The sequence below is a fragment of the Dama dama genome, chromosome 14 (genome assembly GCF_033118175.1).
Source record: "Dama dama isolate Ldn47 chromosome 14, ASM3311817v1, whole genome shotgun sequence".
Classification (NCBI taxonomy): Eukaryota; Metazoa; Chordata; class Mammalia; order Artiodactyla; family Cervidae; genus Dama; species Dama dama.
This window is the reverse complement of record NC_083694.1, coordinates 63,767,994-63,912,172: the sequence shown is the minus strand read 5'-3', so window position 1 is coordinate 63,912,172 and position 144,179 is coordinate 63,767,994. Positions and strand designations below refer to the sequence as shown.

General features: G+C 37.2%; 1 protein-coding gene across 1 annotated transcript; it reads left to right on the top strand.

Moving 5' to 3' along the window:
* The first annotated feature begins 53,881 nt into the window (after positions 1–53,881).
* PDC (phosducin) lies at positions 53,882–127,996 on the top strand. Its single transcript, XM_061161272.1, has 4 exons — positions 53,882–53,901; positions 123,732–123,817; positions 124,679–124,830; positions 127,472–127,996. Exons 2-4 carry the CDS (start codon positions 123,757–123,759, stop codon positions 127,994–127,996), a joined length of 738 nt encoding a protein of 245 aa, XP_061017255.1. The 5' UTR covers positions 53,882–53,901; positions 123,732–123,756.
* Positions 127,997–144,179: the final 16,183 nt, after the last annotated feature.

The following is a 144,179-nucleotide window of genomic DNA, read 5'->3' as shown; positions in this document are numbered from 1 at the left end:
CAAGGCTGATTCATCATTTAAGCCCTATAGCAAATATGAAGGACAGAGTTCCACAACTTCATCACGTATACAGAATACTTTTTGTGTTGCCAAACTTGTCAAAGATAAGGAAAGACTATTAGTTCTTGTATTTGTTTGCTTCCTTAAATCAGCCTTTGGATCACATCAGCAGGTCTCAGAAATTAAGATATGTGTCTGACACCATGAGTGGATGTGACAAACAGAAAACTAGCCGACACCAAGGCTTATTCTTAGTGCAAATGATCACACAAAGTTAAAAAGCTTTGCATCTAAAATTATGTCTATTTATTGTGAATGTACCATGTCCCTTCTCTTTTAGTCTAAACCAGAAGCATATTGACAGGGAAGGAGAAACCATTTAGTTTATACCAAGGCTATCCTCTGCAAAGTTAAGAAAATAAGAATAATTAAAATAATATTAACTAATATTTATTGAACACTCATCATGAATCGGCATTTGTGCCAAGCCTCATATTATTATTATTGACTTATCACAGAAATTCTTTAAAATGGGAAAAATTATGATAAATCCACAATTTTTCATTTGGTCTAAAAAAAGGAGAACACAAATTTTAATAATAAGAGTTTTGTCAGATTGAGAAACTGGACTATGAAACTTAAAAATAAAAATTATAACGCACTGAACTAACTGTGATCTCTTCTGTATTGCTGCTGTTACTGGTTAGTCGCTAAGTCACGTCTGACTCTTTGCAACCGCATGGAGTGGAGCCCTCCAGGCTCCTCTGTCCATGAGATTTTCCAGGCAAGAACACTGGAGTGGGTTGCCATTTCCTCCAATTTTCTGTATCAGTTCAGTTCAGTCACTCAGTCGTGTCTGACTCTTTGCGACCCCATGAACCGCAGCACGCCAACCTCCCTGTCCATCACCAATTCCCGGGGTCGACCCAAACCCATGTCCATCGAATCAGTGATGCCATCCAACCATCTCATCCTCTGTCGTCCCCTTCTCCTCTGGCCCTTAATCTTTCCCAGCATCAGGGTCTTTTCAAATGAGTCAGCTCTTTGCATCAGGTGGCCAAAGTATTGGAGTTTCAGCTTCAACATCAGTCCTTCCAATGAACACCCAGGACTGATCTCCTTTAGGATGGGCTGGTTGGATCTCCTTGCAATCCAAGGGACCCTCAAGAGTCTTCTCCAACACCACAGTTCGAAAGCAGTAATTCTTCTGTGCTCAGCCCTCTTTATTGTCCAACTCTTACATCCATACATGACCACTGGAAAAACCATAGCCTTGACTAGACAGACCTTTGTTGGCAAAGGAATGTCTCTGCTTTTGAATATGCTGTCTAGGTTGGTCACAGCTTTTCTTCCAAGGAGCAAGCATCTTTTAATTTCATGACTGCCGTCACCATCTGCAGTGATTTTGGAACCCAAGAAAATAAAGTCTGTCACTGTTTCCACATCTATTTGCCATGAAGTAATAGGACCGGATGCCATGATCTTTGTTTTTTGAATGTTGAGTTTTAACCCAGCTTTTTCACTCTCCTCTTTCACTTTCATCAAGAGACTCTTCAGTTTCTCTTCACTTTCTGCCATAAGGGTGGTTTCATCTGCATGTCTGTGGTTATTGATATTTCTCCCAGCAATCTTGAGTCCAGCTTGTGTTTCATCCAGCCTGACATTTTGCATGACGTAATGTGCACATAAGTTAAATAAGCAAGGTGACAATATACAGACTTAATGTACTCCTTCCCCGATTTGGAACCAGTCTGTTGTTCTGTGTCCAGTTCTAACTGTTGCCTCCTGACCTGCATACAGATTCCTCAGTAGGCAGGTAAAATGGTCTGGTATTCCCATCTCTTTAAGAATTTTCCAGTTTGTTGTGATCCACACAGTCAAAGACTTTGGCACAGCCAATGAAGCAGAAGTAGATGTTTTTCTGGAACTTTCTTGCTTTTTTTATGATCCAACATATGTTGACAATTTGATCTCTGGTTCCTCTGCCTTTTCTAAATTCTGCTTGAACATTTGGAACTTCTCAGTTCAGATAGTGTTGAAGCCTTGCTTGGAGAATTTTGAGCATTTGTCATTTCCTCCCAAGGAGTAAGCGTCTTTTAATTTCATGGCTGCAATCACCATCTGCAGTGATTTTGGAGTCCCCAAAAATAAAGTCAGCCACTGTTTCCCCATCTATTTGCCATGAAGTGATGGGACCAGATGCCATGATCTTAGTTTTCTGAATGTTGAGCTTTAAGCCAACTTTTTCACTCTCCTCTTTCACCTTCATCAAGAGGATCTTTAGTTCTTCTTCACTTTCTGCCATAAGGGTGGTGTCATCTGCCTATCTGAAGTTATTGATATTTCTCCCTGCAATCTTGATTCCAGCTTGTGCTTCCTCCAGTCCAGCATTTCTCATGATGTACTCTGCATATAAGTTAAATAAGCAGGGTGACAATATACAGCCTTGACATACTCCTTTTCCTATTTGGAACCAGTCTGTTGTTTCACGTCCAGTTCTAACTCTTGCTTCCTGACCTGCATACAGGTTTCTCAAGAGGCAGGTCAGGTGGTCTGGTATTCACATCTCTAAATAGGAGTAAAAGCTAGAGGATATTTATGTTATTGATAGTTTGAAAGTCTAAGAATATAAACATTTTAGTTAGTATAGCAAAGTCCTTTCTTGCAAGATTAAACTTATCTTTATTATCATCATAAAAATGAATGGTTCATTCATATGAAATTCTTTTGATAGTACTAGTTACTCATAGTAAGACTATAGATACTTGTTTAATTTCTTAAACAAAATTATATTTACCCATGGTATTGAGCTTTCTGATACTCACCTTCCCAACTATGATTTCTCTGATTTTACTATAATTAACTTGAAAAGCATAAAATCTGTCCATGTTCTTTTGCAGTTTAGCAAAAGTATCTGTTTTTCTCTTTATCTCAATTAAGGTATAAGTAGAAATGCATAATGCTTATGACAGAAATGCCCTCAAAACATAGTAAAGAATCTTGGCTTTCTTTCCAACATAACACTTAGCATTTATTAAATTCTGAATTTATAAATGTTAAATCACTCAGTTTGTTAGAAAAGGCTAAGAAAAGGAAAACTGGGGCATGTCCCAGGGCTACTTTTTTCCCATGCCCTGACTGCTACTACAGAGCTAGTGAAAGCCACAGTTCAGAAAGAGACCACTCAGCAGAACAAGATAACTGCGACCTTTTAAAATGGACCTATTGGGGAATATCCTGGTGGTCCAGTGGTTAGGACACCATGCTCTCACTGCTGAGGGTCTGGGTTTGATCCCTGGTCAGGGAATTAAAATCTCACAAGCCCATTACAATGGTCAAAAAAAAAAAAAGAATAAATAAATAAAATGGACCTACTGTAAGAAAAAGAAATGCAGTTTGGAACATTTTTGATTTATATTCTCAGCTAGATTAAACAAGAGAATTTGTTTGTATGCAGTCAAGCTGGAAATGAGCTGAAAATGAGAAGGATTACAATGTTTTTTTAAAATGTGTCATTTAAGATGATTGCCCTTGTCAGTCATATCATTTGCATATATTTTCTCCCATTCTATAGGTTTTTTTTTTTTTCCTTTACTGTGCAAAAGCTTTTAAGTTTAATTAGGTTCTCTTTGTTTTTACTTGTACTTCTTTTGCCTTAAGAAACAGACCCAAGAATACATTGCTAACAGTTATGTTAAAGAGTGTTCCACTAATGTTCTCTTCTTTTTATTTTATGATTTCAAGTCTTACTTTTAAGTCTTTAAGCTGTTTTGAGGTTTTTTTTTGTATATCATGTGAGAGAATGTTCTAATGTCATTGTTTTTCATGTGGTGGCCAAGTTTTCCCCAATATTACTTGTTGAAGAGACTATCTTCTCTCCACTGAGTATTCTTGCCTCTTTTGTTGTAGATTAATTGACCATAGGCACATGGGTTTATTTCTGGGTTCTCTATTCTGCTCCACTGATCTATGCATCTATTTTGTGCCAATTCCATATTGTTTGGACTACTATAGCTTTGCAGTATAGTCAAGCCAGGTAGGGTGATACTTCCAGCTTTATTCTTTTTTCACAGGATTGCTCTGGCAATTCAAGGTCTTTTGTGATTCAATATAAATTTTATGATTTTTTTTCTAGTTCTCTGAAAAATGTCATGGGTATTTTGATCATGATTGCACTGAATCTGTACATTGCTTTCAGTTGTATGGCCATTTTATCAATATTAGTTCTTCCAAACCAACAGCATCAGATATTTTTCCATTTCTTGAATCATCTTCAATTTCTTTCATCAATGCTTAGTAGGTTTCAGAATGTAAGTCTTCCAAGTCTTCCAAAGTATACAAACAGCTCATACAACTCAATATAAAAACAAAACAAAAACAAAAACCAAACAACCCAAACAAAAAATGGTCAGAACATGAATAGACATTTTCCAAAGGAAGACACACAGATGACCAACAGGCACATGAAAAGTTTTGCAACATCACAGATTATTAGAGAAGTGCAAATCAAAACCACAATGAGATATTATTTCACACATGTCAGAATGGCTATCATTAAGTCTACAAATAGCAAATGTTGGAGAGGATGTGGAAGAGAGGGGACACTTGTAGAGTATTAGTGGGAATGTAAACTGGTGCAGTCACTAAGGAAAAAAACAGGAAAAAAAGGAAAATATTAATTTGAAAAGATACAGGCAACCCAATGTTCATGACAGTGCTATTACAATAGCCAAGACATGGAAGTAACCCAAATGCCCATAAACAGCTGAATTAAGATGCAAACTGATCTCTAAACAGGCCCCTGGTGTGGCCCAGGTGAGCTCATAGATATGCTACAAAATAACCACTGAGACTTTCCCAACTCTGGTACACGTACCCTAGGAGCACAGTGGATGCTCCAATTCAGGCACAGGGGCCCTTGATGTACAGCTGTGTCTTCAAGTGACCCTAGGCAGCCAGGAGTCCACTGAGGGTTCTTAAGTATTCTATACATATATACATCTGATTATAACAGACTGAATTATAGGAAAGACATGCACAATAGAGCCTGTTGTTATGTAACTTGCAACTGTCAATCAAAGCTGTCAGTCCCCGGCTGCCTAAATGAATATGTAAAAGCCCAGCCTTGAAGAATCCCATACCTCATCACTCTGGCTCCAGTGCCCTCTTGGCTTGGCCCATCTCTCCCTTGAGGTATTCTTTCTGTTCCTCCCTTAATAAATTTGTTTTTGCCACTGGTAAAACCTCAGATTCTTCTCTGTGTTCTTGCCAAGAACCGAGGCCCAAGGGAAGGGTCCTCTTTGCCCCTCTCCTACCTAATAACATAACCCCATGTAATAAACATAACAATGGTTGGTTTTAGAATTGAATGTTGAATATAGATTAAGGGAAAAATCAATGTCTACATACATTGTTTTGGAGTGCTACCTCTTGAACGTAATAGAATCTATATCCTTAAGAAAAAAATACAGGAACTTCTCTGACAGTCCAGTGGTTAAGACTTTGCAATCCTAATGCAGGGGGCACAGGTTCATTCCCTGGTCAGGGAACTAAAATCCCATAAACCAGATGGTGTGGCTATATATATATATATACACAGTCTATGATTTGGTTACTAAATATAGTAATAACAAGATTAACTGAATCTCACTTTCAACCTATAGATTGAAAGTTAAGAGGGGTAAGGAGGCTACTAAAAGCAAGATGAAATTAGGTGACTTCAATTAATTTCTAAGGGTTAAAATGCCAGTGGGTTGGGGAAAGTGTCAAAGTAGGAAATTTAAATAAGCAGATGGATGTCATATTATTCAAGTTCTTTGCATGCCAGATGTATATTAGAAAAGCAATGAAGAATTACTGAAAAATCGTGAGCAGGGGACTGATAACAGTTTGCAAAGTAGAAAAAGTAGAAAGACAATGCTGAAAGCAGTGTGGTGTGAAAGTTGAGTCATAATAGTGGTGATAAGGGTGGTTCTAGATTAATGACACCACTGGACTAGAGGAAGCTAATACATAATGCATTTAGCAATGAAACAGGCTTCCCTGGTGTCTCAGATCGTAAAGAGTCCCCCAGCCAATGCAGGAGACTTGGGTTTGATCCCTGGGTTGGGAAGATCCCTGGAGAAGGGAATGGCATCCCACTCCAGTATTCTTGCCTGGAGACTCTCATGGACAGAGAAACCTGGCAGGCTATAGTACATGGGGTCACATAGAGTCGGACATGAATGAGCAACTAACACTTTAGCAATGAAAACCTGAATTAAGGAACTGATATCAGAAACAATGTTGGAACATATCTGGGAAATACTTATATAAATTCATAATTATTTTTATTAGAATCTACATACATAGTTCCTTTTACTTAAAAAAAATAATCCCTGCTAATTGGCCATACAACCTCGATCCTCTTTTCTTATACCCCCAGAGGCTTGATCCCTCTCTGCCAGCCCCCAACCACTCTTTTTTGACACTCCTGGTCTAATTCCTCCCAGAATGTTAACACACTGTTTAGCTACAGGAAGAAAGCTCTTTGAGGAAAAGAGCCAGGTTTTACTTATTTTACCATCCAAATGTCTAATAGTCGGTAGTACATAGAAAGTACTCATTTCATTTCTGTTGAACAAATAAATAGATGACTTCCTTTTGATCACATCTGAAAAATCTACTGCATGTATCAGCTGAAGGTCTTCATTGCTAAGTACAGAAACCATCTCTGAAGGAACACTGAGGAAGCAAGGGTGTGGGGTAATTATAAGGAAGAAGGTAAAATTTCTTGCTTGATTAGCAGGTCTTTAAGCAACAGGAAAATACTGGAAGGCCACTGACAGACAACAAAACCTAAAGAAAGCCTAAGGAAAACTCAGGAACCTAAGCAAATCTTTGAGGGTTAAAATGTAAGAAATCCACAAACTTTCTGGGTTAGAGCATTAAAGCATCACTAATAGAATGGACAAAGTTCAAATCAACTCTTTGTCACCTTGTTCAAATCAAATCACAATGTAATAGCATCTAAATGGCACAACTTGTGTGAAACTCCTAACCATAATTAAGCTAAAAATCTAAGCACCTAGAACACAGCCCAGACAAAGTGAAGTCTCAACAAGCAGCTGTTCAATGTTCAAAAAGTGCTAAACTTTTGGTTAGGGAGTGCAAAGCTGATTACTGTCCAGTCAGATTACATCCAAGGGTGAAAAGGTTAACTCCTTAAAAGTAAGTCTCTTGTTAGAAGTAGAACAAGATATTTGCCATGTCTAAAAAAATGTTAAGAATACATAGTTTTCATTATATTCAGAGTAGTCAGGAAATCCTGTAACTAATGATAGGAAATCCAGTAGCATTAAAAAAAACAAAAAAGAATTGGTGAGATTAAATTACCTTTATCAATAAAGTAGAGATATAAAACCGTGATCCCCCCAGATTTCTCTATTTCCTTAGTTCTTGATTTCCTTTTCTATTTGGTACAAAATTGAGGCATTGTGGCTTCTGAGATACTACCTACCTACATGCCTAACTTTGTTACTACTAGTTGCAGCTGTTCATACACTCTTTTGATTCCCTATTCATCTCTTTCCTCCTTGGAAAGCAAGGGAAGAGATTATTTTGTAACCTGATGATAAGATTTGTCATGTCATTCTTTCTTTCTCTATTTCCTTGCTTCACTCTGGAATTTATCTCCTCCCCAGCCTCAGTTTATTAACCTTCAGGGTATGGTGTAATACTAAACATTTCCTTAACTGAGTCACGTAAAGAAGAGTGGTTTTTACTATCAAGTTTAACAATTTGCTATTTTGAAACTCTTGCTAGACCTACATTAAATGGGATGTTAGAGAATATTATGAAGAGTAAATTTCTCTTTTTACAGAAATAAAAATGTATTATTTTAATGTATCATTTGTGTGGTATTGGTATGATAGCCACGAGATTTATCCAAAACCCTGCAGTTACTGATTAGTATAACATCATCTCTAACTTGCTGAAAAGCAACATGAGAGGAAATGAGAAAACTCATATGATATTCATAGTGCAGGACTTTTTCAGAAAAAAGCTCCCAATTATTAGTGAATAATTCTTAGAAAGAGATATTACAGGTTGACTTTCAGGTGATAAAGCCATAGCGCTGAGTGAAAGAGACACAGAGTTTAATGGCGGAAGTGCCTTTCAAGTTGTGTCCTTGAACGATGTGGAGAATTTGATACTTTGAATGAACCAGAATGATCAAGTATCTTATCTCAGACAGTGGGAAAGAAAACTGTAGCAATATTGACATTCCCATATACCTGATAAATTATTAATGACTTGTCTATCAGTTTAGTTCAGTTCAGTTGCTCAGTTGTGTCCAACTCTGCAACCCCATGGACTGCAGCACCAACTCCCGGAGTTTACCCAAACCCATGTCCATCGAGTTGGTGATGCCACCCAACCCTCTCATCCTCTGTCGTCCCCTTCTCCTCCTGCCTTCAATCTTTCCCAGCATCAGGTCTTTTCAAATGAGTCAGCTCTTCGCATCAAGTGGCCAAAGTATTGGAGTTTCAGCTTCAACATCAGTCCTTCCAATGAACACTCAGGTGTAATCTCCTTTTTGTCTGACTATATAGCAATGGTTATACAAATTTGGACAGAAGAGCCTATGGGCTACATTCCACAGGGTTGCAAAAGAGTTGGACACAACTTAGTGACCAAACAACAATACAAACTTGGGTTAAATTCTTTCTCTCAATTCAGTTCAGTTCAGTTCAGTCACTCAGTCGTGTCCAACTCCTTGCGACCCCATGAATTGCAGCACGCCAGGCCTCCCTGTCCATCACCAACTCCCGGAAATTACTCAAACTCATGTTCATCGAGTCAGTGATGCCACCCAGCCATCTCATCCTCTGTTGTCCCCTTCTCCTCTTGCCCCCAATCCATCCCAGCATCAGGGTCTTTTCCAATGAGTCAACTCTTCGCATGAGGTGGCCAAAGTATTGGAGTTTCAGCTTCAACATCAGTCCTTCCAATGAACACCCAGGACTGATTTCCTTCAGGATGGACTGGTTGGATCTCCTTGCAGTCCAAGGGACCCTCAAGAGTCTTCTCCAACAGCACAGTTCAAAAGCATCAATTCTTCGGTGTTCAGCTTTCTTCACAGTCCAACTCTCACATCCATACACGACCACTGGAAAAACCATAGCCTTGACTAGACGGAGCTTTGTTGGCAAAGGAATGTCTCTGCTTTTTAATATGCTGTCTAGGTTGGTCATAACTTTCCTTCCAAGGAGTAGGTGTCTTTTAATTTCATGGCTGCAATCACCATCTGCAGTGATTTTGGAGCCCCCAAAAATAAAGTCTGACACTGTTTCCACTGTTTCCCCATCTATTTGCCATGAAAACCAGATGCCATGATCTTAGTTTTCTGAATGTTGAGCTTTAAGCCAACTTTTTCACTCTCCTCTTTCACCTTCATCAAGAGGCTTTTTAGTTCCTCTTCACTTTCTGCCATAAGCGTGGTGTCATCTGCCTATCTGAGGTTATTGACATTTCTCCCTGCAATCTTGATTCCAGCTTGTGCTTCATCCAGCCCAGCGTTTCTCATGATGTACTCTGCATATAATTCTTTCTCTACTATTTATTAACTGCATGGCTCTGAGTAAGGTTTCACTTTTTAATCCTCAATGTCTAACATGGAGGTAAAAATGCTCTCTCTTCAGAGTTGTTGAAGGAATTAGTAAGACAGTACATGTTACTGACACATAAGAACTTTGTAATAACATGAACTTAATGGTTGTTTTCAAATCCACTATCCACAATCCATACTATCCACTGCTGCTGCTGCTGCTAAGTCGCTTCAGTCGTGTCCGACTCTGTGTGACCCCATAGATGGAAGCCCAACAGGCTCCTCCGCCCCTGGGATTCTCCAGGCAAAACACTGGAGTGGGTTGCCATTTTCCTCTCCAATGCATGAAAGTGAAAAGTGAAAGGGAAGTCCCTCAGTCGTGTTCGACTCTTAGCAACCCCCATGGACTGCAGTCTATGAGGCTCCTCCATCCATGGGATTTTCCAGGCCACAGAGATGCCCAATAAACAACATGATTTAACACTAAAAACTGCAGAACTTCCTAAATGAGAAGATAAAACATCCAGACATGAAACACTGAAATAAAGTACATCAATGAGAAAAAAATTTTTTAAACCAGAATGTAATTTCTTTAGAACTTCTAGAGAATACATCAACTATTATAAGTCTTGATTTAGATGAAGGGGAAGTGGCATGGTTCTCTTTATTTTTTTATTTAACTCGATTCTATGAAGATAATTATATATCTCGATTTTTAAAACAGAGCAAATGGAGGATTTCTCCAGATTAAAGGAAAATGTGTGTGTGTGTGTGTGTGTGTGTGTGTGTGTGTGTGTGTGTGTGTGTGTTAGTCACTCAGTCATGTCTGACTCTGATCCCATGTAGCCCACCAGGCTCCTCTGTCCATGGAATTCTACAGACAAGAGTACTGTAGCAGGTTGCCATTTCCTTCTCCAGGAAGTCTTCCTGACCCAGGAATTGAACCGGGGTCTCCTGCGTTGCAGGGAGATTTTTTACTATCTGAGCCACCAGAGAAGATAAAAGGCCATAAAAATAGTAATGAGATAGCATTTCTCTGGCTCTGGCTCTCAGACACAAGTGGAGGGGCTCTATTTTCTGCCGATTTGTGCTTGGAAGCATCTGAGTTCATCATATTTGCACTTCACAAATATAGTACACACACGAAACAAGACTTTTCTCTCGTCTAGTCCTTGGTTTCTGCAGTGTTGTCTCAGAGTATGACACATTTTCCTGCTGCTTTTTCAGGTATTGTTTTCTAGTCATAACTCAATGAGCGTCAAAAGCAACCACAAGTTGAGAAGTGCCCCTTATTCAACAGCTTTGCTACATTCTGTTGCAGAGGATACAAGTAAGTGTTTCTCTGTCCCCTCAAGTTATTAGATATACCTCTTTTCATCATCTCCTCTTGTACGGCTCTGGCACAAGCGTCAGGGGACAAGAGTAAAATAGAGGGCCAAGCTCAGCAGCACATCTCCAGCTGCACCTAGAACTACACTTCTGTGATGGTACTGCTCCTCTGCCTTGGGACTGACTCAAGAAAGAAAGTGTGCTAGTTGCCCAGTCGTGTCTGACTCTTTGTGACCCCATGGACGGTAGCCCACCAGGCTCCTCTGTCCATGGAATTCTCCAGGCAAGAATACTGGAGTGGGTTGCCATGCCCTTCTCCAGGGGATCTTCCTGTCACAAGGAATTGAACCGGGGTCTCCTGCATTGCAGGCAGACACTTCAGCATCTGAGTCACACCAGGGACTGACTCAATTTCTCTGTAAATGAGTTCTGTTCCCGGTGGTCCTTCGGTCTCTTGTGCAAATAGACCCTTGTAAGTTTTTCCAACCCAGTCTTAGAGACAACCCAAATATATCTGAAACCTCTGAGGAACCCAGAAGAAATGTTCCACAAACAAAGATATTTTTTGCTTCACAGAAAAGGGAAAATTCTCTGCAGGATGCCCAAATGCTAGTGTAGGGTGTCTAGCTTCTGATTACGCTCTTGCAGGTCATACTGAAGAGCCCTTCTTGCCTGATTCACTTTGGTTATAATAACTGAAACTGACTCTGACTTTTTAGGCAACAGGGGGATTTTATTATAAAGAATCAGTTTTCTGACTGAACACAGCGACAGGCTACCTGTCCTTGCTGCCTCAAGCAAAGCTGAAGTGGGAATTTAACTCAGCCAGGGTCTCGCTCAACTTTCATCTTTGCCTTTGTCTGTGACACTGGGTCACTGGTCACCTCCTCTCCCCTCCCCGCCCCGCTGTGCTCCTCCCCGCTTCTCCCCCACTTCGGCCTTGCTTTCTCTCTCTCACACCTTTCCTCCCTGTTTTCCCCCTTTACTTTTCTTGTTTCCCAGCCCAAGTGACAGAAAACCAAACTTCTGATGAAGCCTAAGGTTGAAGTTTAGTCATTCAGTGAGAAATGGTTTTCTCTTTTCCTGACAGTCTAATACCACATTCTTTTTTGACCCAACTTGGGTCAGGTGACTACCTAAAATTTAACAACCAGGCAAAATCCGAAAGAAAATCAGACAAATTAAAAGCTAGAACTACAAAGAATTAGCAAAATAAACTGCTTTAGATTTTATTTCTTTACCTATGATTTAGTTGAAATGACTTGTTGTCATCATTATAAAATAGATGATGATTAAAGAGATAGGATATCTTAAAAGCTGGTCAGTCAATATTTGAAGAAGTAAAAATTGACAGTAGAAGAAGTAAAAATTTACTAACGGTATTCTCCGAGACGGGCTTCCCAGGTCGCGCTAGTGCCTGCCAATGCAAAAGACATGGGTTTGGTCACTGGGTCGGAAGATCCCCTGGAGGGCACAACAATCCACTCCTGTATTTTTGCCTGAAGAATCCCATGGACAGAGGGGCTACAGTCCATAGGGTCATAAAGAGCTGGACACGACTGAAGCGACTCAGGACATTCTTTGAGACGCTAATTCAGTCAAATGTCCAGGATGAAACTGTTTCATCAATTACACTTTGAAAAGTAGGATTACTACAGCCCTCTCCTGGACAGTCACAATACATAGTTATGTTCCAAAACATAAATAATTCTCTATAAACACAAGGAAATTGTTCACATTCTAAACTTATTCCTTTTTAATGATTTTTGAAATTGCTGTTTTTCTAGCTACCATTTTATGCTATTATTGTGAATGCTTCTTTTATGCTCTTAAATCCCTGAATATTACCCAAATTTAGGATGGGTAAGGGCTTGGTTTCGTTAGACAATTTCCAAGAGTCTAGAGCAAGCTGGGGAAGCTAATAGAAGTTGAGTATGGGGCAAGGTCACTATCATCACTTTTAATCAACTGATTGTCAAACTCTAACAAATTCTGCCTAACTTAAAGTTCTGGATACTTTATCATCTTTGTTTTATTTATGAAGCAACTAGGATTTTGGAGAAATTTGGTGAGATTTAGCAAAAGAATTTTAAGTCAGTTTTTAGGCTTAAGTGTTAAACATCTATCTAGGCAGATTTGTTTGTAAGACTGTTAAATTTACTTTTGTTTTGGGAAGCCTTTATTATCCAAACATTAAAAGTTCATTAAATCATCATTATGTGCATTTCTTCTAAGATATAGAAAAAAACAAGGCATAAATTACTCGTATAGGTCAAGTCAGAGGCAACAGAATCATCCCCTAAATTTTGAATTTCTCATTAAACTCCTAATTTTGATTGGAATTTCTAACTTTTCACCCTCTCGATATAGCTTTATTTAAAAAAAAAAAAAATTTTTTTTTATTAGTTACCCCAGAAAGTGACATCTGTTAAAGAGTTAGAGATACATTGTATTTCAACATATATTAAGTCATCATATTATAAAGCATGTTGACACAAAACTTGTAGTGTCACAGGAAATTAAGAATTAATGTATTTTTGCATAAAAAGGAAGATGGAACTTTGCCAAGGCAGCTACAGCTGCAAGACAATTTTATAGTTAGGTTGAGTAGTTTTTCCTTTATTGGTGTCTGGGTCTAAAATGTTAGATGTGAGTCACCACGCACAGAGGAGGATCTTAGTGACCCTGAAAACACTCCCTGCCAGGTGTTTTCTAATGTGTCATTTAAAAAAAGGTCATGGGGCCATCCCGCAATGTAATTATGCAATTATGAGAAATTTTAAAGGAAATATTTGAAGATTAAAAATCGGAAAATCCCAAAACCTTCCATTGTGATGGAAAAATCCCATGAAAAAATAAATGAAGGATATATCCAAACAGAAGTCACAAGTAAATCATCAGCATAGGTGTAAATCCTAGCCATGTAAACATTGTAAGACAGAGAAATCCAAGGGTAGGAGGCAGGTAAGTCTTTCTAAATACTAATGTATTTGCAATCAATAAAGAAAAAAGGCATTTTTCTTTTGCTGCAATCTATACATGTGACTCTAGAGTAAGAAACCATAGAATTGATTGTGAAAAGTATTTCAGAATAAGTTATTAAGATTCTGATGGAATCCTATGACTCCCTTCTTAATGCATTTGGAAATACATTGAAATGGTTAGACATCATCTGTATTTATTTTATGAGAACTTTAACCCAGCTGCATTCTTTTTGAAAGTGGAAATTTGGCTAAACTTAAGAAATTATTTAAACTTCATCTACATCTGAATCTAGCAACTTTTATATTCATATTCTTTATAATCTGGGTGTTGGAGGGTAGGAAAATGGATGAGGAAGCAATTTCTGTTTATTTTTACATTCGAATAAACCAATACTTGTTGGGTCTCTACCAGTCAATTACTCTTTATCAGACAGTATTCTTGGCACTGTGGAAACAGAAGTGAACAATAGGGACGAGTCCCTTTTTCCATAGAGCTCCCTTTCTATTAAGGAGACCAAGCAGTTAAACAAATAAACAAGTAACAAAGTTGGACAAGTTAACCAAACTGCGATAAGACCTAAAAAAGAGACAAATAGGATAATATAATAGTACACAATGCCCCTGAGAGGTGATGTGTGAATTGAAATACAATTTCAGCCACTTGAAAGTCTCAGTGAAAGGGTTTCATTTACAGAAAATAACAAATGCTAAGACCTCAGGAAGCAAGAGTTTGAGTTTATTTGAAGAAAAGAAGAGAGTTCAGGGTAACTTCAGCATCAGGGGTATGGAGACCAGTGTGAAATGAGCCTGATGAGGAAAGAAGAGCCCAGGTTATTGCATGTTTGTATTTTACCGTAAATGCAGGGGTAAACTACTGAGCTTCTTGGCTAGGCTCAGTGGTTAGCATCATAAAACAAAATCATAAGTATTAATACTTCAAGACATAAATTTACACTTAAATTATGAGATAGCGAATTACTCTGTGAAAGATTTATTTTCATCATGAAACATAACACTTGTCTTCTATACTTTACCTCATTGATGAAGATGTGAGTAGACCTTAGTCATGAAGTTAAGTATAGCAATTATTTTAAAAGATATCATTTGGAAAATTAAGGGTTTACATTTTGAAATGATTAATATTATAGATCATGAATAAAGGACAGTCTATCTAGAGGAAGTGGTCATGGAGTAAAGAGGTAAAAAGGTTTAAGAAGTTAACTCATTTCTATTGTTTTGAGATGAACTAAGGAAGGCTTTCTGAAATAGAAGGTAATAATACTTATTATTTTATATATGATTAAAAATGTAGCAGTTGCTATTTTCAGTGAATTTGGCTACTACCTAAAAGTACAAAGAAGAAAATAGTAATAACCCATAATAAAATTACTTCCTAGTCTTTCTTAATCATTGTGACATATATTTGACAAAACTGAAAATTTATAGGATATGAAGTTTTTCAACCCAATTAGCTTCACCTAATATTATGTTTTTGGTAACTCTCATGTCAATGTATATTCTTTGACAATGCCATCTTAATATTTACATAACAATTCTTCTTGTGGCTATAAAATGATTAATTTACTCATCTATCTGTTTTGGTTTCTTATATCCTCTTAGCAAGAGTTTCTGAGAAACTATTACTCACGGCACTTTTTTATTCTAAGATTTGTCTACTACACTAGAAGACACAGTACCAAGTCCTTGGCAAGCAGAAATATAGGAATTTTTTGGTGGTGGAATACATTTCTTTTAGTTAATGTTACTAAGCATCTCATGGGCTTCCTTGGTGGCTCAGTAGTAAAAGAATCTGCCTGAAATGCAGGAGCCCGAAGTTCAGTCCCTGGGTCAGGAAGATCCCTGGAGAAGGAAATGGCAGCCCACTCCAGTATTCTTGCCTGGAAAATTCCATGAACAGAGGAGCCTGGTGAGCTACAGTCTACGGGTTCGAAAGAGTTGGACACGACTAAGTGACCAGACCACCACCACTAAGCATCACAGTGACTAATAACCTAATCTCACAACGACAACAAAAAGATACTAATGGCTGAAACACTGGGATGTATTTCATTTGTTTATATCAGACTATTTTTTCTGGGGGTGTGCTCTCACCTTATTTCATCCCTAGAGTGGTTTTAGAAGTTTAGTGTGGAATGAAGTGGGCTTTATATATTCACTGACTGAATTCAAAGTGTAATTCCCAGCCACCAGAGAAGTTCTATATTTCTAGGGAAGTCCCATGTACCCTAAAGTAATAGGACACATTTTGAAAATAAATAACTGCCATGAGTAAAAAGATACTTCCGGAGGGAAAAAATAATGCTGGAGTTTTCATCAGTTGTCTGCCTTTAGTCTAAAGGTCAAATGCCATTTATATATTTAATAAATATTATTCATCATCCACTATTTGCCAAGAAAAGTAATCTCTGTCCTGATGGAGACTTCATTCTAGAGGTGAGGCAGGTATCAAGCAAGTAATCATACCAATAAACAGTTACAGAGTGTCTTAGCAAAGACACTCAGCACTGGCAGTTGTTTATGACAAGCCTGACAAGAGAACTGTCCTGGCCTGGGGAGGACCAGGAGAGCTTTCCCCAAAGAAGTGATATCTGAGCTGAGATCTGAAAGAGAAAGAGAGGCTACCCAGGGACAGAGGAAAACCGAAAGACAGTAAATGAATACTCATTACTATTACAAACCTTGGGAAGGGAAGATTTTTAACTAGTTCAAAGTACTACTTAAGATTTCACTAGAGCCTAGTCAGTTTATTAGACATGTTTTATGTATGTCCTGGGTGTTCATTGGAGGGACTGATGTTGAAGCTGAAACTCCAATACTTTGGCCACCTGATGAGAAGAGCTGACTCATTTGAAAAGACCCTGAAGCTGGGAAAGATTGAAGGCAGGAGGAGAAGGGGATGACAGAGGATGAGATGGTTGGATGGCATCACCGACTCGATGGACATGGGTTTGGGTGGACTCCAGGAGGTGGTGATGGACAGGGAGGCCTGGCATGCTGCGGTTCATGGGGTCGCAAAGAGTCGGACACGACTGAGCGACTGAACTGAACTGAACTGATGTTTGTACATTAAAGGGTGATGTCGTTTACTAGGCAACCAGTACTGACTCCAAACAGTGACATATAAACACTAAAAGAAAATAAGAAATAGAACTGGTTTTTCAGTGGTCTCTTACTTTAAGTGTTTGAACCAGAGCCTCATCTAAAAGAATAAAGATCCATGCTTCTTACTGTATTATATGTCATTAAGGGTATAAGGCAACAATTGCAGGGAATGAGGAAGTACAAATACAATTTACCTACTGCTTTTAAAATGGTTTTAGCAGTAAAAATAGGTTATTTTAGCTTTTTTCCAACAGCTTATCAACTAGAAAGAAGCCAATTATTTAGACTTACATATTAAGACAGGAAACCATAAAACTTCTTGAAGAGAATATAGGCAAACATACTCTGATATAAATCATAGCAATGCTTTCTTAGATCAGTCTCCCAAGGCAATAAAAGAAATACAAACAAAAATAAACAAATGAAACCTATCTAACTTAAAAGCTTTTACATAGCAAAGGAAACCATAAACAAAACAAAAAGGTAATCTGCAGACTGGGAGAAAATATTTGCAAATGATGTGACCTACAAGGGGTTTAATTTCCAAAATATATAAACAGTTCATACAACTCAATAGCAAAAAACCAAACAACCCAATCAAAAAATAAGGAGAGGACCTAAAAGACATTTCAACAAAGAAGATAGACAAATGGCCAATAGGTATATGAAAATATGCTCGACATTGCTAATTGTCAGAGAAATAAATATCAAAACTACAATAAGGCAACATTTCACAATGGTCAGAATGGCTAACATTAAAGTCTACAAAGAATGAATGCGAAAGAGGGTGTGGAGAAAAGGAAACTCTCCTCTACTGTTGATGGGAATGTTTATGGAAAACAGTATGGAGGTTCCTTTAAAAAGTGAAAATAGAGTTACCATATGATTCAACAAGCCCACTCCTAGACACATATCTGGAGAGAACTCTACTTTGAAAAGATACATGCACCCCCAAAGTTCATGGCAGATATATTCTCAATAGCCAAGACACGGAAGCAACCTAAATGTTCATTGACAGATGAGTAAGTAAAGAAGATGTGTAATGCATGCTCAGTCATCTCTGACTCTTTGCGACCCTATGGGCGGTAGCCTGCTAGGCTCTTCTATCCATGGGATTTCCCAGGCAAGAATACTGGAATGGGCTGCCATTTCCTTCTCCAGGGGATCTTCCCCATCCAGGGATGGTGCCCACATCTCCTACATTGCAGGTGGATTCTTTACCACTGAACCATCGGGGAAGCCCAAAGAAGATGTTGTCATTGTTCATTCATTCTGTCGTGCCCAACTCTTTGCAACCCGATGGCTTCCCTGTCCTTCACCATCTCCCAGAGCTTGCTCAAAATTGTGTCCATTGAGTCAGTGATGCCATCCAGTCATCTCATTCTTTGTCATCCCCTTCTCCTCCTGTCTTAAATCTTTTCCAGCATCAGGGTCTTTTCTAATGAGTCGACTCTTCGCTTCAGGTGGCCAAAGTATTGGGGCTTCAGCTTCAACAATGAATATTCAAATTGACTTCCTTTAGGATTTACTAGTTTGTTCTCCTTGCAGTCCAAGGGACTCAAGATTCTTCTCCAAGACCACAATTCAAAAGCATCAATTCTTTGATGCTCAGCCTACTTTATGGTCCAACTCTCACATCCATATATGACTACTGGAAAAACCATGTCTTTGACTATAGTTGAAAGAAGAATATATATATATACATATATATATATATATAATGGAAGCACTTGATGTACATTGAAAACTAACACATCATTACAAATCAACTGTACCTCAATGGAAAGAGAGAGGCCAAATTACCAGCCTTTATTATGGATAAATGCATCCAGAAATATGCTTACGATCATCACAAACATTAAGAGTGCTTTGGGACACATTTCAATCCAATTATGCAAGACTGCCAGTGAACAGAGGCAGCATGAGGACTAGCAGGAGTATCAGTAACACCTGCAGTAGTTTAGTAGTGATGACGTGGTGGTGGCAGCAGCAGTTACAGTAGTGTTAATATCAGTAATAATTACTATAATGCTGTTGTAATAGCTACTATAATACTTATGGTAGTAATTACTATAATATTTATTCTGAGTTCATCATGAATTTACCAATTTATTGCAAATACTTAAAATTACTGTCCAAGACATGTGTTACGATTTTTGCTTTATAGACAACATACTTTAGGTTCATAGAGGTTAAATGAACTGTGCAGGATCACACAGTGAGCAATGGAGTGAGGACTCAGCCCTGGTCTCTCTGGCTCTCTCTTCCAGATGAATACTGCTTACATTTAGAGGACTTATCTGATTCTGTTTTAATAATGTCAATTTCTTTCAGGGTAACTGTGTTTTCATAGCTGTAAAATAGTGACATTCCATTTATAGTCCATATATTTCAAGTTAGAGTAAAGCAGAAAATTCACTTAAAAATTTTAGAAAATTTCTTCCAAGGGGCTAGACTGATGCTCAAGAACATGCTTATTAATTAATAGAATTCTTAGTAAAGATATATAGATGTTTCTGGAAAGAAAAAATGTTCTACAAAGGGGGTGTTATTGTATAAAATATAACTAACAATATTTGCAAGAAGTACCAGCACAGTAATTCTTTTGATGATCATTTCCTTAATATTTGAAATCTTACCTAGTTTCAATAATCCCCAGATAAAGAGGAACATTTTCTAAACAGAAGCAACAGTTAAAAGAGATATTAGTTCTTATTGTCAATGAGATAAGTCATTCAGTCAGAAAAGAGAGAACTAGAAATGGAAGGCAGCACAACTTAAAATGTAAAGCAAGATTTATTAGCAGTAAACGTCATATTCAATTCAAAACAAAAGACATTTTCTATAAAAAAGTACAATGCTATATCCTTTCAGCTGGGTAATGGCAGAATCAATAATTAAACTCATGTATCTAATTTGGGTTTGCTGTTCTCATCCAATCCTGAGGGAAATCAAATCCTAAGGGAAATCAGTCCTGAATAGTCATTGAAAGGACTGATGCTAAAGCTGAAGCTCCAAAACTTTGGCCACCTGATGTGAAGCAACAGTTAGAACTGGACATGGAACAACAGACTGGTTCCAAACAGGAAAAGGAGTACGTCAAGGCTGTATATTGTCACCCTGCTTATTTAACTTATATGCAGAGTATCATGAGAAACGCTGGACTGGAGGAAGCACAAGCTGGAATCAAGATTGCCGGGAAAATATCAATAACCTCAGATATGCAGATGGCACCACCCTTATGGCAGAAAGTGAAGAAGAATTAAAGAGCCTCTTGATGAAAGTTAAAGAGGAGAGTGAAAAAGTTGGCTTAAAGCTCAACTCAGAAAACTAAGATCATGGTATCTGGTCCCATCACTTCAAGGCAGATAGATGGGGAAACAGTGGAAACAGTGTCAGACTTTATTTTTCTGGGCTCCAAAATCACTGCAGATGGTGATTGCAGCCATGAAACTAAAAGACGCTTACTCCTTGGGAGAAAAGTTATGACCAACCTAGACAGCATATTAAAAAGCAGAGACATGACTTTGCCAACAAAGGTCCATCTAGTCAAGGCTATGATTTTTTCAGTGGTCATGTATGGATGTGAGAGTTGGACTGTGAAGAAAGCTGAGCACCGAAAAATTGATGCTTTTGAACTGTGGTGTTGGAGAAGACTCTTGAGAGTCCCTTGGACTGCAAAGACATCCAACCAGTCCATCCTAAAGGAGATCAGTCCTGGGTGTTCGTTGGAAGGAGTGATGCTGGAGCTGAAACTCCAAAACTTTGGCCACCTGATGCAAAGAGCTGACTCATTGGAAAAGACCCTGATGCTGGGAAAGATTGAGGGCAGGAGGAGAAGGGGACGACAGAGGATGAGATGGCTGGATGGCATCATCAACTCGATGGACAAGGGTTTGGGTGGATTCCGGGAGTTGGTGATGGACAGGGAGGCCTGGCATGCTGTGGTTCATGGGGTCGCAAAGTGTTGGACACGACTGAGCGACTGAACTGAACTGAAATGAACTGTGAAGAATTGATTTCATTGGAAAAGACCCTGATGCTGGGAAAGATCGCAGGCAGGAGGAGAAGGGGATGGCAGAGGATGAGATGGTTGGATGGCATCACCGACTTGATGGACATGAGTTTGAGCAAGCTCCAGGAGTTGGTGATGGACAGGGGGTGTCGCAAAGAGTCAGACACAACTGAGTGACTGAACTGAACTGAACTGGTCCATGCCTGTAGTAGATTCTAGACTAAATGAAGTGTAGATTTTATTGTAAATAGATGAACCAAATCCCTCACACATATACAAACTTTAAATCGTCTGCTGGTTTAGTCTGGGTAAGGGCAATAGGTGAAAATATAGTTATACTTAAGGAAAGATGAAAAAATAAGCATTAACAAAATTCTATTCTCCTCTAGGTAAAATGGAATATAAACAAAAAAAGGTTATAAGAAGATACAATTATAATCACAATGACAATATTAAGAAGTTTTACCATCATTTCTTGAAAATCAGTGAAGGAAGAAGCTGGTCTCATTTTCATACTGTTTGTCGAATAAATGAGACCATTGCTCATGCCGGAATCTGAGTTTGCTCTGGTAATTCCCTCTCCTTCATATTATGCAACAGTTCTGCCTGTAATAATTAGATTGAGAGACAGGGGAGGGACTTCAAGGATCAAAGCCCTAAATAGCAGCACTTAAATTTTTTTTTTAAAAAAAGAAACAGAATGATTGGTCATCCCAGAAGATTTAAATCTAGTTTGATAGGGTTAGTGTGTGGGGAGAGGGTTTAAAAATCTGAAAGGCTCATGCGGCAGGATGTGAATAAAGAAAGAGAACTCCATAGGCTGCACAAAAGCAGGGGGATGAGATATGTGTGCTCAAGCTTTAAGAATTAAAGGCTGCCCTGCCCCTGGAAGCACAGATGGATTAAGTTGAACAGAACAGAGGAGACACTTGCAGTTTCCCATACAAGGTGCACCACATATAGATTTAAATAAACAAATTAAGTCTGAAATAAAGACCTGCACATTCTTCTGAATTCCTGCATATGTGTGTGTGTGTATGTCAGACAGAGAGAGACAAAGAGCAAGTAAGACTGAGTATATCCTAGTAAGAACTTGTCAGGATTAGGCTGTTAAGATAGATACACTGCATAAGGAGAAACCTTCCTGTCTATAGGATCTGACTACTTACCAGGCTCACAGTCTGACTTATGTTTGAAAAGAGATTTTTAAAATTCTAACAGTGCTACACAACTGCAAAAGAAACTTAGCCAACCCAGTTACTTGTATCAATCAATACAGACCGTTTTAAAAATGGAAATGACTTACTTCTTTCTTTATTTTTTGTTGTTGCACTAGGTCTTCATTGCTGCGTATGTGGGTTTTCTCTAGTTGTGGCAAGTGGGGGCTATCTCTTATTTCAGAGTATAGGCTCTAGGGTGCGGGTTCAGTAGTTGTGGTGCCTGGGCTGAGGTGTTCCAAGGCATGTGGAATCTTCTTGGACCAGGGATTGAACCCATTGGCATTTAACTGCATTGACCCACACTGAATGCATTGGCATTGGCATTGAACTGCATTGGCAAGTGGATTCTTAACCACTGAAACACCAGGTAAGTCTTGAAGTATCATTTACTTATAATATTGTATTATTTTCAGGTACAATATAGTAATTTCATATCTTTATAGCTTATACTCTGTACAAATTTATTAGAGATTATTGCCTATATCCCCTCATAACTTATTTATTATGCACTACATCTTCACAAGTTATTTTACACCTGGGAGTTTGTACCTCTTAATCTCCTTCATCTATTCTGCCCCTCTTCCTTCTCCCTCTCCTCCGGTAGCCATTAATTTGATCTCTGTATCTCTGAGTCTGTTTCTGATTTGTTGTATTTGTTCATTTACTTTATTTTTCAGATTCCACATATAAGTGGAGGAGTCAAGAATATACAGTGGGGAGAAGACAGTCTCTTCAATAAGTGGTTTTGGCAAAACCAGAAAAATACATGAAAAAGAATAAAACTGGAACATTCCTTCACACCACATACAAAAATAAATTCAAAATAGTTTAAAGACCTAAATGTAAGACCTGAAACTATAAAACTCCTAGAGGAAAACATAAGCAGGATGCTCTTGGACATTGATCTTAGCAATATTTATTTTTTTGTATCTGTCTCCTCAGGCAAGGAAAACAAAACCAAAAATAAACAACTGGGAGCTCAGTTCAGTTCAGTTCAGTCACTCAGTCATGTCTGACTCTTTGCAACCCCATGGACTGCAGCACGCCATGATACCCTGTCCATAACCAATTCCCGGAGCTTGCTCATGTTCCCCAACTCATGTTCATTGGGTTGGTGATGCCATCCAATCATCTCATCCTCTGTTGTGCCCTTCTCTTCCTGCCTTCTCAGCATCAGGGTCTTTTCTAATGAGTCAGTTCTTCTCATCAGGTGGCCAAAGTACTGGAGTTTCAGCTTCACCATCAGTCCTTCCAATGAATGTTCAGGATTGATTTCCTTTAGGATGGACTGGTTGGATCTCCTTGCAGTCCAAGGGACTCTCAAGAGTCTTCTCCAACACCTCAGTTCAAAAGCATCAATTCTTCAGCACTCAGCTTTCTTTATAGTCCAACTCTCACATCCATACATGACTACTGGAAAAACCATAGCTTTGATTATAGGGACGTTTGTTGGCAAAGTAATGTCTCTGCTTTTTAATGTGCTGTCTAGGTTGGTCATAGCTTTTCTTCCAAGGAGCAAGCATCTTTTAATTTCAAGGCTGCAGTCTCCATCTGCAGTGATTTGGGAGCCCGAGAAAATAAAGTCTGCCACTGTTTCCCCATCTATTTGCCATGAAGTGATGGGACCGGATACCATGATCTTAGTTTTCTGAATGTTGAGTTTTAAGCCAACTTTTTCACTCTACTCTTTCACTTTCATCAAGAGGCTTTTTAGCTCTTTGCTTTCTGCCATAATGTGGTATCATCTAGATATCTGAGGTTATTGATATTTCTCCCAGCAATCTTGATTCCAGCTTGTGCTTCATCTAGCCCAGCATTTCACATGATGTACTCTGCATATAAGTTAAGTAAGCAGAGTGACAACATACAGTCTTGACATACTCCTTTCCCAGTTTGGAACAAGTCTGTTGTTTCATGTCCAGTGGAACCTAATCAAGCTTAAAACTAATTAAATTTAATCAAACCCTAAGTGGGATCTAATCAAACTTACAAGCTTCTCCAGAGCAAAGGAAACCATCAATGTAATGAAAAGGCAATCTACTGAATGGGAGAAAATATCTGCAAATGACATGCCCAACAAGAGGTTTAATATCCAAAATATACAAAGAACTCATACAACTCAATATGAAAAAAGCAAACAACCCAGTTACAAAATGCGTAGAGCACCTGAATAGGCGTTTTTCCAAAGAACACATAGAGTTGACCAATAGGTACATGAAAAGATGCTCAAGATACTAATCATCAAGGGAATGCAAATCAAAACCACGAGATATCATCTCACATAGTCAGAATGGCTACTGTCAAAAAGACAAGAAATAACAAGTGTTGGCGAGTATCTGAAGAAAAGGAAATTCTTTTTGTTTGTTCCTTTGCTCTGGGTCTTCATTCCTGTGGTCTGGCTTTCTCCAGTTGACTGTGGAAGCTACTCTTTGTTGCAGCGCATGGACTTCTCTTTGCAGTGGCTTCTCTTGTTGTGGAGTACAGGCTCTAGGTGCTTGAGGTCAGCAGTTATGGCACATGGACTTAGTTGCTCCAAGGCATGTGGGATCTTCCTGGACCAGGGATCAAACCCCTGCAATGGACAGTGGATTCTTAACCACCGGACCACCAGGGAAGTCCAGAGAAAAGGGAACTCTTGTACACTGTTGTTGGAAATGTAAATTGGCACAGACACTGTAGAAAATATAATAGTATGAATGTTCCTCAAAAAATTAAAAATAGAATGTGATCACTATCATGTGATCCAGCAATTCTACTCAACATAGATTTTTATTCATAAATTTGATCATCAGACATTTGAAGAAAACAAAGTGAAGAGAAAGATCACTATAAACTAATAGAATAGTGGATCAAAAGGAAAAGATCATGCAAGAAATAGAAGGAAGCTGTTGAATGTTTATTGTAATCAGAGAAATTAGAGAATATTGCATTCATGAAACAAAAATAGTATTATAGTAAAGGAGCAACTGGAGAATTAGAATGTCCGAAATCTAGAAGACTGACAATACCCAGTGCTGGTGAGGATATGAACCAACAGGAACTTATTCATTGCTGATGGGAATGCAAAACGGTACAGTCAGTTTCAGAGACAGTTCAGCAGATTCTTACAAAGCTAAACCATACTTTTACCACATGATTTAGCAATCATATTCCTTGGTATTTACCCAAAGGAGCGGAGAAGTTAGGTCTACAAAAATACTACACAGGGATGTTTATAGCAGCTTTATTTATAGCTGCCAAAACTTGCCAGCAAGCAGTATGTCCTTTCAGTAGGTGAATGGATAAATAAACTATGATACATCCAGACAATGAAAAATTCTTCAGTGTGGAAAATAAACAATCTATCAAAACTTGAAAGGACAGGGAGAAACCTTAAATCATATTATTAAGTGAAAGAAGCCAATCTGAAAAGGCTGCATACTGCTATAAATGATCTATCAAAACATGAAAGGACAGGGAGAAACCTTAAATCATATTATTAAGTGAAAGAAGCCAATCTGAAAAGGCTGCATACTGCTTGATTCCCACTGCATGATATTGTGGGAAAGGCAAATCTGTGGACACAATAAAAATATCAGTGGTTGCTAGGGGTAGCAGTAGGGGAGTCAGTCAGGGGAGAGATGAAAGGGCAGAGAACAGAGGATTTTTAGAGTAGTGGGAATATTCTACATATATTAAATGATGGATATATGGATGGATACACATTTGTCCAAACCCAGAGAATATACAGCACCAATAGTGAACCCTAAGGGAAATGGGTGACACTGGGTGATTATGATGTGTCAGTGTAGATCATTCTTGGTAAAAACATATACTATTCTGGTGAATGGTGTTGATAATGGAGGAGGATATACACATGTGTGGGCAATGACTATATGAGGAATCTCTGTACTATCCTCAATTCTGTTGTAAACCTAAACTGCTCTGAAATAAACAAACAAACCTACAATGATTCAGTTTGAAAAGGTCCAATGCACCAAGTAAGGTGAATGAAGAAAAAGCCATACTGAGGTGATCAGACCTGTACTCCCTTCTGATGGTGTAAACCCTCCTGCCTCTGCACCATCTTTCTCTTCTTCCCTCCTGTGAGAAAGGAGGATGCACCCGGCCCCATCTCAAGACCTAACCTCTTCTGCTTGGGTCAGAGAGTTCCTACTTGTTCAAGGTTCACCCCCTCACTTAGCCCCTCTCCCTCCAGCAACATTATTTCCACCAATAGGAAAATATGTTTCAGAATTCTTATCATAAAGCAAAAACCAAAATCCTCCTTATTTCATTCTGTTTTATATCCTACTTCATGTTTCAGCTCTCCTTGAGAGCTTTCCTTTGCTGTAGAAATGTATAAGGCTTTTGTCCCCATTTACCTTGTTTTGTAGGTTTATCCATGTTGTTACATGTATAACTTCCTTCTGTTTTATTGCTGAGCAGTGTGAGAAAAGAAGAGAAGCAAAAGGCAAAGGAGAACAGGAAAGATATACCCATCTGAATGCAGAGTTCCAAAGAATGGCAAGGAGAGATAAGAAAGTCTTCCTCAGTGATCAATGCAAAGAAGTAGAAGAAAACAATAGAATGGAAAGACTAGAGATCTCTTCAAGAAAATAGAGATAATCAAGGGAACATTTCATGCAAAGATGGGCACAATAAAGGACAGAAATGGTATGGACCTAACAGAAGCAGAAGATATTAAGAAGAGGTGGCAAGAATACACAGAAGAACTACACAAAAAATACCTTAAAGACCCAGATAACCTTAATGGTGTGATCACTCACCTAGAACCAGACATCCTGGAATGCTAAGTCAAGTGGGTCTTAGGAAGCACCACTGCAAAAAAAACGGGAGGTGATGGAATTCCAGATGAGCTATTTCAAATCCTAAAAGATGATGCTGTTAAGGTGCTGCACTCAATATGCCAGCAAATTTGGAAAGCTCAGCAGTGGCCACAGGACTGGAAACAGTCAGTTTTCGTTCCATTCCCAAAGAAAGGCAATGCCAAGGAATGCTCAAACTACTGCACAATTGCACTCATCTCACATGCTAGCAAAGTAGTGTTCAAAATTCTCCAAGCCAGGCTTCAACAGTACATGAACTGTGAACTTCCAGATATTCAAGCTGGATTTAGAAAATGCAGAGGAACCAGAGATCAAATTGTCAACATCCATTGGATCATCGAAAAAGCAAGGGAGTTCCAGAAAAGCATCTATTTTATTGATTACGTGAAAGCCTTTGACTGTGTGGATCACAACAAACTGTGGAAAATTCTTCAAGAGATGGGAAGACCAGACCATCTTACCTTACTTGTGAGGAACCTGTATGCAGGTCAGGAAGCAACAGTTAGAACTGAATATTGAACAACAGGCTGGTTCCAAATTGGGAAAGGAGTACATCAAGGCTGCATATTGTCACCCTGCTTATTTAACTTATATGCAGAGTACATCATGAGAAATGCTGAGCTGGATGAAGCACAAGCTAGAATTAAGATTGCCAGGAGAAATAACCTCAGATATGCAAATGACACCACCCTTATGGCAGAAAGCGAAGAAGAACAAAAGAGCCTCTTGATGAAAGTGAAAGAGGTGAATGAAAAAGCTGGCTTGAAACTCAACATTCAGAAAACTAAGATCATGGCATCCAGTCCCATCACTTCATGGCAAGTAGTTGGGGAAACAATGGGAACCGTGACAGACTTCATTTTCTTGGGCTCCCAAATCACTGCAGATGGTGACTACAGCCATGAAATTAAAAGATGATTGCTCCTTGGAAGAAAAGCTATGACCAACCTAGACAGCATATTAAAAAGCAGAGACATTACTTTTCTGACAAAGGTGCATCTAGTCAAAGCTATGGTTTTTCCAGTAGTCATGTATGGATATTAGAGTTGGACCATAAGCACCAAAGAATTGATGCTTTTGAACTGTGGTGTTGGAGAAGACTCTTGAGTGTCCCTTGGACTGCAAGGAGATCCAACCAGTCCATCCTAAAGGAAATCAGCCCTGAATATTCATTGAAAGGACTGATGTTGAAGCGAAGCTCTAATACTTTGGTCCCCTGCTGTGAAGAACTGACTCATTGGAAAAGACCCTGATGCTGGGAAAGTTTGAAGGCAGGAGGAGAAGGGGATGACAAAGGATGAGATGGTTGGATGGTGTCATCAACGCAATAGAAATGAGTCTGAGCAAACTTCAGGAGTTGGTGATGGACAGGGAAGCCTGGCTTGTTGTAGTCCATGGGGTCGCAAAGAGTCAGACACGACTGAGCAACTGAACTGACTGACTGTGTTACTTAATATCACAATTTGTTAATCAGTTCTCATTGTTATGGACGTCCGGATTATTTCCAGATTAGAGTGATTATGAAAAAAGTTGCTGTATTTTTTAAAAAGTAAGAGACAATTTCTTCCCTCATTAGTGTATATTAAACAAAAAGAACTATTTTGCCTCCAGTTTTCATTTACATTCACTTATTAACCCTCTTCTATCTGGATTCCACTTCCAGATGTTCACTGAAGCTACTTTTTTTGAGGACACTACAGGCTGGATAACATCAATTTCAGTGGAGTATTAATCGGAGTTTGACACAGCTGATCAATCCTTCCCTCTCTGAAATTCACATGATCCTGACTCTTTTCTTTAAATGGTTGGTTTCTCTTTCACAATCTCCTTTCCTAATTCCTTCTCTCTTATTAAACCTCTAGACAGACTGCTACAGATCTTGCACTCTTCTTAATATCTTCTCTTTCCCTCCTCTTTCTAGTTTATCTCATAATTCCCATGGTGTAGCTTCTCTAAGTATGTTGTCAACTTTCATATCTGTGTTTCCAGAAAGATTTCTCCACTAAGTTCCAGACTTACATATCCAGTTTCCTCCTTGACATTTCAACCTGCACATCTTATCAACCTTTCAAATTTAAAATGTTCAGAATATGAAGTAAAACCTGGTTCTCACCTACAGCCCAAAGCTTCCCCATCTCAGAAATAGCAATCTACCTAGTTGCTTATACCAAAAACTCCAGGAAGTGTGATTTCTCCCTTATCTATATTCTCTATATCCAACCTATTCTTTCTCTAAGATGTATATTCACCCTCCCAACCTCTCCTAATCTCTTCTGTAGTGATTTATGGTATTATAGTCTCATTCAGTTACACTGTAATTTTTATAAATATAATTTAACATGATCCTCAAAATAACAGTGATGTATAGAGAAAATGGACTCTTATTCAAGGTAATTAACTTGACCAAGTTTCCACACTCAGTGGTACAGATGAAACACTAAACTAGTTTTTATAAGTATGTGAACAAAATGATAACTGATATTTGATTACCTGCTGTGTGTAAGCATTTTCCCTGTTTTGTCTCTTAGTGTTATAAGAAGAAGATATAATTGCTGTCCTTTCTTAAATCAAATTCAAGGGTATTACATCAGTTGCCCAAAATTAGAGTTCTCTGCTCCCAGTTCCAACTTCCTCCTTTCCATTTTTTCTCAATATTCTCACAGACATTTGTCAGAAATCTTTAATGGTTCAGAATTGGCTACAGACTTATATCCTTCTCAGGACATTTCGGTGCTTTTATGATCTGGCCCCTGCCTTTCTTTAGAATTCCATTTGATACTATTCCTCACCACATCATCACCTGGATTCCAGCCATATCAACTACCTTAGAGATCCAGTTTGAACATGCTGTGTTCTTTATGTCTTTATCTAAGCTGTTTCTTCTGCTTGAATGTTCTACCTACATATAATGGCCATTGCATTTGCCTGACTACCATCTGTTTTGTTTCTTTCTATGAGTACTCCTATTTCTGTTTAAATAGCTACACTTCCCTTGTGATATGGTTCAAACTTGGTTCAGCGCTAGTTAACAAACATGATTTTATATTCTGGTTACAGTTCTTCATTCAGATGAACCAGATACAGACAGTGAGAGATAAAATGAGACTTATGTGAAAAATATTTCCCGACTCCTTGGGGGGGTGGTCTTGGAACTGCCATTCCCACACCACCCCCCTGACTCTTGCAACTGATGTGTAGTTGGTAGCTGTCTGATGAGCCTGAGGGTGAATGAGTCTTAAGCTGAAGCCTGACACTTCCGAAGGCAGAGGAGTGGAAGGATTACATCAGGTCCTTCCTTAGTGATGTCACTGGGCTGCTGAAAAAAACCAACACTGAAGCTCATTTTGACTCTTGACTTTTCAGTTATGTGGATCATTTTATCAACAGATTTGTCTGCTACTTGCAACTGAAAACAGCTAAATGTTACACCACATTTTATCATATAGGCCATCTGTAGTTTCTCAGTGAAGTTAGGTACTTTTCCCTCAGTGAAAGTTCCTTCTGCATGCCTCTACCAAAGCCTATACTACATTGCTTTAATTATTAGTCTGCTTCCCCAGGATATGGAATACCTTCAGTAAAAGAGTTTGTGTTATATGCTGCTCTGGTGACTGACACAGTAAAAAATCTGCCTGCAATGCAGGAGACCCAGGTTCAATCCCTGGATTGGGAAGATCCCCTGTAGAAGGGAATGGCTTATCTACTCTAGTCTTCTTGCCTGGAGAATTCCTTGGACCAAAGAGTCTGGTGGGCTACAGTCCGTGGGGTCGTAGAGTTGGACACGACTGAGTGATTAATACTATATGCTGCTCTATCAGTTTATTATAAGACAATGTGCTCAGAAACAGCCCACCATTCCTCCCCCAAACACTCTTTTTTAATGCAAGGTTATCAACCTCAGCACTACTGTTATTTTGGGCCAAATATATCTTGGTTGTAAAGGGCTATCCTGTGCAATATATAATATTTAGCAGCATCCCTGGACTCTACTCATTAGAGACCAGTAACATTACCCCTGCCCTAAATTTGTGACAATAAAAAATGTCATCCTCTGGGAGATAAAATTGTGTCTAGTTGGCAACAACTGGCCAAACATAATGACCAACAGTTTAGATATTATTACAATCATTCTTTTTGTTTTGCTATTTTTTTCTTATTTTTTCTTTTTCATTTTTGCTGTGCCACACAGTATGTGGGATCTTAGTTCCCTGACCAGGGACTGAACCCGTGCCCCCTGCATTGGAAGGTAAGAGTCTTAACCAGTGGACTGCTGGGAATGTCCTCTCTTGGATTTTTAAGTCAATGGCAATTTACAGAAGCTAATACTTAAAGGATCATATTAAATCCACCATTGAATATAAGGAAGGATGAAGGGTCCCACACATGGCAAAGTATATTGGTTCCACGTGAAGCTATTGGTCTGGTATGTAATAAAGGAGTGCTAGGGTAAACTCCACCTTTACTGGGCCAGGATGTGATCTCACACACCAAACCTGCTTTTCTCATAAGCCAATCCCTTTCCAGAAACTTCTCATTCCAAAAGGATGGGTCACTTTCATCATAGGAAAAGGAAGGACCAAAAAGAGGAGGAAATTTCTTAAACATAAGAAATATTATACTAGGCACCTATAACAGAACTTGGCATCAAACTTCTTTCATCACCTCCTCATATCTTACGCATACCCAGCCTAATCCCTAAATGGTTTCTCCCCACAGACAGTGAGCTCTTTCACACTGTTACTAATTATAAACTCCTTCAGAGCTGAGGTGTTTTCTCTGAGAGTGAACACGCAGGTACTTGAGCCCACGCCACCTCCTTGGCCTGAGGGCAAACACTTCTGCCTTGAAATAGGATGAGGAAAACGGAAGCTGCAGAACTGAGTGAACCAAGTCAAAAGCCTCCTGTGAGTGATTAAGTGTTCTCTAACATATAAAGAATTCACAGATGGGGCAGAGCGAACGCACCTCACTCTGATCTGACACAGTAATCTGTAGTTCTTATCTTTATGTCCAAAGCAAGTTTTATTTCTACCAAATTTATTTATTTTCTACTTGAATACATCATTTTGATAAACATGAAAATTAATTATTGCAGGTGAAATGTATAATTTATAAACATACATTTTGATTTCTCCTTTCCCTTACCCCTTAGGTTGATGCAAACAAAATATTTGCCTTTGAACCTAGATGTAGATTTGAAGATGTAGAGAATACTGATTTTCATATATAGGTTTATTTAAAAGTTTATAAGAATTTAATTGAAAGTCTTGATTCCAAACACAAAGATACTAATGAAAACCAAAAAATTATATATAATATTAATAACAAGGTCATTGATATAATTAATGATATATATGTATGGTATGCTTCATTCCCCATATACTCCAGAAAACAATATAATTTTGGCAATTGATCTAGACATGGATGGAGCTTCTAAATTCTCTCTGTAAAACAGAGATTTTGCAATGGAAAAAATTAGGTCACAACTATAAAGTAATTTCCCTGGAACCTGAAATGGAAGACTGTGGTATTTTTATGATTTGCTTTGTAGAAGACAAAATTCTTTAGAATTAGTTGGGGATAGATGTATAATCTAGATTTTTTATTGCCCTAGAAACATATCAATATGTGAATAGTTAACAGAGCCAAAATATAAACTAATATAACAACTTCTCACTATTTTATTATGCTCTGTATCATGATTCATGTGGAGTTACTGTTTTCTAGCTTTATATCCTGTCTAAAAATAACCATCTATTAAATACCTATAATATACCAAGCATACATTATGTCATATGATAACCATAATACATGTCAAATGATTGATGCATAATATATGTCAAATTATTGACATATATTAGGTCAATCAATTACTTTCTTGCAAAGTAATTCTGAGGTTATACTATTACTTCTATTTTACAGATGAGAAAACTGAGTTTGGAGAAGTCCATAACTTGCCCAAAGCCATAGAGCCTACAAGAAACAAAAAAGAAAGGCAACGAATATTTTGTCCATCAGATAGGTCATAAGCCAAAAGGGATCATCTGAATCCTTGTGTTCCACTAAAAGAGGACTTACTTATCAAATATTGGGTTGGCTCAGAACTTCAGTTGGTTTTTTCCATCAGACGGCTCTAGTTAGTGGTTGGTCTCCTGCATTGCAAGCAAATTTTTTACCCACTGAGCCATCAGGGAAGCCCCTAGTAGTTCTTAGTTATCTTTAACTTCATTAGAAACAATTTTGCTATATTGTATTATGACAGCTGTTGTATCAGCAGGTATTTAAAAAAAAAACTTAACTAAATTGTATTTTTGTGTAGCCATTTTAATACTGAAGATGAAAGAAAAAAAGCAACATTTTGGCATATTATGCTTTATTATTTCTAAAAAGGTAAAAACGCAACTAAAAGGCATAAATGATTTTGCAATACATGGAGAAAGTGCTGTGACTGATGGTATCAAAAGTAGTTTGTGAAGTTTAGTGCTAGAGATTTCTTGCTGGATGGTGCTCCTTGGTTGGGTAGACCAGTTGAAGTTGATAGCAAGTAAACTGAGACATTAATTGAGAGAAATCAATGATATACCACATGGGTGATAGCCAACATACTCAAAATATCCAAATCAAGCATTGAAAATCATGTGCACCAGCTTGGTTATGTTCATCACTCTGATGCTTGGGTTTCACATAAGTAAATAGAAAAAAATTTTGACTGTATTTCTGCAAGTGATTCTCTACTGAAATGTAACAAAATATTCTGTGGAACAGGCAGAGGGAAGCAGCCTGAGGTCTGCTCCCTTCCTGTCCCTTGAACTGTTCTTTTCTGAAGTAAATGTACATATATAAGTAAATGTTTAAATACTGCTTGGTATCTGAACTTGCCTCTCCCGTCTTCTTGAGATTGTTCTCAAGGGAAGGAGGTAAGAGAGTTGCCCTTGGGGCTGGGGCCAACTGGGGCCCCTGAGACTGATAGATGCTCTGTACCCCATTACCCCTCATAGCTTCAGGCCTAGGAACAGGACGTAGCAACCCCTCCCCCTAGCCACACCCCTTGGGCCTACTGCTGCTGGGCCTGGGTTGATGGGTAATGAAAAGTGGATACTGTACAATTATGCAGAATGGAACAGACTGTGGGGCAAGTAAAATGAACCACCACCAACCCAGCAAAGGCCAGTGTTAAGAAAAAGTGATGTATATATAGTGGGATTACAAGGGAGTCCTCTATTACAAGCTCCTTCTGGAAAACTAAACAATTAATTTCAACAAGTGCTTGCTCCCAGTTAGGCCAACTGAAAGCAGCACACAATGGAAAAGTGTCCAGAATTAGTTAACAGAAAATGCATCATTGTCCATCAGGATAATGCAAGACCGCATGTTTCTTTGATGACCAGGCAAAAACTGTTACAGCTTGGCTGAGAAGTTCTGATTCATCTGCCATATTCACTAGACATTGTACCTTCGGATTTCCATCTATTTTGGTCTTTACAAAATTCTCTTAATGAAAAAAAAATTCAGTTCTCTGGAAAACTGTAAAAAGCATCTGGAACAGTTTCTTTGCTCAAAAAGATACAAAGCTTTGTGAAGGCAGAATAATGAAGTTGCCTGAAAGATGGCAGAAGGTACTGGAACAAAACGGTGAATAAGTTGTTTAATAAAATTCTTGGTGAAAATGAAAAATGTACCTTTTAATTTTTACTTTAAAACTAAAGGAACGTTTTAGCCAACTCAATCTGTAGGTGACATAAAATTGGACGTGAAAGCTAATAAAATTTAAAATGACCTTAGCAAGCTAAAGAAACAGATCCAAAATCAGCAAGATGAAACCAGCATAACGATGGAAGTAGTGGTTTAGAGTTACCTCGAGAAGACATCCATTGAGCAGTGAGGAAAAAGTGATTGATTTGGGGTGATGGCCCATCTTTTAACACTCATTGGTTATGGGCAGCTTACCACTATCACTTTGTCAAGTGAATTAGGCCACAGGGGTCACATGGTATCTATAGCAATTCCCTCTTCTATCAACCTAGAAACCCTAGCAGAAATAAAATTGATTGGTTTAGCAAGACTTGTTCTTTCAGAACTCATGCTGGATTCTCACTGGAAACTATATTACTTAAGTTTTCCTACGCTATCTATTTAACAATATATTCTACAAACTCTTCCCAAGGATTGATGTGAAGTTGACTAGTCAGAAATTCGCAAACTCTATCATCTTCCTCTTAAAAAATTTAGATTTTGGCTATTCCTACACAATTTTCTTGAAGACAATCAATAGAGAGCTTTATGGTCACATCTCAAGTACTTTCATAAACCAGGATATTATTCACTTCGTCCTGTACTTTGAACACAGTATAAAGTTAGTTATCAAAAAACAGATAAATCAAGTTAGTTATTAGTTACTAGGTTAGGAAATGGAGAAAATTTAAGCATCCAGTAAGCTTCATGTATTATTTCATTTGATCCTACCTTACTAATCTTCTAGTAGGTATTATTTTCACACTAAAAATGAAGAAAATGAAATTTTAGATACCACTCAGCTTGAACAGATCAACTAGCTTGCCTAGTCATGTACCTAGTAAGACATAAATACAAACTTTGCTTTAACATCAGACCCTATATTTTGCCATTATTACATGCTGGCATTGTCCCTCTTTGTCCCCTTGATCAAATTTTAATTTTCTCTTTATAATCACTAGTTAATATATGTCAGCATGTCAGTTTAAATATCATTTCCTTAGAATAAGATGAATGCAAAATAGTAATAGAGTAGTTCTGTTTTCTTTCTGTGAGCTGTTAAATTTAATTCCCATCCCAATATAGTACATCTATCTCTGCCTTATTCTTCTTACTCTGAACATAAAGAAAGAGGTAGGGGGGAAGGAGGGAGGAAGAGAGGAGAGAAAAGATAGGGAGAGAGAGAGAGAAAAAAGGGCAGAGAAGAGAAAGAGAGAGAAGAAACAGAAATTTTTGTTCATCATCACTTCACAGTTCTCCACTATCATAGACATATTCTCTCAACTAACATGTTATTAATATATTTCTCAACCAGTTGTTCCTCACCATTATTAAACCCAGAGAGTTTCTCTTATCACTTCCAGGTAAGACATCATATTAAAAAAAAAAGTCAAGAATTTTTATAAACTACTTTAACTCTATTTTTTTTCCCAAGGTTTTAAAATTATTTATTTTTGCCTCACTGTGCACCACGTTGGATCTTAATCATGACATTGGATATCCAATTTTGTGAACATTGCCCATAAACACTATTTCTTGTTTATATAAAATAGTGTAGCAGTTAGAGTACCTCAATGCAGAGCTTCTGTTTCAAAATCATCTTAAAAATAGTCAGCTCACTCAAAGCATGTTTTTACTTCCAAAACCCAGACACAGCCAAGAAATGCTGGTGCTAATAGTCAGGAAAGTTAAACAGGCCACTTCCTAAGAAAACATTTGTGATTAGTTAGTCAGTACAAATTTTCCCTTAAAATGTATCTTGTTAAAATGTTTTTGTTTATGCTTTTAAGGAAGAATTTTCCCATCTTTGTTTGTCACAAGATTATTTTAAAATATCTGTTCTAGAGCAACATTGATTTAACACATCATTTGAGACTGGCTAATATTTAGCATATGAACATGAGAATAGCTGGCCATTTAAAAATACTGTCAATGTTGAATAAAATCTGAAATATAATTTGAAGCCAGTGTTTAGGAAAAAAACAAACAGTGGTGTTTCTTCTTTTCCTGTGTGTCCACTTTATTTTTTTTTTTTCATTTATTTTTATTAGTTGGAGGCTACTACATGCAAAACAGAAAAAGAGACACTGATGTACAGAACAGACTTTTGGACTCTGTGGGAGAAGGCAAAGGTGGGATGTTTCAAGAGAACAGTGTCCGCTTTAATTTACTAAGTTTTTTCCTGCCCCAAGCCACATCTCACATTACAACAATGCCTCTTTCTCACTCCATTCTTCCAACAAGCAAGAAACAAGAAAGACTATCCTGTTGTTTTTATTGTGGAAAGATTTCCTCTGTCAGAACCTCTTTCCCACTGCCTTGTGTTAGCCCTCTGAAAACCTCTCACCAGGATAACAGAAATGGTCTTTAGTTAGCCTCCTGCTTAAAATTATGTGCCCATTGCTGTCCCACATCTACACTGTCATATCTGATAACTTGCTTATTTTAATCCTCCATTGGATCTCTATTGCCTTCAGAATAAACTGGTGTTGGAATTCATAACTGGCTTCCATCAGCAGTTTGACCTTCCTATGACTCCACCCCTAGCCCTGGATAAGAAGCAGATCACAGTCTCAGCAGCTGTGATGCAGCCTTCCCTGAACATGCTGTGCTCCTTCACAGGCAGCTACCAGTGACTATTCATTGCACCCAAGCTAGAAACTTGTTCTCTTTCTTCTCTTTTCTACATCGATCTTCTGACTCTTCCATCTCACCATAAATGTCCCTTCCTATAGTGATTTGACTTTTCTTCCTCAGTAAAAATTAACCATACTCCCATCTTAGCCATAGCACTTTATTCACAGCACTTGTGTAATATTAACTTCAAAATGATAAGAAAAGCACTCTGAGAGAGACAGACAAGTCATACAGGGTGGAAAAGGGAAAGGAAAACTTAGTGCCTGACATCCTAAGTCCTATGAACGATGGTGAGTTCACTGAAGACAGCAGCTTGGATTTATTCATTATCCATTCAGTTGGACTTTTATATTGACTCACGGTGAGTGTTCAATACATTTTTCTTAAATAAATAGTCTCCTTCAAAAAAGAGCTAATTACTAATCTTAACCATTGCTTTAATGTTGGGAGTCATATACTCACATTTTTTTTTTTTTTTCAAACTGTTCAAAGTGTGCAGTATTAGTCTACCCAATAGGAAGCCAGTAAGGTCCTAGAGGTGAGGCATCCAAAAGACTCATACTGAATTAAATGGTAATCATAATAAACTATCTTTACGACAGACTTAACTTCCTGAATTACAGTTTCTATCATTTCCATATAAAAATACCAAAATACCAAAACTTTGCATCATCTGTTGTGTGGTCACTACTCAGACTACTTGGAATGTGATTTGAATATGTTAATAATTTGGGGAATTTTTTCCACAAAGATGATACATGTAGTGGATGAGAGATCACAGTGTTGACACAACAAATTGAACTCACTCATTTAAAGGTACAGTGGAAATATCATTAGTTATTTTAATCTCATTAGTGATACGATAATCAAGAATAAAGCAGTAAAAGTAGCCAATAAACCTCACCATTTTAGAGTTTCCAATGTTACCATTATTTATGCTGTGCTGTGGTTAGCTGCTCAGTTGTGTCCAACTCTTTGTGACCTCATGGACTGTAGCCTGCCAGGCTCCTCTGTCCATGGGGATTCTCCAGGCAAGAATATTGGAGTGGGTTGCGTGCCCTTTCTAGTCCAGGAATCGAACCAGGGTCTCCCACACTGCAGGTGGATTCTTTGTCATCTGAGCCATCAGGAAAGCCCACCATTACTTATACTAATTTTAAAAACATGAATAAAATCCTAATACTCTGTGTATGCTTTTGGTTGGTTCTTAAACAATATAAAATCAGATAAATTCTATTCTCCTACAAACTTTACCTCAAGTTAATAGATTTTAATCTGTTTTTAAAATAATCATTGGAAGTAAAATGACTCCCAATGGGGCTTGAGCATTTTTTAAAACTTCTTTGATACAAATCTATGAGAAATGTTATTTTCAATAATTTAGAGTTTTTGATTGTTTGACTTTGGCTAAAGAATAACTTTGGCTGAAGAACTATGGACGGAGGTTCAGGACATTGTACACGAGGCAGTGATAAACACCATCTCCAAGAAAAAGAAATGCAAAAAGGCAAAATGGTTGTCTGAGGAGGCCTTACAAATAGCTATGAAAAGAAGAGAAGCGAAAGGCAAAGGAGAACAGGAAAGATATACCCATCTGAATGCAGAGTTCCAAAGAATAGCAAGGAGAGATAAGAAAGCCTTCTGCAGTGGTCAATGCAAAGAAACGGAGGAAAACAATAGAATGGGAAAGACTAGAGATCTCTTCAAGAAAAGTAGAGATACCAAGGGAACATTTCATGCAAAGATGGGCACAATAAAGGACAGAAATAGTATGGACCTAACAGAAGCAGAAGATATTAAGAAGAGGTGGCAAGAATACACACAAGAACTATACAAAAAAGATCTTCACAACTCAGATACTCAGAATGGTTTGATCACTCACCTAGAGCCACACATCCTAGAATGTGAAGTCCAGTGTGCCTTAGGAAGCATCACTGCGAACAAAACTAGTGGAGGTGATGGAATTCCAGTTGAGCTATTTCAAACCCTAAAAGATAATGCTGTGAAACTGCTGTACTCAATACGCCAGCAAATTTGGAAAACTCAGCAGTGGCCACAGGACTGGAAAAGGTCAGTTTTCATTCCAATCTCAAAGAAAGGCAATGCCAAAGAATGCTCACACTACCGCACAATTGCACTCATCTCACATGCTAGTAAAGTAATGCTCAAAATCCTCCAAGCCAGGTTTCAACAGTACATGAACCATGAACTTCTAGATGTTCAAGATGGATTTAGCAAAGGCAGAGGAACCAGAGATCAAATTGCCAACATCCGCTGGATCATCAAAAAAAGCAAACGAGTTCCAGAAAAGCATCTAATTCTGCTTTATAGACTACGCCAAAGCCTTTGACTGTGTGGATCACAACAAATTGTGGAAAATTCTTCAAGAGACAGGAACACCAGACCTCCTTACCTGCCTCCTGAGAAATCTGTATGCAGGTCAGAAGCAACAGTTAGAACTGGACATGGAACAACAGACTGGTTCCAAATCGGGAAAGGAGTACGTCAAGGCTGCATACTGTCACTCTGCTTATTTAACTTATATGCAGAGTACATCATGAGAAACGCTGGGCTGGATGAAGCACAAGCTGGACTCAAGATTGCTGGAAGAAATATCAATAATCTCAGATATGCAGATGACACCACCCTTATGGCAGAAGGCAAAGAAGAACAAAAGAGCCTCTTGATGAAAGTGAAAGAGGAGAGTGAAAAATTAGCTTAAAACTCAACATTCAGAAAACTAAGATCATGGCATCTGGTCCCATCACTTCATGGCAAATAGATGGGGAAACAGTGGAAACAGTGGCTGACTTTATTTTTGGGGACTCCAAAATCACTGCAGATGGTGACTGCAGCCATGAAATAAAAAGACACTTACTCCTCGGAAGAAAACCTATGACCGACAGCATATTAAAAAAGCAGAGAAATTACTTTGCCAACCAAGGTCTGTCTAGTCAAAGCTATGGTTTTTCCAGTAGTCATGTATGGATATGAGAGTTGGACCCTAAAGAGAGCTGAGAGCTGAGCGCTGAAGAATTGATGCTTTTGAACTGTGGTGTTGGAGAAGACTCTTGAGAGTCCCTTGGACTGCAAGGAGATCCAACCAGTCCATCCTAAAGGAAATCTTAGTCCTGAATATTCATTGGAAGGACTGATGTTGAAGCTGAAACTCCAATACTTTGGCCACCTGATGCAAAGAACTGATGATTTGAAAAGACCCTGATCCTGGCAAAGATTGAAGGCAGGAGGAGAAGGGTAAGACAGAGGATGAGACGGTTGGATGGCATCACTGACTCTATGGACATGAGTTTGAGGAAACTCCGGGAGTTGGTGATGGACAGGGAAGTCTTGTGTGCTGCAGTCCTTGGGGTCGCAAAGAGTCAGACACGACTGAGCAACTGAAGTGAACTGAATTGAAAGAATAACTTGACATCTAACAACTTTAAACAGTCATTTGTAATTCAAAGTATCTGATTACATAATTATATATCTAATATCTAAAAAATAAAGACTGCTATCTATCCTAAGGAAACAATTCCAAATTATTAAAAAATACGCCAAGTTGTTTATCACATCATGGTGTATGCTACAAAGTCAATACAACTTCAATTTCTAAAAATAAAGTACATTTTATAAATATTAGACTGGATATAATGTTACAGAGTTTAAAAGACTATAGCAATGCAAAAATGCTTGTGTGAATTAAATTTTAAAGCAGAATATAAAATTGTATGTTTATTATGATTACAAATAGGTAAAAAATTAAATATCTGTAAATGACTGGTTGGTGAACTTTGAGAAAGAGACTGCAAAATGTCAGCAATGTTCACTCAGTTTATGATTTGATGGAGAGGATTTTTCTCCCCTTATTTCCCAAACTCTCTCTTATGTAGTTTCATTATTTTTAAAAATTTGTATTTATAATACTATTTGAAATATTATATTATCAGCAAACCATTTTATCAAGAAATTTATTTGGAACCTTAATTTACCAAATAGTTTTAGGTGCTTAAGCTAACATAAAATTATATTATCTACACAGTATTTACTACGTACAGATACTGTAAACTCACACATGTCCTTATTTTATTTGCAAAAGAGTACACCACCACCAAGTCTATTCTGCTTGTTCTCACACTTCCTATTCTACTTTTTCTCCAATTTCAGTGTATTTCCTTAGGTACACCTTCCACTCACTGTGGACATGGGTAGGTCAAGGCCTGGCCAATGGAGAGGATCCAGCCTAGCTCAAGATTCTCCCTTGGACTTTCCTAGTGGTCCAGTAGTAAAAGAATCTGCCTACCAATGCAGGGACATGTGTGCATGCTAAGTCACTTCAGTCATGTCCAACGCTTTTCAACCCCATGGACTCTAGCCCGCCAGGCTCCTCTGCCCATGGAATTCTCTAGGCGAGGATACTGGAGTAGGTTGTCATACCCTCCTTCAAGGGATCTTCCAGATGCAGAGACTGAACGTGGGTCTCCTGCACTGTAGACAGATTCTTTACCACTGGACCACTTTACCATCTGAGCCACTACAGAAGCCCGCCAACGGAGGGAACACGAGTTCAATGCCTGATCTGGGAAGATGTCACATGCCACAGAGCAACTCAGCCCATGCAACACAACTCCTTAGCCTGCACACCACAACTACTGAAGTCCAAGCACCTAAAGTCCATGCTCTGCAAGCAGAGAAACCACTGCAATGGGAAACCCATGCACTGCAACTAGAGAGTAGCCCCCCTTCGCAGCAACTAGAGAAAGCCCAAGCACAGTGATGAAGACCTGACACAACCAATACATAAATAAATAATTTTCTCTCAATCCATAGCTATACTGATTATTTTTTAAAATCACCTAATGGGGCCCTCCCATATGTTTCAGGCATAGTGCCAAATATTTAAATTCATTACCCTCCAAGGAGAGCTATGAAATGAGTTTCATTGTCCCTATTTTAGGTATGAGAAAGCTGTGTCACAACACTGAGTATGTAACATTCATGTAAACCTGACTTTGGTAAGGGCCTCAGGCCGTCAGCTGTAGCTGTTGTCCACTAGTCCACAGGCCCTCATTCTACGCTGTCTGTGTCTCTGCCCTTCTTCCAAGGCTCAGATGCAAAAAGAAAGGAAGGCAGTCTGAAGTCTGATACTTCTTAGACAGAGTGTCAACCAGTCATCCTGTTTTCAGCTCTTTATCTTCACCCCCACTTTCACAGGTACCTGATATCAATAATTTCTGAGACTTTGGGGATCTACAATGTTTTTTTTTTTTTTTAATTTTTCTTGGATTTTCTCACTGCTAGTTAAGACTCAAGTTTTTTTGGTCTACTAAACTAGTTACCATTCATATTTCATTAATTCAACTTTTAAAATATTCCACTCCTCCACCACCTTCTCCTCCTGCTTCTTCTTTTCCACTCCCTCTCTTCATTCCCCCAAAATATCTTGTTGTGAAATATAATATGCACACCTAAGTAAACATATATCTATAGTAGGCAAGATGATGACCCCAAGACATCCAATGCTAATCACCAAGAACTGTGAATATGTTGTTACTTTCTATGCAAAAAAGGACTTTGTAGATGTGATTTAAGAATCTTGATATGGGAGGAATTCCCTGGAAGTTCAATGTTTAGGATTCTGTGCTTTCACTGCCAAGGGCCTGGGTTCAGTCCCCAGCTGGGAAACTAAGATCCTGCAAGCTACGTGACATAGCCAAAAAAAGAAAAACAAAACAAACAAACAAAAAAACCTTGATATGGGAAGGTTATATTGGATTATCTAATATTGTCCCAATTATAATCACAAGAGTGATTAAAGTGAAAGAGAGAAGAACAGGCGGTAAGAATGATGTTATGTGATGGGGCTTTCCTGTTGGTCCAAAGGCCAAGACTCCACACTCCCAATGCAAGGGGCCCAGGTTTGATCCCTGGTCAGGGAACTAGATCCCACGTGACACAACTAAGAATTCACATGCCACAGTGAAGACTGAAGATTCCAGGTGCTGCAACTAAGATGCAGCACAACCAAATAAATAAATAAACATCTAAAAAAAAATAGTGTTATGTGAGAAGCTGTTCCTAACACTGAAGATGGAGTAAGGTGACCAGGAGTCAAGGAATGCCAGTAATCTATAGAAACTGGAAAATGGGAGGAAATCCTTCCCAAGAGTCTCCAAAAAGTCACAAAGCCCTCTTGATTCATTGATTTATGCTCAGTGAGACCTATGTTGGATTTCTAATTCACAGAACTGTAAGAAAATTAATGTGTGTTACTTTAAGTGACTGTATTTCCAATAACTTGTTAAAGAATCATTAAGAAATAAGCACAGCACAATAAAAATAATCAAAAGTTAAAAAGCATGTAACCATCATCCAAATCAAAACATAAAACTATATTTTTGCCTGTGTTTTTAGCATACCAAAGATGAGATCACACTATATGCATTCTTTCATGTTTTGCTCCTTTAGTTTAACATTTCTATATGATCCATACATGGTGTTGTATATAATTTCAGTAATTGTAACTGCTGTATATATATATTTTTATTAATGTTTATTTTATCTCTTGGGCTTCTCTGGCGGCTCAGTGGTGAAGAATCCACCTGCCAATGCAGGAGACGTGGAGAAGATGCAGGCTCTGGGTCAGGAAGCCCCTGGAGAAGGAAATGGCAACTCATTCCAGTGTACTTGTCTGAGAAATTCCAAGGTCAGAGGAACCTGGTGGGCTACAGTCCATACGGGTTGCAAAAGAATCGGACTCAACTTAGTGACTGAACAATGATAAGCATTTTATACAATATATTAGTTTTCTTTTGGTTAGTTTTTATGTGCTACTTGATTTTCCCACCCTTTTAAAATTGTGTATTCTTATGTTTATAAATGTCTCTTTTCAACAACCTATAGGTAGGATTTTTAAACAGTCTGATAATCAGTCTGTTAACTGACACATTCAGTTCATTTGTGTGTACTGTGGGTGCTAAGTCACTTCAGTCGTGTCCAACTCTTTGGAATCCCATGTAGCTTACCAGGCTTCTCTGTCCATGGGATTCTCCAGGCAAGAATACTGGAGTGGGTTGCCATTTCCTCCTCTGCGAATCTTCCCAACCCAGGGATCAAACCTACATCTCTTACATCTCCTGCATTGGCAGGCAGGTACTTTACCACTAATAAATAATAGATTTAAATTTACCTCAGTATTTTGTGACTTTCATTTGTACCACCTGATCTATTCTTTTTCTTTCATTCTCTTTCTTGCCTTTCTTGTTGGGTCAGGGGAGTTACTGAGACCATTTTGTATTATTCCATTTTTTCCCCTCTGTTGGTTTGAAAATTATGCTTTTGTGTTTTTATTTTTTTGTTGTTGCATCCTTAACTTATTCAAATTAAATATCTCCTAATAAAACAATAGATGTTATCAATGGATAAAATGGGAAACTGGACAGATCAAGTGGACATTATCTGATCTTAGCCTCACTAAAAACAAACCCAGACATATTTTCTTGGTGTGATAAAATGTGAAGGACAATAGTTTCACCCTGTGCAATACTGCTGCCAATAAACAAAGCCACTGAATTTAATTGCTATGGACTGGGCTGTGTTCACTAAATTTCATATGTTGAAGCCCTAATTCCCAATGTTATGATATCTGGAGATAGAGATTTTGGCAGGTAACTTGGGTTGAATGAGGTCATGAAGGTGAGGCTCTCATGATGGGATTAGTGCCCTTTTAATAAGAGACACTAGAGAACTTGTTCTCCCTCTCTTTGTGCCCACCAACAATAGGTTCTGTGGGCACACAGTGAGATCGTGGCTGCCTACAAGCCAAGAGAAGAGGCCCCTGAATGAAATTTGTCTTTCCAGCACCTCTTTTTAGACTTCCCAGTCCTGTGAACTGTGAGAAAACTACTACATATTAAGTCATCAAGTCTATGGTATTTCATTATGGCAGCCTGAGCTACTTCCTACATTTTCTTTTATATTTCTTCCCTTCTTCTATCTCTCTAGCATATTTCATAGGTGCCAACATAACCAGTATGAGGATTAAAAAAATAGACTTTTTAGGTGGTCAAGATTTACTCTTATCTCTTGTAATGGAAATTCAGAATACTGTAATGATTGTATGAATCAGACAATTAATTGTTACTATAACCTAATCAAATGTTAACTGTAAGTGAAAGTATTGAATCCAGAAAAAAGTAAAACTGTTTCAAATTAAATCCATTATCTATGTCTTTTAATGACATTATTTGGTTTTGCTTTCCCAGATTTCCTTTTGATCTCACTCTCTCCATCTATATAATACTAAATCATATATTCAGAATTAGTTTTAAACAATTCATAGTGGTTAAAGCTTTCAGTTTTGCAATATTATGAAGATCTTAGATTACTAAGAAAAGCAACATGGTCCAGTTGTAAGAGCTATGACCTCTGACTCAGAAGCTGGATTACTAAGAACTATATGATCACAGAAAGGTCATTTTAAGTCCACAGTGTTCACTTTACAAAATGAGGTTAATATAGTATATATATATATATATAAACACTTGTATCTAACATTAATATGAGGAGGAGACATAATGCAAGAGACACAAGAGATGTGGATTCAATCTCTGGATTGAGAAGATAGCTTGGAGGAGGAAATGCTATCCCACTCTAGCATTCTTGCCTGGAAAATTCCATGGACAGAGGAGACTGGTAGGCCACCATTCACGGGCCCGCAAAGAGTTGGACATGACTGAGTGAATGAGCACAATGTAATGAGAATAATGTTGTAATCCACTTCAACTAGATTCACAAATATTTTTGAGTGGTCTTTTATATCCCCACCATTGTTCCAGATACAATGGAAAAGATGTGCATAGTCTCTAACCTCATGGAATTCATAAGAGTCTGATGGGCATGATGAGTCAAAAACGGTATGATGAATGTCACAAAAGGAACAGTGAGAGCTGCTCTAAGAGCTATAAAGCAATGGAATTTAACTATATAGGGACTCTCCTGAAGAGATGAGAGGCTAAGGTGGAGGGAGATGGGGTAATGAAAAGAAGAACTACAGTATTGAAGAATGAGCAATCTGGCTCCCTACAGGAATAATAACAGTAAGCAGAACATGATTTATTGACTTTTGGAGTGCTTAGAAAAACAGTTGCCAACATTTAAGAACTTGGAGATTACACACACAAAAAAAAAAACAGATTTCTTGAAAAATTACATTTAACACATGGCAACTTTCAGCTGAACCAAGAAGCAGCTGCTTCTATGAGTGAATGTGTGATTCAATTTGCACCAGATACCACCACTCTACACTTGACTTGTTTCACTTTACATTATTCTGCTTAGGACTATATTTGGGATTTAAATATCTGACCTAGAAAGAAACACACTGAAGAACAGAAGTAAGTCCTGTGTGGCTGCTACACAGAGATAAAAAAGAATCAGATTGGGAATCCCAGCTGGAGTGGGAAGTATGTGCCAAATTGGGGCAAGTCTGGTAGGTTTTTAGATCAATGGAAGAGTCACTGAAAAGTCTTAAACTGGGAAATTACATGCTCATACTTGAGTTTTAAAAATATTTTTCTAGATGCAAAGTGAAAAGGAGACTGCAAAAAATACTTTGAAAGCTGAAGACTAGAAAGTATCAATGTGGCTTATCTTGTTAAGTTTCAGATGAAAACCTAGAATGAATTTTAAGTTTTGTGTAGAAGAGGCTCCATTCTGATAAAAGAAAGCCATTATGACTCTTTTAACTTTCTCTAAGGACAAAAAATAAACGTTAGTCATACTTTGAAAAAAATAAAAATAAAAACATTGACCAAAATTATTCTAATGTGAAAGGGGGGAAAAACTTGCATAAAAAGTGAAAAACCAGATGATAAAACTTGAATGACAAAAGAAAACTTTCCCGTATGTTACAGAAAAGTATTCCCCTTGCTCAATACAGTACATCCTAGTATTATACAAACAAACACAAACTCATACAGACACACTGAAGAAGTTATAACTCAGAATGACCCATGGGGCTTATTTCCTGTTAGATTCTGTCCCTGGTTCTGCTCTCTAATTCTCTTTGAATACATTTCAGCAATGATTCATTTTGTCAGCCTGCCAGTAGTCTTTCCTACTGAGCAAGTAGCATGTACTTCACGTACGTTAGCAGACACACAATTGAGAAGTTTTGCCCGGGATTACCTTATTTGCTTCTTAAAAGTGTCAGTTTTTTTTTTTCATATTGGTAATATGCCTCTCTAAGACTACATATCATATGACAAACAGAGCAAGTTGTTCAAAACACCAAAGGAACATTTCTCTAGAAATGACTTTGACCTGCATTTGGTCTTGCCCTAATATATTTATGAGATTCTAATCAAATCTTTTATTTCATTATTTTTTTCTCATCTACTCTTTGTCACCCCTATCTCCTCCTCAAAGCACAAGTCTGAAGTCCATGAAGAGCTGAGCTAACAATATTAGCTAATATTTCTTGAGTCATGTGTCAGAGATTATTTAAAGTGCTTTGTACAGATTACTTCATTCTATCCTCACAACCACCAAATCAGACAAGTAGGAAAGTTATTCTTTTTACAAATAAGGAAATTGGACCCATACAGTGGTGAAGCTGGAACTTGAACTCTTGTTATTAACTATCATGCTATAACTCTTTGTTGTTCAGTTACTCAGTTGTGTCCAACTCTTTGCGACCCCATGGGCTGCAGCACACCAGGCTTCCCTGTCCTTCACCATTTTCCGGAGCTTGCTCAAACTCACGTCCATCAAGTAAGTGATGCCATTCAGCAATCTCATCCTTTGTCATCCCCTTATCCTCCTATCTTCATCTTTACCAGCATCAGGGTCTTTTCTTTCTTTTATTTTAATTTATTTTAATGGAGGTTAACTACTTTACAACATTGTAGTGGTTTTTGCCATACATTGACACGAATCAGTCATGGGTGTACATGTGTCTCCCATCCTGAACCCCCTTCCCACCTCCCTCCCCATCCCACCCCTCAGGGTCATCCCAGTGCACCAGCCCATCAGGGTCTTTTCTACTGAGTCAGCTTTTAGCATCAGGTGGCCAAAATATTGGAGGTTCAGCTTCAGCATCAGTCCTTCCAATGAACATTCAGGACTGATTTCCTTTAGGATTGACTGATTTGATCTCCTTGCAGTCCAAGGGACTCTCAAGAGTCTTCTCCAACACCACAGCTCAAAAGCATCAACTCTTTGGTGCTCAGCCTTCTTTTGGGTTCAACTCTCACATCCATACATGACCACTGGAAAAACCATAGCTTTAACTAGACGGACCTTTGTAAGCAAAGTAAAGTCTCTGCTTTTTAATGTGTTATCTAAGTTGGTCATAGGTTTTCTTCCAAGGAGCAAGTGTCTTTTAATTTCATGGCTGCAGTCACCATCTGCAGTGATTTTGGAGCCCAAGAAAATAAAGTCTGCCACTGTTTCCACTGTTTCCTCATCTATTTGCCATGAAATGATGGAACCGGATGCCATGATCTTCATTTTTGGAATGTTGAGTTTTAAGCCAGTTTTTTCACTCTCCTCTTTCACTTTCATCATGAGGCTCTTTAGTTCCTCTTCACTTTCTACCATAAGGGTGGTGTCATCTGCATATCTGAGATTATTGATATTTCTTCCAGCAATCTTGAGTCCAGGTTGTGCTTCATCCAGCCCAGCATTTCACATGATATACTCTGCATATAAGTTAAATAAGCAGGGTGACAATAGACAGCCTTGATGTATTCCTTTCCCAATTTGGAACCAGTCCATTGTTCCAAGTCCGGTTCTAACTCTTGCTTCTTGACCTGCATACACATTTCTCAGGAGGCAGGTCAGGTGGTCTGGTATTCCCAACACTTTAAGAATTTTCCACAGTTTGTTGTGATCCACACAGTCAAAGGTTTTAATGTGGTCATTAAAGTAGAAATAGATGTTTTTCTCAAATTCTCTTGCTTTTTCTATGATCCAACCGATGTTGGCAATTTGATCTCTGGTTCCTCTGCCTTTTCTAAATCCAGCTTGAACACCTGGGAGTTCTCAATTCACATAGTGTTGAAGCCGAGCTTGGAGAATTTTGAACATTACTTTGCTAGCATGTGAAATGAGTGCAACTGTGTGGTAGTTTGAACATTCTTTGGTATTGCCCTTCTTTGGGACTGGAATGAAAACTGACCTTTTCCAGTCCTGTGGCCACTGCTGCTGAGTTTCCAAATTTGCTGGCATATTGAGTGCAGCACTTTTATAGCATCATCTTTTAGGATTTGAAACAGCTCACCTGAATTTCCACCACAGAACCCACATTTTTAATCTCTACATGATTAACATTTTATTATACTTAGATTAACCTGTCTTTTGTAATATTTAATACTATATTAAATGTACTGTTTTATAAGAGGTTTTTATGCTCCTGGTGGACAAATCTTATCAATCCACAAGTCCTACCAGATATAGCTGGATAGCAGTAGCCCCCACCTATGCTCAAGTTGGGATCCCCACTCTCCCCACCTCCTGGATAAGACCAACCCACAGATCTACCTTTGTCATCTGTTCATCTCCATCAAGGCAGATTGACAGCTTGATTTTTTCCCTTCTACTTAATGCCCATTTTGGGCTTCCCAGGTGGTGCTAGTGGTAAAGAATCTGTCTGCCAATATAGGATACATAAGAGATGCAGGTTCCACCCCTCGGTGGGGAAGGTCCCCTGGAGAAGGAAATGGCAACCCACTCCGGTATTCTTGCCTGGAGAATCCCATGGACAAAGGAGCCTGGAGGGCTATAGTCCATAGCGTGGCAGAGTCAGACACAACTGAAGCGACTTAGCCCACACAGCACGATGCCTATATTGGAGATAGCATTCCTTTTTCAACTAGGGATGAGCAAATAAAGAATCCTCTTTCTTTCCTGAGTCAAAGAAGAAACAAAAGGAAATCCTATTAACCATTCAAGTATCTTATGGAAGTTTGGTTGGCAGCTAGGACCAAGTGTTCCTAAGATCAAATTTCCAGGAGTATTTATTTCCCTCTAGAAAGAAATGACTAAGCTAAATCCAAAGTCATCTCTTGATTCATTATTTTCCTAAACCTTCTCACTTCCTTATAAGAATTACTTTTAAACTGTTGAATTCATCCATTTTCCTCAATGCTCTCTCACCTGAATTGCTGAAAATACATTACCTAGTTTCCCAGATGCCCCTATCTCTGCCATTCTCTTTCATTTTTCACATTCTAGCCAAAGAGTATTTGCAAGTTGTAAACCTAGTCAAATTACTTTCATGTATAAAGTCCTTCAGTGACTCTCCACTGCTCTTTGTTGTTGTTGCTGAGCCACTAAGTTGTGTCCGACTCTTTGCAACCCCATGGGCTACCATGCGCCAGGCTTCCCTGTCCTTTACTATCTCCCAGAGTTCGTTCAAACTTGTGTCCATTGAGTCGATGATGCCATCCAGCCATCTCATCCTCTGTCACCCCCTTCACCTCCTGCCCTCAATCTTCCCCAGCATCAGGGTCTTTTCCAATGGTAGGCTGTTTGCATCAGGTGGCCACAGTATTGGAGCTTCAGCATCAGTCCTTCCAATGAATAGTCAGGGTTGATTTCCTTTAGGATTGACTGGTTTGATTTCCTTGCTGTAAAGGGACTCTCAGGAGTCTTCTCCAGCACCACAATTCAAAAGCATCAGTTCTTTAGTGCTCAGCCTTCTTTATGGTCCAACTCTCACATCTGTACATGACTATTAGAAAAACCATAGCTTTGACTATATGGAACTTCATCAGCAAAGTGATGTCTTTGCTTTTTAATATGCTCTCTAGGATTGTCATCACTTTCCTTCCAAGGAGCAAGTGTCTTTTAATTTAGTGGCTGTAGTCACTGTCCAGAGTGATTTTGGACCCCAAGAAAATAAAATCTGGCACTGTTTTACACTTTTCCCCCATCTATTTGTCATGAAGTGATGGGACTAGATGCCATGATCTTAGTTTTTTGAATGTTGAGTTTCAAGCCAGCTTTCTCACTCTCCCCATTGCTCTTAGGATAAATTTAAAAGTTTCAGTATTGCTTTCAGTTACCAGGCCTTAGTACCATTCCAGATTCATCTTTCATTATCTTTCCCAAAAGTGGCCCTGGATTCTCTTCAATTCCATCAGTCATAACTTCTCTTTGTCTCACTAAGGTGATAGATTTCCCTGCCTACTGTTATTTACACACATTTTTTTCCAACACCTCTCACTGTTCCTTCTCCTTAGTTAGGCTAACCTCTTCACATTTTGCATGCTTCCACATCTCCCTGTATTTCTTCATTGTTTTCATGGCTGGTTGAATTTTCATTGCTACAGCTTGGATAGTTTGCATATCTGGCTAAACAGTAAGCTATGTAAGAACAGGAACTACTTTATTTTGATTATTACTGTGTCCCCAGCAATCTTTTACAGTGCCTGGGAAATAATAGGTACTTGGTAATCATTTATTGAATAAATGAGCAAATGAGTAATCTGCTACATTATGAGTTAAATAGGTTTCCATGTTCCCATCAGTCAATTTGAAAGTTAAGCTTTCAAATTAACTTCTGGAACAATTTGTTAATAATTTGGGATTTAGCTCTGTTTGGTCCATTTGTTTTGACACAATCATCTCTCTTCTTCGTCTCTGATGACTGCTTCTAAATTCCCCATATATGTTATTCAATCAAACAAGAATACAGAGTAAAACCATGATCTGAGGGAGAGAAGTTAGAAATGGCAATGAGGGAACTAGAAAGACTGGAAAATAAATTAAATGTTGTTTATAAAGTCATGTCAAATTAACAAATATTGATTATTTAACAAGTACAGTGCCTGGCACTTAGTAGGCACTACAAAAATATGTGTTGATTTTCTTAATGAATGAAGCAAATTTTCAGAGTTTTATTCAAATGTTCTTGGTAGAGAAAAATGTTGATAGTCAGCAATGCAGATACCTCTGCCTACAAATCGAGCCTAAGCATTGACTTTTAAGAATTTTCTTTCTTTCTTGGAGGAGGAGTGGTTGTGGACAGAGTTACCTGTGGTCAGAGCTGGGAGCTAGGAGTAGCAGACAGCCAAGAAGGATTGGACTCCCCTGAGAATATGAGGGCAGAAGCTGGTAGGAGCACTGCTGTTGGAACACTAGGCCTTAGGACACCACTGAAACATCAAGTTGAGCCTAAACTCTCAGTGATACAGGATTGTTAACGGGAATTAAAATGGTCCTTAGCTGTAGCAACTCCTTGGGTATCAGCAGAAGCAGAAGAAAATCCTCTCCCTTAAAACAGTTGTCTAATTTAGACTGACTAGTATGTCACATAGTTAAGATTAGGCGATTTAATCAGAATCAAAGACTACAAAGAAAACATCAGTTAACATTAGTTACTCAGTAAAAACAATAAACAACAGATTCACACTCCCAAAGATTTTTGTGTAGATTCATAAAATACAGAACTTTGGGCAAATATGTATGAAATGTTTAGAGAAATAAGAGATTCCATTACAAAGATAACCAGTTAAAGGTTATGAATCCATATATTTGAAGGGAGAGTGAGACATCTAAAAATGAAAATATAACTGTTGAAATAAAAAATTCAATCAATGGTTGGGCAGTAAATATATCTAAAGATAGAATTAATGACTGTATTTCTTGAGAAATTACACAGAATGCATCACAAAGAGACAAGGATATGAGAAAAATGAGAGAGATATGGAGGATATAAAAGGTTAACATAGACCTAGACAGAATTCCAGAAAAAGAGAATAGATAGAAAAGGAGGAAAGACAAATTTTAGACACATTTTGGCACTTATTGAGATTTTAATTAAAGCACAAATCTCTACTGATTCAGGAATAACAATATGTTCTAAGCAGGCTAAATTGTTTTTTAAATCCTGGAAACATGACATAACATAGAAAGAAATGCAGTTGGAATGCCAACAACAGCATTAATGGAGAGTGGTATAATGTCTTTAAATTGTTGAGAGAAAAAACTATCAATCTAGAATTATATATCCAGCAGAACTATCTTTCAAGAATGTCTAAAATAAAGACATGCTTAGATTAACTCAAACTGAGAAGCTTTATTATTAAGAAATCTACATTATACTAACTTTTAAAAATAAGAAAAATTAACCCAGAAGCATGGTCTAAAATGCAAAAAGAAATGATGAGCAAATAAGTGGTAAGTTTGTTTGTGTGTATGTGTGTGTGTATAAAACAAAGCAAATATTGACTATATAATTTAAAAATAGCAATGTTAAAATAGAAATAGCAATGTTGAATTTACAAGGCTAAAGAAAGAATGTGCTTTCCTGGTGACTCAGTGGTAAAGAATCCAACTTCTAATGCAGGAGAGCATCCTGGGTCAGGAAGATCCCCTGGAGAAGAAAATGGCAACCCACTCCAATATTCTTGCCTGGGAAATCCCACTGATGGAGAAGGTGGGTGGACTCATGTCCATGGGACTGCAAAAGAGTTGGACACTGTTTAGTGACTAAATAACAACAAAAACAAAAGAAAGGATAGGATTAAAATCCTGGACAAAATTAGCATATAAGTGCAGGGAGAAATAGAGTTAAAGTGTTCTAGGATTTTTATATTTTAGGGGTTAAGATATTGATTAAATCTGATTTCTGATAATGATTTGCTAGGTTACTCCTATAAAATTCCTGCTAAAAATAATGGAAATTGTTCAATAAATTATAAATAAAACAACATATTTTAAGCATTGAATTTCTTCAAGACAGTGACTAATTTCTGGAAGAAATTCTCTAATCAGAGAAGTTTAAAAAACAAAAATTAGATCTGCAGAAACAAGACAACAAACATGCAAAACCTTCAGATGTTGAAATAATCAGATTTTTAAATAATTACATTTGACATATTTAAGGAAATAACTCACAAAGTTACAAATTTTCTATAGGAATCAGGAAATCATGAAAAGTGGTATATCAGATGTGAGAAAAAACAAAATAGGGTGTCTAGGGGTGAAAAATAAGAGAAACTTTTAAAAGCAATGGAGATGGCTATTAAACATATGAAAAGCTTTTCCACACCATATGTCTTCAGGGAAGCATAAATTAAAACAATGAGATAGTACTACCTAAGAGAATGGCCAAAATCTGAAACACTGACAATACCAAATGCTGGTGAGGATGTAACGCAGCAAGAACGCTCATGCTAGTGGGAATGCAAAACGTCACAGCCACTTTCAAGATAGTTTGTCAGTTTCTTATGAAACTAAACATATTTTAACCATATGAGTCAGTAAAACATATTCCTTGGTACTCACCCAAAGGAACTGAAAACTTATGCCCACATGAAAACCTGCACATGGGTATTTATAGCAGCTTTTTTCATAATTGCTGTAACTTGGAAGCAATCAAGATGTCCTTTAGTAGACGAAGGGATAACTAAACTGTGGTACATTCAGACAATGCAATGTTACTCAGCATTAAAAAGAAATGAGCTATTACACTGCGAAAAGACATGGAGGAAACTTAAACACTAGGTAAAAGAAGCACTAGGTGAAAGAAGCCAATCTGATTACACATTGTATGAATCCAACTATATGACATTTTGGAAAGGGGAAAATTATGAACAATGGAATTACGGAAAATTATTAAGGTCAATGGTGGCCAAGGAGATGAGGAGGAAGAGCTGAATAAGCAGAGCAGAAAGGATTTTTAGGGTATTCTGCATAAAATTATAATGATGAATATATGCCATTACACATTTGTCCAAAACCATGGGTTGCACAACACTAAAAGTGAACCCAAAGATAAACTATAGACTTTGGGTGACTGTGACAGCAGACCCTATGCATCTATATAGATTTGCTTGGCACAGAAAAAGAGATGAAAAATACACACCAAACTCTCAATGTTGGTTACCTGAGCATGGGTTTAGAGAAAGGAGAGAGATGAGAAGAGAATAAACTTTTCTTTATATAGAAAAAAAGCATAGCTAACAATGGTTGGATACAATAGAAGAAACAAATAGTGAAGTAAAAGAGAAATTTGAAGAGATCAAGCACACAGGATGAAGAGACAGAAACATAGAATAAAACAAAAGTAAAGATATTGTAGTAGGTGTGAAGGAGACAATGAAGATGTCTATCCTATGTTTGATTGGAGAATCACTAGAAGAGGAAAGCAAAAATGCAGCAGATTAAGGACTTGAAAAGATGAGGAATGAGAACTTTACTGCTCTAAAGAATGATAACATACCACAAATTCAAGAAGCCCAATAAATCCCAGAAGATAATTATTTTAAGACCCACACTTAAATGCATCATCATTCAGTTTAGTTTAGTCACTCAGTCGTGTGTGATTCTTTGTGACCCCGTGGACATGCCAGGCTTCCCTGTCTATCACCAACTCCCAGAGCTTGTTCAAACTCATGTCCATCGATGCATCATAACAAAACATAAAAACTCAAAAACCATAAAAAGGTTTATAAACCAGTTGGAAAAAATAAACAGTTAACTTCAACAAGCCACAGGGCCCCTGATTCTGACATCACCAACAGTAATGAAAGGAAGAAGATAGTATCATTTATCTCCAATGTAATGAGGAAAAGATTATCAATCAGGTCTTACATAGGAAAAATACAAGTGATAGAGTTGTTGCCAGCAGGTTTTCACTACATGAAATTCTAAAAGATGAAATTCAGACACAAAGAAAATGATCCCAGATGGAAAGTCTGAGATGCAGGAAGTAATGGAGAGCAAAGATATTGGTAAATATATGAGCAAATTGGAAAGAACATCTATTTGTATTTTAAAAGGTAATAATAATATATTGTAACTTTTGAAAAAATATTAAAATATCAAACTGTAATGTATTAAGTGGAAGGTAGGGGTCCTAAATGGCATTAAAACATTAATTAAGGAGCTTGACTTCCATGTTAACCATTTCTAAACTAGTGGAAAGAAAAATAATAAAAGTATAAAAATCAATTTGACAAATTAAAAAAAGTAAAAATATAAATGAGAAAAATAAAAAGAACATATAATGGCAAAAATTAAATTATATAAATAATTACATTCAATATACATAAGCTAAATGCCTTAGTTAAAATAAAGTTTGAAAATTGGATAATAAAAAATCCAATTATATGCCTTTATAAAAAGATTGAGGGCTTCCCTGGTGGCTCAGACTGTAAAGAATCCACCTACAATTAGGGAGACCCAGGTTTGATTCCTGGGTTGGGAAGATTCTCTGGAGAAGGAAATGGCTACCCACTCCAGAATTCTTGCTTGGAGAATTCCATAGACAGAGTTGCCTGGCAGGCTATAGTCCATAGGGTCACAGTTGGACACGACTAAGCGACAAACACACATAGAAAGACTGAAAGTTTTAGGATTAAAGGAGATACACCATGCAAATTCTAACTAAAAGAAAGCTAGTCTAGCTACTATATAAATATGAAATGAAATAACTTTAAGTCAAAATATTAGTACAAAAAAAGAAAGCCCAAATGATAAAATAAAAAAAAAAGGTTTAACTCATAAGTAAGATGCAACAATTCTAATTTTGCATGCTTAAATGCTATGGTCTCAAAATACATATTCTATGAATAATACCACTTTTATTTATCCTTCAAAATCCGTATGCCTTTTGTTTGTTTTCATGTCTATTTACACTAACTAAAATATCTACTAGAAAGTTTAATAGAAAGAGTGAAAACAAATATCCTTTTCTGATCCTGGGTCAAAAACAGGTCTTTAAAAATGTCTCTATCAGCTATGAGATTTACCATATGTTTCCATAAATACCCTTTATTTATTAAGAAAGTTTCCCTCTTTATAGTTTAGTCGGATTTTAATCATGACTTGATGTTGAATTTTAACAAACTTTTCATCTGCTTATATTTTGAAGTTCATGATATTTTGCCGTTAATCTGTTAATGTGGTGAATTATAGCAACTCGTTTTCCGATATTGCGTTCCTGGAATATAACCAATTGACCATGATGTTTGATTTCTTCTATAAACCACTGAATATGGTTTGTTAAAATTTTTGTTCTGAATTCTTGTCTTTATGTATATAAGTGTATTTAGTCCAGAATCTTCCTTGCCTTTCTAATACTGTTTCTGTCAAATTTTAGAAATGATGTTATATTAACCACTAACTAAAATGGTCTTAATGTTCCCCTCAGCTTGATGAAACTTTAGACAGGATTCTTCCTAAGTAAATACCTCTGACCTTCTTTTCCTTTTTTCTTTTTTTGTTTTCATTTTTCTTTTACTAATTTATTATTTCTTATATTTAATACAATTTTAAAAGATTATACTCCATTTACAGTTATTATAAAATATTGGCTATATTCCCTGTGTTGTACAATATATCCCATACCTTACACACAATAGCTTTTGCCTCCCACCCCCTAACCCCTATATTGCCCTTGCTACCCTCCCCTCTGTTAACTACTAATTTGTTCTCTATATCTGTAAGCCTGCTTCTTGGCTATATTCACTAGCTTGTATTTTTATATTCCACCTATAAGTGATACCATATAGTATTTGTCTTTCTCTGTCTGACTTATTTCACTAAAAAGCATAATGCCCTCCAAGTCCATCCATGTTGCTGCAAATAGCAAATTTTCATTTTTTTATGGCTGAGTGGTCAGTCAGCTCAGTTCAGTCACTCAGTCGAGTGTGACTCTTTGTGACCCCATGGACTGCAGCACGCCAGGATTCCCTGTCTATCACCAACTCCCAGAGCTTGCTTAAACTCATGTCCATCCAGTCAGTGATGCCATCCAACCATCTCATCCTCTGTCATCCCCTTCTCCTCCTGCCTTCAATATTTCCCAGCATCAGGGTCTTTTCTAATGAGTCAGTTCTTTGCATCAGGTGGCCAAAGTATTGGAGCTTCAGCTTCCACATCAGTCCTTGCAATGAATATTCAGGACTGATTTTCTTTAGGATGGACTGGTTGGATCTCTTTACAGTCCAAGGGACTCTCAAGAATCTTCTCCAAAACCACAGTTCAAAAGCATCAATTCTTCAGCACTCAGCTTTCTTTATAGTCCAACTCTCATATCCATACATGACTACTGGAAAAACCATAGCTTTGACTAGACAGATCTTTGTTGGCAAAGTAACGTCTCTGCTTTTTAATATGCTGTCTAGGTTGGTCATAGCTTTCCTTCCAAGGAGCAAGCATCTCTTAATTTCATGGCTATAGTCACCGTCTGCTGTTATTTTGGAGCCCAAAAAATAAAGTCTGTCACTGTTTCCATTGTTTCCCCATCTATTTACCTTGAAGTGATTAGACCAGATGCCACGATCTTCGTTGTCTGCATGTTGAGTTTTAAGCCAGCTTTTTCACTCTCCTCTTTCACTTTCATCAAGAGGTTCTTCGGTTCTTCTTCACTTTCTGCCATAAGGATGATGCCATCTGCATATCTGAGGTTATTGATATTTCTCCCGGCAATCTTGATTCCAGCCTGTGCTTCATCCAACCCGGCCTTTCGCATGACATACTTTGCATATAAGTTAAATAAGCAGAGTGACAATATGCAGCCTTGATGTACTCCTTTCCTGATTTGGAACCAGTCTGTTGTTCCATGTTTGGTTCTAATTGTTGCTTCTTGACCTGCATATAGATTTCTCAGGAGGGAGGTCAGGTGGTCTGGTATTCCCATTTCTTGAAGAATTTTCCACAGTTTGTTGTGATCCACACAGTCAAAGCCTTTGGCGTAGTCAATAAAGCAGAATTAGATATTTTTCTGGAACTCTCGTGCTTTTTTGATGATCCAGTGGGTGCTGGCAATTTGAACTCTCTTAACTCTGCCTTTTCTAAATCCATCTTGGACATCTGGAAGTTCATGGTTCATATACTGTTGAAGCCTGGCTTGGAGAATTTTGAGCATTACTTTGCTAGCGTGTGAGATGAATGCAATTGTGCGCTAGTTTGAACATGGCTGAGTGGTATTCCATTGTATATATATATATACCACATCTTCTCTATCCATTTATTTGTTGATAGACACTTAGGCTGCTTCCATATCTTGGCAATTGTAAATAATGCTGCTAGGAACACTGGATGAATATATTTTTTTAAATTAGTGTTTTTGTTTTTTCCAGATAAATATCCAAAATGGAAATGCTGAATGATATGGTCGTTCTGGTTTTAGTTTCTTGAGAAACCTCGATGTTTTTCACAGTGGCTGCACCAACTTACATTCCCATCAATAGTGTATGAAGGTTCCCTTTTTCTCCACATCAACAATTGCTATTTTGATCTTTTTGATAACAGTCATTCTGGCAGGTATCAAGTAATATTTAATAATGATTTTGACTTGCATTTCCCTGATGAATAGCAATGTTAAGCACCTTTTCTTGTGCCTATTGGCCACCTGCATTTCCTCTTTGGAAAAATGTTTACTTAGTTCTTTTCCCTATTTTTTAATCTGGTTGTTTGGTTTTTTGATGTTAAGCTATGTGTGCTATTTATATATGTTGGCTATTAATCCCTTATCAGTCATATCTTTTGCAAATATTTTCTCCCATTCAATAGGCTTTTTGTTTTGTATACAACTTTCTTTGCTGTAGAAAAGCTTTTAAGTTTAATTAGGTACCATTTGTTTCTTTGTTTTATTTTATTTACTTTAGGAGATGGATTTAAAATATTATTGCTGCAATTTATGTCAAAGAGTGTTCTGCCTATGTTTTCCAATTTTAGTATATGTGCTGCCGAAGTGAGCACCTGCCTATGTTTTCCTCTACTAGTTTTACATTATCTGGTCTTACATTTATGTCTATGATGTATTTTGAATTTATTTTTGAATATGGTGTTGGAGAATGTTCTAATTTCATTCTTTAGTCTGTAGTTGTCCAACCACTTAAGAGGCTGTTTTTTCTCCATTGTATATTTTTACCTCCTTTGTTGTAGATTAATTGACCATAAGTGTATGGCTTTATTTCTGGGCTGTCTATCCTGTTCCACCGATCTATGTGTCTGTTTTCTGACCTCTCTTTTCTTAAAGCATTTATTTTAGAAAATCTGCAATCATGAATGTTTACTTTGCCATTCAGAGATGTAAATCTACTACAACCCAGAAATGTCTTTCTCTAGAACCGGGGAGTTGTCCTTTTGAAATGCAATCATCAAGAAAGATGGGGCCCTTGTCTTCCAGGCTTTGCGAGAAATTAGCAAACACATAGCCTAGTCACATTGACCTACCTCTCCAGCAACATCCTCCAGTACTTTCCCATTATCTCATCCCAGCCATTAAAAATCCTCCCACTTGTCATTTTGAATCACTCTACTCTATTGCAGTAGTCTTGAATAAAGTCTTCTTTGCTTCTTTAACTGCTTTGGTGTGATTTTTCTGTTACATCTCCTTACATGAATTGGAAAATAGACCCACTTTCTGTATTTTCTGAAAGAGTTTGTGTAAGATTGGCCCTGTTTCTTCCTTGAATGTTTAGTAGAAGAACTCAAAGCAAAAAAAAAAAAAAAAAATCTGGAAGTAGAATTTCCTTTGTGCCAAGTGTTTTAACTAATGATATAATTTCTTCATAATATAATTTTATTATCTGTTGATACCTGCAACATTTATAGTGATGACCTCTTTCTAGTTTTTAACAATTTTCTCTTTGTGCTATTACTTTTTTATAAAATCAATTCCATGACTTCCCTGGCAGTCCAGAGGTTAAGATTTCACACTTCCACTGCAGAGGGCATGGGTTCAATCCCTGATCAGCAAACTAAGATCCCACATGTTGCTTGATGTGGCCTTAATAAATAAACAAAAGCAATTCTGAGAGATGTTTGCCAATTTTATTAGTCTTTTCAAAGAATGATTGCTGTGGTTAAATCATAAATGCAAAGAGTCAACTCATTGGAAAAACCCTGATGCTGGGAGATTGAAGACAAAAGGAGAAGAGGGTGGGAGAGGATGAGATGGTTAGATAACGTCACTGACTCAATGGATATGAACTTGAGCAGATTTTGGGAGATAGTGGAGGACAGGGAAGCCTAGCGTGCTGCAGTCCATGTGGTCACAAAGAGTTGGACACAACTTAGTGACTGAACAACAAATCATAATTGTATATTTGTTTTCTATTTTATTAGTTTTTTCTGACATTTATTTTTCCCTACTTTTACCATGTTAGAGTTTAATTAGCTATTCTTTTCTAAGTGTTAGCATTCTTGGTTCAATGACTGGTAAATAGAGAATATAACAAATTTTAAAAGTTTAAAGGGTAATTCTTATATCTTGAACAAGACAAATATAACCATTACCACTACTTCTATTCAACATTATAGTGCAAGTGATAATCAGGGCAACAGACATGAAAAAGAAATGAAGTTATAAGGATTGGAAAGGGAAAAAAAAAACACTATTCACAGATATTACTACTGCTCATGTAGAAAATCTACAAGAACTTACAGAAAAATCATGAGAAGTAATAAGAGAAACTAGCAAGGCAATTGGATACAAATCTATACACAAAATTATTCCAGCTTTCATGTAACAGGAAGCAACTATTATAAAACTAAATTTTAAAAAGATACAACTTTCAACAGCATTAAAATACTTAAAAATATCAGAAACCTTAATAGCAGGATGTATAAAAACTGCTCCTAAAAACCAATGAGAACAAGGTAGGCAACCCAACAGTAAAATAGGGAAAAGAATAGAATAAGTACTTATCTAAAGAGTAAATTTAAATGGCTAGCAAGCAAATGAAAATATGCCTAATCTATTGGCATTTTAAAAATCACAGTGAGACATTTCTGTCCGGTCTCCAGATGGGCAAAAAGTTTACAGCACTAACAATGCCATGATGAAGACACGGAGCCACAGGAACTCTTAACACACAGTGGATAGGAGTATAAATTGGATCAACTCGACAGTTTGGAAACTGTTGGCATTATCCACTACAACTGGCATTTTAACTGCCTTGGACACAAGTATTGCAATCTCAGAAATTCAAGTGTATGGTGTATTAGAGGATCATTTCAGTTCAGTTAAGTTCAGTCGCTCAGTCGTATCCGACTCTTTGCGACCCCATGAATCGCAGCACGCCAGCCTCCCTGTCCATCACCAACTCCCGGAGTTTACTCAAACTCATGCCCATCGAATCAGTGATGCCATCCAGACATCTCATCCTCTGTCATCCCTTTCTCCTCCTGCCCCCAATCCTTCCCAGGATCAGGGTCTTTTCCAATGAGTCAACTCTTCACATGAGGTGGCCAAAGTATTGGAGTTTCAGGATAGATGTGCAATAATGATCTCGGTTGTATTATTCAGGGTTATCAGAAACTGGAACTATCACAAATGGCCATCAATAGTTGAGTGAATAAACTGTCATGTAATCATACATGGAGTACTGTAAAAGGAATGAAAATGAACCAACTAACCATGTAGTTTCATACGTAGTAAAGCTACATACAAAAATATGCATGGATTTTAGAAATAAAGTTGCAGAAAAGAAGCAAGGTATAAAAGAAAATCATGCAGTATGACCGTACTTGTATAAAATTCAAAAAGAGTAAAACTAAACTTTACTTGTTTTTGATATATATACAACTAATAAAACAATGAAACTATTATTATAAGTTAAGAATAGGTTTACTTCTAAATAAAAGAAAAGAAATTATGATTGGGATAAAACACACAAGAGGTTTCTAGGGGGTGCTGCTTATGGTTCTTAATCTAAATGGTGCACAGGTATTTGCTTTGTAACTATATATTAAACTGTACCTACAGTTTTCATACTTTCCCATGTGTTATACTTCATAACTTCAAAGTTGATTTTAAGAAAATATTGTAGAATTTAGAAAGATGGTAACGATAACCCTATATGCAAAACAGAAAAAGAGACACAGAGGTACAGAACAGACTTTTGAACTCTGTGGGAGAAGGTGAGGGTGGGATGTTTTGAAAGAACAGCATGTATATTATCTATGGTGAAACAGATCACCAGCCCAGGTGGGATGCACGAGACAAGTGCTCGGGCCTGGTGCACTGGGAAGACCCAGAGGAATCGGGTGGAGAGGGAGGTGGGAGGGGGGATCGGGATGGGGAATACGTGTAACTCTATGGCTGATTCATATCAATGTATGACAAAACCCACTGAAATGTTGTGAAGTAATTAGCCTCCAACTAATAAAAAAAATTAAAAAAAAAAAGAATTTAGAATTTGTTAAGTGTTGATAGTAAATTTTGAATACGATCAATAACAGAATAGAAATAAAATGCAAAAATACCAAGTCAGCTGAGAGAGGAAAAAACGGTCCTAAGAAAAAAACAAACAAAAAGTAATCAGACAAAAACAGAAAGATAAGAATGCTGAAGAAAATGAGTATAGAGAAAAGAGGACAAATAGAATTTTAAAAAATAAGTAAGATGGTAGAATTAGGTCCAAATATATAGCAATCAAATAAACATAAAGGAACTTATACAGAAATCATCAGTTAAAAGATGGACATGGTAGGAATGGATTAATAAGAAAAACAAAAACCAAATGTTGCTATATGCTGTATATAACAAAGAAGGTGAAAGTAGAAGGATAGAAAAAGTTACAGTAGGCAAATACTAGGGCTTCCCGGGTGGTGCAGTGGTAAAGAACCCAGCTGCCAATGCAGGAGACGTAAGAAATCTGGGTCCGATCCCTGGGTTGGGAAGATCCCCTGAAGGAGGAAATGACAACCCACTCCAGTATTCCTGCCTGGAGCATCTATGGACAGAGGAGCCTGGTGGGCCACAGTCCATAGGGTCGCAAAGAGTCAGACATGTCTGAAGCAACTTAGCACATACGCATGCAGGCAAATGCTAATCACAAGAAAACTGATAAAACCACATTAATAAAAAATAAATAAATAAAAATAAATAAATAAATAAATAAATAAAATAGGCTGTAAAACAAGAAATGCTATCAGGGACAATCAGAGTAGCAATGGAACTTCATGCTGGGCCAAAAACTTTCTGTCTTCTGCAGATTATATCTCCTCCCTTCCCACTTTGCTTGCTCCCTCTTTTGACTTGCCTAGTAGAGTAGTTCTCAATCCTTCATGAATTAGAATCTCAAGGAGAGTTTTCGTCAAGTTTCAGTATTATGATTCATTGGTTCCTGGGATAGGACACAGTCATCAGTATTTTCATATAGGTCCCTGGGGAATTCTAACCTGAGTGCAAGATTGAGAAGTACCTGAAGAGGAAGCACTGGAATCTTCTGCTCCTCTGAGCCTTGAGCACTATACTTCCTGAAGCCCTTTGAGTCACTGAGTTTTGCTGCCTCCAAATTTCCCATAACCTACCCTCAACTCCGACACCATAAACTTGGGAAATTTATGGGGTTCTGTATGGGATTTCAATCTTTCCCAGGTGAGTTCTGCCTTTCAGTTCATTTCAGTTCAGTCGCTCAATCGTGTCTGACTCTTTGCGACACCATGAATTGCAGCACGCCAGGACTCCCTGTCCATCACCAACTCCCGGAGTTTACTCAAACTCATGCCCATCGAGTCAGTGATGCCATCCAGCCATCTCATCTTCTGTCATCCCCTTCTCCTCCTGTCCCCAAACCCTCCCAGCATCAGGGTCTTTTCCAATGAGTCAACTCTTCGCATGAGGTGGCCAAAGTCCTGGAGTTTCAGCTTCAGCATCAGTCCTTCCAATGAACACCCAGGACTGATTTCCTTTAGGATGGACTGGTTGCAGTCCACCTCCTTGCAGTCCAAGGGATTCTCAAGAGTCTTCTCCAACACCACAGTTCAAAAGCATCAATTTTTCGGCGCTCAGCTTTCTTCACAGTCCAACTCTCACATCCATACATGACCACTGAAAAAAATCATAGCCTTGACTAGATGGACCTTTGTTGGCAAAGGAATGTCTCTGCTTTTTAATATGCTATCTAGGTTGGTCATAACTTTCCTTCCAAGGAGTAAGTGTCTTTAATTTCATGGCTACAATCACCATCTGCAGTGATTTTGGAGCCCCAAAAAATAAAGTCTGACACTGTTTCCACTGTCTCCCCATCTATTTGCCATGAGGTGATGGTACTGGATTCCATGATCTTAGTTTTCTGAATGTTGAGCTTTAAGCCAACTTTTTCACCCTCCTCTTTTCACATCAAGAGGCTCTTTAGTTCTTCACTTTCTGCCATAAAGGTGGTGTCATCTGCATATCTGAGGTTATTGATATTTCTCCCAGCAATCTTGATTCCAGCTTGTGCTTCTTCCAGCCCAGTGTTTCTTATGATGTACTCTGCATATAAATTAAATAAGCAGGGTGACAATATACAGCCTTGATGTACTCCTTTCCTGATTTGGAACCAGTCTGTTGTTCCATGTCCAGTTCTAACTGTTGCTTCCTGACCTGCATACAGGTTTCTCAAGAGGCAGGTCAGGTGGTCTGGTATTCCCATCTCTTTCAGAATTTTCCACAGTTTATTCTGATCCACACAGTCAAAGGCTTTGGCATAGTCAATAAAGCAGAAATAGATGTTTTTCTGGAACTCTCTGGCTTTTTCAGTGATCCAGCAGATGTTGGTAATTTGATCTCTGGTTCCTCTACCTTTTCTAAAACCAGCTTGAACATCTGGAAGTTCACAGTTCACGTATTGCCGAAGCCTGGCTTGGAGAATTTACTAGCATGTGAGATGAGTGCAATTGTGTGGTAGTTTGAGCATTCTTTGGGATTGGAACGAAAACGGACCTTTTTCCAGTCCTGTGGCCACTGCTGTGTTTTCCAAATTTGCTGACATATTGAGTACTTTCACTTGAAAGTACTTTCACTTTTACTTGAGCACTTTCACAGCATCATCTTTCAGGATTTGAAATAGCTCAACTGGAATCCCATCACCTTCACTAGCTTTGTTCATAGTGATGCTTCCTAAAGGCCACTTGACTTCACATTCCAGGATGTGTGACTCTAGGTGAGTGATCACACCATCGTGATTATCTGGGTCGTGAAGATCTTTTTTGTACAGTTCTTCTTAATATCTTCTACTTCTGTTAGGTCCAAACCATTTCTGTCCTTTGTCGAACCCATCTTTGCATGAAATGTTCCCTTGGTATCTCTAATTTTCTTAAAGAGATCTCTAGTCTTTCCCATTCTGTTGTTTTCCTCTATTTCTTTGCATTGATCACTGAGGAAGGCTTTCTTATCTCTCCTGGCTATTCTTTGGAACTCTGCATTCAGATGGGAATATCTTTCCCTTTCTCCTTTGCTTTTCGCTTCTCTTCTTTTCACAGCTATTTGTAAGGCCTCTTCAGACAACCATTTTGCCTTTTTGCGTTTCTTTTCCATGGGGATGGTCTTGATCCCTGTCTCCTATACAATGTCACAAACCTCCGTCCATAGTTCATCAGGCTCTCTGTCTATCAGATCTAGTCCCTTAAATCTATTTCTCACTTCCACTGTATAGTCATAAGGGATTTGATTTAGGTCCTACTTTCTTCAGTTTAAGTCTGAATTTGGCAATAAGGAGTTCATGATCTGAGCCACAGTCAGCTCCCGGTCTTGTTTTTGCTGACTGTATATAGCTTCTCCATCTTTGGCTGCAAAGAATATAATGTCTGATTTTAGTGTTGACCATCTGGTGATGTCCATGTGTAGTCTTCTCTTGTGTTGTTGGAAGAGGGTGTTTGCTATGACCAGTGCGTTCTCTTGGAAAAACTCTATTAGCCTTTGCCCTGCTTCATTCTGTACTCCAAGGCCAAATTTGCCTGTTACTCCAGGTGTTTCTTGACTTCCTACTTTTGCATTCCAGTCCACTATAATGAAAAGGACATGTTTTTTGGGTGTTAGTTCTAAAAGGTCTTGTAGGTCTTCATAGAACCATTCAACTTCAGCTTCTTCAGCGTTACTGGTTGGGGCATAGGCTTGGATTACTGTGATAATGAATGGTTTGCCTTGGAAACGAACAGAGATCATTCTGTCATTTTTGAGATTGCATCCAAGTACTGCATTTTGGACTCTTTTGTTGACCATGATGGCTACTCCATTTCTTCTAAGGGATTCCTGCCCGCAGTAGTAGATATAATGGTCATCTGAGTTAAATTCACCCATTCCAGTCCATTTTAGTTCGCTGATTCCTAGAATGTTGATGTTTACTCTTGCCATCTCCTGTTTGATCACTTCCAATTTGCCTTGATTCATGGACCTAACATTCCAGGTTCCTATGCAATATTGCTCTTTACAGCATTGGACCTTGCTTCTATCACCAGTCACATCCACAACTGGGTATTGTTTTTGCTTTGACTCCATCCCTTTATTCTTTCTGGAGTTATTTCTCCACTGATCTCCAGTAGCATATTGGGCACCTACCGACATGGGGAGTTCCTCTTTCAGTATCCTATCATTTTGCCTTTTCATACTGTTTGTGGGGTTCTCAAGGCAAGAATACTGAAGTGGTTTGCCATTCCCTTCTCCAGTGGACCACATTCTGTCAGACCTCTCCACCATGACCCGACCATCTTGGGTGGCCCCACACGGCATGGCCTAGTTTCATTGAATTAGACAAGGCTGTGGTCCTGTGATCAGATTGGCTAGTTTTCTGTGATTCTGGTTTCAGTGAGTCTACCCTTGATGCCCTCTCGCAACACCTACCGTCTTACTTGGGTTTCTCTTACCTTAGACGTACCTTGTTCTGCCTTTAAATTAAGTGAATTGGGAGCTGGTCTAATTTTCTTCAGTCTTATTCTACACATCTCAGCCAGAGCATTCTTTGTGACCTCAATCTAGTCTTGCTTCTATCCCATAATCCCACTTGAACCCTTTGGTGGTCTCCCACAGCCTGTAAATATTAATAAGATGTAAACATTTGGATTGTCTTTCAAGGCCCTTCTTGACAGGGGCCCTGCATTCCTATCCATCCTTAGCTTCTGCTACTTGTTCATTTAAATGTTATGAGCCAGTAATACTGATCTTTCTGTCTTTACATTTGCACTTTCTAGTCTCCTGTCTTACATGTGTTATTTCCTCTCCTTAAAACATTCCCATCAGCTCTCATCTCTCCATTCCCTTGAACTGCCCCTCACTTTCTACCTACATAACTCTAATTGCCTCATCAGGTCTTAATATATATTTCATTTTGTCTCGATGCCCATGAACCCCTACGATAAATTTGACTATTATGAAGCAACTCAGTATCTGTATTTTAGAGCATTAACTTGTTGTTGTTAGGTTGCTATGTCATGTCTGACTCTTTGCTACATTAATTTGGCATTGCTTAAATTATTGTAAAGCACTATTTGTCTCTCTTCCCTCCCAAACTCTAAGTTCTAGGAAGGCAGGGATGAGTGTGACTTGTTCACTACTGTCTACAATGCTCCATAAATATTGATTGAGTGAATAAATACATGATATGTAATGATTCTTCCTTCATCCACTCAATCCCCCTTCTCCATTCCCAGATCTTACAAATACTGAATCTAAGGTAATAAAAGGTAAAGAACTTAAAATGTCACTCAGACTGGAGGAGATACACTCTCTGCAAAAAAATAAAATAAAAATGACACTTAAAAAATAATGACAAGAAGTCAGTCACATAAAACTGATTGTCTTAGATGTTTTGATCCAAGGCCAATCCATACTGAAGATGTCTGTCCCTCACCTACCTTCAGAATTCAAAGCACTATACCCCCCTTATAGCAATTTTCTCATTTTCCACCTAGATATATTCTTACTTTAATTCCATAAATCGTTCCTCCTTGTGTCACCCACAGCATTTTATATATTGCAGACAAACATTTGATAACAGTATACTCTATGCCTGCTCAGTCACATCCAACTCTATTGGACCCCAAGGACTGTAACCCTACAGACTCTTCTGTCCATGGGATTCTCCAAGCAAGAATACTGGAGTGGGTTGACATTTTCTCCTCCAAGGGATCCTCCTGATCTAAGAATTGAACTTGTGTCTCCTGAATTGGCAGGCAGATTCTTCACCATTGAGCCACCTGGAAAGCCCAATAACAGCATACTACCTGCTGCCCATTTCACATAACAAATCTGGTCATGTGTCTGGAATGAAAAGTTTTATCTTCATAAACTTATATGTCAAGCATGTCATGCATATCACTCATTCATAGCTCTTCTCAAAATAGCTTTCAGAAATTCATTCTTCTCATAAGTGAACAGAAGAATTTCAAGAAGCGAAGTGAAACAGAGGAGAGAATCCAAGTGAAGCATGTTCACGAAATACTCACACATCAACAACAGACAATTATTCCCTCAGATATATATAATAATTATCTCAAAAGCAAAACAAAAAACTGAGATTAACTTCCCTTGAAGTAATGTCTTAGAAATCCTATCGCTTTTTCCCCAGATGTATTTCCGTTACAGAGCCTGATAAATTCCATGTTATCTTCCATTAAAATATGGTTAAAAAAAAAAAAAAGCACCATTATGCATTAAAACAAAAAAACTTTATTATTTCTCTTTTAACGTAAGCATAGTTAATATTTAGCAAGAAAAATATTTCAAATTATCCCAGTGATAGGATATCATAAATAACTTTTTTAAATGTAAAAAGAATAATTCAATTAAAAAGCATTTAAAGCAAAAAAGAGGTATGAAAGCGGATGCCTAATAAGCCAAAGCTATATTCTATAACTCAATAAACAATACTTTTAAAAATCCTGAATTAATAATGACATATCAGAAAAAATACAAACAAACCTAATAAAAATCAAATATACCTAAAAGGATAACTAAAATTGACAGTCAAAAATAGTGAAACATTAAGCTAAAGGCATTTATATGTACCCATACTGAAGATCTAAGCTGATGTAAGGACTATCACACCCCAAGGCAAAGGAATTTCTGTTCCTGAAACTTCACATTTAGTAATAAAATTTTGTAGCTGGAAAAAGACTAGATGGCAAGCTAAAACAGGTCTGTGTTCTCAGTTTCTATGTGAAAGTTACATGTAACTGTGGGTCTACCAGAGTTCAAAGCAGGATATTCAGTCTGTGCTTTTAATGGATATTTGTATTTTGTAAAATAGACAAATGGTTCTAATTCTCCATTCATCAGGGAAATTTCAGAAATGAAAGTCACTATAAATTTCCAAATTAGAGAGCATGTGCTTCCAATATAAGGAACCTCTGCCAATGTTCCCAGAAGAATTATATGCACATGTAATTGCTAACACTGTCTCACAGTTTACAACTTATTCATTCCCCCCTTCCACTCACAGCTCTCTTCCAGCCATGAGCATTAGTAATAGCTCAAAGCATTTTACACTTTTTGCCTAGGGCATTTTTTCTTGCTGTGGGCCTCAATCAAAGTTGGCAGCTTTTCAGGTTACCTGGTAAATGGCTAAAGCAGGATACCTAAAGTGGGTATACATTCCTTCCAAGGTGTGCCAAGCATTGGGCCTCTTTCTTGGTGGTGCAGGGCCAAAAAGCACACAAGTCATCTTTCCCTTTGGCATGGATATCCTGACATCTCCCAAAGGCACTTTTAGTGTTACCTCAGGATCTGACATCAAGGCTGTCTGGTCTTTCCTTCATTCAAGGGGATCTGACATTGTAAACAATTAGGTTAAGTAATTGGCTTAAAGATTTGATCATGATTTCTTTTCACGGCTTAAGTCATACCTCTGTTTACTTGACTTGGAGTTTTTACTCCTTTTGTATTATGTGGTTGCTCCACTCCTACTTTTTTTTCCTAAGGAACTCATTCACAGTCGGGTGGGCATAGCCAGAGAGCTCTTCCAGACAGGCCAGTCTGATTGTACCAGTCTCAGTGCCTATAATGGTCTTGCCTCATCTCTGCCACCCCCATGCTGCTTCTCATTTCCAGGGCAGTATTTCATACCAGCATTTCTGATCTGGAGAGAACAGATGTTTTAAATAGATGTTTCAAAACAGGTGTTTTAAAGATACTGGGATAACTTCCCTGGTGGTCCAGAGGTTAAGTATCTACCCTGCAACGCAGGGGACTCGGATTCAATCCCTGATATGGGAACTAAGATCCCACATGCCTTGGAGCAACCAGAGGGCCCATGAACAGCAACAAAAGATCCTGTGTGTCGCAACTAAGACCTGATGCAGCCAAGTAAATAAATAAATATTTAAAAATAAAGATACTGGGGATTCCTTCAATATATACTTCAGGTGTTTGTTGAAAAGACTATTATCTAAGCCTCCCTAGATTTGGCTATCTTTATGCTTTCTAAAATAAGATATTTCTAAAATTCTAGTATCCAACTTTCTTTGACTATTGAATGCATTTCTTTTCCTGAACGCATTTTTAAGTGTGTGTTTGTTGTACGTGTGCTAAGCAAAAAATAAAAAAATAAAAACTGTTAGATTTTTCAACCCAGCTAATCTAGTTCACATGGAATCTCTGATATGTGAATCACACTGACAAATTTCGTAAAACTAAAATCCTGCTGTATTCTGTTTAGTGAAGCGTTCACAAAATCAATTTCCCACATATATTTCCTGCTTTAGGGTTAATATACATTGGCATGTTCCGGCCTGCTATTCTTTTGTTATGTAAAATTTTAACTTTCTAAGACTGATCTGAGGCATGCCAGGGTATAATTCTGATTAATAGTCTGTAGATTAAAAGATACGGACATGAGGAAGGCTGTCAACTACTTTCTTCATGTGAATTCCCTCAGATGAAGGTATACAGGCATCTACAAGCATCAAAGGAAATAGCTTTTCAGACAGACAGAGAAGAGTTGCCCTTCTCTCAAGACAGTTTCAGGGGATATTTAGAGGAGTTTGGAGGTTCAAATTACTCTGATGCCTCCAGTTCATATTTTCCAAATGAATATTCGAATTTTCACATACAAACTCTAGCAAAGTTTTGATAGAGGTCGTTCAGTTCAGTTCAGTGGCTCAGTCGTGTCCGACTCCTTGCAACCCCATGAATCGTAGCACACCAGGCCTCCCTGTCCATCACCAACTCCCGGAGTTTACTCAAACTCATGCCCATCGAGTCGGTGATGCCATCCAGCCATCTCATCCTCTGTCATCCCCTTCTCCTCCTGCCCCCAGTCCCTCCAAGCATCAGGGTCTTTTCCAATGAGTCAACTCCGCATGAGGTAGCCAAAGTATTGGAGTTTCAGCTTCAACATCAGTTCTTCCAATGAACACCCAGGACTTATTTCCTTCAGGATGGACTGGTTGGATCTCCTTGCAGTCCAAGGGACTCTCAAGAGTCTTCTCCAACACCACAGTTCAAAAGCATCAATTTTTCGGTGCTCAGCTTTCTTCACAGTCCAACTCTCATATCCATACATGACTACTGAAAAAACTATAACCTTGACCAGACAGACCTTTGTTGGCAAAGTAATGTCTCTGCTGTTTAATATGCTATCTAGGTTGGTCATAACTTTCCTTCCAAGGAATAAGTGTCTTTTAATTTCATGGCTGCAGTCACCATCTGCAGTGATTTTAGAGCCCAAAAAAATAAAGTCTGACACTGTTTCCGTTAGTACAGTCCAAAAAGTATTTCCAGTTCTTATGCTGGGCAAAATGGTACCTCCTTGTCCCTTTGAAGTTATGAAAGGCCATACAACTTGCTTTGGCCAGATATACATGAGAAGTGATGTTTTTCATTTCCCTTCAAAGACTTTAAGAGTTAGTTCACAATGCATTACATTTTCTTCTTTCCCTTATGCCACAATCACCAGCAATGGTCCAGATAGCAGAGGCTATATCAGCCTGAGTTGTGGAGTGAAGGCTATGCAAAGCAGAACTGCCAACCAACCTGCAGTGACTATGCAGTATGAGTAAGCAACAAACCCTTAGGGCTTGTTTTGTTACCACAGCATAACCCAAGCAGCCTACTCTGACTGATACAACTCTGAATTCAATTAGTGGCTAAACACTGAATTTAAATCTTGTCTATCTCAATCCAATATGTACAAGATACGGAAGACTCTTTCAATATATTCGTCTAAAGTCCCTGCATTTATGTCCACTTTTTTAAAAAACTGATACTTAATTTTAAGTCTGTAATTTCTTTGTTATCATGCATCCAGTGCCATCAGGAGCCTCCTTTCCTTACCATCCTTGAATTCTGCACACTCTTTATGTTGTTCCATGATGGAAACTATTCTAAGTCCCTAAACTTTATCTTTTATTGAGATTCTTTTTTCCAGATGACACAGGTGATAACTCTCTTAGCTGCTTCATCAAAGGTCACCATACTTGATATTTCACCCTTCTCTGAGGATCTATATCCTGAGACTCGTCATCACTTATCTTCTTTGGTTGAAAGTAGCAGACATTGACTCTGTCTAACTTTTAAACGGGCAGTTTATGGGAAGGATATTTGGGTTTTGAAGACAGGAAATTGGAGGACCAGACTTGGCAAGGCAAAGAAATTGAGGCAGCTCTAGAAGGCATGGGATGAAGAATCAGGAGGAAATAACTACCCTCACGTTAGAATAGTCATTGCTGCCATAAAAGATCTCTGGCTGTCCTTTCTGACCATGAACCACTCAGATTTCAAAACCTTCCAGTTGGAAGCTCTTAGATCACAATCTCATTCATTAGCAATTCCAGGTAGTGGGAGAGGAATGGTTTGACCTTTCAAAGTTTCATTGTTAGAGGCAGGGGTTTGAAATTCCCTTCCACATGATTGTATACAGTGGGGGAGAGGTAAATCCTCAAAGAAATCACGCTCTACCATGGAGAAGAATGGATGCTAGTCAACACCATCACCAAAATAAGGAGTTGAGAAAAGGATAGAAGAATGTGATTTGCTTTGTTTTGGCCATGCCACACAGCTTGTGGGATCTTAGTTCCCAAACCAGGGATCAAACCCATGGCCCCTGCAATGGAAGCACGGAGTCCTAATCACCAGACCACCAGGGAATTCCCTATAAATTTTAATACTAACAATTCACCATTATAAAATCAGGGCCTTGAGAAGAGTAGAACGCTATTAAAGATGATGCTGGTGCAAAGAATAATACGTATCATACACAATTATACAATGGAAAGATCTTTTCTCTCTTGCAAATAGGACAAAAGGTTTGGCTAACAAAGACAAGATTCTTTGAGGGCAAGGGTTGGGGATTGGGAGAGAAGAATATTTATGCATATATATGTAGCTGTCAGGTGTTTGTGTGAGAATCAGTACCTGAGTGTGTGTTTTTATGTGTGTAAGTATATTATGTATGTGAGTACTTATGTATATGGGTAGCTATATTTATGTGTGTAGGTGTAGGTATAGGTATATGTGAAGTAAAAATTTTTGGTCATGATATTAGCAATATTACAAAGAAGAGAAAACCTAGGCCTAATCATCTTATAAGTCTAGGTGCTGTACTAGGCTTCCCTGGTGGCTCAGTGGTAAAGAATCCGCCTGCATTTGATCTCTGAGTTGGGAAGATCCCCTGGAGAAGGAAACGGCAACCCACTCCAGTATTCTTGCTTGGGAAATCCCGTGGGCAGAGGAGCCTGGCGGACTATCGTCCATGGGGTCGCAAAAGAGTTGGACACGACTGAGTGACTAAACAAACAGCAACAGGTACCGTACTGACTAGGTATATGTGAGATAAGCATTTCCAGTCAGGATATAAACGAGATTCCAAAGACAAAGGTTATGGCTCATCACCTCATTTCTGTAGATCTAGGTGCCATCCTACGGTCTCCTCTGGACGTTCAAGACAGTTCCAGAAATGAGAAACATGGAAAGTAGACTGATGTCTGAAATAAGTCCATCTCCAATCTTTCACCTTCCCCTTGCTATTTCCTCACTCTCTTTTCTTCCTCTCCTTTCCAGAAGTATGAGAGAAGGGAAAACCTTTCACAGGGCAAATACTGGTTGCCCAAGAGGAGAAGCTGCTCCTGTTCCAGTTAATTCGCAAGTTTTGCATCTGCTCCCTTGGCTGGTGACATCTGGAAACAGACGCCATGGTTCCTCCTGATTATGAAACCTGATGAGATTTACTAGTTTACCTGCTTTATCAGACTTGTGTGTGTGTGTTTGCCACACAGCTTTCAATTTTCCTCAGTTGTGTATATTTCTTTTAAATAAAATGCAATATGTAAATTATTAGATGAATCAACTGGAAAAGAATAATTAATTCTATAAAGCCTAAAGGTTTGAATCTAAGGAATTCTTAAGAATTGTATCATATGTTTCCTCAAAGCACTTATTATCCATGCTTATTACTTTACAAAGATCTTTGCAGCTTTGCCAATATCATTCAACAACTGAAAGATTAGGTTCTGGGAAGTAAAGGATGGCCAAAGTCCAATTAACTATCCTTGATCTGGATAACTCTATAATGTTTTGGAAACAGTACAAAGAAAAGTGCATAATACTAGTATTGGACTACAATGTCCACATTATAAGCTTGATTACTGCCTTAATCACCCCAAGTTCAATCATACTATTAGGAGATATTTGACAAAAATGAATTTGAATTAATACAAGGTATAAAAAACTCAAAAGAGCAAACTTCTCTTTTAATTAACAAGTATTTAGCATCTAATACACACCAACTGGGACTTCCCCAGTGGCTCAGCCAGTAAAGAATCTGCCTGCAATACAGGAGACGAAGGAGATCCCTGGGTGGGGAAGATCCCCTGGGTGGGGAAGATCCCCTGGAGGAGGAAAATGGCAGCCCACTCCAGTATCCTTGCCTGAAAAATCCCATGGACAGAGGAGCCCGGTGGGTTACAGTCCCAAAGGTCGCAAAGAGTTGGACAGGACTGAGCATGCACACACATATGCCAACTAATGCTGGAGAAATGAAATTAATATAAGAGAGAAAAGCTTTAAGGAGTTCAGAATGTTCTCTGGGAAGTGAAAATTCCACATTTAGTAGCATCCCTATGAAGGCTTGGTTCAAGAAGTTCCAACAAAGCTAGACATTCCAACATACTTAACTCATGGCTTTTGAGACTACTTTAAAAACACCTATGCCAGGAACATGAACACACCTATGAAAGAAACAAGGGAAGTAGCCATCAAAGAAATCTTGTGGACCCCTGCTTGGGTACTGCAAATATTGAGAAAACAACCACCTTGAATTCAGGGGGGGTGAAAATGAGTGTTCTCGGAACCACTCTGTCCCAACATGTAGGTGTTCCAACCCCAACCTGCTCCTGCAACTTTCCTTCCTGTGGTCATCATAATCCTGGATCCTAGATCACTCAGCTAACACTGCCTCCCCGGAAATCAGTCCTCTTCAGCATAATAGGCTAATAGGACTTGATTGTGCTACTACAGGTTTCCTCTCCCTTTTGACTTCACAAATTCCCATCACAGCATCTGATTCTACTTGAATGAGCATGCATTGTTAGAAATTTGACACTGGAGGCAAAGAAACAGAGATGGCCTGATGCCTTGTCAACAAAACTATACTGTTGTCCCTGAATAAAAAGAACAAAAGAAACTAAAGATTTAATTTTCATCCTTGAGTCAACCTGTAGAGGATAAAAATACATATACAGACATTCCTTTATATTATATGTAAATATATGAGAACTCCAGGATAATTAGAGGAATAAGAAATAACACTGTGTAGAATAAAAAGTGTCATGGAAAAGGGGGTAAAAGAATGATGACAATGATGTGAAGTAAATAAGAGAAGGCTTCCCGAAGGAAGAGAAGTGCATTCAAGATAAAGGAAATGGGATGGGCAAGAAAGCATGGGAAAATATTTCATTAAGGTTTAGGCAATAATAATTTCTACAGTTTTAAAAAGCATATAGCAGTTCTAGAATAAAACAAATTCTGGAGAAGGATGTTTATTTATTCTCTTTGATTTAATGGGGAAGGAAAACAGGAATAATACAACTATAGAAGAGATTTTTTTTATTTTGAGTAGTAGGTTATGAATTCTAGATTTTAAATGAAATCATCAGTATCGGCATTTACTAAGTCTAAACTCATAAATGCCACTAACCTTGTAGCATAGGCACAACCTTAATTTGGGAAGAATTCTTGGATTCTTTTACTCTTCTCCCTTCATTTTTAATAGTACTTTAAAAATGTAAAAAATACTTGTGTTATATGTTTTAGGAAAAAATAGGTGGTTATGTGAGGAGCACAAATTTTGTCTCACTATATGGATGAACACTGTAATGCTTGGAACAGCCCAAAGTAAGGTTGCAAGTCACAGGACTGAATGCATTTCCATGATTGGAAATGCTCCAAAATGAACTAGCCAGACATTTAGAAGAGTCAGACAAATTTTTAAGAGCCTTTCTAACTTTGATTCCACGATTTCCTGGCTCTAGCTGGGAGATTTCCATATGAGCAATCAAATTTATCCATGCAGAGTCTTCAGTAGAGGTAAAAATTTCACTTTATTCTAGCTATGAGCTACATAACTATGCCCTTCCCAAGACCATCACCACGGACCCATGGCGTTTCCTAGCATTTCACAAAATCTGGCTCTAGAAGCATCTATGTCACCATTGCTGGAATGATTACTAAACTTTTAGATTTCTAGGCTGCACCTCAGACCTACAAAAGAAGAATCTTTATGGGTGAATCCCAGAAATCTACATAATTAACAAGCTTTCCAAGTGACTATACAACACTATAATTTGTGAACCACTACTCTAATCCTTGACATTCCTGCTGGAAGGGGAGACCAGAGAAGACTATTTGCAGTTATGACTGCAGTTATATAGTCATCTGTTCCTTAAGGAGTGAGTTAAGCTTTCAAACATCTCAAATACTATTTAAGCATTCAACCACCTTTGGAGACTAAACTTACAGCATATAAAATCTTCCATGACCTTTTCCTTACAAGAGACAATTTTCTATTTTCGTGGACATTACAATTACTAACAGTAATCTTTCTCCAAATTCTTTGTCTCACTGAAGAACACTGAGTGAATAAGGCCTCAGTTATCAGCAGTGCCTGGTCAAGATTCGAATCTATTTTAGCCTTTTTCTTTTCTATTTGATATCGGAAAAGAACACGGTATTCAGATTACATTTGCAACTGAAACCACAGAACATCAGTTAAAGGAATCCAAGGGAATTATCTCACTTGTCTCCATTTTACTGTAAACATAATTTGCTATTTGGTTATATTACCAAACCATAACTGCTTTATCATCTGTTCTATAGATTATAATGGCATTAGCAAAATTGAAGATCCTAGAATCTTATCGACTATTTTTCCATTCCTGTTTTTAAAACTGTATGCCAAAGATTTAACTATTTTTTTACAAGGAATTAGTAGTAAAAACTATGGCTAAGTGGGGCTAATTGAGAGAAAGTTAGTCAAATTAATTTAAAAATTGATCATTAAAGCTTTTACAAAATATTTTCAATAATACATAGGATGTCAAATTTCAAATATGAAATGCTAATAGTGAGCATATATAACCTTTTTAAGTACATGAAAGTAAAAAAAAATGATTAATAATATTAGTTAAATTTTTGCAAAAGTTTTATACAAATATACCAGGTCCAAATCTGGTCTAAATTATCATGAGTTCCAAATAAAAGGTTTTGAATTTATACTATGAATCTGTTTTTTGGATATTAATAGTCAAATTATTGTTAGTTTCCTTTCATGCTTCCATTTATCTTCTAAGGACATAGTTTTTTTATTAGACTAAGAGGTAAAAATAGAAAATAGATAGAAAATACATTTTCATTCTAAAAGTAATTCCTGTAATATGCCTTAGGTACAAATTAACATAAAGATAATGTTAACATTTAAAGTTTTATAAAATTTTCCCATGGGAAATATTTGCAAAGATCACTTCAATTTACAAGAATACATTTTACCAAAGTTAGAAACATCTTATAACTTACAAATTATACATTTTAACTGGCTGCTAAAAGCTAAACTTCATGTACTCTAGAAAAGGAGTAGTTTTTGGTTTGAGTCTGTCAGGCTCCTCTGTCCGTGGAACTCTCCAGGCAAGAATACTGGAGTGGGTAGCCATTCTCTTCTCCCAGGGATCTTCCCAACCCAGGGATAGAACCCAGGCCTCCTGCATTGCAGGCAGATTCTTTACCATCTGAGCCACCAGCTCGGACAAGATCAGAAAAAACCTCATTTTAGAGGGACCAGTGAAGTAAAATATTCTTTAAAATACATATATTTTATTAGAAATGTGTTAAAATAGGTCCTAATAACTAGCTTTCTTTGGTTATATAACATGATTTAACCACTCAGATAATCACAGAACCAAAATGGGGTGGAGACTTATTAAGAAGTGCCGTACAACATGAATGACAAAATTCACACAAACCGTGCAGGCAGAAAGCCCTTGTTCATAACCCTTCTCAGTCACATGACAGCTTATCACTTTGGACAAGTTACATAATCTATCTCTGAGCCTTGGCTTTCTCCTTTGTGAATTGAGATAAACAATATCTGCTTTCTAGGGTTTTTAAAATAATAGCTGGACTGCAGCACTTAGGACTAGAATTATTATTTTTGAAATTTTAATATATATTAATAATTATATATGTATATCTGTATATACTTATACATGCACATTTATTCCTGGGTGTGAAAACTCCAGAAAAAAATATAAAGGTATACACCATAAATTTTTACTAAGTTCTGAGAGACAAAAAATGGATTCTAAATAAATCCATATAATGGAACATTATGGACATTATGGGGTCATTAAACACTATATTTTCAAAAAATAATAAATAAAATAGAGAAATGGTGAAGCTATAATGTTAAGTTGAAAAGCAATATATAAAACCATAGATTGTGTGAAAAAAACATATGCATGGAAAAAATATTGGAAGGAAATTCCTCAAAATATCAGTGGTACTCTCTGTTTGGGGCATTACAGACAGTATTACACATGGTTGGAATTCTATCATCATGGTCACTATCTTAAGTATTGACTTTTGAAGCCCAGAATTGATCATAATATTTCCCATGTGCTTTAGTACAATAGGATGATCACTTACTGTAATCTACACACTCTTTAAACAGGCAAAGATACATACATTTATTGTACATTTATCAAGCACATACTCTGGGCCCAGCCCTGGGGACACAAAGATGAGATATAGATTCTTCCTTAAAAAACTTACAGAGAAAAAGAAACATAGAAGTATATCCAATATACAGCATTATTTTAGTAAAGGATGGGGGAAGGTGAACAAAAGAAAAAGTATGGTGAATATTCTGATAAAGCGTATACAGGCTGCAGTAGAGGCACAGATGACAGCAATCAATTTTTTTTCTTTGATTTGGGGTGAATCACCTGAGTTTTGACTTATGAGTAAGAATGGCTTTGATTTCACACCTGCTAAACTAAGACTGGGGCTTCCCTGATGGCTCAGTAGTAAAGAATCCATCTGTTAATGCAGGATATGGGAGTTCGATCCCTGGATCAGGAAGATCCCCTGGAGAAGGAAATGGCAACCTACTTCAGTATTCTTGCCTGGGAAATCCCATGGATGAGGAGCCTGGTGGGCTACAAGTCCATGGGATCGCAGAAAAGTCAGACACAACTTAGCAACTAAACAACAAGTTAAGAATGCATGTGATATATCCTTATGGAATTATCCCATTATCAATGGGATACATGAGAGTAGAAATCAAAAAAAGGTCTGGAATAGAGATGAGAATTTGAGGGCCGCCAACACACAGGTTGAAACCATGAGAGCACACGAAGTTGGTAAAAGTGAGAATGAAGAAAGAAGCAGGACTATGACCCACAAACAGACAAAGGACTAGGCCCTCAAAATGATGACTTAGGGTAAAAAGCAAGAGGGGCGCACAAATAGAGTCTGAAAAAAATGGTCAGAGATGTAAAATAAAAAACAGAACTGATGAGAAAGCCCTGGATGGAGTTTTTAAAGAAGGAAGGGGGTCAACAGTAAGTAAGGTGAGTGTGTGCTTAGTCACTCAGTTGGGTCCGACTCTTTGCGACCCCATGTAGCCCGCCAGGCTCCTCTGTCCATGGAGTTCTCCAGGCAAGAATACTGGAGTGGGTTGCCATGCCCTTCTTCTGACCCAGGACTCAAACCAGGGTCTCCTGCATTGCAGCCGGATTCTTTACCAGCTGAGTTACCAGAGAAGCCATGCAACTAATTCATAGGATTTAGAAGTGCAGCTGTTTGGAGTGACATTTGCCAAAGCAGGTTCAGTGCATATCTGTGAGTGTGTGCATGTGTGTACTTGTGTGAGTGGAAATGTAGAGGCTGTGGGCACTAAATTTAAAAATGAACGAGGATAAAGGGCATAACATGCTATTCACAACATGAAAACAAATATTTTAAAATCTGACCTCTCCAAATATAAACGCAAGCTAAAAACAAGCTATCTGTTTTGCTTACCAGTTAACAAAATATTCTAAAAAAGTAACACTCCATGCTGGCAATGATGCACTGAGGGAGCACACAGTGCTGACAGAAATACGGCATAACTCTCACTTTTTCCTATCTGCCTGGCATAACAGATCTTTCCTTCCTTTGCAGCCCCATCGTACACATCCGATAACATTTAATTGCATTTTACTCTCTTCATGTATAACTCTCCTTCTATTTGGCTTATAAAGTATCTGAGCATAGGGACCCAGTTTGACTAATCTCTAGTCTCCTTAGTGTCTAGCTTCCATCCAGGGCCTGACTCATGGTAAGTACTTAAGAGATGCTTGTTAAATGAATTCGTAAAGACTTCCTATTTCTATACATGTTATTCTAGCTAAAACTGACAGAATCTACCCCGTTTGAATATTATAATATGAAGAAACTAAGCGTGAAGAAATGATTTCCTTTATGAAATTCTGATAATGTCTGTGTGATCAGATATAAAGGTGGATATATATATGTTATGCATATCATGCATATCCACAAATATTTAAACTGTCCAGACTTTCCTCCTATTTTGTTATTTTTAGCTCTCTCAGGGTATTTTTCTTTTTTTCAAGTCTTTATTTATCACTTCATCATTCTTTGAATATACATTTTAAAAAGCTATCCAAAGCTGCCAAGTCAATTTAAGACAGTCATACCCTCTACTGTTAAGCTGGACATGACTAAAACTATGGCTAACAAGTTTATTGAAACTGGTGAGAGTGGAAAAAGTGTAAATTCAGTTGGTATTTGAAGTGGGAAAGTAAAACATGAGTAGGCTTTAAAGTGTGTTTTTAATGTGCTTCATATTTCCTAAACTGTAATTTTAATGAATCATCAGAAATTATTGTGTCTGTGTGTACTATTCAGGGAACCTCAGGAAAAGCACAGTAATCATTGGGCCGTCAGGAAAGCAGGTATAAAATTTTATGACACTTCTTTCACGAGACACCCCCAGTGTCAGCATTACATGGTGTTATTCTTCCAGGACTGAACACATCTGAAGAGTAAACCAAGCCAGCTCCTTCAAAAAAAATTGACAATTTTCTTCAAATATGCCAAAATTGCAGCATTATTCTTTTGCTTGCTTCTAAAAATATTGAAATGAAGTATTTCACAATGAAGTATTAGACAATTTCTCTAATTATGCACTACTACCCTTCACGTGCTAAATCAGTGGTACTCAACCAGGGCAGTTTTACCCCCCTGTCCCTCAGGGACATTGGCAATGTCTGGAGACATTATTTACATCTGTGATCATCAAACCTTTCTGGTGGTGAAAAGGACTGCCACCAGCATCTAGTTGGTAAGGGCCAGGGATGTTTTCTAAACATCCTGCAATATACAGGATGCCTCACCCCAACAAAGAATTATCCATTCCAAAATGTCACAACAGTGCTAAGATTAAAACACCTTGTGCTAAATAACAGAACACATACAACTTTCAGAGAACCCTATCCATCTTTTGAGACTCAGCTAAGCTACCAGTCCCGTCATGAGGCTTTCTCAGATCAACCCGCAATGACACCTTCATAGGTTAGGCTTTCCATCATTTAGGTTTCATTTGATGATAAACCCACCCCAAGGAGTTTTTGAGGAATAAAATGTTCACATTCACTGCTGATACTTCTTACTCTCCTTTCTGTAATTTGCCTGTGTTCAATGACAATAGTACTAGAGAGGTTTATAAACCAAAAGACTCGCTTTCATGTTACTTTCTCTTTCCCAATTGTCTGTTTTGTTTATTTATCTTTACTGTAACACTGGTTTCAGAGATAATAGGTTTTAAATTGGGAAAGAATAACTAATTATCCCATTGTTTTTCCAGCGAAAATGTTTGGGCAATATTTCTAGTAACTCATATTGTTAATGTCTAGTGTTTGGTGATTCTAATAAGAATAAAAACAAAGAAGAGGGTTATGATTTTTGGCTTCTGATCAATCATGTAATTCTCTTCCAATTTAAAGCTTGAAGATTTGGTGTGTTATTTCAAATACCAGGAATTCACACCCCCATGAGCCAGTAGAGGTAGGGATGGGAGACATGAAAAAAAAAAAATGTTCTGAATTAAAGTTATCAGTTAAATAGAATTCATGAACAATACTCTTAAGAAACGTGATTTTCTTGAAAAAGAAAGCTATTTTAATAAGTCACTGCCATACTGCTCCTTCTCCCCCTGAATCTTGAGGGTCCTTTAATATGTTGGTTGTGTACAAACACAGAACCTATACGTACCCGTGGAAGTTCGTCAAGGATATAGATTATTATACAAAGTGATAGTAAGACTTATAATTATCCTCAATTGACTTACCCATTTTTTTTAAGCTAGTTAGATAGGTAGGTTACTTGGTTGTATGTTTCTAAGAAAATAAAGGCCAGGATGGAAAGATCCCAATTTTGCTTAAGACTGAAGGGGCTAATGATGTGATGATGTCACTAGCAGAAGTCAGTTAGAAGATTTTAGTTTTCAAACTAAACTGAAACCTACCTTCCTGTTATTGCCATATTGTTCTCCTGAAGAAACCCAAACCAATCTATCTTCCACAGGAAGTTCCTTCAGATACTTAAAGACAGCTGCCATATTCATCTCAAGTCTTCTCTTTGAACTCTGCTGCTGCTGCTAAGTCACTTCAGTCGTGTCTGGCTCTGTGCGACCCCATAGATGGCAGCCCACCAGGCTCCACCGTCCCTGGGATTCTCCAGGCAAGAGTACTGGAGTGGGTTGCCATTGCCTTCTGCTCTATGGACTCATTTTTATGTAAATGTCTGTCCTAAATGAAAGACAGAACAAATTCAGGGAGCCAGTGCTCTACGGTTCTGACACCTGAGCGTAACCAAGAAGTTATAGCCTGTCTTTCGAGATTTAAATGCAATTTGACTTGAACTCTGGTCCCCATGTGTTGGAGGGTGCCACCTACAGCTGTCTTCAGGGATTCTTAGGTGGGGGGGGCGGGGATTGAAGATTCATTTTTTTCCTGGTTACCCCTGGCTCAGAGCTTGTGTTTTCAGTGAGTTATTCAGTCTTCCTTGATTACAACATTTTGTGGCTGTTCTCTTTCTCCTCTGTCTTTAGCACTAGCTCTAAAATTAAATAGAAGACATTCTTGTTCTTAAAAGTCCTTTCACCCTCCTGTTTGATTCTCTGCCCTTTTAAATACTCTCCCATAGATTCCACCTATTCTTTTGGCTCCAGCATTGCCACATGACATTTTTAGTCTTGAATTTCAACCTATGTTATTACCTCCTATGGAACAGGGTTGGTTTCAGCACATTTGCATTAATACTGGTACCTTTATCCCACTCTTTAGTTTGGCTCCAAAGCATATTAGTGCATTCAGGTGTTCCTTTCCTTGTCTGCCCAATCTTACTTTAAATTAGAGCTTATATATAACCTGATGGCTTCATTCACAAAGGCTGGTTCTCTTTCACCACATATGTGGCTTCTGCTTTCAGTCTTTGTCTGATGGAAACCCTCATACCACTGATGGATTCAGCTTTGAAAGCTAGGGCATTCAAGGTCCACCCCTATTCTAAACCTCTGACCAGATCCTGCTGGGTTAAGTCCCACCTTTTTCAGGACAGCATCTTATCAGCTTGCTTTTCCAAGAAGCCAATGAAACACTTCCCAGTACCAAACCAGTGTTTTCTTATTATTAATAATTCTCTTCCAAGAAAACACATATTCCTGCTTCCATGCTTGGTTCGTACTTTCCCCTGCTGTGTCAGTTTACTAGCACCACCACAACAAAGAACCATGAAATGGGTGACTAAACAACAGAGAAGTATTTTCTCGTAATTCTGGAGGTTAGAGTCTTCTTTTCTTATAAGGATAGCAGTCTTGTTGAATTAAGGCCCACCCTAATGACCTTGCTTTAACTTTACCTCTTTAAAATTCCCATCTCCAAATACAGTCACACCTCTGAAGTTCTGGGGATTAGGACTTTAACATATGAATTTAAGGGGGACACAGTTCAGTCCATAACAGCCACCTAAGTTTTCTTCTTCCTCCTTCTCCTTTCCAAATCCAAACCAATATTTAAGGCCACATTCAAATCCCACTTTCAGTTCTTTACCACCTAATCACTCTAACTCAAATTTCTTTTTGCTCTGAGCTCATTCACTCTGACACTTGTACTTCTAGGGTACCTTCACCTTCTGACTCTTCACCTTCTAGGGTACCTGTCTTCTGTCTCCAAAAAGTTTAAGCTCATTTAAGCTCTCTAAGTTCTTGGTAAGTACTTACTGAATTTGGATTTGTGACTTAACAAGAATGAGTTTCCTCAATTTGAATTGTCTTCTTTTTTTTTCCCACAACTTTTCAAGGTCTTATTTACTGTGCTATTGCTTTCATGGTAACAGATAAGTTCCTAAGTAGGAAAGAGTCACTGCTCTGTTACTGATTAAAAAGTAATGGTTCGAGACTTTGACAAAAAGAAAAATTTTCCTTCCATATAAGCATATGTGAGATCTCTTCCCTAATTGACACTAAACCTTAAACTTCTTCCTTTTAATATTTTCCTTCTCCTCTTAAACAGCTTCTTCAAACATATTTTTCCAGGATCATTATCATCAAATACCATAAAACACAGTGTAAGCAGCTCACTCAAATTCTTTCTTGTGCTCTGATACTTTGTTAAGATCTTTTAACTTGAAAAGATCAGCATTTACCTTAAGAATATAATCCAAACTAACATTTAGAGTGCACTTGCATGTACTCTAATGTATATTAAAATTGGTCATTTAATCCTTTATAAAACTATGAATGCATACTATGATTCTCCCTATTTTGTACTTGAGGAAATTAGGCATAGAAATGTTAAATATCAAAAACTTGTCCAAAATATCCTGGTAGATTAAGACAAAGTAGTTTGACACTAGTGCTAAATGGCTTAACTACCATGTAAAATTCCATTCACAAACAGGAAAGACATCATTCATTCTCCCGCATCCCCACCCACTTTAACCCTAAACTTAAAATTCATAGTTACAAATAACTTTCTAATGCAAAGCATAGATTCTTTAGATAAAGATTTTCAATTACAGAAAAATAACTGTTCTCACTAATATTTTCACTTTGTATTTCAGTCAGTTGAATAGTGTATGAAAGTGAAAGTCGCGCAGTCCTGTCCAACTCTTTGCGACCCCACGGACTAACTGTACAGTCCATGGAATTCTCCAGGCCAGAACACTGAAGTGGGTAGCCTTTCCCATCTCCAGGAGATCTTCCCAACCCAGGGATCAAACCCAGGTCTCTCACATTGTAGGCGGATTCTTTACCAGCTGAAACAAACAGTGTGTGTGTGTGTGTGTTTGTGTATGTCTGTGTGTGTGTGTGTCTGTGTGTGTGTGTGTAAAACTGACCTCATCTTCATGTTCTTGGGCGGGATGGTTTGCTTTGTAACAGTTCCTTAAGGGCAAACCGGACAACCGGCCCTCACATATGTGATTATGCTGCCCTCACGTGACAGACATTGTGAACTGCAAGAAGGGTGAATTTTTTTTTTAGCTGAGACTAGGAAGCTCAGCTCAGTGGAGCTACCCCTCAACTGTTCACTGACCACTTTCAAACCCACTTTTACCTGTGACTTCGTAAAGCCAATGTAGTTTTCATGAGTGGTTAACTTATTTCACAGAAGAAAACAAGTGGGAGACTATTCAGTTAACGCAGGTATTTACAGTACTGTGTGTATACAGGTTTCATAAGCATTTTCAGACATATCAGACATACTCTCCCTGGGAATGCAATATGCTAATAGAGAAAAAAAATATATATATATATATAATATTGAAACTTATATTTTTAAAAACTGGGAAATTTTTGAAGTCTCTCCCAGGAGGTGTGTATAATTTACTTATTTGACTGTACATCCTGAAAAGACTTGCCATTTTTAAATCTTTTCAATATTAATCTTGGAAACATGAAATTTAAAATCTTAAATACTCTATCCATATTTATAACTATGGAAATAGCCTGTGCTATTAAACAAAACAGCAGAGACTTGGCCCTGTAACAAAACTCAAGGCAGATCTGAAAAAGATCCTCTTTACTCCTTGATAAACAGTCTGTTGGCTTGCAAAGGCAGTGGCTAGAATTTCCCTTTGGTCATAATTTCACATGATAGTCTCACTGAGTGTGGAGTTAAAAACCGGAAACAGAGCATCAAAATTCCACCCCAGATGATGCAGGCTAGAAAACGTGAATATGAGGCTAACCAAAGGCCTCCGAATTTTGCCCTCCAAGTGGCCTGCCCTCAGCCAAGGATTCTTGCCACTAATACATTTTTTCCTACTTACAATATGATGTTTCCGGGAGTTTCTCTGGTAGCTTCATTTTGAAACATCAAAATACAGCATTATCTGGAGAAATATGACACTATAAATCACAAACTCTTTAGACTAGATTAATCTAGCATACTTTTCCATTAATCCAGAATACTTACTGTCAAGGGGGAGGCAGTAAATAAGGAACGGAGGAGAAGCTGCCGGGAGCGCTGAATGCCCAGGAGGCGGGGGGCATGGCACGCGGCAGACAGCAAGGCGAGAAGAACGGCCAGTGTGCGCTCTGCAAGCGGGAACAAGGCAAGATGGGTTACAGCAGAGAAGCCAGACATGGCAAGGGAAATGGAGCAGAGGCTGAACACAACACTCCGGGCAACGGGGGCGTTTCATGTGGGACTTGGCTTTGGTGACCAAAGCGAAAATATAGAGAGTATCCGCGAAGAAGGGAAATTTTCATCGGAGTTTACAAATTAATTGAAGCAAATAAAGGGTAGTATGATGACTGAGTTTTATTTTAAAGAATTTTAAGATTGACAGCTTTACTACAAATAAATTCTCACCTTTTTTTTTTTTTTTTTTTTTTTTTTTGAGATAAAACGTTCTGCACCTAAAGATATTGAAATGCTAACTTCTCTGCTAAATATGGAACAGGTTGTTTCACCTCTTCTCAGCCAGAATTCGGAAAGGCCCTTATTGTGTTGCTAAATATTTTATTCACTTTATGTTTCTAAAAAACTAAATAAACGTAAAAGGGTGGGGCAGGGGGAAGAAGAAAGGAAATATTAACTAAAGTAACATACTGCCAAATAAGGAATATCTACTCTTTTAAACTCTAACTCAAATCCTCCCAAACTGTGAAAAATGAGCGCTACAGAGTGAGACATTTAAGTGATAATGGTTTTTTTCCCATGTATATCTGATAAAGCAGTTATCAGTTGGTCCTTTTCTGGTGACGTCCTTTTTCAGGTTATATGCTTATTTGCATCATAATAGATCTTTCCAAGGAAATACTGATACCAGTCAATATTGATACCAATCTCCTCCTTACCCAGTGAACCTTGCGTTTCTCTCAGTGGTTATGATACATACATACATATGTCTTTAACATACAAAGACAACATTCTGAGATCCCTTCTGCCTAAATTCTTCTCTTTCATGACCCTTTTCCATGACTCTCTTCCAGGAGAGACCCCAAGAAGTAGTAGTAATACAAACTTAAACCAGGGGAAATAGCATCAGGTTCCTTGAACAGCTAGCAGCTGAACCAGGAGAAAGACGACAGCCTCGAGCAGGCTGCGCTGCTCCTTCCAATAAGGGGCAGGTGCGGTGTCCTAAGCAGGGTTCTCTTTTAGTCTCTGCCATTTTCCCCATTTAGAAGACAATATACTTTAGGTAAAGAATCAATTTTTTTTATCTACAATCCCGAAGGATGATATTCAAAACATTTGTCTTAAAAAAAGGAAAGGCAGAACAGACTCTGGATGGAAACAGGTGTTTGGCTGCCTTATTGTTCCCTGCGCCTCCTGCTCAACCTCAGTTCCGTATTTCATTTGTGTTAGTTTTCAGTGTTGATGAGACGCAGTTGCCATGATAAAATGCATCAGTTTTGAAAATAAAGCCAAACTAAGTGTTGTTTAAAATTACAGCCAAAATCTACCATAACTCAGTTAAGCTTAACATAGTCACGCAGCTACATGAAAAGACAGAAAGAAAAAAAGAACGAAAGAAATCAAACAAGAATCAACAACCCTCACCAGGAGGAAGGATGGGCTGAAGAGACAGGTAAGGCGTTTGGGAAGGTCATGGATAACCAACAAGGACCAACATGGAACCCTGCTCAATGTTATGTGGCAGCCTGGATGGGAAGGGAGTTTGGGGGAGAATGGACACATGTATATGTATGGCTGAGTCCCTTCACTCTTCACCTGAAGCTATCACATTGTTTGTTAATCGGCTTTACCCCAATACAACATAAAAAGTTTTTTTTAAAAAAAGGAATCAACAACCTTAACGCCATCAATATGATGAATTAACACACAGATTTCTTTCTAAGGTGTGGATCATATTTTAATAGCACATTTACTATACTGAAAGATACATCAAGAATTTTTAAGGTGAAAAACTAGAATATTTATAGTTTACTTACTAGAGACTACACATGGATGAATAGTAAGTATCAGATGTAGAAATACGACTAGAGAAAGTGGAGACGTGTGATAGGAATAAAAAGGCCCGTCTGGAGTCACGTTAAAGTCCAAGCCCTGGTTCCAGCTCTTACTGGCTCTGGGATCCTGAGCAAGTTACTCAGCCTCTCTCAGTCTGTTTCTTCACCTATTAAATGTAACAACTTTGCCTCCACTTGAGTAGTTGTGAAGATCAAAATGAAACCATGTCAGTGAAAATGTTTTATAAATTATTAAATTTATTCAATGTAATAATAATGTAATATCTTAGTATGGTGACATACATAACTATACTTATTGCAGTGATCATTTTGAAATGTATAGAAATATCAAATCACTATGTTGGTAACATGTGTGCACAGTCACTCAGTCATGTCTGATTCTGTGATCCCATGAACTCTAACCCACCGGGCTCTTCTGTCCATGGGATTTTCCAAGCAAGAATGCTGGAGTGGGTTACCATTTCCTTCTTCAACTATGTTGGTAACACAGTTGGGTTAATTATACTTCAAAAATAAACAAACTCAAGAAAAAAGAGATTAGATTTGTAGTACAGGTGGGGAGTGGAGGGGTAGATTGGATGAAGGTGATCAAAAGGTACAGACTTCCAGTTATAAGATAAATAAATACTAGGAATGTAATGCACAATATGATTAATATAATTAACACTACTGAATATTGTATATGAAAGCTGTTAAAAGAGTAAATCCTAAGAGTTCACATCACAGAATTATTTTTCTTTTCCTTTATTTTTTATCTATCTGAGATGATGGATGTTCACCAAACTTACTGTGGCAATAATTTCATGACATATGTAAGTCAGATCATTATGCTATACAATCTAAACTTATACAGTGCTGTATGTCAATTATATCTCAATAAAACTGGAAGAAAAAAGTGATTCATTGTTACCTATTGAATCACTATTAAGCATTAGAATAATAATACTAGTAATAGCCTGAATCCTAAAACAGGTTCATATTTCCTCCAAGAAAAGTCATTTTCTTCACGAACTATGCCTTAAGATCTTAGAAATGTGACAAGAATGCAAAAGCTTGACAAACTGGACTTAAAAAAACACTCTGGATTTACGGACTACCTCTGGATTTAAAAAGGTGGTAGGCTAGACAACCTCTCATCACCAAAACTGCACCTTTGTATCTCACACTTGAAAATAAATGTTATTTATAGATAAAGCTATCAGTTAATTCTCACAAGAGGATTACCAGACTGCCAGTCAAGCAAAAGCCCCAGCAGGTGGGGTTTATGTGAGTTAATAAAACAGGTTCTGTCAAAGCACTTGTAGAAGTGTATTCCAGAATCACTGACCCTCCCACACCCTATTCTTAATCCAAAAAATTATATCCTCGAGGTATATTCTATATACCTTTCCAAATGTATTTTCCACATTTCTAATCAAAGAGTCTTCTAAACAATAAGATTAAAAGTTCTTAGCAAGGCATTTAACAATCTGGGCTATACCTGTCTTTCAGTCTTATTTCTAAATTTATGTCTCCACAAACTCCATTCTCCAATCACATCACACACCGTAACAGCTACTATTCCTTGAGTACTGTACTCAATAGTTTAGGGCGTTTACTCATGCTATTCCCTGCATCAGGAAAGCTCTTTTCTCCCTTCTCCAAATAGTAACATAATTTTATTTTTCAAAGCCCAGTTCAAGTGTTGTTTTCTCTGTCTCCTCTCATTTGAGCTATACCCCAACACTCAGAATTTATCACTATCTCCTACAACCTTATAAAGCCCTTGCTTGTATTTTTTTAAAGTACTTCTTTAATATATAGATGCTGCTTTCTCACTAAATTATAAATCCAAATACTGTACAGCATATTATTTTTAGCTTAGCATTTCCTATGGTCTCTAGCTGTGTGTGTATGTTTTATCTATCAGTAACTCACTGCGTGTTCATAAAAAATAATGACCACCATTAGATGAGTGCTTATTATGTGCCAGGTTCTATCACCAACATCTTACACTCACTATATTAATTGAGTCACTTAACCCTTGAAATAAATCTTTGAAGTAGTTAATATTAGCCCCATTCAATAAGTGAATAACTGCTCCCCAAAGGTAAGCCATCAATTCTAAGAGAAATCAACCAAGAATATTCATTGGAAGGACTGTGGCTGAAGCTGAAGCTCCAAAACTTTGGCCACCTGATGTGAAGACCCAACTCACTGGAAAAGACCCTGATGCTGGGAAAGACTGAAGGCAACAGGTGAAGGGACAGCAGAGGATGAGATGGTTAGATAGCATCACTGACTCAAGGGACATGCATTTGAGCAAACTCCAGGAGACAGTGGAGGACAGAGGAGCCTGGCATTACAAAGAGTCAGACACGACTCAGCAACTGAACAACAAAGTTAAGCAGTTTATCCAAGGTGAACACTAGTTTAGAGTCAGGACTGGAACCAAGGTCTTTCATAATTCATAGCTTGTGTCCACAACCAATGCAATACACAGCTTTTAATTATAGCTCTAAATGCTTAACTACGAAAAAACTATAGTAGATAAAAGGCTACCATTGGAACACTAACTAAAAAGTATCAAGAACACTGGTGCCTAGAAGCACCATAGATTTAAACTCTTTCTTTAAAGAATAATATTGCCTACCTCATTAAGACTATTTTGAAGACTAAATGACAAAAAGAACATAAAATGCTTATCACAGTACCTGGAACACAGTAAAAGTTCAAACAAGCTTGTATTGTTTCAGTTGTGAATAGTTAATGGAAACGACATTCATACTTCCTAAATCATAAAATCCTAGGGCAAGTAGATATGCTTTAAATTTATAGTGGCCGGAATGTCAGATAAAAGGAAATGTCTTAAATTAAAACATAAATTTATAAAGCATTTCCCAGGATACAGGAAATGCAAATGTATTAACTAACATCTGGAAAAAGTTATGAAAGATGTTCTCAAAGATAAGATCACAAAGAGATTTACTAAGCTTTTGAGGCTGATGGCATCTTCCACATTCTGACATTCCTCTCCCCTTTTGCTGGGAATAGGGTACTGACTGGAGTCTGTGGAGTCTGGACCATGAAGTTCACTCAGCAACAATAATCGTACCAAAGGCTATTCATTGAGCAATCACGGGGTTCATATGTATCAATACTTTTACTTATTGCAAAACTCTGTTGAAGTTGATGCTGCTATATATTGTCATTGCTGTTGCTGTTATTATTATTACTCAAACGAGAAAATACAGGGTGTGAGGAATCTAAGCAATTTGCCTGAAATTACACCACAGTAAGCGACACAGCCACAATGTAAGCATGTGTCTTGTCTGCCTCTGAAGCACAACCTCTTAATCATTCTATTTTCACTCAATCTGTAATCTACTGTTGCTTTGCATTTTTTCTTTCATAAAGGGAAGTTTTTAGTGTGATTCATGACATTATAAATGCTAGCTTCTTTTAGCAGACTCATTCAAGCAAAACACTCATTGTCTAGGCAATCCAACTTCTTTTAATTTAACACAAAGAGCAGACATAAACAAATTATAATTTATGTAGTCTGAATTCCAACACCATAAAACCAGAAGGCACAATGTATCTCTATCTATCCACAGAGTCTTTTCCTAGAATGGTCTGAAACCAGCAATGACATCACTGGGGGCAGACTAACTTCATACCATATGACTGTATGGTGATGTGTTCTGAGTATGTTTTTATCTTGCTTTTTAAAATCGTCATATGGGTAATATATCAAGTAAGGTATTTTTAAAACTGCAGCTTTTCCCAAGTCAGCAATGTTGCCCAGTGTTTATATCTATATATTTGCATTGCTGTTTTCATGGTGATTTTTTTTTCCAACTTGATACCTACCACTGCTTTCTTTAAGTCTGGACTCTCACTTTAAAAAAATGCCCTTTGAATATACTGATTCATTTGAAAATTCCTTCCCCTATAGGAGAATTTACATTTTGAATGTTTATATTGGCCCTGCTCCCTAAAACAAAAATGTGTACAATGAAGGGGAAGCACTCAGGCTCTACCATAACTATCTCTGAACTCTGCTTTCTCCACCACATAAAGAACCAGAAAGATAAACACAGCATTCAGAGGGTTTAATTTAACATGATGGAGGTTGGGGGACCTCGCATCTGATGACAATAATTATAGACTTCTCACGCCAAATCCACTATTTTGAAGTTCAGACAAGCTTTCATTTAAACCTGACTTTCAACTATTCATAAAGTTTGAAGTTATTTTCATTGTTTTGTCAGACAGCTCAAATGTTGCTTCTCAGTGATTATCCTGAAACTCCACAAATACCCACTAAAAGATATTTTTTCCTTAAATACTTTGAAGGGTCATGCTTTTGTGCCACTACCCTCTCATCATTTCCAGCTTTGTATTTCTGATTCTTTGACCAGACCTAGAGTCATTAAGATCTAAAGCTACAAAGTTATTCTGAAGGGAATTAAGATCCTGGGAAAATTACGTTGCACGCTCTTTTCACATATTCTATCCTAAAATACTTTATTTGGACGAAATATTTAAATCAAAATTTAAATGGCAGCACAGTCCTGATGGGCATATATGGAAGGGAAGAGGGGCAGTGCTCTTGTTGAAAGCATCACACATGGAAATAAAATAATGCCTGCCACATCAGTAAAACAAAAGGATGTGGCAGTCATCAGGGATCTTGGCCACCCTGATGGTGAACCTCGAGGGAACTCAGATTGGAAAGAAGGAATGCCTGCCATCTAGTCATCAGGGTGTAGTTACCCACAGTGGTGCAGTCGGAGGAAACTCAGGATGAGAAAACACAGGATACTGGTCCCAGATAGCGAAGATGAATGTCAAAGGAATGATCTCAGTGAGCCCAGAATCTTGCATCTCCCCCTACATAGAAAAGTACTAAATTCCTTAACTTGAGATATCTAGTTTTCTTTTGTTAACAGTAACCTTTTGTTCCAACTACCTGGTGCTATTGCAAAAACTCCTATATATTAGGGCTTCCCCTCTTCCTCTTCAGAACAATTTTCTCAGTGTTATCTGAGAAGTTGTTTCCTGGCCTTGAAGTCCTGAGAATGTCCTCCAAATGAAACATAACTCTCAACTTTTAGGTCATGCATTTTTTCAGTCAACACATTACATTCTGGTTGTATGTATAGGAGCTCTCCACCATTTTTTTTTAATCAGCTAGGGAAATACAAATTTATCTTAACCAAACATCTATAAAAATTTGTGCATATCCATTTATTTTGCTGTTGTTATTAAAATTGAGATCTTAAATCACTGTCTTGGTCAGCCGAGAAATGACAAAGCATTTCCTTCTGCTACCTATGCAGCACTTATTATTATTTATTCTGTCCTGCAATGAAACCTAGTGCCATCAATTCATAAAAAGTTCTCAAGGTACATTTAACAATCAGAAGCAGAAATGGTACTTTTCTAAATACATTGGTGGTAGAATGAATAATGACTCCCAAAGATATCCAGGTCCTAAACCCTGTAACCTGTGAATGTTACCTTATGTGGCAAAAAGAATTTTGCAGATATGATGAAGAATTCTGAGATGGAGAGATTTTCCTAAACTATCCAGGCAGGCCATATGTACAATTGCAAGTATCCTTTTAGGAGAAAGGTAGAGGAAGACTTGACCACAGAAAGGAAGAAGGCCACGTGATTACCGCAGCAGAGATTGGAGTGATGTGGCCAGAATGAACATCAGCAGCCTCTAGAAACTGGAAGAGGCAAAGAACGTACTCTTCCCTGGCCTTCTGAAGAAACCAACTCTGCTGACACCTTGAGTTTAGCCCCATAAGACTCATTTCATACTTCTGGTCTCCACATCTGTAAGAGAATAAATTTCGATTAGTTTACCTCAGGAAGTTTGAGGTAATCTGTTACAGCAGCAATAGGAAACAAAACAACATTCTACAGACATGACAGTATTTTATGAACAGAAAAATTATGGCTAAATATGTTCAAGTTAAATTACTAACATTTCAAAACTAATATTCTCAAAGATAAGAAATAAACCAAGGGAACTTGGGGTTTCTGGTCCAGTGTGTAAGAAGCTTGAAAGTTGCCACTCTGTCCCAACAAGTAAAGATCTGAACAAACTAAAATATCAACAACTCTTCTTAGATCTGTCAGAGAAGCGAGGTCTCAGACAAACCATTTTCCCCTACCCTGGAGAAACAGGCAGAAAGAATCACAACTTACCAGAGCAGAAACCCAACAGCAGAAACTTTCAGAACTAGTAGCAGGGTAGAAAAATCTGAACTGCAATAGATAAGCTGCTGAAGGCTCCATGTAGACATAAAGAAGAAAATGGCAGCCTACTCCAGCACTCTTGCCTGGGAAATCCCACGGACAGAGGAGCCTGGAGGGCTACAGCCCAAGGGGTTGCAAAGAGTCTGACAGGACTTAGCAGACTAAACAACAATAACAATGTAGACAAGTCTGAGAGTTAAAAACTCTAGGCCATTGGATCACTGAACCAGGGAAATGATTCTCTTATCAAACAGTGATTCATCAGGGTACCTTCAAAACCCTCATCATTCTCTGTCTACAAATTCTCATTTATTATATCATGAATTTTGAATCACTGCATTGAAAGACCCACCCTAAAAGAAAAAAAAGAAAGAAAACTTTGGGGAGTTTTACCTCTGGAACTCAACCAAGTTCTCACAGTAAATATCAAAGAAAAATCTCCTTGGGCTTTTGACAAGGAAAGGGAAAAAGTAACTATTTGGGGATATGCAGAGCATTTTGTTCTTTTAACGAGGCCTGTGCTCATATGCAGAGTACATCATGAGAAATGCTGGGCTGGAAGAAGCACAAGCTGGAATCAAGATTGCCAGGAGAAATATCAATAACCTCAGATATGCAGATGTCACCACCCTTATGGCAGAGAGTGAAGAGGAACTAAAAAGCCTCTTGATGAAAGTGAAAGAGGAGAGTGAAAAAGTTGGCTTAAAGCTTAACATTCAGAAAACTAAGATCATGGAATCTGGTCCCATCACCTCATGGGAAATAGATGGGGAGACAGTGGAAACAGTGTCAGACTTTATTTTTTTGGGCTCCAAAATCACCGCAGATGGTGACTGCAGCCATGAAATTAAAAGACGCTTACTCCTTGGAAGGAAAGTTATGACCAACCTAGATAGCATATTTAAAAAGCAGAGACATTGCCAACAAAGGTCCGCCTGGTCAAAGTTATGGTTTTTCCACTACTCATGTATGGATGTGAGAGTTGGACTGTGAAGAAAGCTGAGCGCTGAAAAATTGATGCTTTTGAACTATGGTGTTGGAGAAGACTCTTTAGAATCCCTTTGACTGCAAGGAGATAAAATCAGTCAATCCTAAAGGAAATCAGCCCTGAATATTCATTGGAAGGACTGATGCTGAAGCTGAAACTTCAATACCTTGGCCATTTGATGCAAAGAACTGACTCATTTGAAAAGACCCTGATGCTGGGAAAGATTGAAGGCAGGAGGAGAAGGGGACATCAGAGGATGAGATGGTTGGATGGCATCACCGACTAGATGGACATGAGTCTGAGCAAGCTCCAGGATTTGGTGATGGACAGGGAAGCCTGGTGTGCTGCAGTCCATGGGGTCGCCAAGAGTCAGACACAACTGAGCGATTGAACTGAACTGAACTGAACTGACCCCCCATAGCTTTCCATGAGAAACAAGGAAAATATTCAATTCCAGCCCCTCCAGTCATCTGCCCCACCTAAAATGTGGGAGGGGAGGACTGAGAAGAACCTGTGAAGTTCACAGTTCAGACACAGGCTCACTAAAAGGCTAATGCCTTATCACAGGACTATAGAACACTTCTGCTTCCCCGTCCGTTATCAGCACAGTATTAAAGGCCTATTTCTGGGAGTTCCTTTCACCCAGTACATCATGTCTGGCTTTCAGCAAAAAATTATAAGTAATAACAAAGGGCGAAAAACACAGTTTAAAGAGACAGAGCAAGCATCGGAACCAGATTCAAAATGTAAATTTAAAACAACTGTGATTATTACACTAAAGCCTCTAATAAAACAGTAGATAATTTGCAAGAATGAATGGATAGATGACTACAAGTCCTATCTTGTGTATTAACAAATATATATAATGCTTACTATGTACCAGGCAGTGCCCTAATAGTTCATAAAGATTAATTCATTTAATATTCAAAACAATTCTATGAATGAATACAATCACTATCCCCATTTTACAGATGGGAACACAGAGGCACAGTGATATTAAGTAGCTTGTCCAAGGATACACAGATGGTCAGGGACACTGCCACTATACCACGTTGTTCGGGGAATTTAAAAAAGCAGGTGAAAAGCTGGAACCAGACTTCTCATCCCATTTCTGTCACTTTTGATTAGCCCTTATGCAAATTTCTTGCCTTGCTGGATCCAGTTTCTTCAACTATAAAAGGATGAAGTCAGATTAGTGTTCCCCAAAGTGTGCTATAGCTATCAGGTAATATATGGGTGGAGACTTTTTTTCATAGTTATATATTTATTTTCATATATATCAGAAAAAATATTTGTGGTAAATAAAACATTAAATAAAATATATATATGAAAAAAGAATAAATGGATAGTGTCTGTAGAGAGAGGGAAGTCCTAAGAAAGAATTAAAAAGATATGCTAGAGATCAAAAACACTGTAACAGAAATGAACAATGCCTTTGATAGTCTCATTAGTAGACTGGACATGCTGAGAAAAGAATCTGAGGATATTCAACATCCTCAAGATATTGAGTCTATGTCAAAAGAAACTTTCAAAACTGAAAAGCAAAGAGAAAAAAGAGTGAGAGAGAAAGCAGAAAAGACAAAACAGAACAGATTATCCCCAGACACTGGGACAAATGCAGGATAAATGCCCCAAAAGCTACCCCGGGTCATATCGTATATAAACTATACAAAATCAAAGCTGAAGTAAAAATCCTGAAACAAGCCAGAGGAGGAAGAATCTACATATAAAGGAGCAAAGGTAAGATTTACATCTAAATTCTCAAAAACCATGCAAACAAGAAGTGGAGTGAAGTATTTAAATTGTTGAGAGAAGAAATGAAGCCAAAACACTCAATAAAATTAAAACAATAACTACTCTATAACAGATATAAAGGTAAATTATTTTTAAATAAAACTATATGAATGAAATCAAATATAAACAAAATATGAGAAAAGAATTCCTAAGAATCATGAACCATTTATATTTCAATCTTTAAGACCATTTCTTGAATGAGACGTCACAAAATTCTAAGCACCTGTGCTTAAATGGCAACTACAGGTGCTTAAATGGCAACTATAACTCAAAGGGTAATAATAAGAGATGCTCATGGTGGAAAAGAGTCTACACCTTCACAGAAAAGGTAGTTCCCTTAAATAACACAATGCATAAATCTAAGAGGAAATAGCAATGCCTAAGGTTTATTGTTGAGAAGCCTGTATGCAGGTCAGGAAGCAACAGTTAGAACTGGACATGGAACAACAGACTGGTTCCAAATAGGAAAAGGAGTACGTCAAGGCTGTATATTGTCACCCTGCTTATTTAACTTATATGCAGAGTACATCATAAGAAACGCTGGGCTGGAAGAAGCACAAGCTGGGATCAAGATTGCCAGGAGAAATATCAATAACCTCAGATATGCAGATGTCACCACCCTTATGGCAGAGAGTGAAGAGGAACTAAAAAGCCTCTGGATAAAGGTGAAAGAGGAGAGTGAAAAAGTTGGCTTAAAGCTTAACATTCAGAAAACTAAGATCATGGAATCTGGTCCCATCACCTCATGGGAAATAGATGGGGAGACAGTGGAAACAGTGTCAGACTTTATTTTTTTGGGCTCCAAAATCACTGCAGATGGTGACTGCAGCCATGAAATTAAAAGACGCTTACTCCTTGGAAGGAAAGTTATGACCAACCTAGACAGCATATTAAAAAGCAGGGGCACTACTTTGCCAACAAAGGTCCGTCTGGTCAAGGTTATGGTTTTTCCAGTGGTCATGTGTAGATGTGAGAGTTGGACTGTGAAGAAAGCTGAGCACCGAAAAATTGATGCTTTTGAACTGTGGTGTTGGAGAAGACTCTACAGAGTCCCTTGGACTTCAAGGAGATCCAACCAGTCCATCCTGAAGGAAATCAGTCCTGGGTATTCATTGGAAGGACATGCTGAAGCTGAAACTCCAATACTTTGGCCACCTCATGTGAAGAGTTGACTCATTGAAAAAGACCCTGATGCTGGGAGGGGTTGGGGGCCAGGAGGAGAAGGGGACGACAGAGGATGAGATGTCTGGATGGCATCACCGACTCGATGGGCATGAGTTTGAGTAAACTCCGGGAGTTGGTGATGGACAGGGAGGCCTGGCGTGCTGCGATTCACAGGGTTGCAGAGTCGGACACGACTGAGCGACTGAACTGAACTGAAGGTTTATTGCCCACTTACCAAATGCAAATGTGTTTACATGGATTTACTCAGTTAAGTGGATTAACACAACTATGGCAATTTGACTAAGACCACACAAGTGGTGAACCACGGCAGCCTTGCTCCAGTCTACACCCCTGAGCACTAGGCTATCCTCAGTGACTTCTAAAAAGGAATTGCATTGTTTTCCTTCCTAAGATATGTAAACTCTAGCCTTGTAAGAGAAGGAAATGGCAACCCACTCCAGTGTTCTTGCCTAGAGAATCCCGTGGACAGAGGAGCCTGGTGGGCTGCCGTCTATGGGGTCGCAGAGTCAGACACGACTGAAGCGACTTAGCAGCAGCAGCAGCCTTGTAAGTTGGCTATTTGTTGAGGTACCAGTTCAAAGAATTATCATTATTTAGGCTCACAGAAGACAGAATTATTATTTTAAACACCTCTAATCCAAATTTGTTATGACTTTTCCAAATAAAAGTAATTTCATTTGAAACTCTTTAAAAATTATTTTTAACTTCTAGCATCTCCTGAAGTTAAATTCTGTCAACTAGAAACTGGCACTTGCCATGGGCACTTGCTATCTATCTCTTCAAGGATTAAATCATGTGCTATTGCAGCTGCTGACCTTTAACACCCCCTGAAAGGAGTTCAGGGTGGAGAGCGGAAACTAGGCACTCTGTGCTCAGGGGAAAACTGGCAGGATAGGTCTTCAGATATTTTCAAGAGCCATTTTATGAGCCCAATTCTTGTATGTACTACTATCTAGAAAAGCACTAAAATCCTTCATGGTGACAACTGCTCCTCATGACTAGTAGAAAGCTTCACCAGAATAGCAGAAACCTTCTGGAAAACTATGTGCTTGATTGCACATATTCTGCCTTCACCAAATCACATATATACTGACCTTCCCACCTGCCACTTTGGAGCAGTTTCTCAGAGCTATCTGAGGTGCTGTCTCCTGGGCTGCAGTTCTCATTTTGCCCCAAATAAAACTTAACTTGCAACTCTCATGTTGTACATTTTTTCCCTGAGTTTTGAACATTCATTAATTATTGGCATAAGATGATATCCCAGGCTCACTCTGTGGGTTACTCTGATCCAGCTTTTCTTTCTTTCCCAAGGAGCCCTGGTTCCTTTTAGTCACAATGTTATTTAGAACCCTAGATTTGCATAGTCCGCACGGATACAGGAGTGTTGATTCTATGCCCTCAGTACACAGAGCTAGAAAATATATATATGTGTACTTGTATATACACATGCACACTACTAGGTAAGTAGAAAGATCAAAGAGAGAGAGATAGATTATAGATAGATGATAGATAATTTAATATAACAGAGCTATAAAATGTATATATGTGTGTTTGTATATATACAAGCACACTGCTAGGTAGGTAGAAGGATGAAAAATAGACAGACTATAGATAGATGATGCATAATTTAATAGACAGATAGACAGATATACAACAAACCATGGATTCATACTGATACCTCAAATCCCAATCCAAAATCACTTCCCCCACTACATAGTTGTACTCCTGTCAACAGTTGTAAGAAGCCAGACTTCTTTTATTCTGTTAGCATAATATAGTAACAAATTGAGAACCAACAACACTGCAAAATAACAATCTTACTGAATAGAGTTCAATATTTGTGTACAGTTCTTCTGGCATTTATTCTAAGGTTAAGTTTTCAAAATACTGTATCAAAAAGTTACTTGGCCTCGCTGCCACTCACCTTCAATGTGGTTCAACTTTTCATCTGAAACAACTTAATTTCACCTTTTTTCTGTTTGTATTCCATTTTAGATTCCCCTCATTCTTACTGGTTTTACTTTCCTTGGTGGTTTTCATTTGAGTATGTAAAATATTAGTGTGGTTATGAGAGTCAAAACTGTATGAAAATTTATACTTGGAGAGGGGTCACTCTCATCCCCAATCCTTCATTCCTGCTCAGTCCAGGAGATATCCAACTTTATTGGCTTCTTGGCTTTTCCTTCTTGTGTTTCTTTTTTGGAAAAATAAATAGATGCATGTGTACTTTCTTATATCTCCTTTTTTACACAAAAGATAGCATATTATGGATTGCTTATAATTTTTATTCTGCTTCTCTCACTAATATATCCTGAAAATCACTCCATATCAACCTTAGAGATCTTTCTCTTTTAAACTTCCAAAGTACTTCATGGTATGGATGTACTACTGTTTATTTAAACAGTCTCCTACAGATGAACACTTCTTTTGTTTCCAATATTGTGCAATTAATAATGTTGAATAATTTTGTTCATATTAATTTTCTTATAGCTGGAGGTAAATTTTCAGAATAAATGCCTAGAAATGGAATTATTAAGTCAAAAGGTAAGAGCATATGAAGTTTTATTAGGTATTATCAAATATCCCTCTGTAACTTTTGTACCAGTTTACATTCCAGGGCTTCCCTAGTGGCTAAGATGGTAGAGAATCCACCTGCAATGCGGGAGACCTAGGTTCGATCCCTGGGTTGGGAAGATCCCCTGGAGAAAGGTGTGGCAACCCATTCCAATATTCTTGCCTGGAGAATCCCCATGGACAGAGGAGCTATCGGGCTATAGTCCATGGTGTCGCAAAGAGCCTGACGTGACTGAGCGACTAAGCATAGCACAACATATAAAAGAGCTTGTACTCACATCTTGCCAACAAAACATGTTGCTGAGCTTTAAAAATTTTCCTTATCTGTTAAGTGAGAAACGGTATCTTAGTGGAATTTTAATTTTTCATATTTATTATTTCTCATATTATGCATAAAGTTGAACATATTTTCTTATGCTTGAGTGCATATGTGCTAAGTCACATCAGTCATGTCCGACTCTTTGTAACCCTATGGACTGCAGCCTGCTAGGCTCCTCTGACCATGGGACTCTCCAGGCAAGAATACTGGAGTGGGTTGCCATGCCCTCCTCCAGGGGATCTTCCCAACCCAGGAATTGAACGCACATCTCCTGTGTCTCCTGCATTGCAGGTGGATTTGTAACCCACTAGTCATCTGGGAATCCCCTTTCTTATACTTAAGAGCCATTTATGTATGTATAGTGTATGTATATACTTTATACATATTTATGTGTTATAAATATAAAATCTATGGCATTAGGATAATGGTTACTCTTGGAAAAGGAAAAGTGGAGGGAGACTGGTAGTTAAATGTGAAAATTTACTGAGCTTATGGTATGTGCACCTTTTGAATATATTTCAGTAGAAGATATTTTTTAGAGTGAGTGCCTTATATATGCCTTTCAATTTGAGGAAACAATTATAAGGGATTAGATGTGCACACATGCTCAGTCATGTCTGACTCTGCAACCTCATGGACTGTAGCCTGCCAGCTCCTCTTGTCCATGGAGTTTTCTAGGCAAGAATGCTGGAGTGGGTTGCCATTTCTTACTGCAGGGTATCTTCCCGACCCTGGGATCAAACCCATGTCTCGCATCTCCTGCCTTGGCAGGCAGATTCTTTACCACTAAGACTACCTGGGAATACAAGGGATTAAAGAAAGTATAATCAACTTAAAGATTTGGAAATAAGTGAAAAGAGTAAAAATAAAGTCATGAAAATGTTATTAAAAAGCAGAACGCATGGAAAGCACAAAATAAGATCAACATTAAGTATATCAGTAATCACAACATCTGTACATGGACTAAATTCTCTAATTGAAAAAGAAACATTAATAGACTGGATATAAGACAGTATACACCTATATGCTACTTAAAAGAGTCAAGCATGAAACAAAGATATTAAAAGTAAAAATATAAAAAAAGACATTGCAGAGGAAAACTACCAACAGGCATTAAGACAGAAATGTGAAAGTGAAAGTGTTAGTCACGCAGTTGTGTCTGACTCTTTGTGACCCCATGAACTATAGTCCACCAGGCTCCTCCATCCGTGGGATTTTTCCAGGAAAAATATTAGAGTGGGTTGCCATTTCCTTCTCCAGGGGATCTTCCTGGCCCGAGGATTGAACCCAGGTCTCCTGCATTGCAGGCAGGCTTTTTACCATCTGAGCCACTGGGAAAGCCCAAGACAGAAAAGAATTGTTATATATATAGATAGTAAATATATATGATTAACAATAATTAGATGGGAAGCTTTAACAATTTAAAATCTATCTACACCTAAAAATTAAAGCCTCAGAATAATACTGACAAAAGTGTAAAGACAAGATGTTACATTCCTAATCATAATTGTGATAGTAACAGATCAAACTAACAAAAGTAATAAGTATATGAGAAATATGAATAACTAGCAAACAAGAAAACTTGATCTCATGGTCATATAGAGAATGTAGCACACAACATTTACAGAAAACAGTTCTTTCAAGGATAGGAAAAAGTTTACTAGGTCATAAGTGAAGTCTTGGTCTCAATATTTTCCAAATTCTGTCATATAAACCACATCCTCTGACCAAAAGCAACACTTCAAAAAGAGTTAACTTTTTAGAAGTCCCCTATGTTTGAACATGAAAATGATTGATTTACTGATACCATAAAGCTATAATCTCTCAGTAAAAATTACAATATGGTCCAAGGGGTTAAGCAGAGGGCATCACTAGAAGAACTGAGGTGTAGATTCAGATGATTAGACTGACAGCCTAATATTTTATCAAACTGATAAAATAAAGGAAAAAAATTTAAAATTAGAACCCCTCTGGCAAGAGATTTTGGAAATAAAATTCATTTCGATACGTTTTGGCTAAAATAATGCAGAAAATATACATTCCATATAGTCTGGGCAGGAACAAGGCAAGAGACAGTCATTTGGTTTCTGCTTTAACATCTCTGTTGACCAGTTAAACAAACTTTCTATTTCACTAATACTTGGGATGAAGGGATATAAAAATTGCCTCTGTCAAATGTTAGAATAGTGATTCTTAAATTTGGAAGGATATTGGAAACATCAGGGAAATTTTTTTTTTAAATATAGGACTGACCCAGAACTCACTGACTTATAATCACCAGGGGCCAGAAATGTGTATTTCCAAAGTCCCCAAGGACAATTTTGATGTATGACCATGATTCAGAACCACCAAAAAGACATTTTAGAAAAATTTTACAAAGTAATATTTATAATGTTATATCAGATAAAAGAAACATTTTCCAGTTGCCATTAAAAATGTTGTTCAGTCACTCAGTAGTGTCTGATTCATAGTGGCTGCACCATTCAACATTCCCACCAACAGGATACAAGGATTCCAATTTCTCTACATGCTCAATTACACTTGTTATCTTTTTTTTTAATTACAGCCATCCTAATAAGTGCGTGTGATATCTCATCATGATTTTTATTTGTATTTCCTTGATGCTTGGTGATGTTGAGCATCTTAGCACACACCTGTTGGCCATTTGTATGTCTTCTTTAGAGAAATGCCTACTGATGTCATTTACCCATTTTAAAATCCAGTTATTTGCTTTTTCCTATTGAGTTGAGGGAATTCCTTGTATGTTTTCTATACCAATCCCTTATCAGATACATGGATTACAATCATTTTTCCCCATTCTATAGGTTGTATTTTAGTTCTGTTGTTTCCTTTATAATATGGAAATGTTTTAATTTGATATAGCCCTACTTGTCTATTTTTGCTTTTGCTGTCTATGCTTTTGATGTTAGAGCCCACTGCCAAGATCAATGTCATGAAACTTTTCCCTTATGTTTTCTAATAGGAGTTTAACAGTTTCAGGTCTAAAATTTAAGTCTTTAATCAAATTTGTGTTGATTTTTGTGTACGGTATAAGGATCTAATATCATTCTTTTGCATGTAGATACTCATGATTTGTTGAAGAGATTATCTTTTCTCTATTTTGTATTCATGGCACCCTTGTTGAAGTTCAGTTGAGTGTATTTGCATGAGTTTATTTGTTGGCTTTTCATTCCTTTTCCATTGGTCTATATGTCTGTCTGTTGCCAGCACCATACACTTTAATTACTATAACTTTTTAATATATTTTTAGATCAAAAGTGTGATACCTTCAGCTTTATTCTTTCTCAAGATTGTTTTGGTTACAACTGTGTTTGGTTACTCTGGGCCTACAACAAGAGTATAGCCACAGGATTGGAAAAGCATTTTTTCTGGAGACTTCACAATCAAATCAATGAAAATTTAAACAGTTTTAAAAAGTAGAAAAAAATACAATCAGTTGTAAAATATAATTTCTTGAAAGCTTTCAGGAATATAGCCGAAAGAGGAGCAGAGGTAAAGATTAATGGGAATTCAAAGAAAATTCAAAATAATTGGGAACAATCTATAAATAATGATAGCATATTTAAATGGGACTTTAAAAGTTGTGACACTAAATTATATCTAATCCTCACAAAAATATGTGAAAGCAACTATTCCTTTTACTGAGAAGGCTATTTTAGAGAGGTTTACCAGCTAATTAATGGTCACAAAACCAAGAAATGACAATCAGCATTCTAACTTTAATTCCAAGTCCACTGCTCCTCCACTGTATCATATGTAATCTGTTTCCATAAACTGTTATATGGAATATAGGTAATAAGTTAAATTTAAAATTTCAATAGAAGCAAGTAAACATATCTTGGCATTTTCTACCAACATTTGGTGTAACAGAACTCAGGAAAAAAATAAGAATAAAACATGTTTAAAAACATAAGTTATTTTGAAGGTGCAGAAGGTCATTCCACATGTCCCCCCGGAAAGGAAGCATTTGGAAATCTATATGCCTGAAAAGGCAACTGTCTTATGGAATAAGCAAAAAAGCAGCAGAAATGTGATGGTGATATTATCATGTACAGCACAGATAAAGTGAGAGACTAGAATGTTCCATATAGAGATAATAAAACTAACATAGTCTAGTTATGGAGCATCTATTTCTTAGTTGCTTCCTTCAGTGCAAACGAAAATGTCTTGACTACTTTTGTTGACAATAATTTTCAGAAGATAGTGGATGAAACTAAGTGAACTGCTACCCCAGAGTTAATTCTGGCCAGTAAAGAAAAACTAGTAAGCAACAAGGAAGTGTTGGGAATCTTCAAAAGGAAATAACTAGGGGACTTCAGGACTTACCAAGGAAAAGAAAGGAAAGACTGAGTACAAGAGAATACATATTGCAGATATACAGAAAAGAGTAAGACATCATTCAATGGCCCAAGACTCTAAAAGAAAAATAATCTGGAGGTGACAAAATAAAATTCTGACAATAACCCTCTCCACTGATTACAAGGAAAGGTGAAAGATAAAGTGGGTAATTGGGCAACATCACGGGGAGTATTCAAATTAATTCAGATTTGTTAAAGGGTATCTTTGGAAAGAAAGCATGCAATTAAGTATGATAAAATAATCTTAGAAATACTACAGTCCAAAATAGACTAAGTTTCTCAAAAAAATGCTGAGAACAGTCTCTAGGTCTATCCACATCTCTTTAAATGGTACTATTCTCTCCCTTTCTACAGTTGAGTATTGTTCCATGTAGGGGCTTCCCAGATGGATCAGTGGTAAAGAATCTGCCTGAAATGCAGAAGATGTGTGCAGAAGATGCAAAAGTGATCCCTGTGTCAGGAAGATCCCCTGGAGAAGGAAATGGTAACCCACTCCAGTATTCTTGCCTGGAAGATCCCACGGACAGAGGCTACAGTTCATGGGGTTGCAAAAGAGTTGGACACAACTTAGTGACTAAACAACAACAACAATATTTCATTAAGGGCTCCCCTGGTGGCTGAGGGTATAGACGAACCTATTTGCAAAGCAGAAATAGCGACACAGACATAGACAACAAACATATGAATACTGGGGACTGGGAGAGGTGGGTGTGGGTGGGATGAATTGGGAGATTGGGACTGATATGTAAACACTACTATGTGTAAAACAGATAACTAATAAGAACAGACTGTATAGCACACGGAACTCTACTCAATGGTCTGCTGTGACCTAAACAAGAAGGAAATGCGAAAAAGAGGGGATATATGTGTATGTGCAACTGATTTACTTTGCTGCACAGCCGAAACTAATGCAATGTTGGAAAGCAATTATGTTGTTGTTCAGTCGCTCGGTCATGTCCGACTCTTTGCAACCCCATGAACTAAGCATGCCAGGGCTCCCTGTCCCTCACCATCACCCAAAGTTCAAGTCCATTGCATCAGTGATGCCATCCAGCCATCTCATCTTCTAATGCCCTCTTCTCCTTCTGTCCTCAGTCTTTCCCAGCATCAAGGACTTTTCCAATGAGTCAGCTGTTTGCATCAGATGACCAAAATACTGGAGCTTAAGCTTCAACATCAGTCCTTCCAACAAGTATTCAGGGTTTATCTCCCTTAAGATTGACTGATTTGATCTCCTTGCAGTCCAAGGGACTTTCAGGAGTCTTCTCCAGCACCACAGTTCGAAGGCATCAATCCTTTGGTGCTCTGCCTTCTTTACAGTCCAACTCTCACAACTGTACATGACCACTGGGAAGACCACAGTCTTGACTATATGGACCTTTGCTGGCAGAGTAACGTTTCTGCTTTTCAACACACCATTTAGGTTTGTCATAGCTTTCTTGTCAAGAAGCAATTGTCTTCTGATTTCATGACTGCAGTCATCATCAGCAGTGATTTTAGAAGCCCAAGAAAAGGCAAGTGATTTTAGAGCCCAAGAAGCAATTATATTCCAATTTTAAAAAATGCTAAAAACAACAGGAGACTTAGAATTACATTCAGAGCAAAACAATGAAGGAAGATGTAGGTCTTCTCTTCAGTAGAAAATTGCAAGAGAGAACTATGAAATTCTTACTTTTCTTTCATCTCCTCAATCAAGGAGAATAAATTTTAAATAAGAAAGAGAACACATATTGGAAAGGGAAATAAAATACTAAACAGAAGAGATTACAGCACTATTTCATTCTAGTAAGTCACTTCAGCATTTTAGTCTAGCTTCCAACATTTTCTCCCAGCTGTAAATTTTATTTTGCTATTTCAAGAGTGAGAGAGATGTTTCTGAGCTCAAAATAAGCAAGGATTTATTTTAGTAAAAATGATGTCACTCACCTATGGCCTTTATAACCAAAAGTGCCCCAGCCCTATCTGAAGAGGTAACCCTTTTTAGATCATATATCTTTGCCTCCTGGCTAAAACTGATTAAACCAAGGGTGTGAACTTTGCCAAATTATGCCAGTCCATTGGCTGAAGTGACCTGAAGCAAAATGGTATGAGTTAAACCTTATAACATATGAATTTAGATTTTTTCATTTGAATTGCCATTAATATTATACATTAATATTTGTCCTCTTCCAAATTACAAGTTTCCAGTTTTAAGCATAGAGTAAGTTAAATTTCCTACTTTGGCAAAGTTAGGTGTGAAATTTGGCCATGAGAATGAAAGGTGTTAGAAAAAAGATGGCAAATTAAACACATCTATCTACTTTCCCTACATCTTTTTTAAAACAGGAAAAGAATTTTTTAATGGTGAAAACTAGCAACAATGAGGAAAAATACAAAGGAGAAAACAATAAAACTAAAGTTCAGAAATCAAATACACCCATAAATGACTCTGCCAACCTAAAAAATATTATTAAAAGTCTGTACAAGAAAAAGATAAAAGATAAAAAGAAAAAGACAAAAATGAACTCGATGTATACCACAGAATATCTCTTACAGACTCCTGATTTTGTGGTTATTATACCATGTCATTGTGATTATACTTTTACTCGCTTATCTCCTTTGCTGGACTAAGTCCCATGATATAGGGAATAGGGCCTAATTTTCTTTGTATCCTCAGTGTCTAGGTACTGCTTGCTTGATACAAAATAGGTGCTCAACACATGCTTATGGGACTAAACATATTCGTTTTCATTGTTTTATTTATTGTAATAAATAAAAACTCATGTACTTGCTGTCTCTCACTCATTTGGTGTATCTTATAAACTATAGATAAGCTGACTACTCTTAGATTATACAATATCCATTCTATGGGGTAGCCTTGAACCAACAGGCTCACTATAAAAGTCTAATATCCAAAGACCGCAGTAACATTTTAGAAAGCATCCCCTAGCAAAGAGGGGGCTAGTCAGTGAATTGTTTATGAATTAGAGTTCACTGTTTTGAATGGCACATGGAAGAAAAGTGAAATGACTACCATAAAGAAACAAATAAGAACAAGGAAAGATGTTCTACTTTCCTTCCAAAGCAGATGGAAGATGCAAGGCAAAAGTCATAAACATTACTAAAAACTGTATTCAAACTTTTCTACAATTTAAACAAAAGAATAAGAACTAGCAGATGTTTTAAAGACGTAAGACATTTCAGGGCACTATAAAGGGACAAGAAATGGCTGTTTGACCATTTTAAAGGGAAAAGATGGACTATGCCAAAAGAAGTTGTTGAGAAGGACAGTTATTACTGTTGGATCAAAAAAAAAAATTTGATCAGAAAAACTGATTTTTTCTTTCAGAAAATGACATGTGAATTTCTGATAACTATTAACAGCCTATGATAAAAAGAAATAATCTTCTTCTCAAATAATGTAACGTTGGTGACCAAAGGCTCTACTTGTCACAGGACTCGAAGCTCTACTTTTTTCAGTTTATTTTTTTCCTCACTGTTAATGAATAGGTTTTGTTAATTCTCTTATCTCAATCCTATTACTTGTTCAGAGCTATTTCTGTAAGGGTCATCAATATCCAGGGATCTTAAATCTGAGCTTAAACCTGTTCCACTTCAAGAGGAGTTTAGCAGACAGTAATTCTTATCCACCGAACACAATCAAGGACACCAGGCACAGAAAACTAAACTGTGAGTCTGCAGGTAGTCTTCTTGATAATATTATTTTAAAAATTTTACCTTAGGGGGGAAATAATGATTTCACTGTTTATATATTATTGTGAGTTCTTTAAAAAATATTTCTAAGTAACATTAAGTAATATTTATCCACTATGAAGATAATTAAATACTGTGTGTGCATGTGTGCTCAGTCGTGTCTGACTCTGCGATCCTATGGACTGTAACAGCCCACCAGGCTCCTCTGTACACGGGATTCCCCAGGCAAGAATACTAGAGTGGGTGGCCATCTCCTCCTCTAAGCGGTCTTCCCTGCCCAGGGATCTAAACTGCTTCTCCTGCGTCTCCAGCATTGGTGGCCAATTCTTTACCACTGAGCCACCTGGGAAGACCCTAAGTACTGTATATCTTTCCCTTTTAAAGTGATTTGCACAAGTCATCTTCATTAAGTTCAGAGTCTTCCCTACCCAGGGATCTAAACTGCTTCTCCTGTGTCTCCAGCATTGGTGGGCAAATTCTTTACCACTGAGCCACCTGGGAAGACCCTAAGTACTGTATATCTTTCCCTTTTAAAGCGATTTGCACAAGTCATCTTCATTAAGTTCAGAGTAAACACACAATTTTGAAAATGATATTCTAGAAAGTTAAAACCATGAATAGAGGATTTAACTTTGAAATTTATAATTCTACAGTCCTTCCTTTGAGTGAAGGGTGAACTGAAGGGAAGAAGTGATGATTCCTTACACTTTGTGAAGTTGACTCCCAAACTGTGAAAGGGAGTATTAGCATTCAGCACTAAAGCTCTCTCAGATCTCTGAACCAAATACTTAACCAATTGTGTGTTTCTGGGTTTTCTTATTGATATTATATTTTTTTGTTGTTGTTATTTTAATCTTTAAGGATAATAATGTCTGTTTCAGAAGGTTACTTCAAGAATTTAATGAGATATTTAAAAAAAATAAAGGGGTTTGTTGAGATTTATTAAATCAGGTAAAATTTTCCTTTCAATTGTTTTCTGGGTTTTTTGTTTTTTTTTTTTTGTATTTTGTTCCTGTGGAGGTGGTTATTACTACTAATAAAACTTACAGCTTACATCATGAAAATAAATGTAGTGAGGTTTTCCCATTCTTTTTCCATGGAATACTTTTATTAACTGCAAAGATACACATTTTATATATATATATATATATATATATATATATATGTTTTAAATATATATTTAAATATACACTATATATATCCATTATATATATATTTTATATATATATATTTGACCACTATTTATGCTACTTAGAATTACCTAATGTTAAAGCTAGAAAAAATTTTAAACATCACGTGATTCACCACAGTAATTTTTTGCCTAAATATTATGTTTATAAACTGGATTTAATGTTGCATAAGCTGTTGTCAAATATGTGTGTTAGTCACTCAGTCATGTCTGACTCCTTGCAACCTCATGGGGTGCGGTCCACCAGGCTTTCTTGTCCATGGAATTCTGCAGGAAAGAACACTGGAGTGGGTTGCCATTTCTTTCTCTGCTGTCAAATATATAAGTATATATAAACCATCTGTGATGTCTATAATGGAATTCAAATAGTATGTCCTGGTATAGCGCTTTTACAAGATACAAGATATATCTGCTCTGAATTTCCCATAGGATTTTGACATTTCTATTTTTTTTCAGAACAAATAAGAAAATATCTATATGCAGTAAGAGAAAACCTGGATAAGTTACTGTCTTCTTCATTTATTAGGAACAATAATTCAGTTATAATTTGAAAACTCTTATTTTCCAAGAATATTTTTTATTGATGATACTAGTTGAGAAATAGATTGCTATTTGTTGTACCTTCCTGAGATACAAATTGTTCAAAGCCTCCCTACATCTTCCACTTGCCCTGTCTCATCTGTTGAAAAATCAAAACTATTTGAGAAAGGTAGAAGCTGAGAAAACATTCTACCTGCTCTGCAGTGTCTTACATTAAAGTTCCTATTACAATTCTTCTATAAATTTATCATAAACATTATCATAAATGACAGGGGAAAAAAGTAATAAAGTAAGGGATGTTTTCAATAGTGTCAATACTTGAGTTTCATATGTAAGGGAAAGGAAGAGTATTTGCTTAGTTAGAGCCAATCATTTGCTCAGCATTATTTGTTACAGCCATTTTGAAGATGTTGTGTCCCATATCCCACTCATCTTTCTGGGGATTTATTTTTAAAGAAAAATCTCCTTATGATGTGAAAATACAAAAGTTGACCTCCCCCCAAATTAACAACTAAACAGACTAGAAGTGATAACAGAAATCCTGAGAGCTGTTATTGTCTTTGCAAAGTCCGCTAGACAACTGAAATTCAGAAAATATATGAATCACTGTGACATAAATGCTGAAATTTAAAGAGAAAATCACTTATGAGTTAAAAAAAATAGAAGTAGAGAAGTAATTCACTGGAAAACAAGTGTGTCACATTCAAATTAAAATCACTTCCCATTTTCCATTTATGTATGCATCTTTAGAAAATCTCTTTACTATTGTTTTCAAGGCAATTTCATGTACATTTTATTAGCCCATATTTCATGACCTCAAATTAACTTCCTTTTCAGGTTTCACATTCTTAAATGCCTTGTGGCAACCAGACCTTGCTAGAAGTAAGTCAAAGTATATGGTAAAGGATCTTAGTCAGTAATGAAATAAGAGAATAAAACAGCTTTGAGATAAATATACAATATGTGTGTGGCTGTGTACATACACACACAACACACATACATATGCACATGTATTTGGGTGAGGGAGCTAATTAGACATAAGAAGTGCATATACATATTGATCACAAAATAAAATTTATATTAGTATGACTATATTGGAAGGACTGATGCTGAAGCTGAAATTCCAATACTTTGGCCACCTGATGCGAAGAACTGGCTCATATGAAAAGACCCTGATGCCGGGAAAGATTGAAGGTAGGAGGAAACGGGGATGACAGAGGATGAGATGGTTGGATGGCATCACCGACTCAATGGACACGAGTTTGAGTAAACTCCAGGATTTGGTGATGGACAGGGAGGCCTGGCATGCAACAGTCCATGGGGTTGCAAACAGTCGGACACAACTGAGCGACTGAACTGAACTGAACTGAATTTTAAATATTTGGGTTTAGTACCTAAAACTTTTAATTACTTGCTAATTATCACTTTGAAAAGTGAAAAAAGAAAGAAAGCATTAGTCACTCAGTCATGTCTGACTCTTTGTGACCCCATGGACTGTAGCCCTACGAGGCTCCTCTTTCCATGGAATTCTCCAGGCAAGAATACTGGAGTGGGTAGCCATTCCCTTCTCCAAGGGACCTTCCTGACCCAGGGATCAAACCCAAGTCTCCGATACTGCAGGCAAATTCTTTACCATCTGAGCCACCTGCAAAGCCCACTCAATACCTATAAAGTTCCTACTACTCCCCCCCAATACCATACATTTTATATCATTTAATCTTTACACAGTTGTTTGAGGTAAACACTATTTGATCACTCCAATCTTACAGTTAGAGAAAACAAAAGCGGAGAGAATTTGGTGATTTGATCAACATCACATAGCCAGTAACAGGCAGAACTAGATTTGAACCTAAGAGTTTATGTGTTGTTAATCATTATGCTATACTGTCACTTGGAAGCATTGCAATGCACGGTTCTTGCCCACAAGAAGCTAATTCTTCACTGGGTAGAAGATATATATAAATAAACCAATTAGAGAGTAATTCAAGAAATTAACTGATGTGAGGCATAAAATCCCTTCTATATTAATATTAAAGCAAGACCACTTAATTCTTACTAAAAGTCTCTAATTCATAGTCAGTACATAAAATAGTGGAATGGGGTAGAGAAAGAGGAAATTGTGGCTTGGGTGAAATCATCAGTTACTTCTGTGATCTGAGAGATAATGATGTCTTCACAAGTCCAGTAATAACTTCCATGATCTGATATGGTGCCGTCAGACCTATCTGATGTGAAATTCCTACCACTAATCACTTTTTTTTAAAAAAAAGAAAGAAAAAGCAGAACTGTTTTCTACAGGAGCCCATATGTCATTGGTAAGACAGTTGCGGCAGGGGTTAAAACATCTGACATTAATATACTGGCACTGGTGAGAACATTAGCCTGGCTTAGTTGATCAGATTAGCTCACAGTCACCTTGGAAAACACAGGAAGGCAAAGATATAAGAAGACGTATGGTTAAAGGTAGGAAAATGTAGAACCTGAAGTCCTGCATGGATGTATCATCCTTGTGGAGTACAGACCAAGACACAGAATCTAGAATTCTATCAAAAGTGAAGGTGAAGCAGAATATCTATAGACTTTCTTCACCAAGAAGTTTTGCTTGGTTTTATCCACCTAATGGCACAGTATGTTCTAAGTATGGCTTAAAGATAGATAATTTGGTATATCCCAGTTCATATAAGTTAAAGAATTATTTTAATCAAGCACTTCAGTACTTTATTCCCAGTCAGTTATTTATATCTCGTGGCTAGTCAAGTTCAGACATAATAATGCCATTGTTAGTACAGCACCTTCACTGAAACAGCTTCTTATTCAATGTGTTTTCCAAAGGGAACATATGCATTCATGTATAAGAGAGGGGGAAGGTTATTTGTTTTAAATTGTATAATAACAACAAAAAATTATTTCAAAAATTTCACATTGAAGATTCTTTAATACTCTGTGATTTTTACATTTTTGATGTTCATGGAAAGACGCCATGTATGTCACAACAAGACCATTTTTATCTTTGGTTATTGGATCTCTTTTATTTTGTACTTAGAGAAACCGGTGTCAGAATACAGCATCTAAAACCTTAAACTACAACTAAAAAGAAGAGAAGGAATGAAAACACATTTAGCTAAGCCTCAGCTCTAGTAAATAAAACGGAATATTTCTATGGAGGCTTCCCCCTGCTCTGGCATTTGGGCCTTTTACTTCTCAACAGCAAATAATACTCATTGAAATGCTTAAAACAATTTTTCCCTCTGTACGGAAAATACTGATAAACAGTGTATTCTTAAATGTACCATAGTTACTTAATCTGACCTAGACCAAGGTGAACCCATACTTTCTGAACAAAGTCTATGTATCACTCTTTTGATCTATTTTTTAACACAATAGGTTGTACTGTATTGTATTGTAGTTTGTATTGTAGTTAGCATGTGGACTGCAGCCCTGCAGGCTCCTCTGTCCATGGAATTTGCTAGGCAAGAATACTGGAGTGGGTGGCCATTTCCTACTCCAGAGGATCTTCCCAACCCAGGGATCAAATCGGCATCCCCTGCACTGGCAGGAGATTCTTTACCACTGAGCCACCTTTACCATTCTTAACCAGCTAGACCCAATGGGTAGTTAGCATAGAACATCAATAATTTTCCACAGACATCAGAACAACGCCAAGACTGGCCAAGAAAATAACTGGCACTTGTATTATTTGATATGTAGGAGTTTCCTGGCCTATATATTTAACTGACCTTTTGTGGCATCCCAGGTATGTGGATTCAGAGCAGAGAAAGAACTAATAAACAATCTAAAAAATGGGCAACATAATCCTAACTATGCCTCATTTCCCTACCTGCCATTCTTAAAGGATAGCTGGGGAAATCTGAGAAATGCTGAGGCCCAATACCAAAGCTTTACAAAGTAAGGGAAAGACAGGCCATATATAAGTACAGAAATAGTGGCCAGAATCTATATAATTTAGATAATGCTTTACAATTAAGAGTCAGGTGCTATGGACTCAACTGTATCCCCCCAAATTCATATGTTGATGACCTAATCCCAAATGTGATGGCGTTTTGAGATAAGTAATTAATAAGGAAATAATTAATGGTTAAATGAGGTTATGAGGGTAGGGCCTTGATCCATAGGATTAGTGTCCTGACAATATGGGACGTCAGAACTCCAGCTCTCTGTATCATTTAATAACAGGGAGGTGACTTTCTGCAAACCAGTAAGAGAGGCTTCACCAGAAATCAATCCTGCCAGATCTTAATCTGAGACTTCTAGGCTACAGAAATGTAAGAAAATAAATATCTGTTGTTTAAGCCTCAAAGTCCATCACATTTTGTTATAGCAGCCCTAGCAGACTAGTCACCAGTAAACTAGGTTTATATGTGATTTTTGACAAGTAGAAAAGTGGTATAAAGTTTTAAAGACTAAAGTGTTAGCTTGAAAACATATGCCACACATTGAGAAGATTCTATATAAAAGTTATATAAAAGTTGAGCTACATAAAAACAGGACTAAGAAACAGGCTTAATTTTTGAATTTGCTCTTAAAGATTGCTGAAGTCATAGAACTGTTTCTTCAGTTACAATTAAAAAGGCTTCCCTGGTGTCCAGATGGTAAAGAATCTGCCTGCAATGCAGGAGACCTGAGTTCAATCCTGGATTGGGAAGATCCCCTGGAGAAGGGAATGGCAACCCACTCCAGGATTCTTGCCTGGAGAATTCCATGAGCAGAGGAACTTGGCAGGCTACAGTCCATGGGGTCGCAAAGAGTTGGACACGACTGAGCGACTAACACTTTCACATTGAAAAATGCAAATATCATTATTTGGAATGTAGAATTAATTATCTTAAAATGATTGAGATGAATCTTTGAGTGAAGTATCTCACTTTGCTACACAAATCTCAACACAAAGATCAGTGTAACATTTCCATAATTTTGCTATACAAGCGAGAGTAGTTCTATAAAGAGCATTTTGCAGTTGTATTTTGATACAAAATTGATGCATATTGCCTATTACACTGGCTTTTATCAGTGATCCAGAGACATAGGATTGATGATAAATTCTCAGGCAATATGTATGACTGTCAAGAACCAACAGCAAGCAAAGCCATTTTGTCTTTTGCATTAACTTTCCAGAGTCATTATCAGTCATTTAGAATTTATTCAGAAAACTTGAAATAAACAGACTTTTCTATTACATTTAGTATAAATGAATGAGGTTTAATCCAAAGCATAGAAATATATAATTTATATAAATACTATCTCAAGAAATATATAATTCAAATATACACTATCTCAAGAAATATATCATTAGAATAAGTATTATCTCAAAGAATAAGGACACAGTGACTTATTGATTGTTATTTTTCATATTCTCATCTTGGTTTTAATGCTTATACAAGAATTAGGTGGATTTGTTTCATTAATTCATTCACTCATTAAGCATGCTATTGAATAGTGAAAAAAACAAGGCTTTTAGAAATTTGGAAGTCAGAGAAACCTGGATTTGAAATTGAGTTCTATCTACTCCATACCACCTCTGTGAGCTTTGGCAAGTCATTGAATCTCTCAGAGCCTGAGAATTCACATCTGAAAAATGAGGAAAAGATTTTGTGAACATTTAAAATAGTGTGTATATAACGTGGACATACCACTTAGATTCTTTCTAAATTGCTGCCGTCATTTATGGACTTTTTTTTACAACATGTGAAACAATTATCAGAAGTAAGACAGTGACAAGTAAAGACTAGTCTCTGTCCTGGAAGAACTTACAGTAATGAAGCATGTAAGATAAGTTTTAGAAATTGTTGTGGATGCTAGGACAGAAATCAGTTTAAGGTTCAGTGATGACATGATCCCACTATTTGAAAACTCACCAGTAAATTACAACAGTTAGTACTGAAAGCAAAGCTCTTCTTCAGGAACACTGAGAGTCTATAGTCAGTTCGAAACTAGACATTTTGATTAGATGAAATCAACATATATAAAATGACTAGTGAATGTCATCACAGTCTCATGTGAACAGGAATAATGATAACAATGAAATATTCTAGGGGTGGATTTGGGGTTTTTAGAGAGATTTTAAAAGCAAATATTTAAGAATTTTACTCACTTCCTTTTTATTCCAGATCACTATTATGTGCAAAACAGGAACTAAAAGAAAAATTGTTTTAAATTGTCACATTTTATTTCTTAGTAACTACTAAACCATGGATGGGGGGTGTTAAGAGTTTTGAAGACATAGTTTGAAAAATCTTATCCCATATAAGCTATTATTTTAACATACTATTAAATCCTAAGCTAAGAGAAAAATAAAACCTAACTTGGTAGAATTATACTTTTAAATTCTATTTCTCACCAATATTTAGTTTCACTTTTAAGAGTTTTGTAGTACTCATTTGAGTGGTAGTCTGTCAAAGGTCATCCAAACACAATTTTTACTTATCACAGATTTTATTAATTGAAACAGTATCATAACTGTCTGAAATAAAAAAGAACACTAACACAGATTTTTATAATATATCATATGGAAAATAGAGTAATTCTTGAACCACAGTAAATCTTGGGGAAGGTGGCAGATTTTTTGTCTTCTTGCTTGATTTTATCACCGATTTCCAATCACATCTGTTATTCCCAATGACATCTATAAGTCACCATGTAATATTGTATTGTTTACAGTAATAATATGATTGTATTTATAATATTATTGTGTTTACAATAACACAAAGTCTTGTAATAATCTTATTATTATTTTAAATCCTTTTAACTTAAAGTAGACATGGATTTTTTAGGAACTAATAATACCATTGCAAATTAAACATTAATCATATTTTTAAATGACTATTATCCATAGAAATACATAGAAATATTTTTATTTTATTTTATAGATTTACATAGCACTTACTATGTGCAATCATCTAAGCACCTTCCAAATACTAACTAGATTAATTTTAGGATACAAAAGCAAATTTTGAAGAAGATAAACTATTTGAGATAATCAGAAAACCTCGGAGTTAGTTGATGAAGGGGATATTAACAGGTGTGTAGCTCAAACTTACCAATAACTAATAGGCTTGTGTCTTCAAGCAGTGCAAGCAAATACGCCTCTTCCAATTTTTTTCCAATGTCTGTCTCTGTTGTAAATTTTACCAATCTGTGTACTCTAACTCAAATGGAGGCACTAGGTAAGGAATGGACTCTATCTTTTACTACACAGGCAACTTGGCTTACCTAAGTTTTAGAACTTCTGAATGCCATACTAGATGAGTTTCGTTCTTCGTGTAACTCAGAGTCCAGAGGAAAGGCTGGTCCATAGTCTATTCTTTTCTTCCTAGCTGTGGCGGGTCTCAGCTGCAGCGCACAGGCTTCTCTTTAATTGTGGCAGCCAGCCTCAGTACTTGAGGTGTGCAGGTGTGTGGGCTTGGCTGTCCTGCAGCATGTGGGATCTTAGTTCCCCAGGATCAAACTCAGGTCTTGCACTTTGCAAGGAGGATTCTTAACTACTGGACCACCAGGGAAGTCCCCCACAGTCTACTCTTAACATAGACTAATACAATCAATGGATCAGGTTTTCCCCAAGTAACTGGATTATCTTTTCAGTAAAAGAATTCCTTGAAATTGGTGAAAGTCTTTTTGAAAACTGAAATTTCTTTTTTCTCCACTAGATTGCCAACTAGGTTGGCAAGAAACAGGTTAAGAAGCAGGATCCTTCTTTCTCTTCACCAGGTGAAGTAAAATTTCACATAGGTTTTCTTAAACTTATGTACATTTATTGTAAATAGTAGCTATCCCAAATTACCAATTTACTTTTGCAAAATAAAAGAGACTAGCCCTTTCACTGTCATTCATTTGAAATACCAATTTAAAAAAAAGGAGAAACTAGCTTGAAACTAGCTTTCTGAGGACTAAATAGCTATTGAAGTTATCAAACACTTTCCATTACTTTGTTCTTCTGAAGAAAATTGATATTAATTTTTCTTAGATGCAAAAATTATTAAGTAATCCCAGTGGGTGATTAAGTGGATTCTTTTGTCCAACAACATTCACTTATTTCTGTTTTTCTCTTATTTTCATTTTCTTTTATTCTTTTTCACAACTAAAGCTATTCAAAATTAAAATGATCTATTTTAGATATTTATTTATTATTACTGGAGGTTAATTACGTCACAACATTGTGGTAGTTTTTGCCATACATCGACATGAATCAGCCACAGGGGTACATGTGTCTCCCCATTCTGAACCCCCCTCCACCTCCCTCCCCATCTCATGCCCTGGGTTTTCCCAGTGCACTGGCTCTGAGTGCCCTGTTTCATGCATTGAACTTGGATTGGTCATTTATTTCACATATTGTAATATACATGTTTCAATGCTATTCTCTCAAATCGCCCCACCCTTGCCTTCTCCCACAGAGTCCAAAAGTCTTTTCTTTACATCTGTGTCTCTTTTGCTGTCTTGCATACAGGGTCGTCATTACCATCTTTCTAAATTTCATATATATATATATATATATATATATATATACATATATATATATGCATTAATATACTGTATTGGTGTTTTTCTTTCTGACTTACTTCATTCTGTATAATAGGCTCCAGTTTCATCCACCTCATTAGAACTGACTCAAATGCATTTTTTATAGCTGAGTAATATTCCATTGTGTACCACAACTTTCTTATCCACTTGTCTTCATAGAAGCAACATCAAGGTTGCTTCCTTTCCTAGCTATTGTAAACAGTGCTGCGATGAACACTGGGGTACATGTGTCTCTTTCAATTCTGGTTTCCTCAGTGTGTATGCCCAGCAGTGGGATTGCTGGGTCGTATGGCAGTTCTATTTCCAGTTTTTTAAGGAATCTCCACTCTGTTCTCTATAGTGGCTATACTAGTTTGTATTCCCACCAACAGTGTAAGGGGGTTCCCTTTTCTCCACACCCTCTCCAGCATTTGTTTGTAGACTTTTTGATGGCAGCCATTCTGATTGGCGTGAGATGGTGCCTCATTGTGATTTTGATTTGCATTTCTCTGATAATGAGTGATGTTGAGCATCTTTTCATGTGTTTGTTAGCCATCTGTATGTCTTCTTTGGAGAAATGTCTGTTTAGTTCTTTGGCCCATTTTTTGATTGGGTCATTTATTTTTCCGGTATTGAGGTGCATGAGCTGCTTGTATATTTTGGAGATTAATTCTTTGTCAGTTGTATATTTATAGTCACATATATATTGTGGAATAAGGTTGGCATCCCCTTGACAGCTTTTTCTTAAAAGTCTTCTCCTGTTCAAACTGGCAATCAAACTGGCAAAGACTTTTGACCTCCAGTGATTCTGAGTAGGAATTGTAACGAGGGAAACAATAAAATTAAGATAGCAGTGCAAATGTTAGGGGCAGAAGTCCCAGCAAAAAACGGAATTGAGACAAAGAGTTCTGGTTTACCATTCTGTGCCTTGGGGAAACACCAAACAGACCAAGCTCACTGTATATCAACAAAAAATTAAGAGGGATCAACACATAAGCTGGATGATATCACTGCTTAAAACTGACTTCAAAAGAAAAAGACAAAGGGGAAAGAGTAGAAGGGGGAGAAAGAGTAAAAAGAGAGTATATCCCCCTGTTAGTTTACCCTCCCCTGACTTGAAAATTTCAAGAAAATCACAACTATAGAGACCTTCTTAGGGAATGTGTTAGTATGTTTATGAGAGTTTTCCAAATAATGGAAAGATAAATAGGCAAATAAGTTGGATTTGAATGTGAACTAAGAGTAAATAAGTTCTACACAAGGGCATCAAGGAGTTTTCTAAGAATAAAACTCCACAAGCTTTCAGTGGATTTTGTGACAATTTATTTTAGCTTCTCAAAAATCTATAGGCATAGTTACTGGTTGCTTCCATTTGCTTGGTGGGTGACATCACCAAAACGTGCTTTATGGTATGGAGAGCAATTATGGTATAAGGCTTCAAATTACACTGTTCCTTAAGATCATAAATCTTTAATGCCAATTTAGAAGCTGGATTTGTCAAACCATACTGAGAAAAAATGATACAGTATCTTAACTTCCATTTAAAAGTTAATGCTTTAAGACTCAGCTCTAAAATCAAATGTAGGTTCAAATCCTTGCTCTACCACTTACTATGTGATCTTAAGCTAGTAGAACTTAAACTCCCTGTCCTTTAGATTCCTCGCTTGTAAAATGCTGTTAACAATGTCCCTGCTACATATGGTTGTGTGAGAATTAAGTGACTTTTGACACATAAAATGATTGATACAATGTCAGGCACATACAAGTGTTCATAGTAAGTATGTAATTATTAGTAATTAAAACATTATTATTATATAAAGTGATAATTTTATGAAATTTGGTAACAGTAATAAAAAAGAAAATCAGTAATAAATAATACTAAGTACATAGACCTAAACTGAAGACTTTTTAAGTAAAGACAAACTATAAATTATGTAAAATTCTTAGGTCAAAATATCTTTAATGACCCAAATATTAAACTAATGTCCTTTTATGAGGTAGGCAGAATGCTAAACACTATATCACTTAGTGACAACCCTTAACTTACATGGAACCTGACAGCAGAATATATATACATCTATTTCTCCTAGAATTCATCTGTCATCATTACTTCTTTATTCATCCTATAGATCATATCAAAACTAAATCTCTAAAATGGAAGAAGCGAAAAGCCAAAGTTTGGAGGAAGACTTTGAAGGACAGGCCTCACACACAGGTAAGCAAAGTCAGAAAGAAAAAACAATTGTAAAATTAAAATTAAATTTGGAGATCTCTTATCATTACTCAGTACGAAACTTAAGTAATAATTTTGAATGGGTTGATGGAATCATCTAAAAAATATTTGACTGTATAAATTAATGTGATATCAAATACTTTTGAAACAATTTTATTTAGATATCAAAGAAAGAGAAAAACACTGATTATTGAGAATTTCTTGCTGATAGATAAAATTTTTTGCTTGTAGATAAAGCCTCTCTATCTACACTATAATTAAGTGACTTTTCTTCTCTCCTAATCTCCCCCACTGTGGGCTTTCTTTGCAATTGTAAATAATAGAAGACCAAAAGAAAAATAAATAAATTGAGTTTTTAATTTTAATTCTTTTAATCTAAAAAAATACACTAATTTTTAAAAATCTTAAATAAAATTGATTTCAATATTCTTCCAGAATAACTAAGACTTCATTTTATCCAAAGCCTGTTTTCTTGATCTGTTAAATTGTGTGTGGCTGTCTATATACCACTAACAAGAGTTTAAAAGTCAAATAGCATGGTTTAAATTTTTAAATTCAAGTTTAACTCTATTGAACATTAAAGTAATACTCCCTTCTCTGTTTAATGATCATATAGAATTTTTAGATTTAGTCAGGAGTTTGAATGAATTCATATGAATACTAAACAAAAATCCATGAAAACTAATTTCATAATGACAGTGACCTTCTAAGTATGACACAAAACCAAGAAATCATAAAGGAAGATTGATAAATTTAGCTATATAAATGAGGAAAAGAAGGAAGGAAGAGAGAGAGGGAAGAAACATGGAAAAGGGAGACAATTTGCTTTAAATTTTATTTCAGGCCCCAAAGGAGTAATAAATGATTGGAGAAAGTTTAAATTGGAGAGTGAAGATAATGATTCAGTTGCACCTAGCAAGAAGGAGATTCTCAGACAAATGTCTTCTCCTCAGAATAGAGATGACAAAGACTCAAAAGAAAGATTCAGCAGAAAGGTAAGATAAGAAAAAAATCTATTACTTATTATTAATAATCTACAATATGTTTTTATTAAAGTATTGTTTGTATTAGCAAAAAAAAAAAAAAAGAGGAATGCAGTAAATGCCTTTGCCTAAAAGTTAGCATAGGCAACTGTTAAAAGAATGAGTTACAAATACATACCTGACTTAGAGACAGTTCCACAATATGAGAAAGCAAGATACAAAAAGTTATGATACCATTTTCTACAGCAATAGAAAACAAACACTATATTTGTATTTATGCTGAAATGATTATATGAGAACATATGTAAAAAAGTATGAAAAGACACTGACCAAACTGACAATATTGGTTAAGTGGAAGGGTGGGGTTTATTGACAGTTCTCAGCTTCCTCCTTCCAAGGAGAAGGTGTCAGGGAATGTTTGACGGGAGGATTCCTATGTGCTGTCTCTCATGAGTCCTTTGTCCCTCTTCAAGCGGAACAGCACGCGGTTCCCAGGGACTGAGGTCATTGTGTGAGGCAGGCTTGGGTCTCCTTTTGTAAACATTCTCTTTATGACAAAACTGTTTAGTCTTGCTCCCCTTTCTTGAGATATGGATTGTCTCCTGACGGTGTGATTAACATTACCCCTTGCTCCCCTGGTAACGGTTGCTGTACGTTTGGTTTTCTGATCTCTATCATTCCCGAAAGAAGTTTCTTGCACCACAGCCTAAATATACTCATAGAAAAATCATTAAAGCACCTTTGCTCCATCAGAGCTTAGGTCCCCATGTCTTTTTTGTTTCTCTCTCTCTCTCTTTTTCTGGCTGATTCTCTGAAGTGTGGAGACCCGTCATGCTCACTTTCCTGCCCAGGCTTCTAAGACCCTCTCAAGAAGGCACTTTGTGCCTTCACCCCCTCGAGAGGGCGCCTGGTGCCTTTGTGAGCGATGCAAGTCCTGTGTCAAGGGCTTTATCGGTCCTCTGCGTAAACCAGGGAATATCAGCCTCTTTCTCTCTTTCACTTTCTTATTGTCGACTCCGTACCACCAGGTTCCGGCCCACTAAAGGACCCCAACAAGGAGGAAGAAGGTAAGCAGAATAAGCCGCAATATATCCATGATATTTTTTCAAAAAAAGAGCATTTTAAAAAATTCTCATTTGTCTCTTATTATATAATGTGTATGTAAATTGTTATTTGTGGTTCAGTCTGTTTAACAAAGAACTATGATAGCAACTTATAAATTATACAAAACATTTAACAATGATTAGGGTTAAAATAATTTGGAAAGATAACCTTAAAGCAGAAAAAATAATATGATAAGAAGAATGAGATAAAAAAAAGAGAGAATGAGGACATTAGAAAAACAAATATAGGAGGAAGAAACAAGAGAAGTAAACAACAAAAGCACCAGATATTTCTACTTAATCCTGATATCTTCTATAAAAAACCTACCTCATAGGTTTATTGTGAAGATTAAGAAAATAATCTATACAAATTATCTAAGACATAGTAAATTTTCCGTAAATTTGGGGGTCATCCAACTTCCATGGTTCTGGGCTGTTCCACATCAATTAATCACACTATATCCCATCAACACTCGTTTATATCACATGTGTGCACATGTGTGTGTGAAGGGAGAGGGTGTTTAACATTCTGTTGCCTAAATCATAATGACATTGCAATTAAGAAAGGCTCTGCCCATAATTTTATATTCCAGCTGCAGTGAAAAGTAGCTGTCTTACAAACTGAAGTTAGGTCTTTTCTCACTTTAGCCTAAACCAGTGCATACGAATCACCTGGAGAGCTTGTTTAAACATGGCTCACTCAGCCTCACCCTTCCAGATTCTGATTCAGTAGATCTGGGGTGGCGTCCCCAGATTTGCATTTCCCAGAACTTTTCAGCTGGCGGTGATGCTGCTAGTCTTCTGGCTAATCTGGTGAACTCCAAATATTTGTAAAAGCTGTTTTTTACAGATTCCAAAAAAATCAGTAAGTGATTAGACAAAATCTTTTAAACAGCTTTTGTTGAGGAGACAATAATGTCCAAAGGCACTTTTTGGGGACACATTTAAGTGAGTATGCAGGCACTTGTGTGCACGTGTGTGTATTTAGTTTTATGAAAGTCACTCTAAAGTAGACCTTGTTGGGTATTTTTTCACCCAAACTGGAACATTCCATGACCATCTCATAGCTCAACTATATTCAGCATTACTAATGTATGCATTGAATCACGAAATAATTACTGAACCTCTATTATGGGCCAGACACAAAACAGATATTAGAGAGTGATGGATGACACACAAAAAATTCCTGCCCCCATAGAACACAAAAGTTAGGAAAACTAATATTAGACAAGTAAACATATACAATAATATCAAGTATTATTTATTGCTATGAAGGAAAAAAATAAAGCAAAAGGGGTAGAAAGTGTGGGGCAGGGACACATTTAAGTAGAATAATCAAAGAAGGTGACATTTGATCAAATGAGGTGGAAGAAAAGGCCACCTCAGGAGATAGTGAAAGTGAATCACTCAGTCACGTCCGACTCTGCGACCCCATGGAGGTAGAGGAGATTGCAAATGCAAACTCTTTGAGTTGAGAATGGGTTTGTTATGTATAAGGAATACAAATTTCTGACTGATTGATCTCTCTCATTTCTTTCATCTATTTCCAGATGAGCGTTCAAGAATATGAACTAATCCACAAAGACAAAGAAGATGAAAACTGCCTTCGTAAATACCGCAGACAGTGCATGCAGGACATGCACCAGAAGCTGAGTTTTGGGCCCAGATATGGATTTGTGTATGAGTTGGAATCTGGGGAGCAATTCCTGGAAACCATTGAAAAGGAACAGAAGATCACCACTATCGTTGTTCACATTTATGAAGATGGTGTTAAGGGCTGTGATGCTCTAAACAGTAGCTTAACATGCCTTGCAGCTGAATACCCTATGGTCAAGTTTTGTAAAATAAAGGCTTCTAATACAGGCGCTGGGGACCGCTTTTCCTCAGACGTACTCCCCACATTGCTTGTCTACAAAGGTGGGGAACTCCTAAGCAATTTCATTAGTGTTACTGAACAGCTTGCCGAAGAATTTTTTACCGGGGATGTGGAGTCTTTCCTAAATGAATATGGGTTATTACCTGAAAAGGAGATGCATGTCCTAGAGCAGAGCAACATGGAAGAAGATATAGAATAAAGATTCACTATGTCAATGTTTCATATTTCGTATTTCTCCTTTAAGCATTGAATATTGATTTTGGTAGTATTCACATTCTTTTAGGGAATACCAAACATAGCCCTGGCTTTTCTAATTTGGGGAAGAAAAACTCCAGACTGACACTAAAATTATATGATTCGGTTCAGTCTCTCAGTCATGTCCGACTCTTTGCGACCCCAATTATATGATTAGCATTTCTTAATATTTGTTACTCCAGTTGATATAACACTTTACCCCAAAACATTGTAGTCTTCAGCAAAATGTTAGTAGACAAAGAGGATATGAAAAATACTGTGAAAGTTTTCAAAAATCCCTTTCAAGTTATATGCTGGCTTTTTTATTCCATGCTTTTCCTTATTGTTATTACTAGGTTTTTCAAATTATATTGTTAATTATAACTTTGCTTGTGTAATAAGAATAAAGTCTCATAAGGAAATAAGTCTCTATTTGAAGTCTGTTCTTTCTCAAATATTATATTATCAAGGCCCTAAAACATTATATAACCCAAAATACAAATAAATTTTCATTTGGTAAGATATTTTATATTCCAAATAAACTAATACATAAGAAACTTAGAAACACTGTGGCACATTAAAATTATTTTTTAAAAGGATTTATTTAAAAATACAGTTTCAGTTTCAGAAAATAACTAAGGAAAAAAGCGAGTAGAAACAAGGTCTTTTTTTTAGACAAAAGAATAATATTTAGTGGTAACAATAATTACAACTATCATTTATTGATTTTCTTTTAAGGGCCAGTATTTTATACATGTCATTTCTAATACTTAACCACAATTCTGCAAGTAAATATTACTCCCATTTCATAAATGATAAAATTGAAATTCAGAGAAGTAGAAGTTCTACTTCTATTTCCCTGGAAAACACTTGGAAAACTCTCCTGCTACACAAACACATGGAAATACAAAATAAATATAATCTGAAAAATGTTTTTAAATTCATGAATGAGATAAAGAGCAAGATAAAAGAAATTTCTAGGTATCTGAATCAGAGCAAAAAATAACCATGAGTGAGAGCCAAAATATGTCCTATTGTTGAAGGCATGGTGCTTGGTAAGTAACCAAAAATGTGCTCTCAGTGACAAGTGTGCTTAAAACAGGTTGGCACATTTTCCCCTGATGAGACAATGTTGAAGCCAGACATATGTCAAAAGTTCTAGTCTCCAGTCTCCTAGATGACTATTTTATGGCTTCTCTTCTTTTCTTAAACCTTTTTTACCCCAGTCCAAACATTTTACCTTGCCTGTATTTCATTGAGAAAACAGAAATTATCAGATGAGCCCTGCTTCACCTTTCCATCACCAATCTAAAATGTGCACCTGCGTGTAAACACTGTTTCCATTGAACATGGAAAAAGTTTATGCAGCCATCTAAGGTCAATGGAGAAAAGTATGCTGTGGATCCGATGCTCACCTGCACAGTAATTTTACTCCTGAAATTATTTCCCTTCTACTTACATCATCTATTTCTCACTTTCTCTATGTTGTATTCTTCATATTGGCTTGTAAATGAGTTTTTAAACTGTCCGCTATTTAAAATATGCCCCTTAAAATTTCCAGCTATCCTTCACTTCTCTGCTTCCCTTTAAAATCATGTCTCCTGAAAGAAGGGTCTAAAGTCATTATCTTTATTCCTCATTTCCAATTTTTTTCATCCAACTCCAATCAGGTCCTTGTCCCAAGCACCCTAATTACAGTTGTAGTCAATTTGTCAAACTTAAGCTTATTTCTTACAAGCCTTATTGTAACAGGGAAGAATAAATCTGACTCCATATTGGATCTGTTTCTTCTATGTTAACCTTTGTGTTATACTGCTTTTGCTATAAGTTGGTCACTAAAAGAATACAACCTGGAATATACAGGATAGCCCATTCTCAAGGTTCTGACCATTAAACATGTGACACTTTCCATTTGTATAGAGATTAAAAAGTTGCACATTTGAGAATAACATTTGTCTTGGAGGTTTATAGGAACACTGTGACCAGGATTACATGGACAGATGCAAGAGCAAAGGATTCCAGCAGCAAAGTTTGCAAAAATCAGCCACAATCCCTTTCCTTTTAGTATAAATGACACTTGAATCGTAACTCAGATAAGATGATTCTTTGGGACACAGTCCACCATCTTCTCAGTGTGCTGGTTTTCTGAATAAAGAATTCCTTGCCCCAACAACTCCTCTCTTAATTTACTGGCCTGTTGTGCAGCAAGCAGTATGAGCTTAGACTCAGTAACATTATTCCTTATTTTATTCTATCTCCGATAAGCATGTGTCAGCGCTGACCACCTCCCCTCTTAAGTCACTTCTAGCTTCTTTGAAAATACAGTCTATTCTTATCACCTGACTATTCCTTCTAAATCTCCTTCTCTAACTTCTCTAGACATTCATCCTAGGTAGCCCTCTCCCACCTATATTCTTAAATACTATTTATGTTCAGACTGCTTTCAAAATCCCATTTCCAGCTCTACCTCTCTCCTGGACTCCAAAATCTCATTTCTCAATTAGAGGAAAGAGGAAAAAAGGAAAAGAAGAATGGTAAAGGAAAAGAAGGTCTGCAATTACCTTAGATAATGGTGATACAAACGTGGGTGAGCCAGAATTCCTAACTATGATTAGCTTACTATGACCAGCCCTAGCATATAGTTGCTACAATAAGTAGTTTCTGCTTATGAATCCAAAATTCCATCTTTTATTCCTCTTTATAAATTGGGAAAGGCATTTTAAATACCCTGTGGCCTATTTCTAACTTAATGAATGTTAGACATAACAAAAAGATAAAAAGTGCTGGGAGGGAGACTGAAGGGTAATTATATATAAAGTGAGGAGCTTTTAAAAAATAGTTCAACATGTTTTCTATTATCAAGTAACTGCTAATGAATTTATTAATCTCTTACAGGGTTCTCTGTCAGGGAATTATTGGACTTAAAAACCATAGCAAAAATAGGATCTTTATATGTATATTTATAATTTAAAAACTCCTTAGTAAAACAGCTCTTTTAGGTTGATATTAATTCCATGGACTAGAAGTAAATATTTAAAAAGATGATTGCAAGGCAGTGAGGAAGAATAGTCAAACATGTATCTCAAAAGAAAACAATATTTTAAGAGTAAAGTATAAGTTCTTTTCAATCATCAGTCATTATTAACTGCAGTGTAGTGTAGCTTCGCAGGGCAGAGGGAGAAACGCATCACTTAATGGTGAAAGAAGACTCTCATCTATGGAAAAAAGGAAAAATGAGTGCTTTGAAAAAATTCCTGTTCAATGAAAGCTTTGCTCTTTTAAGAAATAACCCACTGTGCATTAATTTAAAATAGAGAGCTAGCAAGCTTAAGCAGGACTAGACCCTGGAATGTATTTAACCCATAACTGCCAAAACAAAAGTAACTAGGTGGTACCTATGTAAAGGCAGTAGTGATGATAGCAACCATTCTCCAAATAAGCACTCAGTGACTAACAGATGCCAGAGTGAAGCTTTGATGAGTGCATCAGGAAGAGTCAGACAAAAGGCAGGATTTGACTAGAATATTTGAAGCCCGCTGTGGCAGAAATCCTGGATTACAGACTCCCCTCATGTAAACACTTAATCTGCTATGATATTTGGCAGGAGGAGAGAAAGAGAAACATTTTTGTCTCAGCAAAAGAATAAAGTTTCTAATGTAAAGATTTCAAATGTCATAACACGTCCCAAATCAAACCACCCAAATAAGAACTGGAATAGACTTGAAAGAAAAGCCAAGAGCGTTAGTTGGAAAATAATAGGAAAATCTGTAGGGAACAGCAGAATTATCTTGGAAAGTGAGAAGCTTATTCACTAGTTTACAAAATTTATTGATAAGCTGCAATGTGCCATGCAGTGTTCTTGACCTTAGGGAGATCAAGGTAAAGAGACATTTAAACAAGCAGTAGATGAATAATGCACCTACATTTGTATATAAGCCTATGTCTGTATTAGCAGTGGCAGTTAGTATTCTGAGCAGTGGTGCCAGACTTCCTAGGTTTGAATCTACTCACTAATTTTGTGACCTTAGGCAAGTTAGTTAACTTCTTTATACCTGTTTCTTCATCTATAAAATAAGGAAAATAACAGCACATTTTGGGAAAAAAATAAGTAAATTATGTAAACTACTTAGAATGGCACCTGTCACCCAATGTTAGTTATTATTGTGATAATTATATATTGTTATATACAATTATATATGAAGCAAAATGGTAATATGGTACATAAATATAAGATCTCAAGATATGCTTACATAAATAGAAGCTCATTTATGAAGAAGTTGGAATGCTATTATTAACCCAAACATACCACTCATTCCTCTATTTAAGACCTTATTTTTTAAATCTATATATTTGAACTGAAAGAGAAAGATTATAAAAAGCTGTCATTTCAAATTGACAATTTGAAATTGTCATTTCGAATAGATATCACAATAAATATAAATTAAATTAGTTTTGAAAATAGAAGTACCAAATAAACATTAGCATACAAATAAGAAAGAAATCTACACAATATTGGTGATGCTAGTGTTAAAGTACCCGTCTGCCAATGCAGGATTCATAAGAGATGTGGGTTCAATCCCTGAGTTCAATCCCTGGGTCGGGAAGATCCTCTGGAGAAGGGCATGGCAACCCACTGCAGTATTCTTGCCTGGAGAATTTAATGGACAAAGGAGCCTCATGGGCTACAGTCCATAGGGTTGCAAAGAGTGGACACAACTGAAGTGACTTAGCACTCATGCACATACTGAATTTATTGTAGAATATAATTATGATCATATATCTAGCTGCTCAAATAAATCTAGTAAGCTATTATCTTACAATAAAAATTTGATCTGTTTTTCTTTGCTCTTTTCCAAATATTCAACAAATATTTGAGTGTCTAATATGTACAAGGAATTATGTTAGATAATAGAGGTGTGGTGATTAAAATGGGAAACATATAGTTATTTGTTCTTCTCAAGATACTTGCAATTAGGAGCACACATTTCTGAAATTTAAAAGATGGGGATTTATTTTTATTTCTCACATTCCAAGGCCTTCTCTTCTGGAACCCAAGCTGATATTGAATTTCAGTGAAGAAACTGTCATTCACTCAGGCCCCTCTGATTAGCTAATACACTGCTGTATCTACTTATAGTTCCTCCTCTTACTGTCACTACTAACTTCCTTTTTGAATCTTCAATTTCAATAAATCATTCTCTGATGATAGCCATCTACCCCTTCAACGCTCTCAATCCTCTATTCCCAATGCATATTCTTTAGGACCTCCAATTTCTCAACCTCATCTTTTTAACAGTATCTCCATGTTCATGGTTTCTATCCTTCCCATGTGGCCTAGACACTTGGCAGATGACATCAACCACCTTCCTGCTGGCCCACTCTGTATTTTATCCTTTTATTCTTCCAAAGCACTTCTCTTTTAAGTCCCCAAAGTTCTGAACATTTCAACTAGAGTCCATAGCTTGTCCAGTAAACAATTACCTCTTCCATTTCTCACAACCAACATTTCAAACCTTTCTCATTCTCCCTCAGTCCTCCCCTTACAAATCCTTTCTCCTCTGAACAAATGAGCTTGATTTCAACATTGCAGAAGAAATTGAGCCTCCTCAGCAAGAATTTCCCTAATTATTTACCTCATTTTATATTAACCCACTATTTGCCATTTCATTGTTCTCAAAGATGTCTCTCTTTACAAGGCTAATCCTGACATCTGTGATTTTAATCAGATTATATGATTCAAATTTCACAACTTTTTTGCTTAAATTATATAATTTTTCTTCTCCTTCTAATTAATTTCTTATTCACAACCTAAAGTCAAGTATGTATCTCTGATTAAAATTTTTTCTCTAGGTCTTCAGAATTCTCACTAGCTGTGATGTTCTCTAACATTTTCCTTCTCTTCATTGCCATATTCTTGAAAAAAATAAAATCCATGTCCTTATTAATCTTTTCTTTCTTGCTTTCCATTTACTTCTCCACCTCTCTTTCTCAACCACTCCACTAAAAGTGATTCTGACAATGACCTCTGTGTCAGGAAGGTTTCTAGCAAGGAACAACACAACAGAAAGGTATGACTGAAGGAAGTTTAATGAAGAGACTACATACACACACACACACACACACACATACATACATATACACATATGTACTATATGTATATATACAAGGATGTGAGCAAGAAATTAACAAGAAATGGTATAGCATCACAGGGCCAGCAACAGATGAAAATGACTACTACCCCTCAAGCCTTAAGGAAACCAGTGAGACATATCAATAGTATAAGAAAGTGCTGCCCGAACAGGAGCTTTAGCTGTTGGGAGAGAACACTGCCCCTGCCAATCTATGACCCAGGAGGGAGAGATACATCAAAATAAAATAACCGGGGCTCTCTTCCTTCTGTTCTCCTATCTTTCCTTCATGCCTCCCATTGTCCAAACCTAACCAGAGGCCACAGGGCAGGAGAATCTTATTTCAATGTGTGTTAAGTCAACTTTCCCTGGGCACAAAGCAGATTGGAGAAGGATAGAAAGTGGTTCTTAAGAGGCAAATGGGAGAATATACAACACAACCATCTAACCACTAAACCCGTTAGACTCTATAATCCTCATCTTGAAACAAATATAAAGGCAAAAACACCACGTAAGTCATGATTACTAAAGAATTCATGTGAAGGCAATACTAGCCATGTTATCCAATAGCAGCTTTGGAGACTCCAAATAACATAGCTAACATTTTTATAATGTGTTATAGTATCAAAAGATTTCACATATACTATCTTGTTTGATTCTCACAATTCCTTTATAAGATAAGCAGAACAATGGTTTTAATATGTCTTGTTCAAGGATGGAGACATTTTTTTCCAGCTTTACTGAGGTATAATAGAAGAGCTATAAGACATATAAAGTATACAACAAGATGATTTGATACACACATACATCATGAGAGGATCCCCTCCATCACCAATCAAGTTAACCAGCATAGAGGATGGAGAGATCGAAGTGGTTGTGCTCAGCTGACTTGCTCAGCTTTATACAGCTAAGAAGAGGTAGAATTTGAACTTAATGCCTAGCACCGACACTTTTCAGATTACATCATACTCTTTATCTAGCAGTCACCAACATGAAGAACACATTAACAACCAAATTTGGGATTCTCGGGGATTAGAATATCTGTTTTAACACATTTCAAGTCCATATCTCAATTCTACAGAAAACAAAGCAGAAGTTACCTGGAATCCAGACAAAGCTTCAGTATATTTCACAACTCCAACAACAAATGCAGTGGCCATGGCCCTGGGGAGAGAGAACAAAGTTAAGTATACAGTAATCTCAGTTTTCAATTATGGGTTTTCCTTATGTGGGCAATAGCATTTAAGGAAAACATTGCATTTTATCTTTACTTGAGGTTCTCAGTTATAACAAGCATCAAAGTCCTTTTATCTTTCATGGCTCTTTTATTTTCCCATAATATATAAGACAATGCTGCTTCTTGATCACTCAGTCATGTCTGACTCTGCGACCCCATGGACCTCAGCATGCCAGGCTTCCTTGTCCTTCACCAATTCCCGGAGCTTGCTCAAACTCATGACCGTTGAGTCAGTGATGCCATCCAACCATCTCATCCTCTGTCGTCCCCCTCTTCTCCTGCCTTTGATCTTTTCCAGCATCAGGGTCTTTTCTAATGAGTTGACTCTTCACATCAGGTGGCCAAAGTTTTGGAGCTTCTAAAAATTAGTTTCCATAAAACCAGGTATTTCACCCTAAGCTGTTTTACTTCTCAGAGTGTCCATCCCCACTCCCAGTCCCTGAACACATACTACCTTAATTTAAATATGTTATCTCAAAAATAGTAATTTGTTTTTAAATGTTGACATTTATTTATCAACAACACATAGTTAACTTTAATATACTGATCCTGTTCTAACAAATTAATGTACTTTCAAAAGGCAACAATAATCACACTTGAAATTCAACTTGTTAGGCTACTTGAATTATGAGACTTACATAATAAATTACATAAGTGCCAAGAAGTTTAGAAGAATAAGACCATAGCTTTACACTATATTTACTTTTTATTAAAATTACAGATGACACTTTGCCCATCATTTTTCCTACCTTGAGTATTTAAGGAGAAAAAGGACTTAAAAATTTTTTTTGTTATAGTTTTTGTTTTAGTGGGGGAATGGAAAGGAATTTTAAACTTGTTTTTTTTACTTTTCCTGAGGTGAGTAGCAATGAAATACTACCCATTTGAAATAAGAATTATTTTACTACTCTTCTCAGTTCCACAGTGAAAAGTTAAAGTAGAAACAGTTTCAAACATAACTATAGTAACAAGAATATAAATTATTTAAACCTATTAGTTAAAGTGTATACATGCTAAATTGCTTCAGTTGTGTCCAACTCTCTGCGACCCTAGGGACTGCTGTCCACCAGGTTCTTCTGTCAGTGGGATTAGACTTTAAAAATCAAGATACTTTCTGTTCAAAAGAGATACGTTTAAAATATAAGGACACAGAAAAGTTGAAAGTAAAATGATGGGAAAGCTACAACAAGAAAATAATTTTAAAGCATGAATCACTAAATTAATATCAGACAAAATAAGCTTAAAGAGAAAAGCATTATTAGATATAGAAATGGTCATTACATAATGATAATATGGTACATTTTAACAGGAAGATCTATCAATATTAAGCTTACAAATACCTAATAAAATGCTATAAAATATACACAGTACAAATTAATAAAATACAGGTGAAGGTCCCTGGCAGTCCAGGGTTTTAAGACTCCACACTTCCATTGCAGAGGACACAGACTGAACCCATCATCAGGAAACTAAGATCCTGCATGCGGCAGCCAAAAAAAATTTTTTAAATAAAAAAAATTAAAAATAATTTTTTAAATAAAATACAGGAAGAAAGTGATTAATCCACCACCAGATATTTCAGCTCAGTTCTTTTGATCTTTAATACATCAAATAAAAAATTATTATCAATGTAGCTATTAACCACATAATAGCTTTATGTGGTTGCATCACTTTATGTAATTGCATCACTTTTCCTTCCCCCTTGCAACTGTCAACTAGTGTCATTCCAATTATTCTCCTTCATTTATCAAAAATATCATACTCAACTCACACAGCCTTCTCTTATGCTTCAAGTTCTATTATCACGTTGAGTACTATCATTCTTCCAGCAGATCATCCTTCCATAATCTGAACTCTGTTCCTTGACTGCCTCATTTCTTTATCTCCAGTAACCTAGTTGACCTCAGTCATGCACTTCATTTACTATCATCTATGAGTTTCTTCTCAAATCACTATTCCAAGCATTCTTGCTTATGATCACAATCATATCTCTGTATTTACTCTTCAACTACCAAAATTTTGAGTTTTTTATTTTTTTCTCGATCTTCAGTGCATTGATACAATTCACCGGAACATTCTCTTTCTTTCTCTATTGCATTGTTCTTCCCCCTTTCTCTCTCTTCATTTTTTAACTCAGTTTAGATTTATGTTCATTATTTAAATAATATCCTTTAAACAACGCTATCAGCAACGTCTTAAATTTCTTTAGCCTTTGCTTTCAGCTTATCTGTTGAACAAGACCCTCAAACCCTGCCATTTACTTTTTCTACTCTTAAATCTGAGAAATCAGGCTACTTGGAGGGGGACTCACAGAAGTTCGTTTACTTATTATTATTAACCTCAAACGGGGTTTTCCAGTATCTGGTAATCGTGCTATGTTTGTTTGATTGAGTTGATCTCCCATTCTTTGCAACAAGCCTCTGAAATCTTATTCATGCTCATCTTTCTTCACTCACAGTAGATGACCTTGCCAACTTCATAAAGATCTGAAGGCATCAGATGAAATTAACTTTCCACTACTGAATCTACAAGCCCACATACACCTGCACCAATTTTCTCCTCTCTCTGAGCTATTATATTAGAATAGATGTTCCTTCTCCCAAAGCCAGTAGCTGTCTATGCTTTAGAGAATTTCCCCTCCCTCCTTCTCAGGAATCATACCATCATGTTTTCTTCTGTATAGTTATCCCTCTTGCTTCTGCATATTCAATCACTCTCTTTCATCAGCATCTTTCCCCTTAACATATATATGCTCTACCAACTACTATGTTTAGTAAGTTATTGATTCTTTCCTGAACCTCAGCTTCTGAATTGTTTTTAAAAAGTAGGATAGGAACTTCTCTTGTAGTCCAGTAGTTAAGAACTCACCTTGCAGTTCAGGGGAAGAGAGTTTGATCCCTGGTCGGGGAAGGAAGATTCCACACACCACGAAGCTGCTAAGCCTGCGTGCCACAACTACTGAAATCCATGTGTGCTGCAACTACTATAGCCCCATGCTACAACGAGAGAGTCCATGAGCCACTGTGAAAAATCCCACATGCCACAACTAAGACCCAACGCAGCCAGATAAATATTTTTAAATATGATAAAAATGAAATAATAAAGGAATGAAAATGGTAAAAATGATAATACTCTGTAAACTGTGGTTGGTGGCTTAGTCGCTAAGTCATGTCCGACTTTTCGCAACCCTATGGATTATAGCCCATCAGTCTCCCCTGTCCATGAGATTTCCCAGGCAAGAATAGAGTGGGTTGCCATTTCTTCCTCTGTTGTAAACTGTAAAGCAATATATAATGAGAGAGTTTAACGTTGTTAGAATTTGTTTCAATCTAAAGATCAAAGCAATTAAGTGACTTCCTGAGGTTTTGTTGTTTCCTAACTGAAAGATCTAGGGATACAACTCTACTCTCCATTATCATTAGGTATTATTTCATTTATAATTAAAATCTAGAAAATTATTATCAGTAGTACTAATAATACTAGTAATATTTCAAGAAAAGTAGTACTTTTCTTGAAAGCATAGAAATCTTTCTTAGAAATATTTTTAAATGACATAATTTTTGTGTAGATATTGCAGTCAGCAACTTAGCTTATTGACATTCAGAATTTTAATCATGGGCAGGCATCTGGCATATCTACAACTAAATTGGATTTGACTAAAATAGAATCTGAGCTGATTAAAGTACCTTCATCCCCATTATCAAGTTTCTCTTTACAGTTCTGTAAACATAAGATCCCCTTAACAAACTAAACAAATTGAGTGAAAAAATCTTTTCCTAAAAAGAATATGTATTTATATTCATATATATATACACACACACAAGTATAACAGAAGCACTTTGCTGTACATCTAAAACGACGTTGGAAATCAGCTATTGTTGTTGTTGTTCAGTCACTAAATCATTAAGGTTTCTAGTGGCCAAAGACTAAACATGTATCTTTAACTTTGAAACTGAGAAGGAAATGGAGGCTGTAGAATCTTCAGGAAACACTGGTGGCTAGTGGAAATTGTCATTAAATGGCAACCCTCATCGTGAAGGACAGCACTTTCACTTGCAATAATGTGAAATGTAGAATAAACTTGTGAAAATTGCAAAGGAGAAGAAGTAACCTAATAAACTTGTAGATCTTGCCAAAGAGATTTACAGGTGGAATACTGAAAATGCCAACTGATTTCTTGTAACTGGCCATGATCAAATATGAGAAGAGAGAGATGAACTAAATAAGGAACTGTTCAGTTTTGGAGAAAAGTTTATAAAAAATAGAAAGGGCCCAGAACACTTGTCCAGATAGCAAGAGTTTCTCAAGAAGGAAATGCACTGTGGGCAAAGATCAAAGCCAGGGAATTGCTAGTGAAACATGGAGCTATAATAATCTTTAAGACTTTGGAAATATTTAAGCCAGTAACTCATAGATCTCTTAGCCAAACAAAAAGACTTCTAAGAATCATATGAGCAGACTGTAGTCCTCTAAGCTAGACAATGGGTAACTAAGATTTTCAAGGGTATTGTCCTTCAGTGCCCTGACTCTCAGCTCAGAGGACAGAGAGATGTCCATCTTGAAGAGATTTGTGGGCATGCCTTTTATCCAATGGAATGGATAATTTGCTTCACATTAAATAAAAGATATTTTTAAAGGAATTACATCAGTTTAGTCTTAAAGGGAGAGACAGTTCAAAATAAAGAGGCTTCTGGGCCTTAAACCTTCAAGAATAGGGAGCAAGTTGAGAAAGCTTCTCAGCTTCAAACATTTGCTATGTCTCATGAAAAAGGACTCAGAATAGAGGCACAATTTTGAGAACCACTCTCAGGGAGAAGAATTAGGTCCTAATTGACACACATTCTCTGCTCACAGAACATGATGAATTAGACATATGCCTAACTGAAGTTCAGAATTACTATGGAGCATTCACTGCATTGTACCTCCACTTCCCTTCTTTTTGAACAAGAGTGTCAACTGCCTGTCTTTCCATTACATGCTGGATGAGAGGGGGCAGAAAAGTTGGTTCTTTAGTTCATGCATCTTTAGATTGAGAGAAACTGCAGCAATGGTTGCTCATGTATACCTGAAACTGATTTAGAAGACAAAATTATGAGCCTTGAGCCTGAATCTTATGGAATAGGACCTTAAGGTGTTTGAGGAAGTGGTGAATGCATTTTCCACATGTCAGGAACATGAACTGCTATAGCCAGCGGTATATTATGGTAACTAATTTCCAAAGATGGCTGCCATCAAGCTTTTTTCTTCTTGCATATACATAACCATTGAGAGGTAAAATTTCTTCTTCCTTTTCCCCTTTAATCCAGGCTTGTCCTACAGATTAGTTTTCTGAACAATATAACATAGAGAAATACAATGTAGAGAAAGTGATGTTCTGAGACTTCCGAGCCAAGACCTCAAGAGAACCTACAGCTTCTACTTTTCTTGGACTCTCACTTCGGATGCTACTGCTTGGATTCCAGCCATCATGATAGGAAGAAGTCCAGCCATCAGGATAGGAAGAAGTCCAGCCATCATGACAGAAGAACTACAGCTGCATGGAGAATTGAGGTGGGAGAGTTGAGTACCTAGCAAACAGCCAGCATCAACAGCCAATCATGTGAGTATTATTTTGGATGTTTCAAGCCTGATCAGCCTCCTAGAAAATTGTGTGTGTGTGTGTGTGTGTGCATGCACATGCCCAATTGTGTCTGACTCTCTGTGACACCATGGACTGTTGCCTGCCAGGCTGCTCTGTCCATGGAATTTTCCAAGCCAAAATACTGGAGCAGGTTGCCATTTCCTACTCCAGAGGACCTTCCCGGCTCAGGGATTAACCCCACATCTCTTGCATCTTCTGCACTGGCAGACAGATTCTTCACCACTGTGCCCCCTGGGAAGTACCAAAAAACAGGAGCCTGACAGGCTAAAATTCATGGGGTCATAGAAGAGTCAGACACAACTTAGTGAGTAAATAAAAGCAAATACTGTACTACTACACTGGGGTTTCCCTGGTGGCTCAATAGTAAAGAACGTATCTGCCAATGCAGGAGATGTAGGTTCAATCCCCAGGTCAGGAAGGTTCCTTGGAGAAGGAAATGGAAATCCACTCCAGTATTTTTGCCTGGAAAATCCCATGTACAGAAAATTGTAGCTCTAGACATCATATAGAGCAGAATCAACCAACTGATATTGTCAACTCAGAATTATTTGAAAAATGAAATGATTGTTGTTTCAAGTCAATTACATTTATGGATGGTTTGTTAGTAATAAACAATCAAAGCAACACATGTGTTAACATCATTAAGGAAATAAAATGATCAAGAAACTCATTTCAAAAAATAAATATGTATGACCTAATCAAACTTACAAGCTTTTGCACAGCAAAGGAAACCATAAAAAGAAAAAAATGAAAAGACAACTTCAGAAGTGGGAGAAAATAATTGCAAATGATATGACTAAGAAAGGCTTAATCTCCAAATATATGCAAACAGCTCACACAACTCAACAAAAAACCAAACAAACAACCCAATCAAAAAAAGGATAGAAGACTTGAACAGTTATTTCTCCAAAGAAGACATAGAGGTGGCCAATAGGCACATGAAAAGATGTTCAACATCATTATTAGAGAAATGCAAATCTAAACTACAATAAGGTACCACCTCATACCAATCAGAATGCTTATCATTAAAAAGTCTACAAATAACAAATGCTGGAGAGGGTGTGAAGAAAATGGAACGCTCCTACAGTGTTGGTGAGAATGTAAGTTGGTTCAGCCACTATGGAAAACAGTATGGAAGTTCCTCAAAAACTAAAAGTAGAGTTGTGATATGATCCAGCAATCCCCTCCTGGGCATATACCCAGACAAAACAATAATTCAAAAAGATACATTCACCCCTATGTTCATAGCAGCACTATTCACAATAGCCAAGACATGGAAACAAGTTAAATGTCCATCAACAGATAAATGGGTAAAGATGTGGTGCGTATATACAATGCAGTATTATTCAGCCATAAAAAAGATAATGCTATTTGCAGCAAAATGGATGCAACTAGAGATGATCATACTCAGTGAAGCCATTCAGAAAGGCAAATACCATATAATATCACTTAAATGTGGAATCTAAAATATGGCACAGACTACAGACAGAAACAAGACTCACAGAACAGAAACAGACTCACAGAGAACAGATGTGTTTACCAAGGGAGGAAGGGAGAGTGAGTGATGGACTGGGAGTCTGGAGTTAGTAGATGCAAACTATTACACTTAGAATGGATAGACAATAAGGTCCTACTGTATAGCCCAGGAAACTATATATAATCTCCTGGGATAAGCCATAATGGAAAAAAATATTAAAAAAGAATGTATACATGTGTATGACTGAGTCACTTTGCTTTACAGCAGAATTTAACACAACACTAATCAATCAACTATACTTCAATTAAAAAAGCTCATTTCAACCCAAGAACTAAAACATCACCAATATTGTCTAATTGGTTCATTTGTTCCTTCTCACCTTTCTATTTTGCTTCACTCTCACTCTGAAATGGTAACCATGAATTCTTACTACATGCTGCTTTCAGTTCAGTTTAGTTCAGTCACTCAGTCGTGTCTGACTCTTTGCAATCCCATGGACTGCAGCACACCAGTCCTCCCTGTTCATCACCAACTCCCGGAGTTTACTCAAACTCATATCCATTGAGTCAGTGATGCCATTCAACCACCTCATTCTCTGTCGTCCCCTTTTCCTCCCACCTTCAATCTTTCCCAGCATCAGGGTCTTTTCCAATGAGTCAGCTCTTCGCATTGGATGTCCAAAGTATTAGAGTTTCAGCTTCAACATCAGTCCTTCCAATGAACACCCGGGACTGATTTCCTTTAGGATTGACTGGTTTGATCTCCTTGCAGTCCAAGGGACTCTCAAGAGTCTTCTCCAACACCACAGTTCAAAAGCATCAATTCTTTGGTGCTCAGCTTTCTTTATAGTCCAACTCTCACATCCATACATGACTACTGGAAAAACTATAGCCTTGACTAGACAGACCTTTGTTGGCAAAGTAACATCTCTGCTTTTTAATATGCTGTCTAGGTTGGTCATAAGTTTTCTCTCAAGGAGTAAGCGTCTTTTAATTTCATGGCTGCAGTTACCATCTGCAGTGATTTTGAAGCCCAAAAAAGTCGTCTGCCACTGTTTCTCCATCTATTTGCCTTGAAGTGATGGAACCAGATGCCATGATCTTTGTTTTCTGAATGTTGAGCTCTTTTACTTAAAAAAAAAAAAAAAAAGAAAAGCTTTTGCACAAATATATGTATTCCAAAATAACACAGCTTAGATTTGTTTCTAAGCTTTATAAAAACTGCATGTAGGCTTCTAAGGCTTGCTTTATTTAATCATCCCTTCATTCTCAGGTCATTCTCACTGCTAAATAAAATTACAAAACCTACAACTTCTTACTTTCTTGTCAGTGGTGGCTAAGAACAGAGCTGCCTTAACATTCCCACACTTGTACTCTTACGCACATATGCACGGATCTAAGGTATACATGCAGGAGTAGAATGGTTAGGTTTTAGAATTCATGAATGCGTAATTATACAAGATAATGCCCAATTGCTTTCCAAAGTGTACCAGTTTACAACTCCACCTTTAGAAATCTTCCTGATGTGCATTTTCATCGGTACTGTCCTATTTCTTAATTTTTCCATCTATTGGATGTAAAATAGTATTCATCGTGGCCTTTTAGTTGACCTCTTGAAATTAAACATCTTTTCATATGTTTAGTCACACCCTCTTAAAATGCCATT

Coding starts and splice junctions, on each gene's coding strand:
- PDC (XM_061161272.1), top strand. CDS start 123,757: ATGGAAGAAGCGAAAAGCCAAAGTTTGGAGGAAGACTTTGAAGGACAG. Junction 123,818..124,678: donor AGGACAGGCCTCACACACAG/GTAAGCAAAGTC, acceptor ATTTTATTTCAG/GCCCCAAAGGAGTAATAAAT. Junction 124,831..127,471: donor AAGAAAGATTCAGCAGAAAG/GTAAGATAAGAA, acceptor ATCTATTTCCAG/ATGAGCGTTCAAGAATATGA.